The 144179-nt window shown below is 38.1% G+C and overlaps 2 protein-coding genes across 5 annotated transcripts; one reads left to right on the forward strand and one right to left on the reverse strand.

The window, feature by feature from the left end:
• Positions 1-24124: 24124 nt before the first annotated feature.
• Positions 24125-91049, reverse strand: CEP126 (centrosomal protein 126). 4 transcript variants are annotated; one of them, XM_059708053.1, is made up of 11 exons: positions 90784-91049; positions 84751-84870; positions 68360-68505; positions 63408-63498; positions 53731-53920; positions 49111-51232; positions 40723-40835; positions 37373-37448; positions 35364-35573; positions 29878-29942; positions 24125-24501 (listed from the first exon to the last, which is right to left on the reverse strand). In XM_059708053.1, the coding sequence occupies exons 1-11, from the start codon at positions 90822-90824 to the stop codon at positions 24439-24441; spliced, it is 3237 nt and encodes a 1078-aa protein (XP_059564036.1). In that variant the 5' UTR covers positions 90825-91049; the 3' UTR covers positions 24125-24438. The 4 variants fall into 4 exon arrangements, with proteins under 4 accessions (XP_059564036.1, XP_059564035.1, XP_059564037.1 ...); XM_059708052.1 differs by having other exon boundaries at positions 90649-91049; XM_059708054.1 differs by lacking the exon at positions 29878-29942 and having other exon boundaries at positions 24415-24501; positions 90649-91049.
• Positions 91050-96732: 5683 nt separating this feature from the next.
• ANGPTL5 (angiopoietin like 5) lies at positions 96733-119347 on the forward strand. The gene is made up of 8 exons (XM_059710967.1): positions 96733-96825; positions 98660-98804; positions 100907-101010; positions 101842-101935; positions 104097-104197; positions 106671-106791; positions 109734-109919; positions 119028-119347. Exons 1-8 carry the CDS (start codon positions 96733-96735, stop codon positions 119345-119347), a joined length of 1164 nt encoding a protein of 387 aa, XP_059566950.1.
• The last annotated feature ends 24832 nt before the right edge of the window (positions 119348-144179 follow it).

A 144179-nucleotide genomic window follows, 5' to 3' on the forward strand; every position in this document is an offset into this window, starting at 1 on the left:
CTAAGCTCTGAGGCCGCGCTGGCTGAAAGCAGGTTTCTGGGGTTTGTATAGGTTCTATAATTGCAACATTGTTTCATCCAGAGCTCAGAGCTGAGCTGCAGCAGGTGGGGAACGTTGACTTCTTCCATCACTGGAGTAAGCAAGCCTCATGTTCATGTTCGCTTCAGCTGCCTGGCTGCCGGCCGCCATCTTGGCTGGCAGTTAATTTGCATATCTTGCTGATTAGCCAATGGGAAGGGTAGCAAAGTTATGGTTAATTACCATGTTTCTCTATTATTAGATAGGATTTTCTCCCTCACCAGATTGAGATCTCTGTGAGACTGGGAACCTAATCTGTCATATCCTTAGGGCCTAAGACAACACTTGACACATAGTGTGTGCTCAGTCAATATTTGTTGAATGAATAAAACATTTGATAAAGCACTGTTTAATGATATAGAAAGAGCTTCTTGATATTGTTAGGTAAAAAAGAGCAGCTAAGTGAAAGATATGTGATGATGAACCCATTATTTGTAAAAACATATGATACAAAAGAAAAAAAGACTAGAATATACTGCGAATCCTGGTCCAGCTGCTCCTTAAACCCAATTTGGTCTGGGAGAGGTTGTCTTTGTTGGTGGACACTTTCTGCTAAAGGCCATGGGATTGAATTATGAGAACTGATTGGTTTCCTCATATGTTGCCCTCTAGCTCTTTAGTCTTTCCTGCCTGGAAACCCACACTGCGCTTCATTTACACGTGAATGCTGCCAGTATCTGTGACTCCTATAAACGCTTCTACAACCTCCCTCTCCATCAGCTTCCCAACCCACATGGGCCTTGAATCCTGAGCAATGGTCACCTACCAAAGGATATTTTCAGACTCTGGCTGGGAATGAAAGTGATCCCCTAAATTGGGGTCATTCAAAACAGAGCTGGTGGTCAGGGTGTGAGTTGTATAGTCCCTACTCAAGTTTAAAACGAAGTATATCCATACTTATCTAGTTGCAAACGTGGAAAGATTTCATCACTCTTCTCTCCTAGTGCTCTTTTTGTGCTACCATTACTTAGATACGAGTTTAATGAGCATCCTAGATCATCACTTGCTCTTACTCTGCTCTCCAATCTAGACAAACTCCCTAGAGCCTAGGCCTACAGGAAGCATCACCACTCATGTGGTCCAGACAGGGCAACTCATAGATGACACACCTTAGGCAGTTGAAATCAGTTTTTAAGTTGGCATTCGTACATGTCCTAGACCAGTGATGGCGAACCTATGACACGTGTGTCAGAGGTGACACGCGAACTCATTTTTTTGGTTGATTTTTCTTTGTTAAATGGCATTTAAATATATAAAATAAATATCAAAAATATAAGTCTTTGTTTTACGATGGTTGCAAATATCAAAAAATTTCTACATGTGACATGGCACCAGAGTTAAGTTAGGGTTTTTCAAAATGCTGACACACCGAGCTCAAAAGGTTCTCCATCACTGTCCTAGACCTAGCCTTGTCCTTATCCCAGACCTGGGCTGAAACACTCCCGCTTCATGGTGCATGATCTCTCTGAATCCCAGTAGCTGGCCAGTAACTGAAGAATTTAGAGGCTGTTGAAGAGGATAGATAGGTGCCAGGATGATAATCATAGTGATGATAAACTATATATATAAAAGGCTAAGTGACTGACTGTACATCTGTCTGATCGTCCTACTGACCGACCAGCCGGTACATATGACGCGCACTGGCAATTTAAAAATAAATGTTGACTTGCGCATGCCCATTACATATAAAGCTCTTGCTGGCGCCAATTGAATGCGTGTTTTAATTTTATAATATTATATTATATATACTATTTTGACTTGTACTTTTTTGCAGTAATGTAATTATCGCATGAATCTTTCTTCTAATTCATTTCCTTTCAATGTGCACGAATCCGTTCACCGGGCCATTAGTATAATAATAAAACAATAGCTAATATTTTTGAGCATGTACTGTGTTTGCTAGGCATTATTCTAAACATTTTCCATAGGTTATCACTTAGTTCTCTCAAAAAACACTGTTATGTGGGTATTACTCATAGTACAAAGCACAGACCTATTGTTACTGGGCAACAAGGGAGATACTATTTATCTCTCCTTCCAACATGTAGCATTGCTTTCCCATAAAAAACAACAGCCCTAACCAGTTCGGCTCAGTGGATAGAGCGTTAGCCTGCAGACTCAAGGGTCCCAGGTTTGATTCCGGTCAAGGACATGTGCTTTGGTTGCAGGCACATCCCCAGTAGGAGGTGTGCAGGAGGCAGCTGATCAATGTTTCTCTCCCATCGATGTTTCTAACTCTCTATCCCGCTCCCTTCCTCTCTGTAAAAAATCAATAAAATATATTAAAACAAACAAACAAAAACAGCAACAAAGACAGCAACAACCAGAGATTAGGTCTTTCATCTTTGAGGAATTTCACTAATGCTACGATATTCCCACTGTAATGCCTCTCTTCCATGGTTATTTGCCCCATCTTTCACCACCATCTTGGCTTCACCTAGCCAGCTGAAACCCTGCCCTGTCCCTGCACTCTGTTAATTTGAGATGGGAAACTAAATTGCAGAATGGAAAAGCACTGGATGGCTTTGGGTACTAACCCAGCTAAGTAGTTAGTACATTTACAATAGTGATTGGGGGGTTGAAAGAGATCATATAACTATGCATTCACTTCAAGAATAGCCTGGGACGTCTTACAACTCCCCATTGGGAAAACTAGGAAAATGCTGAGTCCACCCTACGTTGGAGAGAATGGTGTCTATTTTTAAAAATTGATTTTAGAGAGAGGAAGGGAGACAGAGAGATATGAGGGGGAAACATTGATCAGTTGCCTCCTGCTTGGGATGGAACCCACAACCTGGGTATGTGCCCTGACCCGGAATCGAACCCACCACCTTTAGGGGTACTGGAGGATGTGCCAACGAACTGAACCACACAGGCCAGGGCAGAATGGTGTCTATTTTCACTCTGGGCAGTTTATATAAGCAAAACAAAAGAACATTTGACCCAGAGATCTCTTTGTACCCATGGATCAGTTATGCCTATTTCCCTGGTTTTTGTACTCTTCTTGGCGCCTTACACTGGTTTTAGTATCTGCTTCTAAACCATTTAATTTGCAGTTCACTCTGGCTTTTTGAAGTTTAGCTTTCTGTTTTTATTTTATTTTATTTTTTTTACTTTGGCATCCCCTGTGGTCTTGTGAGCAATCCATTCCTGCAGCCTGGGAAGGAGGGCAGGGATTCACACAGCTGGGAAGTTAACTCCGTGTAAGAAGAAGGTGAGTGAGCTTTCCGGGTTATTAAAATGAAGGTGAAATCTTGAGGGTTTTGACCCCTTCAGGGGGCTACTGCTGCACACTAGATCTGACCAGAACAGATTTCTGTGGAAAATATTCAGCAAATTAAAATGTATATTCCCGAACTGTTTGCAGCTCACACTTTCTTTGATTATGTTTGGTGATAATTTACAAGTGTTTTTCATTTTGCTCCAAAGGCATACCTTTCATGATTTCATCCAAGTTATTGATGAAAAATGTAGATGGGACCAGATACAAAGTCGTCTGACACTACAGACCTTCCATTAGACAGGCAGGTTTACTGTTGCAAGTAACTGTACTGTCTTACAAGTCACATTTATCTGCCTTGTCTACTTGAACATCATGAGGTGCTTTAAGATCCACTGGGTCTCTGGCAATCTCTCTGGCTACTTCAATCTTTTTCAGTCTGTCTCCCTTGAAACCCTGAATTTTTGGTATCTTAGGCTCTGTTTTGGGGAATGGAGAAAGGAGAGTATGGTCTTTGCTTTCCAATTCAGTTAAAACAGCCCTGCTCTAATCTGTTTTAGAAATCGAAGTACTGGGTAACATTTTACTTGCAAAGGGGATTCTTTGGCTTTAAAATGTTTTAAATTTCTTTTTTTTTCAAGTAATGACCATTGCTAAATATAGAGATAAAATACTCTTTTTTGCTACCAATTTCTTCTGTGTCTGAATTGGCTCACTAGTCATTAAAGTTCAGTTAAGTGTGTATGGTCTGTTGTCTAGACATGTTTCTTGGCTTTTACAGACCAGCTTGTGAAACTAATTACAGTTACAATGTGGTTCCAAAGGAAAATTCATTCTGAATTTCAAGAGGTGGTATAATATACCAGTAGGTCCTGGGGTCAGATCGCCTGAATTAGAATTCTAGCTTGTCATACTTTCCATGTGGCTCTGGGCAAGTTTCTTAATTTCTCTCTGTTTCACAGTTTCCATCTGTTAAAAGAGGGAAGACTGTCCCACCTACATTGTAAGGTTCTGAGAGCATCAAATGAGATTATCATGTACTGCCCCTGTAAACACTTGGTAAGTGTTCAGTAAATTGTCATTAAAGTATCACTGTCAATATCAATTGGCATCAATTATAAATGTCAATAAATTATCATTACTGTAACTTGTTCAAATCTGCCCATGACTGCACACCACTGTTTACTTCTGAAAAATTATCTAGAGTGTTTTAATTTATGATGGCTTAACATAAAGTTGGTTTTCAATAAAAGCTGACTGAAATTTAGTTGGATCTTTCTTGCCTTTCTGTCTATGGTGTACTTGAATCTATTGTCAGGTTATATATGTTAAAGCAACTGTCTCGTAAGTTCTTTTTATTTGATTGCTTTCATCTTTAAAAAAAAAGGCATAGCAAAATATGCCATTAACAGGAAGTTTGAATTTTACCTTAAAATTAAATGTATACTGGAAGTTGTAGAATATAAAAAAGGTCATTCTTTTTTAAAAGTAGAAAATTCTTAAAATAGTAAACATGAATGGAAACATTAAAAATTATATTAACAAAAGTTTGGACATAATATACAAATTTTAATATTGCTATCACATTTCTGATTTATAACAATAAAAATAGTCTCAAGAGATAAATGTACTAGCATTAGCTAGGCTTAGAGGCTTACTAACAGTCCTGACTTCCAAACATCTGAAATGCAATGCTTCAGTACCCTGAGCTTTAAAAGAATTCCTTTTTAAAAATTTTCTTTTCTGAAATTTGTAAAAAAGTATTTGTGTTCATTTGATGTTTATTTAGGTGCCCAAGCTGAAAGATGAGGTTACGTGCACTATTTAAGAATTGATTTGACTGAGAAAATGTGTCAATGAAAGCTCCACGTAGGAGAAATACTCCAGCAGATGCTTCGAGGAGATTACCCTTTGTTTATATCTGACTAATAAAGATGACTTAAATTATTAAAAAACTAACCTTGCCAATTAAATTACAGATACTTTCTAGCTTGTCATGAAAGTAAACTGGAAATTGAGGAGATGGTTTTATGGAAGAGGCTGATTTCATTCTCTCCCATTTTAAAATGATGTTTTTGGCTCATGATTCATTTGGATTCAAGGTTCTCTTGGCTTCCTAGCCATGCACACCTTCCAAGTCTTTTCTTGTAATGCTCTGATAGCATCTCTGAGTCTTTGATGATATTTTTTGCCTTCCCAATCCATTTGGCAAAAAGCCACTTGAAAACCTTACTCTCTTCAGGTAATACACACATTTGGAAAGAAACCGAAATAAATACAATGGAATATTTTTCATTGAGGTAGATCAACTAGATTATCTTAGAAATGTGGTATCTGCTTGCTTAAGCCTGTGGCTTTAATAGTTCATTAAAAAAAAATCCCACTATTCTATGTTTTTTTCTCAAGCCAAGGAGAAAACAACCCTACTTTCTTTGTTGATGAAATAGATTCTGTGATATGTTTTTATTCTAATCTCTAGCCCTTAAAAAAAAAGCTATTGAGCTATTTGAACATTTTTTATGGTAATCGGTATGTAAATAAAATATTTTGTATACAGCAATGACACATTAAAAGGAATATGACCGCCGGTTTGACTCAGTGGATAGAGCGTCAGTCTGTGGACTGTAGGGTCCTGGGTTCGATTCTGATCATGGGCATATGCCTGGGTTTTGGGCTCGATCCCCAGTAGGGGGCGTACAGGAGGCAGCCAATCAATGATTTTCTCCCATCATTGATGTGTCTCTCTCTCTCCCTCTCCCTTCCACTCTGAAATCAATAAAAATATATTAAAAAAACACAAAAAACAAATCAACATCCAGAAATTGATAGCATTAAAAAAGAAAAAGGAATACGACCCTTATGCTTACTGTGTGCAAATCTAAGACATAAACTTCAATGTATGACCCCTTGAGTGAGGATCTATAATTTATTACTCATTTATTTAACCATGAAATACTTCTGCTTGAATTGTGTTTTTTGCCTTTCTTCTTTTTCTTCCTCTTTTAATCTTACTATTTTCTTCTATACTACATTTCTCATCGCTTTTAACATTTTTTTCTATCATTGCTTTTTTTTGGTATTTTTAACTTTCTTGTGGTTTTATTTTTTACCACATCTTTATTAAGCTATAATTCACACACCAAATTTATCCTTATAAAGTATACAATTCAGTGATTTTTAAAACATTAATAGAGTTGTGTAGTCATCACCCATTTTAGACTGTTTTTATAACCCCATTAAAAAAACGCCATACCCATAAGGAGTCACTCTGTGTTTCTCCTTTCACCAGCCTCGGGCAACCACTAAGCTATTTTCTGCTTCTGTGGATTTGCCTATTCTGGACATTTTATATTAATGGAATCATATGACATATGGCCTTTTGACTGGCTTATTTCATTTAGCATAATGTTTTCAAGAGTCACCTATTTTGTAGCATGTATCAGAACTTCATTCTTTTTTATTGCTGGATAATATTTCATTATGTGGTATACCATGTTTTATTTTCCATTCATTAGTTGACAAACATTTGAGTCCATAAATTCCTTTTAGCTATTATAAGTAATGCTGATATGAACATTGTGTACAAGTTTTTGCATGGACATATATGTTCAATTCTGTTGGCCATTTATCTAGTAGTCTCATCTTTTTTCTTTGAACTTTCACTTAATTCTGAAATGAAATGTTTTTATATTCTTATTTACATTTTTAGTTTTTTAAAATGAATTACCTACGTTTACAATATGGTGTTTGCCTTTTATTGGTTTCTAAGAACTCTCTTTATATATTTTCCATATGATTGTCAAATTGTTTCAACCTCATTGAATTTTAAATAATTATTTTAAATTTCAACTTTATCAAAGTTAGTCAGAATCTAAAAATCTGCATGTTATTATGAAACAGTTAGCAGGGTCCATCTTCATTTCTTCTCCCCAGATTAACAACTTTTAATTCTTTTAGTTTTTTCTTTTAGTCTTTGCCTTCATATTTCTAAACAACATGTTTACACTGTCATTCTTGATATTTCAGTTCAACATGTGATATATTAACCTCATACTATATGCTATTTCTTATACCATTCTCTACTCCCCACACTGCCCTTTCAGCCTACTAAAGTGCTTACCACTATATTGTTATATTTTTGTTGTGCTAATATTTAATAATGACATGATTATGACTATGTAAATATAATTTTTACTGTTGTCATCTAGTATTCTATGAATATATTTTCTTTGATCAACTTTTTGTTTTAATTATTATTAAAAATTATGATTTTTCAGTTTAGTTTTAATATGATTTATTGCTAATTCCTACTCTGCCAGGGTGCAGAGTAAGCAATGACATTCAAACATACTAGGTTTCCTATCATTTTTATCTTCTTGTAGCCATCCCTTCTGTATATGTCTTGGCTGGTTGCTTTCTGGACTTAGTGCTTAGAATGTTCCTTTACCATTATACTGGGAATTTTTTTTTTTAGCCTTTTCCTGTGTTGGTGCTGGGTCCTCTAAGAACCAGATACCAAGATGGGGTTAAATGAGGAAAGGTGTCATTCCTTAATCCATTCACATATTGCCTGTGAGCAAAAATGGAGAGGGAGCTAGGGGAGGCTGAGGGATCCATGACACCACAAGGCAAGTCTGACCCCGAGGAAAGGATGGTTGAATGGAAGTGTATTAGGCCACTGTGTAGTCTGATGAAAATGAATCAAGTCTTCAAGTGGCTCATCAAAGGAATTCTGTGTCTCCCAGGAATAAACCTGTCTTGGTAACAGTCATTCCCTGGGACCAATGCATGGGAAGTGGGGACTGGGCTGGATTTCCAAGCACAGCAGCTAGGGTCCTTGGTCAGTTCTACTCCTGTAATTGGAGGGCTGCAAGATACATTCTAATGGCCACCACAGGGACCTGGTTTCTTAGATTTTATATCGTTGTTGTCTCAGTTATTCCCTTGTTTTGGTAGATCACATCCTTTAGTACAGCGGTTCTCAACCTGTGGGTCGAGACCCCTTTGGGGGTCGAACGACCCTTTCACAGGGGTCGCCTAAGACCATCGGAAAACACATATATAATTATATGTTGTTTCGTGATTAATCACTATACTTTAATTATGTTCAATTTGTAACAATGAAAATACATCCTGCATATCAGATATTTACATTACGATTCATAACAGTAGCAAAATTACAGTTATGAAGTAGCAACGAAAGTAATTTTATGGTTGGGGGTCACCACAACATGAGGAACTGTATTAAAGGGTCGCGGCATTAGGAAGGTTGAGAACCACTGCTCTAGTAGCTTAAGATCACTGTGCATTAAGAGCATGTGTCCAATATTCCTTAAGTTTTTGGCTACTCCTGTTTCCTCAATGTAAATTCACTGAAATGGCCATAGTTTCCTTCAGGCAAGAAACGAAAAAATCTTTATAATACACATTTGTTGAAGGTATTGCAGGGTCCTTACTGGGACCTGGTCATCTCTTCATTCAATCGGTTCCAGATCTAAAAATTGGCTTGACTGAGCATAGCATTGTGACTTTTTATTGGGACCACAGTCATCGGCTTCCTGCTCCTCCTTTCTTACCTCTTCCGGGTTACAGATGTCACACAGTGCCCTTCAAGGGAGACTGGCTGTTTTGCCCTGAGGAACCCCCAATTCTATTAATCATCCCAATCAAGTTCTCTTGGCTGCCTCTTTAACCTTGCTGGTTGTTGTGGTAACTGTAGCTCCCTGGCTTCTGGCAGGTAAGTGCTGCTGCTACCAGGTCTCTCTTAATTTGGGGGCTCGTCATGTCCATCACTATTAATGAGACCTGCTCTGTGACCGTCTCATAGAGGAGAGCCAACAGAAGTTCTTAGTGATACCACCCCTCTCTTACCCCATATGAGGGGGCCCTACCGAGCTTCTCTACCACAAGATAGGTACCCCTCAGAGTTATTCCCACTTTCTCTCCTGGCTGGCAGGAAGATAACTATGGTTAAATCCAGCATAATACAACTAGGGAAGTGCTGGCCAGGAGAAGGATCTGTATGGTGGGAGAGGCAGGCACCAGCATCTCTGAGAACTTCAGTGGTTGTCCTCTGCAGGCTGGGCTGATGGTAGGCGAGTGGGCACAGAGCTTGGGATCTCCTGAACCCAAATTCTGTGTAGATGTCTCCATGCCATATTTCAGTGCTCTGACTTTAACAGGGCATTTAATTGCCTCTGCTGCTCCGCATTCAAACTCTCAAGTCCCAGGATTGCTCCTCAGCTGTGTTCTCTTCCAGTGCGGGGATATAAGGATCGCTTTGTAGGCTACACCGCCACAAGTATAGACTGGCTCTCACACTCAGCCTTTGTTTGTTAACGGCCCTCAGTTCGTCATTATCCCTCTGAAGGGCTTCAATTCACCTAGTAATAACCAGTCGCTATCCTTGCAGGCAATGTCACTCCTGTGTCTTTTAAAAGCCTGAATTATTGCATTGGTCAGCCTTCTCCACTGGAATGCGTCCCCAGGTCATTACCTGTGCAATATTCAGCAGTTGAGCCACCACCTTGTGCCAGAGACAATCTGTGGCCAACAATCCACTCAGTTGGGGTTCTCCGTGCCAGCTGGAGAGTGAGCCAATCTTTCCCCTCAGGCTGCTTTCTTGGGGCATTCCCAGCACCAATTACATCAGTTCAGTTTCTGAGAGCAGGTACCTCGATGGAATGAGAGGTGCACGAAATTTACTGGTGGGAAACACCTGTGAAGGGGCAGGGATTAGCTAGGAAAGCCTTGATATTATAATGTGGGTCTGACACCTGAGAAAGGAGAGCGTGAAGGAGGAAGCAGCTCGGAGAAAATGTCTTGCTTAGGCCAACGAGGCACCTGTGAGAAAAGACTGCTCACGAGGGGAGTTCCCATTGGGTGAGAATGGTCTGTTTCTAGCACAGCCGCTACAGTCATGCGTCACTTAATGACGGAGAGATGTTTCTGAGAAATCTGTCACTAGGTGACTTCAGTTTCATGATTGTGTGAACATCATAGAGTGTGCTCACACAAAACTAGATGGTGTAGCCCAGTGGTCGGCAAACCGCGGCTCGCGAGCCACATGCGGCTCTTTGGCCCCTTGAGTGTGGCTCTTCCACAAAATACCAGTGCGGGCACGCACATACAGTGCGAAGTTGACTTAAAACTTTAAGTAAAGTTTATTAAGTTAATTTTAGGGAACCTTGTGGAGTGAAAGAAGATGTAGTGTCAAGGATTGAGAAAGGTATGTTGAGATGGTTTGGACATAGAGAGAGGATGAACGAAAGGAGATGGACGAAACAAGTATACAAGACGAGTGTGGATGGGAGAGTTGGAAAGGGTCGACCTCAGTGAACGTACCTCAATCGGATTGAGGACGTTTTTAGCAAAGGCCAGATTAGGAGTTCCCTAATTAAGTTAATAACAATGTACCTACATATATAGTTTAAGTTTAAAAAATTTGGCTCTCAAAAGAAATTTCAGTCGTTGTACTGTTGATATTTGGCTCTGTGGACTAATGAGTTTGCCGACCACTGACATAGCCTACTACACACCTAGGCTAGACACAGGGTGTCTCCAAAAATGTATACATGCTTTGAATGATTATAAAGTCAGTGTTTATTAACATATCTTTTTAAATGTTTATCATTGATACTTAAAATTTCTGCCATTGATGTAAACGGTATCTTTTTTTTTTTTTTTTTAAGAGTTACATTTTCTTGCTGGTGTGCAGTCATGCTGAATTTTCAGAGTTGTCCTAGCTTGACGCAAATGGGCCTGACCTTTGTACCCCAGGCAAACCAGGCATTGGAGGACTAAGTGAAGAGATTTTGGCCTGAGGGCAATGCCTGGAGAGGGACTCAGTTGAGAGTGGTCAGCTGCTGTCCTTCCCTCCGCCTGCAGACTCCTCAGTCCTGAAGGGGGTGGCTTGGCAGAGAATCACAGCAACCACTCATTGCCCTTTAACGGGTTAAAGAAGTTCTCTTTTATTCTTGGTTTTGTTAAACGCTCCTGTTTTGGTAAAAGAAAGGGAGTTGCCCAGCTGTATTGTGTGGGAAATCTGATCTGGTGTCTAACTGCTTCTTAAACAGACGTTCAGCTAATCCTGTTTCAGTCTCACCTTTGCCCCAGTTTCCTTCAAACCTGGGCTTCTCGGTGGCTCCGCAGGACAGACCGGCTGGCTTTTAGGCTTCCCCCACTGCCAGCAAAGTTGTTAGCTTTCTTTGGTCATCTAAGTCACTTACCACTTGGCCGCCCGCTTTCTAAACTTCGAGGTTTGGTGCTGTCTTTGTTCCTGGTCTTTCCCCTTGTCTCTTTCCTTTTTATTGTTTAAGTGGGGTTCAAAAAGGAGCAGGGGTAAAAGTGTGTGTTCAGTTGCTCTCCTTGTCTGGAAGCTCTCTCAGTCTTCTGATTTGGCGATTTATGAAGCTAACATAAAGCAGGTGGAGTTTGACAAATGCTGTTTCTGATGCCTGAAATTACCCTTCCTTCCTTATCCATCTTTGCTTGTCTGACCCGCCTTTCAGGTCCCTGTTTAGTAGTACATTCTCCAGGAAGCGTGCCTTCACAGCCCAGATCTGGTTTAGATGTGTGATTGCATTATGATCTTTGTTACATTTATCTCTCTCTGCTGTAATTGCTTGTTTATCAGCTTTTAAGAACTCACAGGCTATACATTTATTGACAGGGGCCTGGATTTGTTTTCTATTGGAGATGATTAAGAGGCACTCAATAATAAACACATAAATAAATCACAGAACTTTGAATAGATTTTTACATATGCAGTAACTTATAAAGCTCTCATTTTTCTGTAGATATATTTTTTTTCTCTTTCCTTTCTTTGCTTGACTGTAGAAAGCAAAAAAAGCAAATTACTAGTTTTATTTCCATGGACATTAGAATTATAGATGTTAATGCTTTCACTAAATCCATTTAAAAAGTACTTAGATTTCATCACTAATATGAGTGTGGAGTAGATGATGTGTAAAGTTCTTACTTTAGAACTCTTTGAATGTTTACTACTTAAACTTCTAATATCTAAGCATTATAAAAGCTCTCTAGAAGAAAGGCATTGTGACAATTACTACACAAGAAATAAACTACAGAATAAAATATTAAAAATGGAGAGATTTAGCTCTAGCCAGTTTGGCTCAATAGATTGAGCATCAGCCCGGGTTCGATTCCAGTCAAGGGCACATGCCCAGGTTGTGGGCGCAATCCCCTGAGGGGGGTGTGCAGGAGGCAGCTGATCAATGATTCTGTCTCACTGATGATTCTATCTCTCTCTCCCTCTCCCGTCCTCTCTGAAATAAATAAAAATAAATTAAAAAAATGGAGAGATTTAAAAAAATTTTTGAAAAAATATTTAGGTGTCTCAAACATTTTTGGGTCATAATCCAAATTTTAGGAAATATAAGCAACCCTTTAATATTGTATTTTTGCTTATCTAGTTTACTTTTATCGTGCAATATTGTAATAGTGCTTTATTTTTTAATTTATTGATTAAAGAGGGGGGGGGGAGAGAGAGAGAAACAATGACTTATTGTTCCACCTACTTATGCATTCATTGGTTGCTTCTTGTATGTGCTCTGGACCAGAGATCAAACCCACAATCTTGGCATATCAGGACAATGCTCTAACCAACTTAGCCACCCGGCCAGGGCCTCTAATTGTGTTTTATTACACTTCGTTTTCGATAGCACCAATCCTCGGAACAAAAGTCGGGCTGATGTAACCATTCCAAAGGAAGTTCTTGGGGAGTTTTTCACTGATACTTGCATATAGGAGGAAGTAAAGCAAGTTTATGCTTAGTTGCTCATCTTTTAATTCTGAAGGCACAGAAGCCCCTTTTAGAAATAGTTTGTTTAAAAAATGTCCTGGAAAATGCTTTTGTGACAAGCAAACTCAAACCTCCATTAGGGAAACCTGTCACAGGAAATAGGAACTTCCGCCTGACTTTGAGGATCATTCTTTCTCCTTTCATGTGTATACTTTTATCAAATAGTGCTCTTAATTTTTTAAAAAAGACATTCTTTTTAAAAAATTATATATATATTTTAATATATATTTTATTGATTTTTTTACAGAGAGGAAGGGAGAGGGATAGTTAGAAACATCAATGAGAGAGAAACATCTATCAGTTATTTCCTGCACACTCCTTACTGGGTATGTGCCTGCAACCAAGGTACATGCCTTTGACTGGAATTGAACCTGGGACCCTTGAGTCCGCAGGCCAATGCTCTATCCACTGAGCCAAACCGGTTAGGGCAGTGCTCTTAATTTTTTGGACTTACCTGATTAAAAAAAAATAAATGCATGAAGTAGTGTGAACAATATAAAAACTTATTAAGAAATAAAATTCCTGCATTAATTTCCTGTTTTCTCTGTTTCCTCTCTGAGTTAAGATACTAAAAGTGCAGCCCCATAGCCCTCTTCTTCCACTTAGCAATGAATTATTGCTGTTTTTCTATCTCATTAAGTATTCTGTAAAAACATGATTTTAATGATCATCATATGAATGTACCTATTGTCATGTAGAGCGCTTTATTAAATGTTCCTATTATAAAAATAAGCTTTATTACATTTATTTACCTTGTTATCCTTGAAGACATCAGTCTTTAATGTTGAAGAATAAAAGCAGAGTTTTATAGTAGAGACTTGAGATGATACATGTGAAATGTATATAAGTAAGAAAAGGATATATTTACTCTTTTTAAAAAATATATATATTTTGATTTTTTTACAGAGAGGAAGGGAGAGGGATAGAGAGTTAGAAACATCAATGAGAGAGAAACATCGATCAGCTGCCTCTTTCACATCCCCTACTGGGGATGTGCCCGCAACCAAGGTACATGCCCTTGACCGGAATTGAACCTGGGACCCTTGAGTCTGCAGGCTGATGCTCTATCCACTGAGCCAAACTGGTTAGGGCTATATTTACTCATTTTAATTACTTGTATCAGTGTATGAGGACTTTTATTTACATCACTGTATTATTAAACTTAACCAACTTACTATTTGGGAATAAGTTAGATCATATCTATTTTCAGAATGAATTATATCATGAACCATAGTCTATGTATTATATACATAAACATGTACTCATATGTAAATACAAAAACAATATTTTAAAGTAAAACAAGTGTTGTCAGAGACCACTGATTTTCTTTTTTTAAAATATATTTTATTGATTTTTTTACAGAGAGGAAAGGAGAGGGATAGAGAGTTAGAAACATCGATGAGAGAGAAACATCAATTCGCTGCCTCTTGCACACCTCCTACTGGGGATGTGCCCGCAACCAAGGTACATGCCCTTGACCAGAATCGAACCTGGGACCTTTCAGTCTGCAGGCCGACGCTCTATCCACTGAGACAAACCGGTTAGGGCACCACTGATATTCAAGTAGGGTGGCAAGCTATTAGTGAGTAAAGCTATCTTAAGAATTATAACCAGCATTTAAAAAACATTGAGATAAATTGATATATATATTTACATATACAACATAATTATATATATATATATATATAGTGAAGTGATTACCATAAGAAGTTTAGTTAAAATCCAAGCAACTTTCAAATTCCTTAAAAATAGAACTATTAGTCCTGGCCAGTGTGGCTCAGTTGGTTGGAGCGTCGTCCTATACACTAAAAGGTGTGGATTCGATTCCTGGTCAGGGTACATACTCTGGCTTCAGTTTGATACCCAGTCAGGGCACATGTGGGAAGCAAATGATCCATGTTTCTCTCACATCAATGTTTCTCTCCCTTCTTCTCTCTCTCTCTCTAAAATAAAAAAATCCATTAAAAAATAGAACTATCATATGATCCAGCAATTCCAATTTTGCGTATTTATCAGAAGGAAACAAAATCAGTATCTCAAAAAGATGTTTGCATCCCCATGCTCATTGCAGCATTATTTACAATAGTCAAGATACAGAAACAACCAGTAAAGGGTGAAAGAGACTTGCATTGACTGTGATATAAAAGGCCACTAGAGGGCAGTATATTACATTCGATTTTTAAAAAAATAGACATTAGCTTAATACAATTTGACCTAGTTTTGCAACTGATTAGGTTAGACATAAAATTACACTTAGAAACATGTTGGACTATTAATTTAATGTTATTTGAGGACCTACTATGTGGCATACACTGAGTTAGCAATAATTTGATAAATTAAAACATTATACAATTTAGTAAGAAAAAAACCATGATAATAGAAGGCAGTTATCCATGCGTTTTTGCCTTCCGTCTGCCTTTCAGATTTCATATCTGGACACTACTCAACTTGCAACATGAGCTGAAGTCACGCTGAACTACTTGTAGTTGCCTTGCACATATTATCCCCTGTTCCTGGGATATTGTTCATGCTTCTTTCTGCCTGGTGAAACCTAACTTACACATCAAGCCCCAATGCCCTGACGTTGCCAGGCAAAGATAAATGCAGGCACTGCTTTCTCACTCTACTCCTTTGGGGCCAAGTGTAACCCTATTACAGTTGATTACTTATGTCTCTTTTCTCCAGAAAACTGAGCTACTGAAGGCAGAGGTTGTGTTACTTTTGTTCCTCTAGCTGTGGTAGTGCCTGTCACATAGTGCTTAAAATGCATATTTAATGCATGAGAAAATTAAAGTGCTATGAACAGATGATGTAATGAGATCATTTTCTGCCTAATCTCTTCATTGGTCCTTCCATCTTCTCCTTCCATACATACTGCTGTAAAGCAGCTAACAACCTTCAAAGCAAACCAAAGACACTCTGTTTTGATTTGCTGATGGTGAGAGACAGTTAGGCTTTGGCAAATGAGAACGAGAAAGGGAATTTTGGAAAATAGTTGAGGTTTCCACTGTCTCTCCCCCATGACAGTCTGGGGGATGACACACACTTTGGGAGTGTGTGACTGGGACTCAATAACCCGTGCTCTTCCGCCCCGCCCCCCGTGCACCGGTGTTCATTACTCGGCCCAAAGTGGTTTTGTTTGCCATCTGGCTAACGGGCTTGATTCTAGAATTTTCCTTTCTTAAAGAGGTAGTCACAAGAACAAAAAATGGGCCAGTAGTTGGTCAGGGCTATACAAGATAAATTTTGGCTCAATGGAGCCAGTCTTCATGGTACAGTGAGTGGTAAGGGATGCATAACTCTATGTGCAAATAAAAATAATCAGTCAAGCCCTAGCCGGTTTGGCTGAGTGAATAGAGCGTCAGCCTGCAGACTGAAGGGTCCCGGGTGCGATTCCGGTCAAGGGCATGTTCCCTGGTTGCGGGCACATCCCCAGTAGGAGGTGTGCAGGAGGCAGCTGATTGATGTTTCTCTCTCATCATGTTTCTAACTCTCTATCCCTCTCCCTTCCTCTGCAAAAAAATCAATAAAATATATTTTAAAAAAATCAGTCAAGATGTTGGACTCAACACGGAATGCAGATTATGAACGCTACATCTAACTGTATTAAAATTGAGGACATAACCACACTGAAGAGGTTGGGGAGGAAAGGAGCTGACCTAAGTAGCTTTGGAAGAGAGTCTGTTGAGTGAATCCATAAAGCTGAAGGCAAAATGGCATAAACATGTACTTTAGGTGATGAATTTGTTTGTCGTAGGTGTAGGAGTTAGTAATTCTGAAAGTACTTTTCATTGTGTACTAGGGTTAAGTTAGTGCATGCATTGTGAATAATGAGAGCCAGGTTTCTCAATGTCAAGAAAAAAGGGAAATAAACATTTTTGGAAAAATTTTTGGAATTTTTTATGTAAAAGAGTTATAGAGATATAAAAACTAAATTATAGTTATATATTTCAGGAATTATTTTTGAGGATCCCAACACGGTGGCTGGCAGGAAGGTAGTGAGGAAGAGAGTGTGAGTGAATAAAGGAGAGGTGTGTGGTGAGTGTGTGTGTGGGTGAGAAAGGGACAGTTAGATCTCATTGGTGTCTTGGGGACTGGCAGATCAGGATCGCCTGGTCGGGTAGTCCCTGCTACTGCCATAGGCACTCCCAGGCCGAGTGTGACTTTGATGTGGAGCCCACACCATCTTGAAGGGAGGCGGGCAGCAGAGGCCAGGAGCACAGCCACACCAACACCCAGATGGGCCTCAGACACCACACCGGACCCACACAGTGAGCTGCTTGCCAGCCATAACTTGCGAGGGACCATGCCGCGCCCTGCAGTGAGTGCACACTACCTCGCTGTGGGCTCCCAGATGTCTGCCTGCCAGAGAGACTTCCTGTGCCTGCCCACTGGGGCTCCTGGACCCCACACTCCAGGGATCCCGTGCTCAAGGACCCTGCACTCCAGGACCCCATGCTGTGAGTGCAAGCCAGGGAAACCCCACACCCTGCCTCACCCAGGTCCCAGGACTGTGTTGCAACTGCACTGCCAGAGGGACCTGGGGCACCACCCTGCTGCAGGTGCCAGGGCTGCACAGCAAATTGCATGCCAGAGGGCTCTGGGACCCGCCGTGCACAACAGAGGAACTGTGCATGTACCCCCACCAACCCTAAGCATCTGCAGCGGACAAGTGAGGGACCAGATTGTGGGGTAAGGGAATACAATTCAGAGCATAGACCAGGGGTCCTCAAACTTTTTAAACAGGGGGCCAGTTCACTGTCCCTCAGACCGTTGGAGGACCGGACTATAGTTTTTAAAAAAACTATGAACAAATTCCTATGCACACTGCACATATCTTATTTTGAAGTAAAAAAACAAAACGGGAACAAATACAATATTTGTATTTGCATGTGGCCTGAGGGCCGTAGTTTGAGGACCCCTGGCATAGACAATAAAGGCATGAGGCTCGAGGCAGACCCAGCCTCTGGGCTAAGGAATCCTGGACCATTGGACTGCTAGGGGTTTCAATTTCTCAGACCTCAAGCAGGTTTTCCAGGGCCAGAAAGAGACAGCAACTCTCATTACATAAATATAAATACAAAGGGACACCAAAAATGGGGAGACAAAGAAATAATCCCCAAAAGAAAGAAAAGGAGGAATCACCAGAAAAGGAACTAAGTGAAATGGAGGCAATTTGTCAGAGAAAGAATTCAGAGTAATGGTTATAAGAATGCTCAAACATCTGGATGAGAGATTCACTAACATGTGTAAGAATCAGGAGGAAATGAAAAATGGCATAGCTGCAATAAGGAACACAATGGAAGGTTTCAACAGACTAAAAGCAGCTGAGGACCGAATCAGCGAGTTAGAAGACAGGGTAGAAAAAACACCCAATCTGAACAGCAATTGGAAGAAAATTAAAAAGCAGGAGGAGACTTTAAGGGAGCTTTGGGACAACATGAAATGAAGCAACATCCACATCATAGGGTTGCCAGAAGGACAAGAAGAGGAGCAAGGAATAGAAAATCTATTTGAAGAAATAATGACAGAAAACTTCCCTGACTTGGGGAAGAAAAAAGTCACACAAGCACAGAGAGTCCCAAATAAGATGAACCTAAAAAGACCCACACCAAAACACATTGTAATTACAATGGCAAACGTTAATGATAAAGAAAGAATCTTAAGGGCTGGAAGAGAGAGACAGAAAGTTACCTACAAGGGATCTCCCATTAGACTATCAAATGCGTTCTGAACAGAAACACACCAGGCCAGAAGGTATTGGAATAAAGTATACAAAGCAATGAAAAGCAAGGGACTGAATCCAAGAATACTCTATCCAGCAAAGCAATCATTCAAAATTGAAGGTGAAATCAGGAGCTTTGTAGAATAAAACAGGCTAAGGGAGTTTATTATTACCAAACCAGCAATGCAAGAAATCCTAAAGGGAGTGGTATAATAAGAAGAATAGAAATAGAGGTATAAACACAGATATAAAGAATAAAAATACCAAAAACAAGTTCCTATCAATAATAATCTTACATGTAAATGGATTAAATGCTCCAATCAAAAGACATAGGGCAGCTGAATAGATAAGAAAACATATGCTGTCTACAAGAGACCTACCTCAGAACAAAGGACTCACACAGACTGATAGTGAAGGGATGGAAAAAATTTTCAGGCAAACAGAAATGAGAAAAAAAGCTGGGGTAGTAATACTTATATCTGACAAAACAGACTTCAAAAGTGAAGGCCATCACAAGAGATGTGGAAGGTCACTTCATAATACTAACGGGATGGGCACAACTAGAGGATATAACTGTGATAAAAATATATGCACTCAATACAGGAGCACCCAAATACATAAAAACACTTCTGGAAGATATCAAGAGAGAGATTGACAGCAATGCAATCATAGTAGGGGACTTTCATACCCCATTGAAATCACTGTATAAATCTTCTAGACAAAAAGTCAACAAAGAAACAGTAATCCTAAACAACTCACTAGATCAGGTGGAACTAATTAACATCCTCAGAACATTTCTCCGCAAGGCTACAGACTGTACATTCTTCTTAAGTGCACATGGGACATTTTCAAAGATAGACCACATTTTAGGACACAGGCAAAGTCTCTACAAATTCAAGACTGAAATCATATCAAGAATCTTCTCAGATCACAATGGCATAATATTAGAAATCAACTATAATAAAAACAATAAAAAACAAATACATGGAAGCTAAATAGCATGCTATTAAACAATGATCGGGTTACCAAAGAGATCAAAGAAGAAATAAAAAACATCCTGGAAATAAATGACAATGAAAATACAATAATCCAAAAATCTATGGGATGCAGTGAAAGCAATTCTGAGAGAGAAGTTCATAGGCTACCTCAAAAAATAAGAAAAACTGGTAATAAGTTAACTAACCCTACAATTTAAAGAATTAGAAAGAGAATGACAAGAAAGCCCAGAGTAAGGAAATAATAAAGATCAGAGCAGAAATAAATGACATAAGAGACCAAAAACAAACAAACAAACAAACAAACACAAAACCAACCCCACCCCCAAAACAAACAAACAAACAAAGAAAAAGTACAAAAAATCAATAGAACCACGAGCTGGTTCTTTGAAAGTATAAACAAGATTGATGAACCTTTAGCCAGGCTCACTAAGAAACAAAAAGCGAGGACCCAAAAAAACAAAATCAGAAATGAAAGAGGTGAAGTAACAACCAACCCTAGAAACATACAAAGGATTGTAAAAGAAAAAAAAAAATACTACAAACATCTCTATTTCAACAAACTGGACAACCTAGAAAAAATGGACACATTCCTAGAAAAACAAAGCCTTCCAAAACTCAATCAGGAAGAATCAGATAATCTGAATAGGCTGATAACTACTGAGGAAATTGAAGCAGTAATACAAAAACATCCAGCAAACAAAAGCCCTGGTCCTGGCTTCCCAGGGGAGTTTTACCAAACATTCAAAGAAGTACTAACACCTACCCTCCTCAGATTATTCTAAAAAATTCAAGAGGCAGGAACACTTCCAAGTTCTTTTTATGAAGCCAGCATTACCCTAATCCCCAAACCAGAGAAAGACATTACAAAGAAAAAGAATTACAGGCCAATATCCCTGATGAATATAGATGCTAAAATCCTCAACAAAATATTAGCAAATCACATCCAGCAACACATTGAAAAGATCATACACCATGACCAAGTAGGATTTATTCTGGTGATGCAAGGCTGGTACAGTATCTGCAAATCAATTAACATGATACATCACATAAACAAATTGAAAGACAAAAATCACATGATCAATCAATTGATGCAGAAAAAGCATTGGACAAAATCCAACATCCTTTTTTGATAAAAACTCTCAGCAAAGTGGGAATAGAGGGATATATCTCCACATAATAAAAGCCTTATATGACAAACCTCCAGCAAACATCATTAAAACCATTTCCCTTAAGAACAGGAACAAGACAGTGATGCCCACGTTCACCACTCCAGTTCAACATAGTACTGGAAATGCTAGCCATAGCAATCAGACAAGAGGAAGAAATAAAAGGCATCCAAATTGGAATGCTAGTCATAGCAATCAGACAAGAGGAAGAAATAAAAGGCATCCAAATTGGAAAAGAAGAAGTAAACCTGTCCTTATTCATAGGTGACATAATACTATATATAGATAACCCCAAAGACTCCACCAAAAAACCACCAGAGCTAATAAATGAATTCAGCAATGTAACAGGATACAAAATTAACACCCAGAAATCTATGGCCTTTTTATACACAAATAAGGAACTCACAGAAAGAGAAGTGGGAAAAAAAATCCCATTTACCATTGCACCAAAAAAAATTAAGATACCTAGGAATAAACTTAACTATGATGGTAAAAGATCTGTACTCGAAAAACTACAGGACATTGAAAAGAGATAGAGGAAGACATAAACAAATGGAAGAAGGTAACATGTTCATGGATTGGTAGAATCAACATCACTAAAATGTCCATACTACCCAAAGCAATCTATAGAGTCAATGCAATCCCCATTAAAATACCAACAGCATATTTCACAGATCTAGAACAAACTCTCCAAAAATTCATCTGGAATAAAAAAAGACCCCGCAATCCTGAGAAAGAAGAACAAGGTATATCTTTTTTTTAATGGTATATTTTTATGTTTTAAAATCTGAATACTCACTAAAATTTAAGCACCATGATGGCAAATACTTATTTTTATCTTTCATTGTATTCCTAGCACATAGAGCAGTATCTAGCACATAATAGGGACTAGGTAATTGAACAAATGAATTTTTTCCTTTATTTATTATTTTGATCTGCCACTATATACCCTATTTTAATTCCGAAGGGCACAGAAATGAATGACAATCTTTACCTTTCAGGAGCTCTTCATAGAAGAACAGACTTATACACTGAGTAGTCAGATTATTATGACCACCTGATGTTTGTAGGCAAATTAGCTATAATTTTGCGATGAAGTTGCTAGAGGGCCAGACCATTATAAATAGGGGAGCAGGTTGTTTATGACAGTAGAAGTTATTTTTTTCTGAAGATATGGGTAAACAACGCGATTTAACAGCCTTTGAACGTGGGATATCTATCTATCTATCTATCTATCTATCTATCTATCTATCTATCTATATCTCAGTATCATACACACACAGAGAATTATGATTCAGTGTACAAAGGATGTAATTATAGAGAGGAGGTAGTAGGGAGGATCATTAAAAAAAATGGAGAAAGTTCAACCCCAGCAGAATTTAAAGTAATAAATAAAAGTTTATCAGGCATTTATAGTTAGGATTAGAGGGAAGGCATTCCAAGCTAAGGGTATAGTTTATGACTAGGCAGAGGCATGAAATAGCAGGTGGTATTTGGGAATTGTAAAGAGTTTGGTAATTGGAGTAAGTCAAGCATGTCAAACTCAAAGGCTAAGTGGGCCAAATAAACAAGGTTTAAGTTTATGTGGGCCGCAAAAAAAGAAAAAGGTTCAATTTTCATAGAAATGTAGGTTTATTTCGATAGAGACATGCTGAATACAAAGGGCTGAAATGAATGAGTAATCGTTAACATAAAATAATAGAACATTTAAATAAAATTTAATATTTTTTCTTGAACATTAACTTACTAGACACTGAATAACTGTACAAATTAAGAGTAACACAAATAAACCTATTTTTCTTGTTTTCTGAAAGCAAAATATTTCCTGTTGCGCACTCCAAACAAGTCAGTCCAAGACTAATGACGAGGCAATCGGCTGCTAAAATATTCACTGCTAATATTAGTGGAGAGAAATGGTGCGCCTTTCCGTAAGGGAAGTGAATGCAACATGATTATAGTAATCAATCATTAGGGAAAGTTGTAGTTCGTTATTAATAATAATAACAGGATATTGTAAAAATTAAGTTATGTAATTTTTATTAAAACATTTCTTACATACCGTTATATTGGCTGGGCTGCAAAAATATTCGTTGTGGGCCACATGTGGCTCACAGGCTGCGAGTTTGACATGCTTGGAGTAAGTGATGTGGTGGGAAAGGTGGTGGTAGGTAAGCAATGCGGACTCAGAACATGAAGAGCCTTAGATATTGTGATAAGGAGTGCACATTTCCTCCAGTCGCTGAACGGGAAGCTCTGAAAACCTTTAAGATGAGATTGATAAGACAGATTTTCACTCGGGCCATTTTGCTCACATGTTAGAAATGCCAAACTTAAAAAATTCAGCTTGGAAAAGTCTAGATGAGAGGTGATGACAATCTGAAGTAGAGATAGGTTGAGGGGAAATAAAAGAATGTATAATTCTTTACATCTTTTTTAGTGATTATACAACTTTTGTCTTTGTTTCTATACTTAAAAAAAACAACCTTCTAGAATAGATCCAGAGACATAGAAGCATGGAACAGACTGTTGAATCTCAGAGGGAAGGCAGGGATGGGTGGGTGGGTGGAAAGAACTCGTATGCATATATGCATAACCCATGGACACTGACAATAGGGTGGCCTGGGGTGGAGGGCAGGGGCAGCTAGGAGAAGTCAATGGGAGGGGGGAAAGGGGATATATGTAATACTTTCAACAATAAAGATTAAAAAAAATTCTGTGGCAAAAAACCCCCACACAAAAACCAAAACCCAAAACCCAAAACCAACAAAAATTACAACCTTCTAATATAACTGGTTTTCCCAATAGACATTTCTCCTGGGAAAAGAACATACTGATCAGGCAATTCAAGTAATCTAGTGGGGACTGCAGTTTATCTTCTATATTTACCATTTACCTTGTGAGCTTTCTAGTGGAGTCAGTTCTTTAGACACCAATCAAAATTAAAGTGATAACTAATTTCTGTACATGCAGAATGAGAACAAGGCCCCTTGGTAACATCTCCAAAGCCCTAAACAGATAGTTTTACTACTGATGACAGATATTATTAATCATAAACTTCTTATACCACTGTACACAAATTTAATAGAAATTTCAGATAAACAAAGCTTCTCAACTGTAGCTAATAATTTGAATAACAAATTAGCCTTCATTTTCTTTTAAAATATAATGAGTTTATTTCCAGTAGCATGCTCATTAAAAACAATAAATATTTCCATTCATTAAAAATGAATTATCAAAAAAATACATAATAAAGTATAATTTGTAGCAAAAATGTAAACTAGTTAATTTATTTCTATTACCTATGTTATACTTTACCTTTATTTTATGGTTTAGTGTATTAATCATTAACAAAATACATAAATAAATAATATATTTACAGGAGATTGGAAAAAATAATGATTCCATTTAATAGTTACTGGTGTATTTCATCAGTATTTTCTGTGCAATCTGGATCCAGTGTCGGGGGACAGACTGGTCCTTGGCGGCATGTTCTGTAACATAATTTCAGAATATTCTTTTACTGTTGTATTATGGACTTTACAGTGGATCTCCTTATAGATTACAGATTTTAAAAAGGTTAAAGTCATAATTAAAACTCTCAAATGCTACATATGCATTAATCTCAACATAGACATCTGACTAATTACAATAATTCACCATCTTCACTCTTTGATATTGGTAAAAGTTGTTTAAGAGGTTTTTAAAATCATCATCTGATGTGTAAATGTTTAAAATTTAATCATTTTATTTTCTACAGGAAGCACTTGTAACTCATTTAGTACCTTAGGAGTAATTTAACAACATGCATTGGGCTAAAGAAGTTGCTTGAAAAGGTAATTGTTCAAAATTCATTAAATTTATTTTATTTAAAACAGTAAGTAAAATATTCCAAATGAAAATCCTGCTTATAAGATTCATAGTTTTTACATCGAAAAATCATGGCGGGTGTCCTGAGGATGCCCCGCAGTAACTCTATTATACTATATTGTTTGCATATCATCTCTACTAGAATATAAGCTCCTTGAGAATAGGAAACGTTTTCCTCTTCCTAGTCCCAGTCCTAGCAGAGTGCCCGGCACATGGCAAGACTTAGGCAATATCTGTTCAATGAAGAGACCAATATGATAGCTTAAAAAAAAAGTCATGCGGCTATGGTTGCCAAAAGGACAGGACAAAGTAATTTTGGACAAGACAAAGCTTGGGCTGAATAAGCTTTTCTAGCCGGGATGACACTAAAGTCAATTCTCAAAGAATAAGAGAAAGGGTTTTATGAGAGCAATCCCCGTGAGGCAGTGGGAGCAGCATGGGCCCTGGAAGCCTGCAGAGAGTTCTGGGATCAACCTGTGCTCAGCAGTGTGCAAGTTACGAGCTGAGAAGCAAATGGAGGCGAGAGTGGAAAGGTCTTGAATGCAGTTCTCCCGAGTTTGTCTTTTTGGTAATGGGTAACCACCGAGGTTAGGTTTTAAGCAGGAGAGTGATATGTTCACGTTTTAAAAAGAATTATTCTGGTAGTAATTGGGTGTAAGATATGCTGGAGAGAGCAAACCTGGAGGCTGTTGAAATGGTCCAGATGAGAAATGATGAATTCTTAAACTTAAGACACTATCACTAAGAGTGGAGAGGAGTGAATGGATTTGAGATGCACTTAGTAAGTATTATTAGAAGGATTTACTGTGTAGGGCAGTGATGGTGAACCTCTGACATGCGAACTCATTTTTTTGGTTGATTTTTTTTGTTAAATGGCATTTAAATATATAAAATAAATATCAAAAATATAAGTCTTTGTTTTACTATGGTTGCAAAGATCAAAAAATTTCTATATGTGACACGGCACCAGAGTTAAGTTAGGGTTTTTCAAAATGCTGACACGCCGAGCTCAAAAGGTTCGCCATCACTAGGCTAGGGTTATGAGAGAATGAGAAGCCTGGATGAGACTTCTAATTTTTATCTGGGAAATCTGGTGGATGATGGTGTCATTAATTGAAATAAGAAATAAACGGATGAACAAAATAGATTCAGAGACACAGAAGCATGGAACAGACTGATGAATTTCAGAGGGAAGCCAGGGGTTGGTGTGGAGAGGTTAACGGGGAGCTTACATGCATATATGCACACAGCCCGTGGACACAAACAATAGTGTGGTGAAGGCCTGGGAGGGACGGGTCAATGGGAAAAAAGGGGGGCATCTGTAATACTTTCAACTATAAAGATAAATAAATAAAGAATTACAAAAGGTAGAACATAGTTTGGGGGGCGGGGAGGCAGTGAAGGGAAAGTGCAAATCCTGGCTCTGCCACTGAACAGCTCTAAGATTTGAGGACATTATTTGATGTCCCTAGTTTAGAAGACTAAACAACAGAATATGTGTGAAACTACTTGGCAGAGTACTTTTCTTTTTTAAATATGTTTTTATTAATTTCAGAGAAAGGAAAGAAGAGGGGAGAGAGATAGAAATATCAATGATGAGAGAGGATCATTGATTGGCTGCCTCCTGCACACCCCCTATTGGGGATCGAGCCCGCAACCTGGGCATTTGCCCTGACCGGGAATTGAACCATTATCTCCTGGTTCATGGGTCGATGCTCAACCACTGAGCCACACCAATTGGGCAGCACAGTACTTTTCAGAGGTAGGAATCCAGTAGGTATAATGTTGCTTAGCTGAGAAATTCAGTTCCTGAATTAACCACACAGTATATTGTACATTATAAAGCCAGACATCCTATATAATAAAAGCCTAATGTGCTAAGTGTCTGACCATTTGACCAGTCGCTATGACACATACTGACCACCAGAGGGCAGATGTTCCAGCTGGTAGGTTAGCTTGCTGCTGGGGTCCAGCCAATCGGGACTGGGCAAGATGGGCCAGACCCTCCTTGGACCCTCCTGTGGTCCCTCCCCAGCCCTGATGGTGCACTGGTGGTGTCCCTTGGCCTGGTTGCACCCTCTTGCAATCCAGGACCCCTCAGGGGATGTTGGAGAGCTGGTTTTGGCCTGATCCCTGCAGGCCAGGCTGAGGGACCTCACCGGTGCATGAATCCATGCACTGGGCCTCTAGTATGTTATATGACACATGTTAAAATTTAAAAACAAAATATTTCTAAGCTCATATGAGTATGAAAACATTGGAGCTGAATGTAAAAGGAAATAAAAACATTAATAAAAAACTTACCTGCAATATCTCCAAAACAACAAATACTCCCAAATAGATATTTCTGCTATTGTATGGAGAGATGGAAATCTTTTTCTAAGACACATCCCTATTGAAAAACTAGGCTATACCACAATTGTCCTGGTAAATACAATGCAGTTTTGGTGATCATACATACAGAACGTTTAGAATTAAAGTTATATTTTGCATTTTGAGAACTTATATATTAAATAATTTTACTTATTGAAATGCAATGGGATCCAGGAACAAATTTTGAGAGCTTTTAAAAGACAAAAGTATATCTACAGCCCATTTACTTTACTTCCAGAGGGGGCAAGAAGTACCGATGTATCCTTGCCTTAAATATAACTCGAAAAGTTTGGACATATGTTTCCTGAACTTAAAATAAATTACAAGCAGCTAAACAGAAGACTTGAAGGCAAGACAGAGGTACAGGTAATCCCAGGTGATAAAAAGAAAACAAAAAAGCTATAAAAATATAAACTCTGAAGCTATATATTCACCATAAATGTTAACCTGAGTCTAATAATGAGAAAACAGACAAATCCAGATCATGGGGTATTCAACAAGACAACTGGTTTGGACGTTAGTCTACAAAAGTGTCACTGTGCATGAAAGATGAAAAGGACTTTTCTAGGTTAAGAGGCATGACAATCAAATGCAATGTATAATCCTGGTTATACATTGGATACTGAATCAGAGAAATAAAATAGCCACAAAGCCGTTACTTTTCAGACAACTAAGGAACTTTAAATACAGAGTGTGTATCAGATAATACTTTGTCAATATTAAATTTCTTGGGTATGATGATGGTATTGTGATTATGTATTTAGAGGGAAAGTATCATTAGGTCTGTAATTTACTTTCAAACAGTTCATTATGTTTGTGTGAGTGTTTATGTATCTCCTGTTCTATTTTATTCTATTCTTTTCTATTCTTCCACCCACCCATCATCCATCCATCTATCAGATAAAGCAAGTGTGGCAAAATGTCAATAGTAACCAAATAAAAATATCGCAGAAAAAGGGCAAACAAGAATAAAATGTTAAAATCCCCTCTACAGAATATGGTAAATGAATTTTGATGGCAGAGCCCTGGGGACAGGGTAATTCTAATGTTGGCTGTTTAAACAGGCACTTAATAATTCTGTGATTTTATACTGTTTTCCCTGAAAATAAATGGAAGGTTTCTGACTTATATTAGTGATGTCATAATAAGGAAGACTAACATGTTTGGAGATAAAGAGACTGAATAAAGCTAATGGTTACCACATGTCATAAAGAATGAAAAAAGATGTAAAATAAAAACTATTTCAAGTCTACTCCTGGTCCCTAATCCTCACCATAACTTTTCAGTTACTTGTCAGATACTTTAGCAATATAATAACACAGTACACCAATGTGTTCAGTAGAGTAATTTGATGATTAGGTAGCTTTCTCTTCCTATTGAGTATTTACAATTCATGATCAGTTAGTTGTCTGTGGTTAGTACACTGTTTTCAAGTTGAGGTGAGGTGTATAGAAGAGTGATCTCAGTCACTGTAGGTCTTATCTCACTAAAGTGAGGTAAGAACCATAAATGTGCTAAGTCACAGAAAATTGTCACAGTTAAAATTCAGACACAGAAAAACCGTCACTGCAAAAATTACTTAAATTGCTGAATTGATAGAAATGGAAAATTTGGTCAAAAAATCCAAATTAGCATGTAAAAAGTAACCATGAAAAAATAATATACCAGGAGTCAAAGTAGCCATTGCCAAATGAGTTGTGTCTAAAAATCACAGCATCATAAATGCCACACCAGAAAGACCATTTCCAAGAAACACGTGCCCAGTGGTTAAATGAGCTCCAGGAGGGCAGGGACAGTCTTTTTCTACTTCTGATTATTCACCACTGCACTCAGAGCATGCAGAAATCTGAAACGCAGGTAAGAAATGCATAACTTCATGTAAAAGTAAATAAGAAATGAAGTATACTGCATAATCTTATTTTTTCCTGTCAAGATTTCAGAATTGAGGGAACGTAACGGAAAAACAAAGGAACATGCAATTAATCCTCTAACAAAACATTTCTCTGTTGAAGACCTAAACGGAGGATGTGCCTTTCTATAAGCCTGAATGTCTCCTTTCACTTCTAGGCAGACATGACTTCTTCCTCCAGTGATTTCCTAAGTCCCTGCAGCACAGTCTTAGCTTGCCTTGTGTTATTTCCCTGGATATACTGTCCACGTGTGTCTTGCTCCTTTAGACTGAGAATTCCTGAATTGCTGTTTCTCATTTATATAAGTATCTTTACCAGGACCCAATGCCAAGGCAAAAACAAAATTCAAAGCAGGAGGGTCTAGTTTTGAACTCTGAAGACATGGAAAGGATATGGGCAATGATGGGATCATTGACAATGAAAATTTCTTAACAATTTTCCAATTAGGTTACATTATCTAAAATTATTTGAAAAGTAGTACACTGATACCTGTTTCTGTTCTCAGGACTGATGAAATACTCTGAATGTAAAAATATTTACAGTTTTTTTTGAAATGAGAGGATATTTGCTTGATTCTAACAGAACGTCTTATAATTGAAAGTTGAGGAGAAAAACTCCCTAAAAACTAATCTCAAAAATTAATATCAATACAGAATTCTTATACATACAATCATGAAGTTTCTTAAAAAGGAAAAAAAAACTTCTTAAAATACTTACCAGAAATGGCATTATTTGCAAGGTATTTTTAATGGATGGATTTTTGCAAATGGTTGCTTGCACATCTGAAATAATTATAATAATACAAATATAATTGCTTTGTTTATTGAAAGAGAAGAATGACTAAATCAAATACTAAATTTTGATGTATCAAAATAGTCAACATGGAGTAAGAGACTTTTTTCTATTGTTCCCAGAAATAGTCTTTAGACTTAATATTAGATTAGGAAATAGAATTTGATTAAAAACAATACATAAAACTTATGTTGATAAAAAGAAATTTCTAGTACTTTGACTAGTCTATAACAATCTTTATTCAAATGCTAGGTTTTCTTTCATTTTTTCCTTTTCTTCTTTAAAAGAATACACCAAAGAAATGAATTTCATTCTTAGAACATCTTAGGAAAGATGTTTATTTAGCTATAGAGGCACAAAAAAATTCAACTCTTGCCTTTTCAATATTTAGGCCTCTGTCTATATAATAGCAAGGGCCTGGGAAAAAGAAAGAAAATTTCAGGCAGAATCTTTTGCAGGAAGAATTTAAATATATGGAAGTATATAATAGGAAAAAAACCCCTACATAAAAACTGACTTGAGGGTTTTTTACCTTTTTCTGCCTAATTTTGCATTTTAAACTTACAGCTTTAGTTCTATATTGCTTTTGTGTTGTAGCACCCTTTTACTATATATTTTGAAGATTTAATTTTAGTATTAACAGAGCATATAGTACATGTACATTTTAATGAATACCATAGCTAATGTCTGTGTAACCACCTAGATTAATAAAATTGAACAATATTCCTTCTGTAGTGCCCTGTGGATTGCACTCCTTTCCCTTGCTCACACAGAGGTAACCTAGTACACTGACTGCCTTTATAGTTTTAACACATATGTATACATCCCCCCAAGAATATTGTTTAGTTTTGCCTGTTTCTGAACTTCATATAAATTAAATTGGACTGTCTTTATTCTCCTTTGATTTTCCTTATTTAGCTCAAAATTATATATTATTTAGATTCATCTATGATGATATTTGCAGATGTAGTTTGTTCATTTTCCTTGCTGACTGGTATTCCCAGAACAGCTAAAATTTTCAAAGTTTGGCTTTGATGGTCTCTATATACTTAACAATCTGCTGATGTACATGTGCAGGGTTTTATCTAGGATATGCATGTGGAAGTGAAATTGCTGGTTGTAGGGTATGTGAACGTTCAGTTTATTAAGTGGTGGCAAAACATTTCCCAAACAGGTTGCCCCAGTTTACACTTCAACCAGCATTATATGTGAGCTCCAATTGCTTGCATCTTTACTAACACGTAGCATTGCCAGGCTTTTAAATTTAGCTCTTTCTGATGAGGCTATAACTATATCTCATTGTTTTAATTTGCATTTCCCTATTTCTAATGAAGGTAAATATCTATCAATGTTTATTGTAATTTGCATTTCTTTTGTTGTGAAATTCCTCTTCAAGTTTTTTTCTTCCTATTTAAAAAATATTTTTATGGATTTCAGAGAGGAAGGGAGAGGGAGAGAGAGAGAGATAGAAACATTAATGATGAGAGAGACTCATTTTTTCAGCTGCCGCCTGTACACCCCCCACTGGGGCTTGAGCCCGCAACCCGGGCATGTGCTCTGACTGGGACTCGAACCGTGATCTCCTGGTTCAGAGGTTGATGCTCAACCACTGAGCCATGTTGGCCAGGCTCTCCTATTTTTTTGAGTTGTCTTTTTTTCTTATTGATTTATAGTTCTTTACATATTTTGAATGAGTCCTTCATTCCTATGTATTATAGTTTCTCTTATTTGTGATCTGTCTTTACGTTCTTTTAATGATGTTTGATATGAACAGAAGTTTGTGATTTTAATATAATCAAATTTATTTTCTCCTCTATGGATTATGTTCCTTTTGCTCTGCTTAAAAAATCCTTCCTTACCCCAAGGCTAGAAAATACTTACTCATATTATCCCCTAAAAGCTTTATATAGTTTCTTTTACATTTAATCTTGGAACTTTTTTTATGTATGGTATTTGGTATGGGTTCAATTTAATTTTTTATTTCATATCCAATTATTTCAATATGGAGAGACAAACAACTTGTCTCAAAATGACCCCCTAAGTTCTTCATAGCTAGGATCCAAAAACAGGATCCATGTGAGAGGGGCTGTGCCTAAATCCAACTTCCTATGAAATCAGTAGCTCCTTCTCCCAGAAAAAAAAAAAAAAGAAAAAAAAAAAGCAAAAGTCTTAAAAAGCTACAATTTCTCACATTGGGATTCCAATGACATGTTTGTTAGTCTAATTTCATTGTTCCACTGCTGTTAGATCATCTGCTCTTGTTCCCCCCCCTGTTTGTTTTCTTTCTGGGTGTTTCAGTTTGGAAAATTTCTATTGCTTTTCTTCAAATTCATTGATTTCCTCCTCAGCTGTCTTGAGTCTCTTGATTAGCCCATAGAAAACATTTTTCATTTCTGTTACAGTTTTCATTCATCACTTTTCTATTTAACTCTTTCTTCTAGTTTTCATCTCTCTGCTGAAATTCTCCATCTGTTCATGCATGTTGTCTATCTGTCCCATAACTGCTCACTTTTTCCACTATAACCTGTTATGAGTCATAGTTATTTAAAATTACCTGATAGTTTTAACTTCTGGGTCATCTCTGTATCATAATCTGTTGACTGCTCTGCCCCTTGACAGTGTGTGTGTGTGTGTGTGTGATTCCTCCTTGTTTTTTTTTTGCATGTCTCATAATTTTTGATTAAATGCTGGGCCTCATGTTTGGAATAGTGGATACTCAGGTAAATACTAGTAAATCTTACCAGAGTAAAAACTGGATATGGGCATGCATCTCCTGCTAGGCAATCGTGTATGTGTGTGTGTGTAGTTAATCACCTTAGGAATTGAGGTGTCTGCATAATATGAGGAGGTTTTCTCTGTGCTCTATGCTCTGTGCCTCTCTCAGAAGACTTGCTGCCTCTGTTCCAGTATCCTTGGCCTTTAGTCTGTAGGAGAGAAGGTTCTGCATGGGGTTTCATGCCTTTTCTACAGCAATGGCTGCTCCTCTCTTGCAGGCTGCACCACTGAGGAAGGATTTCTCTAACCTCCTGCTCTGTTCCCTCATTTTCTCATGAACACACCACATAGGTTCATGGAAAACAATCTGTAAATGAGTGTAAACTCTTGTGTCTGTTACTCCCAGGGGTTTTATATTCTCACAATAGTTCACACTTATCCTTTTGTAATTTGTTAAAAGTCTAAGCAGAATTCCTAATGTCTCCCACACTTTGCCACAGGTGAGCTAATAGTCGTGTACTGTCTCTCTTTGAAAGTTCCTGTTGCTACCTGTTTGTGCTGTGACTTCAACTAACTTTTTCTTTCTTTCTTTCTTTCTTTCTTTCTTTCTTTCTTTCTTTCTTTCTTTCTTTCTTTCTTTCTTTCTTTCTTTCTTTCTTTCTTTCTTTCTTTCTTTCTTTCTTTCTTTCTTTCTTCCTTCCTTCCTTCCTTCCTTCCTTCCTTCCTTCCTTCCTTCCTTCCTTCCTTCCTTCCTTCCTTCCTTCCTTCCTTCCTTCCTTCCTTCCAATTAAAAAATGTTTTTGTTATTTTTTTTCAGAGAAGGGAGACGGACAGAGAGGTATAAACATCAATGATGAGAGAGAATCATTGATTGGCTGCCTCCTGCACGCCCCAAACCTGGGATCAAGACCCTAACCTAGGCATCTGCCCTGATTGGATTGGAATTGAACCGTGACCTCCTGGTTCATAGGTCGACACTAAACCACTGAGCCACGCCAGCTGGGCTGTGACTTCAATTTTCTAATGCATTTAAAATAAGCTATACTTTTGTTGTTTATTTGCTTTTTCTTAGTCTTAGGGTGGGGCTGACACATTATAGCTACATTTTAAGCAGAAGTGGAATACACACATAATGCATACACATACATTTTTATATATGCCTTATATAGGAATGTATGTGTATATATTATGTTAGATATTTTTCCCAGTGGTTCTCAACCATAGGTGATTTTTGCTACCCAGGGAGCATTTGTCAGGAGACACTTTTCATGACTGGTGGTACTGTACAGCATTCAGTGCGTAGAGAGGTCAGCATGTGGCTAAACATCTGACAATGCACAGGACAGCTCCTACAACAAAAAATTATCTCGCCCAAAATGTCAGTAGTGCCAAGGCTGAGAGACCATGCTAAATACACTCACACATAAAATACTGTTATTATTGCTCATGTCTAAATATTTTGTAATTTCCACCCAGCCAGTGTGGTTTAGTGGTTGAGCATAGAACTATGAACCAGGAGGTCATGTTTGAATTCCCAGTCAGGGCACATGTCCGGGTTGAGGGCTCAATCCCCAATAGGGGCGTGCAGGAGGCAGCCAATCAATGATTCTCTCTCATCATTGATGTTTCTATCTCTCCCTTTCCCCTTCCTCTCTCTGAAATCAATAAAACTATATTTTAAAAAACAAATATTTTGTAATTTCCATTATGGTAGCTTTTTCAGAACCATGGTTTATTTACAAATGTGTTTCCTAATGCTTATCATTTTGTTATTCATGTTTAATTAAATTGGTGTCAGAGGATGTGCATAACTTTAATCCTTTGAAATGTGTGAAGGCCTATTTTATGGTATAATATATGGTCCATTATTATAAATATTCTATATGTATTTTGATCAAGTTTGTTAATCATGTTTGATTCTTATATATCTATTTGATTTTTTTGGTCTAGTCTATCAATTATTAACAATGTAAAAAAAACTCTCACCATGGCTAAAAAATATATATATTCTTTAAATTTTTTTAAAAATATATTTTATTGATTTTTTACAGAGAGGAAGGGAGAGAGATAGAGAGTCAGAAACATCGATGAGAGAGAAACATCGATCAGCTGCCTCCTGCACACCTCCTACTGGGGATGTGCCCGCAACCCAGGTACATGCCCTTGACCAGAATCGAACCTGGGACCCCTCAGTCCGCAGGCCGACGCCCTATCCACTGAGCCAAACCGGTCTCGGCCTAAAAAATATTTTATATATTTTGAGGCTATGTTCTGAAATGCATACAAAGTGAAAATATGTATATATTTCTCCAGAATTAAAACTTTTGACCATCACAAAGTTATTTTTTATCTGTACAGCAAAGCTTTCTGCTTTATAGTCAATTTTGTCTGATAACAATACATCTAAACCAGTTTCCTTTTGTTAGAATTTGCTTGTTAGAATTTGATTATTTTCCATCTTTTTTATTTTAAGCTTTTCTATATTCTTATGTTTTAAATATCTTATTTATAAACAGAACATGAGTATGGTGTAATATTATGGCATATTCAAATATATTGTTAATTGTTACTTGATTTAAGAGGTGATAATCTGAATACATTTTGTATTTTTAATTCTTAAGCTAAATTAAATTTTAAATTCAAATAGTAGGTAGAAAATATAACCCTTCTTACAAAAGGTGTTCTTCCACACTTACAGAATAACCTTTCATTGAGACGATGAAGGGACTGCAGGATCTGCTGTTCTTCAGCTGATAGCGCACAGATGTCCAATTGCTGGGTCTTATTGAAAGCCAGATTTGGTTTCTGTAGCTGCTTGTTAGTCATGACAGACAGGATTTCATCCTCAGCCACTGAAGATTTCACTAGGTTTTCAGCCATCAGAAACTCAGAAGTACTGTCGGAAACTAAAGAAACTTAACATTAACTATTCTTTGATCCCTATTTGTCTTCGGGATCAGCACTTATACACACTTAACTGACATGTCTATATGTATTCATTTCACTAACAGGAACCCAGTGAATCTTCTGTTCCTTCGCATTTTGTTTATCAGAATCCTCTATACCTAGCATTTCCCCATCCCTAATTTTAAAAAAAAGATATCCAAATGATGGCATTGAGGACATAACAATGCCTATAAAGCGTTACCTGAAGTAAAGAAAAAATACATTCTGTTAAAATTATTTTGTGTATTTTTGTCATTCATTGGTAGTACAAAGAAGAGATAAAGTAGACTGTCTTTGCAATAGCAATTAAGATGAGTTATAAATAAAAGAATAAGAGAAAATAAACTTAAAGAAAGATTAGAAAATTAGATAATCAGCTGAACAGGACAACCTAGAAACAGATCAAATTATTTATAAGAATTTAATACTTGATCAAAGATGAGATAAAAGAAAGATGACACAATAAGTTTGTTGTTTAAAAAGAATCAACTTGGAGTTTCATTTCACATCATCCATTTAAACAAATTCCAAAGAAATTAAAGAATTAAATTTAATCTAAAGGAAAAAGAAACATTTCTAAATTTCTATATGGAAAAGGTTTTTTTGAGCTTAAAAGTAATGGAGAAATCACTAAAAAAGACTGAAAACATGTTTATTTAAGGCCAGTCTTCCCTACCAGACTTTAAATTATTGAAGGGCAAGACTTTTGTATGTTTTATTCATTATTGTATACTCAATATTTAGCTGCAGCTAGGAATTGGCTTTCATAATCATTTATTGCATGAAGAAATAAAAATAAGACCTTTATATGTAATAATAAAACATAAGTGCAATAAAATACAAATAATAAAGTAGTAAAAATATTTGAAATTAATATAAGAATTAGAATCCTTGATATTTAAAGAATTTATAGAAGTTGGCAAGAAAATATAAAAACTCCAATATCGCCGAAACCGGTTTGGCTCAGTGGATAGAGCGTCGGCCTGCGGACTGAAGGGTCCCAGGTTCGATTCCGGTCAGGGGCATGTACCTGGGTTGCGGGCACATCCCCAGTAGGAGGTGTGCAGGAGGCAGCTGATCGATGTTTCTCTCTCATTGATGTTTCTAACTCTCTATCTCTCTCCCTTCTTCTCTGTAAAAAATCAATAAAATATATTTAAAAAAAATAAATAAAAATAAAAAAACTCCAATATCTACAGGGAAAAAGAATATAAAGAAACAATTCACCAAAAATAAATATACACACAAAAACAATTAAGTATATTAATAAACAATGTACAAATCAAAACTAACAAAACACCATATCTTTTCCTGTGATATAAACAAATAATATAAGTGATGTATCTCAAGTAAGTACATACCCCAGAATTGAATAATAGTACACTCAGGAAAATACTTTAGTAATATGTATGAAAGCCATAACAATACTTATATGCTTTGATCCAGAATTTATTTAATACAAACTTTTATTCAATAAATATTTATTAGGTGCCAATTACATGCCAATTACTATAATTTTAATTCTGAGAATCTAACTTAGGAAAGTAATTGAAAAGTCAGGAAAAGGCTTATGTAGAAAGATGTTTGGTACATTACAGCTTAGAATAAAGAAAAACTGGCAACAATCTGAATGAACAGGGGGAGGACAATTAAGTCCCAAGTGGTGCTTGAACGCTCATAGTATGTAAGTATTTGGATAAATACATATAAGAAAAAAAAAATACCCTGGTCAGGGGAAAATGTTTAAGTTAAAACATACCTTCTTCAATATTAGAAGTATCCCTTGTAGCGTGTTTTGGCTCACTTGAACTTAGCTGGACCCTTTGTCCAAAATTCTATAAAAATAGAATATTAAATCAACATAATTCTGTATTTAAATTTCATTATATATACACTGACTTTTAAAAAAGTGTTATTTGCTGTATATATTTTCAGCTATCACTGTTCATATAAATTGTATATTTTCTTTTTTAAAAGTATCAATCAAGAATTACTGAGATAAGGCCTTTCTACAGTACCTAAATATTTTTAAAAATGCTTAATTTCAATTTTGAAAACTTTTCAGGTTGCAGTGTTGTCTTGGATATTTGGAAGAAAGAAGTAATTTGGGTGGCAATCAAAAATGCTAATTAAAGAAAAGTTGAAAATCACCTTAATGTTTGTAATCTACTTGATTTATCATAGTGCAGGTGAATCACTACTACCAGCCTAAAGCCTTGGAGATGGCTAATGACAAGGATAGGTTAAATATCTTAGATGACAAAGCTTAAAGCAGAAAGAGCTGCATAGAACCGGGAAACGGGAAATCTCAGAGCACTGGCCGTCAGTACACCCACTCAACACTCTCAGGAATACCCACTCTCCGTCCCTGGATATGCTCTACTTTGCTTCTTTACTCCTATTCTGTTCCACTTTAAGAAATGACTTTTTCACTGGTAAAACTTTCCGGCTACAACCATACCTCACCTTTGATCATTCTGTTCTGAAGAGTAGCCCATGCAGGTTTCTGCAACAGCCCTCCTTCAGTAGCTCTCGTAGCCTAGCCTCACCTTCATTACAGACTTGAGACACCCTGGACGGAGGCCCTGGCACAAAGTGGTAATTGTGCTCTTCCTATCTCACGGATCCCTCAGATTCTCCACACAGAAGTGGCGGGCTGGGAAAAACCAGGGATGACAAAATACTTTTCCTAACACTAGGTGACAGGGGCCAGCGCTATAGTAACTGAACCCCACAGTTCGGGTAAAAACAAAAAACAACCCCCCACCCCCACAAAACCCCAAATCAAAGCAAAACAATAAAACTGAAAAAATTAAATTTCAAACTTGATTTTGACATTGGAATACGGACCTATATTCTAAAGCTAACTTCAGAACATGTGTAAAGTGGGTGTGTGAGTGAAAGTGGAAGTAAGGCTTCTGGAAAGAAGGACAAAAATAGAATTCTAAAGACTAATATAAAATGTAAAGGAGGAAGACAGAAGAACAGCATAAAACCAGAAAAATAAAGATGAATTTAGACAGGGCATTAATAACAGCCATTTAAAATTTAGTTTGTGCTTTTTTTTTTAATAACAAGTACATATTACTTTTAAATTTAAACTATATTAATAAAAATAAAGAAAAAATAAAGATAAAAAATTTTCTTTTATAGATTTTGAGGTGTTTGATGTGAATAGCATGGAAATTAAAAAAAGGATTTAATATTTATAATCAGGAAGTTAGGTTTATAATAAGTACTATGTTTATATTAAGCAGTAAGAATATATTGGTAATAGGACAACTTAATTTACTTAAATAAATGATTTTTTTTTTTGCTGATAAGATATATCATGGTTGATTGTTCTCCATATTAATAAATTTATTCACATAAAAATCAATAGTTTCTATAACATAAAATAATAGGATCTTCAACCTAAAACTTGAAATATAAATTCTTCATAAGGCACTATTCCAGTTTTATTAAAAAACATTTGAAGTGATATTTACAGTAGAAACTCCAAGTAAAATGCTATTCACTCACACATCTAGAATTTTTAATATTTTATATTCAATCCTTGGATCAAGTTAGACCCCTAAAAAATGTCATATCTAGGTCACATTTACTTAGCTCTCATAGAGTTATCTTCACTAACTAAAATTAATATTATTGTGCCTTTGAATTTTATTGAAGACTAGTGGCCCAGTGCAACTGCTCTCCCCTGAAGACTAGTTCCCCGCCAACTGCCCTCCCCTGCCGGCCCTGTCACCCCTAATTGCCCTCCCCCACCAGCCTGCTTGCCCCCAACTGCCCCCCCTTGCCAGCTTGCTTGCTCCCAACCGACCCCCGCCAACCTGCTGGCCCCCAACTGCCCACCCCCCCACCAGCCTGATCGCCCCTAACTGCCTCTGCCTTGGCCCCGCCACCATGGCTTTGTCCAGAAGAATGTCCGGAAGGTCTCCCGGTCTAATTAGCATATTACCCTTTTATTAGTATAGATGTCTATTTCAAACAGCCATATGAAACTTCCTATTCATTTGTTATTGATTGTTGATAGGGATATGCCCATTATGAACTTCAAGATCCACTATAGAAGATCCTCAATGGTAAATGTCTTTTAAATAGTATACCTCAAACAAATTCATTATCAATATCTGCTGAGACCTGTATAACATCCTATTTTTCTTTTTACCATGTCTTCCAGAAGCTCAGACCCAAATAGGATATTTAAACACAGGGAACTATATTAGTCTTTATGATTAGCATACTTGCTTCATCTACCCATGCATTTAATTAACTTTGCTGTGAATAACCTCAGTTTTCCCCCAGAGTTGACCATCCTATATAATAAAAGCCTAGGTGGGGTTGCACGACATCATCACAAGATGGCCAACACAAGATGGCTGGCAGAGGAAGGCAGTTGGGTGTGACAAGGCCTGCAGAGGAGGGCAGTTAGGGGTGACCAGGCCTGCAGGGGAGGGTAGTTAGGGGTGACCAGGCCTGCAGGGGAGGGTAGTTAGGGGTGACCAGGCCTGCAGGGGAGGGCAGTTGGGTGCAACCAGGCCTGCAGGGGAGGGCAGTTGGGTGCAACCAGGCCGGCAGGGGAGGGCAGTTGGGTGTGACCAGGCCGGCAGGGGAGGGCAGTTGGGTGTGACCAGGCCGGCAGGGGAGGGCAGTTGGGGGCGACCAGGCTGGCAGGGGGCAGTTAGGTGTCAATCAGGCCGGCAGGGGAGCGGTTAGGGGGCAATCAGGCTGGCAGGCAGAAGTGGTTAGGGGCAATCAGGCAGGCAGGCAGCGAGCGGTTAGGAGCCAGCAGTCCTGGATGGTGAGAGGGATGTCTGACTGCCGGTTTAGGCCTGATCCCAGATTGGAGAGGGTGCAGGCCGGGCTGAGGGACACCTGCCCCCTATCCGTGCACAAATTTCGTGCACCAGGCCTCTAGTATAGCAAATAATTATAGTATAGCAAGCTCCAAGCATAGAGATTCCAAGGCTGCTTGACAATGACTTTGGGTATACTTATATTTCTGTTGTGGGGCACAGTTTACAGCAAGAGCAGAGTCCTTGAACAGTTTTTTTTCCAAGCTATTTTCCACCATTCAATAGAAAGTTTTACTAATAATGTACTTACATTCATTTGCTCACTGCACTTCTGTCCTACAGATCCAGGGTTTTGTTTTCTCTGCTCTAAAAGATTTCTTTGTTTATTTTCAACAATTCGTTTTCTTCTCATAACAGTAGAATCTTAAATAAATGCCAGCACAATATCAAATTTATACTAGTAAGTAGTATATCCACCATAAACTTCCAAATTACCTTCAAACATCACAGAAAACTCTGTTTCATTCAGTCAGCAAACTATTATTGTTTTACCTACTATTCTCTAACGTGGCACAGTTACAATTATGAATTAAACAAAATTTCTTCTGGGTTCTGGCTGAGTAGATCAGTTGCTTAGAGCATTATCCCCATATGCCAAGGTTGTGGATTCATCCCAGTCAGGACACATACAGGATGCAACCAATGAATGCATCAACAAATCTCTCTCTCTCTCCATCTCCCTCCCTCTCCCTCTCCCTCTCCCCTTTGCTTTTTCCCTCTCCTTCCCCTCTCTCCCTCTTAACTCAAGAAATTAAAAAATTTATATAAAAAAGAATCAACCAGTGAATGCAAAGACAAGTGGAACAAGAAACTGATGTTCTTTCCTCTCTTTCCCTTCCTCTTTAAAAAATTAATTAAAAAATAATCTCAGCTTTTGAGGTGTTTACAGTTTAGAGCAGTGACTTCCAAAGTGTGGTGCATCACCAAAGTAAATCACTGTTGTGCATGAAGAACATATTAGAATTCTACTTTTTATTAATGACCTAAAACTAATAATTAAACTTTATATTATGGTAGTACAGTTGACCCTTGACACAGGGTGGGAGCTGTTAGTGGCACTGACCACCCATGCAGTGGAAAATCCTGTATAATTTAAGTTGGCCCTGGGCACACTTGGATTTCCAACTGTGGATGGGAAATTTGTATATGGTTAGCACTATCCCCCTTGACAGTTTGCAAGGTCAATGGTCATATATTGCACACAGAAACAAAGTGATCTTGGAGCAAGAGATTCTAAGTGTGTGAGTTGGCAGTGTTAGTTATATGTGCACTTTTGCTTTCTTCAATGTACTAAATTTTATATGTGCTTTAGTGGGTTATGGATATCTTGTAGTATCTTAAATGAGTCCTCACAAAATGAGAAAGAGGCTAACAAGACTTTTGTAGAGCTTCCATTACATGTGTAATATTTTATTATTTAAGGTGAGTGGTGGGCATATGCGTATATTATTTTTCTACGCTTTTTGTATAACATTAAAATATAAATTTGCCCTAGCTGGTTTGGCTCAGTGGATAGAGTGTTGGCTTATGGACCAAAGGGTCCTGGGTTCGATTCCATTCAAGAGCACATGCCTGGGTTGCGGGCTCAATCGCCAGTGGGGGGCGTGCAGGAGGCAGCCAATCGAAGATTTTCTCTCATCATTGATGTTTCCATCTCCCTCTCCCTCTCCCTGCCTCACTGAAATCAATAAAAATGAATTTAAAAAATATAAATTTGCAAAATCAGAGATCAAAAGTAATACAAGTAATGCAAGCACTGGCGAATAAGAAAGGCACAACTGACCCATCTCTTATTCTCAATGTAAACTTTTGCCACATAATTATGACAGTATAATTATGTTTATAACAAAGTTAGGATCACAAATAAAAATTTATAAAAAAATCATAATAAACTTCATCCTAAATGCATAGTGTACCTGGAGGTGTTAGCTAATGATGGCATATGAAGTGGAGTCATCTATTATTGATAAGGCATTTGATAAAGATTAAAAGGAAAAAAAGATATTTGAAAAAAGTATTTTATATATCAGAAATGAAAGAGGTGAAGTAACAACCCAACCCCACAGACGTACACAGGATTATAAAAAAACTAGAGACTGGTGCACGAAATTCATGCACTCAAGGTGGGGGCGTCCCTCAGCGTGGCCTGTGCCTTCTCGCAGTCTGGGAGCCCTCAGGGAATGTCCTTAGTGCTGCCATGGAGGCGGGAGAGGCTCCTGTCACTTCTGGCTGAGCGGTGTTCCCCCTATGGGAGCACACTGACCACCAGGGGGCAGCTCCTGTACTAAGCGTCTGCCCCCTGGTGGCCAGTGCACTTCAGAGCGACCGATTGTTCCACCATTTGGCAGATTTTCATATTAACCTTTTATTATATAGGATACTACAAATAACTCTACTCCAACAAACTGGACAACCTAGATGAAATGGACATATTCCTAGAAAAATACAATCTTTCAAAACTCAATCAGGAAGAATAAAAAACCTGGATAAACTGGTAACTACCAATGAAACTGAAGCAATAATCAAAAAACTTCCAGCAAACAAAAGCCCTAGTCCGGACAGCTTTACAGGGGAGTTTTACCAAACATTCAAAGAATAACTAAAACCTATCCTCTTCAGACTATTCCAAAAAATTCAAGAGGAAGGCACATTTCCAAGCTTTTCTACAAAGCCAGCATTACCCTAATCCCCAAACCAGATAAAGACACTACAAAGAAAGAGAATTACAGGCCAATATCCCTGATGAACATAGATGCTAAAATCCTCAACAAAGTTCTAGTGAATCAGATCCAGCATTACATTAGAAAGATCATACACCATGACCAAGTGGGACTTATTCTGGGGATGCAAGGCTGGTACAATATCCACAAATCAATAAATGTGATACATCATATAAAAAAATTGAGAGACAAAAATCACATAATCATGTCAATTGATGAAAAAAGCATTTGACAAAATGCAACACCCTTTTTTGATAAAAACTCCCAGCAAAGTGGTAATAGAGGGATCATACCTCAACATAATAAAAGCCATATATGACAAACCTATAGCCAACATCATACTCAATGGGCAAAAACTAAATCCATTTCCCCTAAGAACAGGAACAAGACAGGGATGCCCACTTTCACCACTCCTGTTGTACAAAGTACTGGAAGTGCTAGAATAGTGATCAGACAAGAAGAAGAAATAAATGGCATCCAAATTGGAAAAGAAGAAGTAAAACTGTCATTATTCGCAGATGACATGATATTGTACATAGAATACCCTAAAGACTCCATCAAAAAAACTACTAGACTTAATAAATGAATTTGGCAATGTAGCAGGATACAGAATTAACATCCAGAAATCTATGGCTTTTTTATACACCAACTAGAGGCCAGTGCATGAAATCTGTGTAGTTGAAGGAGGGTCCTTCAGTCTGGCCTGCACACTCTCCCAGTCTGGGAGCTCTTGGGGGAAGTCCAACTGCTGGCTTAGGCCCACTCCCCACGGCAGTCAGACATCCTTATCACTGCCACGGAGGCAGGAGAGGCTCCTGTCACTGCCACTGTGCTCACCAGACTTGAGCCCGGATTCTAGCTGAGTGGCGCCCCCCTGTGGGAGTGCACTGACCACCAGCGGGCAGCTCCTGTATTGAACGTCTGCCCCCTGGTGGTCAGTGCGTGTCATAGTGACCAGTCATTCTGCCGTTTGGTCAATTTGCATATTAACCTTTTAATATATAGTATGTTCATAGTCACTAATCATCCAAGAGATGCAAATCAAAACGACAATGAGGTACCATCTCACACCTGTCAGAATGGCTATCATCAACAAATCAACAAAAGACAAGCTGGCAAGGATGTGGAGAAAAAGGAACCCTTGTGCACTGCTGGTGGGAATGCAGACCGGTGCAGCCATTATTGAAAACAGTATGGCATTTCCTCAAAAAATTAAAAATGGAATTCCCATTTGACCCAGTAATCCCACTTCTAGGAATATATCCCAAGAAATCAGAAACTTCAATCAGAAAGGATTTAAGTACCCCTATGTTCTTAGCAGCACAACTTACAATAGCTAAGATTTAGAAACAACCTAAGTGCCCATCAGCAGATGAGTGGATTAAAAAACAGTGGTACATCTACACAATAGAATACTATGCTGCTGTAAAAAAGAAGGAACTCGTACTATTTACAACAGAATGGATGAACCTGGAGATCTTTATGCTAAGTGAAATTAGCCATAGAAAGACAAATATCACATAATCTCACTCATTTGTGGAATATAATGAACAACATAAACTGATGAACAAAAATAGATCCAGAAGCATTGAAGAAACCATTCGGTCCTAAATCTTTGAGGCAAGACCTACCAACACTTGTATACTTCCTTGATTTGTAACATAACTATTTATTTTTGTGCTTTACTGTTCTTTGTATAGATGTTCAGTATTATGGATTGTACATTACCTATCCCAGGAATAGATACAGTATGTGCTTAAAACTATGTACTGTTTCATTCACATACATGCACTTAAATACTATCTACCAATTATTATACTAGCTGGAAAACTTGGTATTTTTGTAAAAATAATACAGTTTGCACTGGCATATCTGGACAAATTTCTAGATATGATAGTTTTACTACCTGTATCTAATTGTTTTAATGCCAATTTTCCTGAGGACTGAGGCTGAGATCTTTTCATGTTTATTTACCATTTGGCTATCTGCTTTTATGAAAGGCTTATTCAAATATTTTTGTTTTAAAAATAAATTGGCATTAAAAATAAATAAAAATAAATTGGTGTGATAGTTTTTTTAAGTGTCACCTAATCCAGAGTCCCCAGTTATTTATTTATTATTTATTTATTTTTAAAATATATTTTATTGATTTTTTTACAGAGAGGAAGGGAGAGGGATAGAGAGTTAGAAACATCGATGAGAGAGAAACATCAATCAGCTGCCTCCTGCACACTCCCTACTGAGGATGTGCCCTCAACCAAGGTACATGCCCTTGACTGGAATCGAACCTGGGACTCTTGAGTTCGCAGGCTGACGCTCTAGCGACTGAGCCAAAACAGTTAGGGCAGAGTCCCCAGTTATTTAATCAAACACTAATATGGGTGTTGCTGTGAAGGTATTTTGTAGATGCTATTAAAACCCATAAACAGTTTGTTTCAAGTAAGGGAGATTACTGTAGATAATTTGTGTACCTACTTCAGTCAGGTCAAAGGTCTTAAAAGCTGGACTGAGGCTTCCTTGAGAGAATAAAAAATTCTGCCTGTGGGTAGCAATTTTAGTTCACCCCCGTGAGTTCTGGCCTGTCCCTTCCCACATGGCCTGCTCTAAAAATTTCAGATTTGCCTAGACAGCCCTCATTTTCACATAAACTAATCCCTTGCAATGAACCTTAATATATCTTATTGGTTCTGCTTCTCTAGTTAAGCCCCGACTGACATAACTGGGAAAGATAAATATCACATAATCTTTATATATTTGGGATATGAGCTCTTTGTTAGTATTATACATTATAAATATCTTCTGTCACTCTGTGGTTTGCCTTTTCAATACCTTAGGGGCATTTTTTTGGATGAAAAAGTTTCTAATTTTAATGTACAATTTATCAATCTTCTCCTTAATAGTTGTATGTCTAGGTAAGAAATCTCTGTACATTCTAAAGTCTACATTATCTTATAGAAACATTCTTTTTTCTTTTCTGTATTTATATCTACAGTTTACCTGGAATTGATTTTTACGTATGGTGTGAATTAAGGGTTATTTTACTAATGCCAGATGATCATTGAAATAATTCAGCACTATTTAATGAAAAGACAAGTCTTTTCTCCCTGCTATGCTGTACCACTTTTGCCAAAAATTAAACATGTGGATCTCAAATATGTGAGTCTGTTTCTAGACTGTATTCCATTCCATTGGTCTAACTATCCTTGTGCAAATACCATACTATCATCTGAGAGGAGGATGTAAATTGAATTACTGATTTAATTAATTAATTAAATATATATTTTTTATTGATTTCAGAGAGTAAGATAGAGGGAGAGAGAGATAGAAACATCAATGAAGAGAGAGAATCATTGATTGGCTGCCTTCTGCACACCCCACACTGGGGATTGAGCTTGAAACCCGGGAATATGCCCTGACTGGGAATTGAACCATGACCTTCTGGCTCATAGGTCATTGCTCAACCACTGAGTTGTGCCGGCTGGGCTGAACTACTGATTTTAGATGCAGAGGAGTTATGGGTATTGACAAGGTGCACGGTATGACAAAGGGAATGGGTAGTTGAAGCAGAATGGCACAGAAAATCATTAGAGATGAGAGATAATTGAGAGAGATTAGGGTGTTGGATTGTTCATCCATATGAATGCTGAATCAGAATGCATAGAAAGGAAGACTGTGAACCAGATGCCAAAGTCATCTTTGAGGGAAGAAATGACTTGAGAAGTCAGGAGGTGGGATACTTGAATGGCTCAGGCCTCAAGGGAATAGAGTTTTTATTGGAGAGTTTTGCTAGAGAGTCCTGGAAATGCAATGAAGAGGAAGATGCCGTCCATATTTTCAACCCTGGGTACATTTAGTCTGAGAATAAAAATGATCTGGTAAATAGCAAAGTAGGAAAACAATGAATAGATGCTCATTTAACTATAATTCACTATTAGCAAAGGGTTCATTTATAATGTTTAATATTTAAATAGTTTTGAAAATAAGTTTGAGTGACTAAGTATACAAAATATTTAGTATTGTTAGTATTAGATTTTCTAAGTATAATCACTGTATTAAGAAGTATAGACATATACAACAGTTTGAATACTTCCCTTTGAAAACATGGCTGAAAGTGTTAAAATTCATTACATTTTCTAGTGTCCTTATATAAATATCCATAATAAATACCCCATTTGATTAAATATTGGAATGAACACATATATTCTTTCACCAGAGAATGAGAACATAATTTTAATATGCTATCCTTTTATGCTTAAGCTACTGGGAAACTTTGTTTCTTAATATTTCTTCCTGATCAGCTTAGACTCTGATAAATGATATTTGTTTAATAGCTATATATATATATATATATATATATATATATATATATATATGTATATATATATATATATATATATATATATATATATATATATATATAATTTTAGTAGAAAAAGCATGGAACTTGGAGTCATAGATATTTAATTTAAAATACCAATTTTGCTATTTACTAGCTCTTGACCTTGGGAAATTCTATTTCTTTCTTTGCAAGTGGTGTTATAAAAAAATACTTATTTCTCAGGATTGTTGTGAGGTTTAAATGAGACAATAACTATAAAGCACCTGGCACTGTAAGTGGCACAGAGTAGGAACTCACAATTTATTTATCATTATTACTTTAGAGTGTCAATTCTGTATGATGCTTTCATCTTTTGGAAGCAGTGTGAAAACTAAAGTTACATTGTAAAATGGCTGAATAAAAAAAGATGGCATCACAGAGAGTAAGTCAGAACAAACATGTGAGAGTAGAGGACTATTTTTTTTTTATTCCACTCTAGTGAGAGATATAATTTTTTTAAAATCTAAATTTTGTAGATATGTACTGAAGATTTTTAGATTATAGTTTTTGCATTTAGCTTTCCATCTGTCAATATGGCTTGTGTCTGTTCAATTCAAGAAAGTCTGGGTGTCTAAATTAAGTACCAGGCACAGTTAGGACCTGGTAAATTACAAAAAAGTTCCTTGTTCTTAAAATCTCCTGGTCTAACTGAAGAAGACTTTAAATAGTCAATTTTAAAGTAACTCCCTTCTTTATATCTTCTTAATATTTATTTATACCTTTGGGGAAAAAAAGCATTGCTTTTCTGTCTCCCGCCCCCCCTCGCACCTCCCCTGCCGCCCCAGCTCCAAGTCCTAGCTATTTCTCAATAGGGAACTGATTCCCAGTGGTAGGAAAATTTATGGTCACCTAGTCCATTCTTCAGAGGAAAGCAGCTTCATGAAGCAGCAACCAGCTACAAAGGGCAATGACATTTTGTAGAGAAATACTTTTCAAAAATGTTTAAAGCAATGCTATTATTTTTTCTCTTCATATGAAAACCAACATATATAACAGATAACAGTAGAGCTTCCATTCTTTTGGAAAGGGGATGGAAGAGTTTGGCACATCTATCATTAGTTTATAATAATTCAATTTCACAAACATTTAAAACAAAAAAGGAAAGTAGTATAACACCATTTATTTACCTATCTGGAATAATCTAAACAATATTTTTACTGAGATTATTTTACAGACATTTTGACTATAATATTGGGGTAATGACAGAATGAAATGGTATAACAATTAGACCATATTCTCTGTCCTCCCTCTTTTAAATTAACAAAAGTAATGGAAAAAAATGGAGGCTAGCAAAAGTTTCTAATTTTAGTTGAGCAATGGTTGGGTAATTCTCTTAACTTCAGCTATTAGATAGCTAAGGGTGCAATATTAAAGAAAATAAGTTGCTTCTATAAGGTTATTATTTAACATTTATATATATATACATATATATGTATATATATATATATATGGTCTACATTACTGTACAATAAGAAAAATGTCACATGAATTTAAAGAAGTTATACATTTTATCTATAAAAATATATAAATTTATTCTTACCAGCAGCCTTTTCATTTTGACCCAGACTATTATGCCGTCTTTTCCACGAGGGAACAGATTCTTCTTTAGTAGGTCTAAAAGCCACCGAGTGATGACTTTCTTCATAAACAGGACATCTTTGTGCACAATATAATGTCTCATCCTGCTGGGCAATGATTTGCGTGCCATTTGAATGATTTGTTTTTGCTAAAGTTTGGCACTCAGAACAACAATATGGTAGAGATGGCATCACAGGGATCGAGTCGGAACAAACATGTGAGAGTGGAAGACTACATACTTTATTCCACTGATTCACCTTGTGTTCTGCTGGAAGCACATGTTTCGAATTAAAATAGTTATTTGTAATAATGTTATGAGAATTTTCGGGCATTTCTGATTGACACCGAAGCACTTGTATATTTTTATCACTCCTAATATTTGGTGGAGTTTTAGGAGGATGAGGTACAACTAATTTACCCTGAGCTTGTAAAAACGTGTTGGCTTTGCTTTCAGACTGTGCTCCAATAACAGTGCCTTTTCTGTTTGTATATAGAAATCCTGATTGGACGTTAGCAGATTTTGCTCTAATTACCTTTTCTCTACCTCTTTGTATATTAGCTTTCTGAGTTTCAGAAACACTATTATGTGTGGGAGATTTACTTCCCTCTTTTTCTGAGGCCGGCCAGGCTTGTTTAGCAATACTAAAAGCTGAAGGTATAAAGCAGTTCGAGGACACATGGTTTGTTCTAGCCTCTCCTGAAGCAGTAAGATTTTGAGAGACAGAATCATCCTTGGGCTTTTTTCTATTAGCAGAATTTACCGCACAAGCAGGAACACTAATTATGTTGCTGGAAACATCACTCCTAGTTTGAGTGTGGAATGATTGAGACCACTGTTGAGATGTTTCTATTCCATTCTTCAGTGAATGATTATATTCAGTTTCATCAACCCATCTCAGTTTTTTAATAGTCTTTGGAATTTCTGCCATTTCCCCCTTTTCTTTTGTTAATTCAATACTATCTCTGATAGCTTCTGCTTTTTTATTTCTTAACTTAAAGCCTTGATTTATAATTAGTGCCTTAAAAGAATCATGTTTGATGTTTGATTCTTTCTTTAAAATACTTTTAAGAAACCTCACACTGCTCCTTTCAGCAGTATTGTATTTCATTTTCTTTTCCTGACCAACTAAGTCATAATTAGAAATTACATTAGACAATAATGTTGATGTTTCAGTTATTTTCTGTTTTTTATCTTTTGAATCAGAGTTGTGAGGTATGTAGGCAGCTGGAAAATTGTCTGAAAATAAAGGCAACTCTTCCTTATTAGAATGAAAATATTTTATCTTTTTATCATCTTTCAATTCTCCTAACTTATCAGAACACTGCACTGGGTCAATTTCATTATTATGTATAATCTTCTTTGGTAAAGGTTCAGTTGATTGTGTATTAGATGGCAAAATTAAAGATGTTGCCACAGGTACAAATGAAGTAGGAATTGAAGTAGTTCTATTTTCTTGAGTTAATTCAGAATATTTCACTTGGTCTGAAATTGTAGCCATTTCTTGAGTTAGAGAATCTGGAGTGTCCCAGGCTTTGCTGCATTTAAATGTTGGGCTCTCAGTAACTGATGGTCTCTCTCTTTTGAATGCCCCAGAACAGGAGTCAGCTGTACTCACAGTGCTGGTTTCAGAGGTCTTTTTGTTTTTTTTATTGGGTATAAATATGGACGGACTACATACAAAATCTAAATTATTATTAGTATTTGTGGTTCCTTCCACAGTTCTACATAGATCAGATGGATTTTGTTCTTTACTATTAAAATATTCACCTGAAGGTAGAACATTAGGTTTACTTAAAATATCCGAGAAAGGTATGTCAGTTTGAGTATTTGGATCATCTAAGTTTTTTAGCCAATTATTTATATGTTGAGTTTTAGAGAATGTCAGTTTATCTTTATCAAAGCCGCCTAGATGAGCTGACTGTAGATTTGCTGATTTGAGGAAAACAGAATTCTGCTGAACTGACGTGGGAGGCTCCTTATTAACAAGTGATAAATAGATTTGTTCATGTTCTCCAGCCTCAAGACTATCTATACTTGAGAGGGTTTCAGAATTCGTTATCTGATTAACGTCATCACAAAATTTCTGAAAGAAAAAAGAACAAAGTTTTATAGCTTAGAAATTTTGTAAATGCCAACATTTATGATTCATCACATCATTATTACTGAGCCCAATTCTCCTTGGCATATAAAATACAGTAAAATAATCATAAACAGTGTAGGCATATCCATGATCTATATGTCTGGAGCAGTCCTCAGAATGAAAAAAGAGGGAGCGAAAAAAGACTTTGATAATAGAGTTGTAGCCTTAATTCTTCTGCCTAAAGTAACTACCCAATTATTCTAGGCACAGTTATAGCTTGGAAAATAATTTTGCTATTGCTATTCCATTTAGAATATGAAGTTTCTTGAAGGTTTCATAATAGCACGTGAAAAAGTTATTTACAAATGGCATTTTTTCCTAAAACATTTTCTAGACTTGAATGAAGCTCCTAAAAGCTCCATGACCCTAATCTGAATTTCCTGTTGGAAGGGCTATATCCTCCTATACAATAGAAGCCTAAAATGCAAATCGTCCCCTTGGGTGGTCGTTCGACTGGGAGTTTGACCACTCACTACAATGTGCGCTGACCACCTGCGGGCCAGGCCGAGAGACGCCACCGGTGGATGATCAGGGCCAGGGAGGTATGCAGGAGGTTAGCCAGCTGGGGAGGGGCTGCGGGAGGGCTCCAGGGCATGTCTGGTCCATCACACTCAGTCCTGATTGGCCAGACCCCAGCAGCAAACTAACCTACTGGTCGGAGTGTATGCCCCCTGGTGGTCAGTGCACGTCATAGCGACTGGTTGACTGGTCTACTGTCTGCCCCTGGTGGTCAGTGTATGTCATAGCAAGTGGTTGAGTAGCCTTAGCATATTATTAACATTTTACACTTTGATTGGTTGAATGGCCGACCGGACATATAACATATTAGGCTTTTTTTATCCTAACATATACAGGGTCTGTAACATCCAAAATGACCAAAGGCTCAACCAATCGGAAGTCAGTCCTGCAGTCAGTGCTGTGTTGCCATGGCAATCCAGCACTGACTGCTGAGGGGCTGCAACCTGGGCAAGTGCTCTGACTGGGAATTGAACCATGACCTCCTGGTTCATAGGTTGATGCTCAACCACTGAGCCACACTGGCTATCCTTCATGGAGTTTGTTGAGCTTTTTGCATCTGTGGACTTATAGTTTGATCAAATTTGAAACGTTTTAGTCATTGTGTCTTTAAATAGTCCCTCCCTTCATTTTGGGATTTTAATTAACTGTATGCTTGATATTGTCTCACAGGTCAGTAATGTTCTTTTTATTTATTTCTAGTCTTTTTCTCTCAGTGATTCAATTGAATACTTTTTATTGCCATGTCTTCAAGTCCATTAATCTTTTTGCCCACCCAGTAAAATTTTCATTTCAAATATGCTTTTCAGATCTAGGTTTATTTAGTTCCTTTAAAATATCCTTTTTTATTATGTTCATTTTTACTTTAATTCCTTGAAAATATTTATAAAAATGGTTTTAAATTCCTGCCTGTTGATTCCATCATTTCTGTCATTGTTGCATCTGATTATATTGACTAAGTTTTTCCTAGTTATCTGTTATATTTTCTTGCTTCTTCACATGTCTAGTAAGTTGTGATTAAATGTTGGACACTGTGAGCATTATGTTGTGTATCAAGATTTCAGTCTTCTTTAAGAGAGTGTTAAGGTTTTTTTGACAGGCAATTGAGTAACTTGTGGATTTTTTTGAGGCTTATCCAGAGTGTATGTCTAGGTAAAAAGTCTATGTAATCATAGGACTTATCCCATTTGTTTCTTTTTCCCAAAAGATTATATCCTATACTGCCTGATGTGTAATGTCTGAAAACATTTGTTTCATACATTTTATTCATAATTTTAGTAGTTTATAGCAGGAAGGTACTTCATCATAGTCAGAAGTCTCCTGCTTTGCTTTTTTAACCTTGCCACTATTGCTTAGTTATTGAATTAATCAGGCCAAGTTTATGAATTTAATCTTGGTATCAGCCTACTAAGGACTGAAAAATAAAGCACATGAATATTTCAGGAAAATCAGCTGAAATCCCACTCACTGGTGGGAAAATAACAAAGTAAGTGCCCTAAGAGATAGAATATAAGCACCATTTTTTGCTAATTGTACCCTATTTTCATTAAGAACCTACTGTCCACATGCAGTATAATTTTCAGGTTGCATTTTATAATCCAGTCTCTAATAGTGACACATAATACATTCTACTTTCAAATAGCTTTCTTGTTAGTCAGTAAATATCATTCATAAGCACATTTTTCTAAATATAAGATGGAAAAAGAAGAATAGAGGAAGCAGAGGGGGAAATGAGTAAAATGTAAGGACAAAACCAAGAAATTACTTTTCTAGTATCTGTGATGAATTTGTGTTAATTCATCCACATTCTTTTTCATGGCCTATCACTGGCAAATGGCATACATTTCTTTAATGGAGAAAACTGCAATGAACATAGAATTGTTACTAGAGCATAAAATATTAATACCATATCTACAGTTTCATACTTGCAAACTCCTTAGATGTTGATCTTCTAGGAGTTTCTGAGTTTCCATTAGTTTAAGCTGGAATCCATCTTTGTTAGTAGCCAAGTGTGTCCTGCTGTTTTCCTTCATTTCTTTATCACAATTGATTTTGGATAAGAGATATTTCTGGTCATTTTTTGATAGTGATGAAGGCAAGGCATTACCTATAGCTCTGTGAACCATACACAAAAATGCTTAGTACATTTAAATAAGTTAACTTCTTTTTACATACATATAAATGACACATTCATGTAATGTGTGTATGTGTATGTGTGTGTCCAGATAATTACATATAAGGATATTGGAGAAATATATATATTAGCATGGGAATTTAAGGCAGTCAACGATAGAATAAAAATGGCTTTAGCAATATAGTTCTAATAAAGCACTCCACCTTCATGTAGGAATGTCCAATTATTTATAGCTTTGATTATTAAATCCTATTCCTCTATTGTTTAGGACAGATACAGAAGGAATTCCTTTAGATGTGTAGAGTCAGTCCTCGGTTCTTTAAGAGCATTCCTATCTGGATAATAATTTGCATTACATTAGTTCTAAGTTGGTGTCATGGCTAGTAGATAGTCCTATAACTCTAGTAGAGTTGTTTGAAGATTCATGTAGGTAAAAAATTGCTTGTCAGGGCAGGCAGGAATTTCCATTCTAACTTACTAGGCTTGGGTGTTTGCATCTTATTCCATGGAGAAGTGTGAACACACTTGTTTCCAGTTGAATCACATATATAAGCATGGTTTTTATGTCACAGAAAGGTATCTTTAATGTAGACTCTACTTTTAGTGTGCCAAAATGCCACCCCAAATCATCAGGGGATGACATTATCTTCTACTAGAATTTTGCATCTTCTAGAAACTTACAGCATGCTACAGTTTAGCATAAGTACAAAGTGCAAAACAAAGAACAAAGGAAGATTTTGGGTGGAGGTGGGATCAGGATGAGGTATATAAAAAAAGCTGATTGCTGCTGCACTAGAGCCATTAGTGTGAATCCCAAGGGCATTTACTCCTAATTCATTTGAATTCAATTATTCAAGTCAATGAAGATAAAAATGTTTCAGAAGGTGAGGTATGTATATACCTATCTCCAATACCCATATACATTTAATTTCTGAACATTGAAAGTATGTTTCTCTCACCTCCTTTTAGGCCTTTCTCCTCTAACATATTCCTTCCCCTTCAATCACCCTTCCCAAACAAAATATTGCTAAATCTACAAAGTATCCAATAAACTCAATTTATTTACCTTTAAGTTGTCGTCTCTCAACTCTTTCTTCTCTATTTTCTTCTCTACTCCACTTGCTTTTCTTCTCTTCTCTACATTCTTCCCCCAGTGAGGAGGATTGAAGGGATGGATAGGAATAAAAGGAGATGGGGAAGCAGAAAGAGAGGGAGAGTGAAGCATGGGGGGAAAGGAAGAAGAAATCATAAAGGAAGAAGAAACAGGAGGAATTGGAGAGGGAAAATCTAAATAAGTTGGAAGCAAACATGGAGAGGGAGTTAAATGCAAAGATGAGGAAGAAAGAGGAATAGGTGAGGGAGGGGAGGATGGAGAGAGAGAAGAGGAATGTAAAGGAGAAGCAAGAAAGGATGAAGAGGAAGAAAACTGTACAGAGGGTGAAGAAGATGTGGAATTAAAAGGAGATGAAGACAAAGAAGAGGATGGAGAGTGATAGGGAGGGGGATGGGAGAGAAGAGAGGGAGGCGGATGGTCTGCAATGGCCTGGGGCAGATTTGACAATGTGGTTTGTGGAACAGATTGCTGGACTGACTGAAAAGAATCTAAGTTAGCAGGATGTTCTGGCAATGGAGCAACATAAGAAAGGGTGGGGACAAATTGATGAGGGGGACGACTGGATAAACCGGAAGGCTTCAAAGCTGGGAGAGCTTCCGAAGGGACTGGGGAAACAACCAGTTGAGCTGGAAGGGAACGGCGAACAAGGGCAGGCATTAGAGTGGCTGGGGTACAATGTTGTGCTGGAAGGAAATGTTTGTGCCTGAAAGTTTTGTAAAATAACTTGCTCTGTGAGTCAGAGTCAGGAATGGTTGGAGAACTTCGGGGTGGCTGTGGCAAATGGTCAGGTGGGCCACAAGGAATTGGGGCTGGTAGAAAAGGGAAACTGCTAGAAAAGCTGGGAGTTACTGGGGCTGGAGGGCGAGGAAGATATTTAGTTGGGTAGGACAATAATGGGCCTGGTAAAAAGGTCTTTGGAAGAGTAGAGCGAACAGATGGATGGATAGGCAGAGTATAGGGCTGGCGAGTGGGAGAGACAGTAGGATAGCTTGGAAGAATTTGGGCATGGTGGGATAGCAATGGGGCCCGTGAAGGAGACAGCTGACCAGGTAAGTAGGGATCAGATGTGGAGACAGCTGGACAAGCAGGAATGGATCTGCACAGGTGGGAAAGCATTTGGACAGGCAGGTAGAGAGACAGCCTTATTAAATGGTTTTTTAGTTTAGTTTTAGTTTATAGGTTGCCTACAGGCTTTTGATTAATAATATTTTTTTTGTCCTTAGGATCCATGTATAATCTTCTTTGTTCAATCATGTGCTCTCACATGGGCTGAGAAATGTACATAGCTTATTCATATTCCCTTTTTCCTCATTCCTCGCTCTTAGAATATTTTCACCTCTCAGAAGTCTGATAGTCATATGGATAATGAATATAGGCTAGATCAGTGATGGCGAACCTTTTGAGCTCGTGTGTTAGCATTTTGAAAAACCCTAACTTAACTCTGGTGCTGTGTCACATATAGAAATTTTTTGATATTTGCAACCATAGTAAAACAAAGACTTATATTTTTGATATTTATTTTATATATTTAAATGCCATTTAACAAAGAAAAATCAACCAAAAAAAATGAGTTCGCGTGTCACCTCTGACACGAGTGTCATAGGTTCGCCATCACTGGGCTAGAGGATCTGGTTTAAAGCATTAGAACAAAGGGCAAACAGAGGTCAAATAGGCCACTGCTCAGTTCTGGCCAGATTTCTCAGCATAGCATGTGGTTTAGAATTTATGGTCTAACCACAAATACATGGATATTGGAGATAGGTATCTAACAACATCTTTTAAAGTATAAAAATTCAATGTGAGAGTAAAATAGAGCTTCTTTTACCGCACTTCTACCAGAGAGTCAAGTATATTATCTTTGTGATAAGTATTTCGAATGTGCTGGAAGGTTGATTACTTATATGTTAAATGTTGGTCCCACATTAACGTTTTTGTTTCTCATTATTTCCTGAGGCAGCTTCAATTGTCATATGAACACATTCTCTTTTTCTTGAGGCTTAAGCTTTGAATACCTTTCATTTTTTCATATAAAATTTTTCTCCTTTAGAAGACCACATTACCAACATCTTAAAATTTTAAAAATCTATTAGTAATATTTTCCATATTAGAACAATTGTTTTTTTTTAAATATATTTTATTGATTTTTTACAGAGAGAGGAAGGGAGAGAGACAGAGTCAGAAACATCGATGAGAGAGAAACATCGATCAGCTGCCTCCTGCACATCTCCCACTGGGGATGTGCCCGCAACCCAGGTACATGCCCTTGACCGGAATCGAACCCGGGACCCCTCAGTCCGCAGGCCGACGCTCCATCCACTGAGCCAAACTGGTTTCGGCTAGAACAATTGTTTATGGGTACTGATATATCTCTCTTTCTTTGGAAACTCCCTATTTCTTGGCATTACAGTGATTTGCTGCATAATGACATTCTGGTCAATGACAGACAATATACATGACTCTAATCCTGTAAAATTATTAGGAAAATAAAAAATTTCTATTGTCTAGTGATGTTGTAGCCATCATATCATCTTAGCCCAACACATTCCTTACATGTTTCTGGTGATGCTAGTATAAACAAACCTACAGCACAAAAAAATTATGTATAGTGCATCATCCTTGATAATGATAATAAGCAACTATGTTACTTATGTATTTACTATACTGTACTTTCTATTGTTATTTTAGAGTGTACTCTATTTGTTTATAAAAACCGTTTGCTGTAAAACAGTGTGCTGTGTTACACTGGCAGCAGGCTCATACATCTCACATTCACTGTCTCTTGATTGCATAATTTTCTCTTGTGTTTGATTTAATCTGCTGTTGTTTTGTACAGTAACATGCTTCACAGCCTAGATGTGTAGTAGGCTATACCATCTAGGTTTGTGTATGGACACTCTATGACTTTGTACAATGACAAAATTGTTTAATTACACATTTCTCAGAATGTATCCCGGTCATTAACTGGTGCATGACTGTGCTTATTCATGAATGCATTTTAGATTTATATTCCACAAAAAAAGCCTTTTTAATGTAATAATAACTCTTCAATACTTGTAACTTACTTATATTTGTGATAAATAGTACATATAAATATTTCTATTAACCTTACATCTGGTCATTAATATTTCAATATCTTATATTTTATAGCATTTTATAGTTTACAAAGTATTTTCACGCACATTATTTAATATTGTTAGTTATCTGTGAAGAAAAGGTCAACTTTTTAATAAGTAAACCAGTATTCTCTCTACAAATTTTGCACATCTGTTGTTTTACAAAAACATAACATTTATATGTGTGTATGTGTATATATAGATATAGATATCATAAAGTCATAGTCATAACAGTATATTTCAATATAGTGAGCCTGGCTTCTGGCTGAGTGGTGCTCCCCCTGTGGGAGCACATTGACCACCAGGGGACAGCTCCTCATTGAGTGTCTGCCCCCTGGTGGTCAGTACACATCATAGTGACTGGTCATTCTGGTCATTCCATCATAAGGGTTGCTTAGGCTTTTATTATATAGACTAGAGGCCCGATGCACAAAATTCGTACACATTAAAAGGGAATTAATTGCCCTAACCAGTTTGGCCTAGTGGATAGAGCATTGGCCTGTGGACTCAAGGGTCCCAGGTTCAATTCCAGTCAAGGGCATGTACCTTGGTTGCGGGCACATCCCCAGAGGGGAGTGTATCGGAGGCAGCTGATCAATGTTTCTCTCTCATCGATGTTTCTAACTCTTTATCCCTCTCCCTTCCTCTCTGTAAAAAAATCAATAAAATATATATTTTTTTAAAAAAGGGATTTAGCAGAGATATTTTAATATTGCTATTTGCCCTTTCTCTATAATAGAAGTGTGAGAGATGAAAGGAAATTAGTAAAATGTATATTAAAATAATATATAAATTTATTAATAAATAAACAGTAACAAAAGGATATAACAACAGAGGCATGATATAAAAATGACAAAAACATGATATGAAAACAACAAAAACATGATATAAAAACAACAGTGATGCAAACAATGACTGATAAAGTGATTAAACTTATTCTAATATCTCCCTGTACACCACATTAAGAGTGAAAAACACTTTCAGAGTGCTTGACTAATTTCCCTTGTGATGAAGTACTTAGAACTTTAACTGTAACATCACATGCTCTTCAAACTCGAGAGAAAGCAACATATAACTGACCATGTGCAAAAACGGGTTCAGGTAGGAATACGCCTACTTTGTCTAGAGTTTGTCCTTGTGATTTATCAATAGTCATCACAAATGCTGGCATCACGGGAAACCATCGTCGAATCAATTTAAATGGGAGGCCAGTGTCAGATGGGGACAAATTAATTCTTGGAATCAGAATAGCCTCTCCCTCTGCAGATTCTGTAAATACTTCAGCTTCGATAATGTTAGGTCGTAATCTTTTGATAATAAATCTGGTACCATTACAAAGACCCCATTTACTATTGAGATTTCTCAATAGCATGATGATTGCACCCACTTTCTTTTTTTTCTTTTTTTTATTGCTTAAAGTATTACAAAGGGTATTACATATGTATCCATTTTATCCCCCCGCCCTAGACAGTCCCCTAGCCTCCCCTATCACCCAGTGTCTTATGTCCATTGGTTATGCTTATATGCATGCATACAAGTCCTTTAGTTGATCTCTTACCCCGCTACCTCCTGCCCCCCAACCCTCCCCGGCCTTCCCGCTGCAGTTTGACAATCTGTTTGAGGCAGCTCTGCCTCTGTATCTATTATTGTTCAAAAGTTTAGAATGCACCCACTTTCAATTTTAATTTATGACACGGCATTCCCGAAGGAGTAATACTATTAAGAAATTCGATGGGAAAATTTTCCTTTTTAGCATCATCTGTGGAATCAATGGAATCATCACTCAAATATATGTGAAAATCTCCATTGAGTATGTCCAAATTTTCTTCATTTAATTTTTGAACATGCTCATTTTTTGGACAAAGTATTGCACATTTAGATATATGTTTAATATTATCTATATCAGTGGTTCTCAACCTTGGCTGCACATTAGAATCACCTGGGAATTTTTTTAAAATCCTGATTCCTGGGCCTCATCCTCCTGTTTCTTTGTTATAGGTTGGGGCCACAACATTAGTAACAAAGAAACAGAATTAAAACTTTATTGTGGGAAGCCGCTACAGTGTTTTGGACAGGTTTAAGTCTTGGACTGATGAGAGGGCACAGTCCTCTCATTGCCACATGCAAGTCCCAGCTTGGAGGGCAGAGCCCTCCCAGCACAATTATAGCCAACAGCTGTAGTTGTAAGCTTGAACCTATGCTCCGAACATGTGGCCACACATGCCTGAGTGATGTAGGCTTGATAGAGTTCAGGTGCATGTAGTTCAGGATTGAAACCCAGGAGAATGTGGTAAACATCTTGGTCACGCCCTTACTTTGCCTTGTAGCATCTGCTATAAACTAAAGGCATGGCCATGGGCATGGTCACTGTCTCTCAGAGAAGCAGTGTCTCACCAACACCTGGCTTTCATTCTCTTGTTTGTTTTTTCTAAGCCTTTCAGTCGCCCCCACTCAGGTTCACCCTTGGCCATGCTGGCGCAGCACACTTTATAAAGATATGCCTCCACGCTCGCAGGGCAGGTTCCTGCCTCAAACCTCGCCCTTACAGGAAACAGCTCTGGGAATCAGCTCGAGGGAGGGTGCAGCCGTTGCCAAGACAACCCCTGCAGGACTGACTCCCTTCTGCTTGGTCGCGGTTCTGGTCGTGATGAACACCACCCAGGGTTTTTATATAAGTAGACTAGAGGCCCGATGCACAAAATTTATGCAAGGGGCTCGGCCCTCGCAGCTGCAGCTGCCTTGGGCCCTCGCAGCCCTGGCTTCGTCCATAAGGTCGTCTGGACGGTCATTTTGCTGTTCGGTCTAATTAGCATATTAGCTCTTTATTATATAGGATTACAAGAATAATATGAAAATTATGTATTCTAATTTAGAATGAAGACAACTTCTCATAAAACAATGATGTTATTTAATAGGCCTAGCAAAGATTCAGTGTAATGATAACTATGCTTGTTTATTTCAGGGAAATCAAAGTTATTCTGATATTTTACCTCTTCTAAGACTTTAAGAAACTATACACTGTTAAACAAAATATTCTATCCTTTCATTCATAGTACAAAGAGCTTTTTTATTAAAAATATCCGATACCACAAGGGATAACAATTGGATACATAGAAAAAGAAACCCGAGAGTAAAAAACTGTGTACAGAAATGCTCATTACTTCTACACTAAATAGTTTGGAAATATTTATCACTTTAAATTCCCTCTGGATCCTAAACCCCCCTCTAATTGTCTGTCATCTTCCTTTTTCACACAAGCTTTTCCATAGTATTCTACAAGCATTGTCTTCACTGCTTCAACTTTTATTTTTTCCGTAACATACTGCTTGCTATCTAGCTTCAACCTCCACCACTTCAACATATTGATTTTGCTAATAGTTAACTGATCTAATAATTGAGTTTGGCCAATGGAAGACACTAGCAAGAAATGGGAGGGTGACAGAAAATATAGGTTTTTGATAATTATTCTGGTGGCTTCCTCTCTGCTGAGCTTGGTTTAACAGTGGCAACGTTCCTCTACTAGGACTGCAGGTGCTGTCTGGCAGCCCTCTTCTATAGTTCAGGTCTGTGATGGTCATGCTGACTTTGTTGTCACTTCCACGGGTGTTTCACCATCCTTAGTTGGTTTCCCAGTCCCTTAATTAATCTCTTTTCAGTTATCCCTTTTAAATGTGCCACCTGTTTCCTGCCAGGATCTTGGAAGATGTAACTTTTTGTTATTGGTTCCCTAGAAACAATTTGATCTTCATAAACTGTTTCTTTAATTCCATGATACCACGCTCTCCTAGTCCTATCTTATCCATTCTATTCCTCTTTGCAGGCTTCTCTCTTTTTTTTTTCACTTCTTAAATGTTGCTGTTTTTTAGTGTTTTATCCTAGTCTTGTTATCACAGCACATAATTCTCCATGGTTGATCTCATTCATTGTGTTAGCTTCACATATCTTAAGCTTACTAGTAGGTCTTTCTCTTGAGCTTTAGATCCAATAGATACGATGAAATAGCCTTTTTTTTGGTCATCTTCAATCCATTATCTACACTTGTTCACAATAAATTGGAATATGTTAAAAAAGAAAAGTTGACCTTATCACCCATTGGTTTAAAATACTTCATTAGCATCTCTTAAACTTTCAGGATGAAGTTTATATTCCTAAGCATGCAGATGTATTTACCTCACCAATCTCATATCTAGCCAAGCTATTGTTATTTTGCATTTTATCATTCAGCCATGCTCTTACTCCCAGACCACATCTTTCCTTCTATTACTCTTGGCCTTTGCACATGCTCATCCCTCTGTCTGGAATGACATCCATCCTCTTGTTTAATGATTAACTCTTATTTTCTTCAGAGCTTTGCTGAAGAGTCTCCTCCTATTCCATGAGGTCTTGCCTGAACTACAATGAAGACTGAGAGGATAATTTAATTGTTCCTAGTTCTGATCAAGGAAACTATTGACCACAGGTATTCTAAAAATGGAAGTACTTTAGTAAATGACATCAGGTACAGGTAAAATATTAACATAATTTATGCCTGAAATGAAGCTGTCTCTAGTAAATAAATATTAAATATTATTATCATTACTTGCTTGGTACTATTCTATACTTTTGAAGCATTCACTTCTCTCCTAGTTTATATAATGGTTGCATTTTACATTGTTATACTTTTCCATATCCCCTTTACAATTCTTGACCTAGTATTATGCATGTAGTAGCTCCAACAAACATTTCTAATAAATAAATGGGAAATATAGGATGTCAGAGAGTACTGTGTTGGTTGGCCATCTTATTGCTTCTAGATGACACATTTAAGCTACCCTGGAGAGGAAGCAGGAGACACTGTAGCTTTTTCAAGACACCAAGGAAAGATTTTCTGTGCAGAGAAACCCATTTCTAACCACAGAGTTACTCCTTTTACTTAAAATTATATCACTATAATTCAACACAATTTTCTCATCTTGGCAAAGATGAATAACCAATATCAATATTTAAAAATGGTTTTGATGATAGTTTCCAAAGACAACTATTCAACCTAAGCAGCATTGTAATTCCAAAACAACAAACTAAAATTCTGCCTTGTTCTTGAAGCAAAATATTTATATTCCACTTAACCTTAATTTAATCTGTGAAAATAAAATAGTAATTAAGGAGTGAGGAGTAACTGATGAAAAGGCCTATAAACTCAGCAACTAGAGACTTATTTAATTATTATACATTAATAATTACACATGATAATAAATTACTTACCTCAAGTTTATTGTTGGTCTGTGGGAAGAGGGAAAGTTTACTTTTAAGTTGGAGTCTTGAATTTGTTTGAGGGCCTCTTCTAATGGAGGCACTGGTTTTTGAAAAAGTAAGGGGATAATAAAAATCAAATAGTTCAGAATCACTGCATCTTCAACAATCTCTTTATATAATTTAATTGGTCAATGATAAAATACTATTTCTAAAACTTTGGTAAGAAGAAAACATTTTTTAGAATAGTCTAAATAGTTTAAATTTAGACCTCTAATCCACAAGGAGAAATTGCTACTTCAAAATTCTCATAACCAATTTTAAGAATATTTATCTGGAAAAAAAGAAACTGTGAGAAATGTCCAGACTCTTTGTTCTTGCATACAAAACTCATTACATTTCATCTCAGAGTTCCATAAATTTCTGACAAAATTTATAAATATATATATACATATATACATGTACATATACATGTACACATATATAAAACCTCACCTGAGGATATTTTTTCCATTGATTTTAGAGTGGAAGGGAGAGAGGGGGGAGAGTGAGAGCGGGGGGGGGGGGAGAGAGAGAGAGAGAGAGAGAGAGAGAGAGAGAGAGAAACATCAATGGGAGACGCATTGATTGGTTGCCTCCCAGGTACATGCCCTTGACTGGGAATAGAATGCGCAACCCTTTGGTCAGTGGGCCGACACTCTAACCACTGAGCAAAAAAATATTCTTATGAAGAAAGGGGAAAGCTATGAAAACACCAACTAACATGTATTGAGTTAGGCATTATTTGTTGTAGGCATTATTTTTAAACATTTTGTAGTATTATTTAATTTAATACTCACTATGCCCTATGAGGTAGATGCTATTTAAGTCTCCATTTTGCAACTGAGGAAACTGAGGCATACAGAAGGTAACTGATTTATTCACAGTCATACATTATGTAAACATTCTTCTACATACTAGTTAGCACCTCTAATTTACCTTCTTGTTTGAATTGAAACACAGCTGTCTTTTTAAAAAATATATATTTTTATTTATTTCAGAGAGGAAGGGAGAGGGAGTCATAGAAACATCAATGATGAGAATCATTGATCAGCTGCCTTCTGCAAGTCCCCTATTGGGCTTTGAGCCCACAACCAGAGCCAGCAATCTGGGGATGAGCCCTGACTGGGAACTGAACCGTGACTTCCTGGTTCATAGGTTGATGCTGAGCCACACTGGCCTGGCGAAACACAGCTGTCTTTTAAGTATATTGTTTCTCCTGAAACCCTCTTAAGTGAAGACATGATTTTTCTCTGATTACATACTACCTATAATTCAAATCCTGGCACCTCCACACAGTCTTTCCTGCTTTCTCCTTTGAAAAACCCATGTCATCAAACTTCCCTTATTACAATGTTTGTTATTTACCCTAAAATGCTTAAGCAAAACCAGTATATTATTACGTATGAATTAGTTCAAACTTGAACTCCAGAAATAGTCCATTTCCCTAATCAAGGAGTAATAGCATAATATACTAGTGACCAAAACACAATTATGAAATGGTTTGCTGGATATTCTAATCATAAAGGACCAGTCCTCTTGAGGCAGATACTACCAAGCTGTAGCTTTTTCTAATTAGCATAATCAATGTCCCAAATGGGTTTTTATTAGTGAAAAATAATAGCCTTTTGAGGAGCCTGAGGAATATTTAATATGGGCTTTCTTTGTTGAAATTAAAGGCATTCAAAACAAGTTGACTTGCCTAAACATGTTAATCAGTCCCAACCCTTGCATGAGCAAAGACCAAGAATCTAGGGAGGTCTATACTCTTTACGTTACGAACGGCATTTCAGGTTTGATCTCTAACCAGTCCTGTGTCCAGCCGTTAATATAGGAGCATTTCTGATGTCCAATACCAGAAGGCATAGAATTCTGTCTCTGGAATGTGGCTGTGTAAGGACCTTTCATTTAAGATGCAGTCAGAAAACCTAAGAAAACAGAGAACTGGGACTTTCTTGAATTTACTGAAAAAGTTGTATAAATTGTTTTATATCTGCTTTGCTAATGACTAGTCATGCTCGATGATAGCCTGAGATTTGCTTTTATTAACTTTCACCACTTGTCTATCAAAGACAACTTAAAAACTAACTTAGGTCAATTTACAATCACCATTACTACTTTTGTTGTTATCTTATGACCTCCCAGTAACTACCTCTCATTTGCTGAGGATAATATAAGCCTATGTTTTTTGAGTGCTTACTGTGAATTAGGGTGTTATTATTTCATTTAACTCACTAGTGCCATTGTTTTACTCTCATATTCTCCCTCTAATAATTTTCTGACCTCACTGAAACCATCAATCCGTCGTTCTTCTTTTGTAGCATGGGAGTCAGCTCTCATGCATACATGATAAACTAAACTCATAGACCAATAGCTGTCTTACATAGTTTTGTTCTTCATTGATAGCACTGAATTTTCTTAAATTATTAATATTTTGTACAGGTATTATATTCATATTCAGAAATAAAGAATATATGATACACATTTGGCAGCTTACTCTCATTGCTCATTCATATATTCTTTCATTGTCTCTTTATGCAAATATAAGTAAATATGTTGGAATTTTCCCCTTTTCTCACATAGAAGGCAAAATATTATGTATACTGATCTGGGCCTTGATTTTACAATTAATATATCCTGGAAGTCAGGGATAAATACAGGTTTTATGAAAGCATATAATTTGTTTTTGCAAAAACTCTTTTGGCTCTTTGTACCTAGACGCTTTGATAGCACCCTTTTTGAAGCAAACAATATTCATGAGTGGTAACTACTTCTTTGAAGCATTTGACACAAATGATTATATCTTCTCTCTTAAAACTATCTCCTCTTTTGTCTTCATATACATTATTTTCTTTGTTTTCTTTTGATTTGCACCTGCTTTCTTGATAACTACTTCTCAAAATTCACTTTTAGTTTTTCTTGCTCTACCTATAGTAAATGTAATAGTGTGTATAAAGGCGTTATTTTAGGCCATATACTCAGTTTTTGGTTTATACTCTGTTATTTAGCTTATCTTTCCTATGGCTTCATTTATCAACTATATATACCTATCCATTAGTGACTCTTAAATATACATTTCAATTCCATATCTTTTTCTTATATTTGAGACCCATATTTCTAGTTGCTGATTTGATTTCCCCATTTGAATGAGTCATGCGAGGCTCAAATTCAATGCACTGATTATATATCCTGAATATATTACCTCTTATTACCATATCCAGTGAAGTGCTTTAATTTAGTAGCTTAGCATCTCTTGCCTCAAATATTAAAATAATCTCTACTCTACCTATTTTAGTGTCTCTACTTCAATCCATCTTCCATGTGGTAACTGTAATTATCTTTCTAACAAATAAATCTAATTGTAGCAGGGACCCCTAATTTCCTTCCTAATATCAGTTTTTCCTTTCTCCCTTGGCAATAGACTCTATATTGTTAGGGGTGGCAATATAAAAACATAAAATTTTTTTTCAGTCTTTCTTGCAGATGGAGATATAAAAAATTTAAAAATAGCTCAGAGGTATAGCCTTTTGGCCTTTACATTTCTTCCTTCTTCCTTGCCAATAGCATTGACATGATGGCTGGAGCTCCAGAAGCTACCATGTAACCATGAGAGTGAAGATACAAACCACATACTAAGGATGGTTGAGCTGAGGGACAGAAGGAGTCTGGGTTACTAGTGAAACTGCATAATCATCACAACAACCTCAGGTTTTCATAATATACAAGAGAAAAATAAATCCCTTTCACCTTTAAGCTATTATTATTTTTAGTAGTATTACTAGTTGTCCTTACTGACAGCAATATTTCTTACTGGCACAATAATGGTTTGCATTTCAGTTAAAATACATTAAGTTGATTGCATTTTGGAGAAAGATGAAATTCCTACCATGGCATACAGTGCTCTTTGAGAATTGGTTCCAACTAAAATTTTTCTAGCCTCAAAACCACTTCTCTTCCCTCCCCCCCCCCCGCCCCCCCGCCATACTATGCTTCAGATATACTGCAATACATAATTTATTTGTAAAAACTATTCCTTCTGTCTGGGAAGTTTTTTTTATTTTAATTTTTGGTTTGGTTTCTCTTGCCTGGCAAAATGCTTATTTTTTAAGGTTAAAATTAAGTTATTTTTCCAGGGATGATGCCCTTGATATTCCTGTATAGGTTTAGTGTTTGTTCTATGTTCTTATAATACATTCTGCTACCATAGCAATTATCACTATATTTATTTTCAATGTTTATATTATTCTCAGCTCCAAAATAAGCTGTGAGATCTTTAATGGTAGAGTACAATTAGATTTCCCTATAGTTGTGCTTAGCCTAGGTATAACATATGTTTAGTGAACACATAAAGATACTGCCTATCCCTTTTCTTTCTGAAGCTTTGACAGTTTGTTGTTAATTCCATGTTATTATTTAAGGTATAAAAAATGTAGATGGATACCAAAAGAATCAACCACAATCATATTTAAATTCTTAATTGATTCCAGGTCTTAGATTGTTAGATTATATTACTGTGTAGACTTTCCTTTTATTTTGCCAGTCTCTCAAATATGAATTTGAGTCACATGTGAATAAATGCCAGAATAAATGTGACACTAATTTACTGAACCTAAATGTTAAATTTTCCTTTTATAAAGCTATTTATTAGATCAAATTTAAAAATAACAAAACATTTAAGCCAGTATAAAGTAGAATCAAACTTGTGAAAATTCAAAATTTACTAATACAGCCAACAAAATATTCTCCAAATTAAACCAAATTAAATTGCAATTTTTCGTTTGGTTAAAGTCTTATTACTTAAAAAGGGATACTAGTATTTTAAATTTAAATTTCTACTTTATTTCTTTATTATTTTATCATCTACTCAAGTCAAATGTGATTATAGCTTCTATTTTGTTCTCATATTATTCTAGAAATTAAGATACCTGCTCTCCTCCGCTGTGAAAGAGGGATATGGGCCCGCTGGAAATTTTCAGTAACTTCTTCAAATTTCTCTTTTCTTTGTTGAAGTATTTGTTCTCTAATTTGGTGTTCTCTTTCTTCTCGTTCTTTTTGCTTCTCTTCAAAATATCTAAATTTAAACATAAAGAAGATAGCAGAATTAGGTAATAAGTTTTAAAAATATCAACACAGAAAATAGTTTCAAAACAATGCATTATATGCTAGTAATATAGGGTGTCTCAAAAATGTATATACACACTTTGAATAATTATAAAAGCAGTGCTTATTAAAATACATTTCATTATCAAAATTGAGCTACCAGCTGTTAAAGTATATATACATTTTTGGGGCACCCTACATATTTAAAAATTTTACTGACTTAGAAACAACACTTCTAGCATTTTAAAAAAGCCATTGGCAAAAAATTTAAATAGCTTTGAAAGTGGTAATTTCAGAACTTTATCCAGGTTAAAGAGAAGGCTTTATAATGAGGCTCTTTCTAATTTCCTACCTCCCAAGTTCTGCTGCAGAAAATTCTTTTCTAAAAAGCTACCTATTTTCTGTAACGTGAAGAACTAATTCATTGTGAAAGAAGCAGTCTTCCAAATTATAAGATAGTCAAGAAAATACTGTATATTTCTCTTTTTCTTTTAGACCAAAAACTTAAAATTGGCTGCCATGTTAAGTCTGAACTGTCCTAAAAATCCAGACAATTTACACAAAAATCTTGATTTCTAACCTCTCTTGAAAGTGTGGGAGACTTGGCATCCCTGGACTCTTATTCACTTATGGCTATAAACACCTCTCTGTAATCCTTACCATTCCCTATTTTTCTTAACATTCACATTTTATTTATTATTGATTGCCCCTGGGCACTTAAGTTTATGTTATCTAATTTAAACTGTATCAAAGAATTAAGTTTTGAAAAATATGTGTGTGTTTCAATTATTATTTGCTGGATAATGAGAAAAATAAAAAAAGCAAGCCTGCAACTCACTGGTAGAGAAGCATCTTGGAATGCATGGTGATAGGGGTGGTTGGTTAGAACTAATCTTTAAGATTTTTAGTGTCATAGGTTACTAGTAACTATCTTTCCAAAGCATCCACTGGTTGGGGCATTATTCCAGTCTAAATAACTCAGATTTGTGGAACTATATTTCTGGGAAGTAGGGCTATTGATCTTCGAGTGTTCTAACCCCTGTGGTAAGTAGGAGGTTGTCGTGTAGTGCCACAGGAGGGAGAGAAGATTTTTACCTCTCCAAACAAACTCCTTCAATAATCCCTCCATGTCAAGACAAAGAAGCCTACTTTTACCACTTGATTCAACACAGCACTGGAAGATTCTATGAAAACACTGTTAAAACTAATTAAACAAATACAGTAGGATTCAAAATCAACATACAAAAATCGGTTGTGTTTTTGTATACTAACAACAAACAACCTGGAAAGGAAATTTTAAAAATTCAACTTACAATAGCATCAGAAAGAATAAAATACTTAGAAAAAAACTTAACCAAGGTGGTGAAAGACTTGTATACTAAAACTACAAAACACTGCTGAAAGAAATTAACACACACACACACACACACACACACACACACACACACACACACACACAGTAAATGGAAAGACATCCCATGTTAATGGATTGGCAGACTTAATGTTGTTAACATGTCAATACCACCCAAAGTGACAATCCTTACCAAAATACCAATGATTTTTTTTCAGAAACCTAAAAAATACATCCTAAAATTCATATGTAATCACAAGGGACTCCAAATAATCAAAACTTTATTGAAAAAGAACAATGACAAAAGTCTTATACTTTCTGATTTAAAAACTTCCTAACATCTACGGGAATCAAAGCATTGTAGTACTGGCATAAAGACAGATGCATAGACCAATGGAGTATAGAGCCAAGAAATAAACCTTTGCAAGGTCAAATGATTTACAAGAAGGGTGCCAAAACCATTCAATGAAGAAAAGAGTTTTTTTTAGCTAATAATGTTAGAAACATTTGGTATCTATATGCGAAGATAGATGCTCCACTATGTTCATTGCAGCATTATTCATGGTGACTAAGACATGGGAACAACTGAAGTGTCCTTTGATAGATGATGTATATGTAGGATGTGGTACATATATACAATGGAATATTACTCAACCATAAAAATGATAAAATACTGCCATTTGCAGCAACAAGGATGGATCTTGAGAATATCATGCTAAGTGAAATAAATCAGATATAGAAGTCAAGAACCATATGACTTTCACTCATATGTGGAATACAAAACGGGAAGCAACAAATGAAAAAATTAAGACAAACAAGGAAAAACTTAAAAGAAGGGCAGACATAACCCACAAAAGGGACACTCCTGAAACACCTGGCTCAGGTGATCAGGGACATGTACCACTTGGCCCCATAGAACACCTACATCATAAGGCCATGATACCAAGAATGGGAGACATAAAAGACCCACAAAATATATAGAAATGAACACAGAGAGACAGCCCAAATGGGGAGAAAAGGAAACAGTGCAAATGAAAGAACAGGAGAAATCTCCAGAAAAAGAGTGGAATGAAATGGAGGCAAGTAATCTACCAGATATAGAGTTCAAAACAATGGTTAAAATAATGCTCAACAAACTTAGTGAGAACTTCAATAGTATAAAAAGGGCATAAAAACCATAAAAAAGAGAATCAGCCAGAAATGTAGAATACAATAACTGAAATGAACACTACACTAAAAGGAATCAATATCAAATTAGATAAAGCAAAGGACATAATTAGAAATTTGGAAGACAAGGTAGCAGAAAACACCCAATCAGAGCAGCCAAAAGAAAAAAGAATTAAAAAATGAGGATGTTTAAAGCAGCAGTCGCCAACCTTTCAGACCTCACGGACCACCACTTGGTGACCGCTGGTTTAAAAGACCTCTTGGAAAACACCAAGTGTAAGAACATCTTCATCATAGGGGTACCAGAAGGAAAAGAGAGAGAGCAAGGGATCGAGAACCTATTTGAAGAAGTACTGAAAAACGTCCTTAACCCAGTGAAGGAAGAAGACATATAAGTTCAGGAAGCAAAGAGTCCAAAACAAGATGAACCCAAAAAGACCAACACCAAGATACATCATAATTAAAATGGGAAAGGTTAAAGACAAAAAGAGAATATTAAAATCCCCAAGAGAAAGACAGTTAACTACAAGGGACCTCTAATATGACTATCAGCTGATTTCTTAACAGAACTTTTGCAGGCCAGAAGGGATTGGGATGAAATAGTCTAAGTGATGAAACCCAGAGACCTACAAAGACTACTCTACCCAGCAAGGCTATCATTTAAATTGAACTTCCCAGACAAAAAAAAGCTAAAGAAGTTTATCACCACCAAACTATTATTACAAAAACATTGAAGGGACTTTTTAAAGAAGAGGAAGATGAAAAAAAGGAACATAAATATGAATAATAAGCTGGTAATAACTGTGTATACATCAATAATTACTTTAAATATAAATAGATTTAAACGTCCAATCAAAAGACATAGGGTAGTAGCATGAATAAGAAAATAACATCCATATATATGCTGTCTACAATAGACCCAATTCAGATAAAAAGATACATATAGCCTAAAAATAAAGGGATAGAAAAAGATATTTTATGCAATTGGAAACAAAAAAGCTGGGTAGCACTATTTATATCACACAAAATAGACTTTAAAACAAAGGTTATAATAAAAGACAAAGATAATACCAAATGATAAAGAGATCATTGCAACAAAAGGATACAACTGCTGTAAACATTTATACACCCAACATAGGAGCATCTAAATATACAAAGCAAATATTGATAGACATAAAGAAAGAGATTGACAGTAATACAATTATATTATGGAACTTCAAAATACCATTGATATCATGGATAGATCTTTCAAACAGAAAATCAACAAAGGAATAGCAGCCTTAAATAACATATTCTACTAGATGAATTTAATTGACACTTTTGAGTATTTCACTCAAAGCCCCAGAATATACATTCTTTTCAAGTTCACATGGAAAATTTTCCAGGATAGACCACATGTTAGGACACAAAACAAGTCTCAAGAAATTTAAGAAGACTGTAATATCAAACATCTTTTTCGACTACAATGGTATGAAACTAGAAATCAATTATAAGAATAAAATGGAAAAGCACTCAAATGAAGGTTAAAAAACATACTACTAAGCAATAAATGGGTAAACAATGAGATTAAGGAAGAAATCAAAAGATACTTTGAGCCCCTTTAGACAGTTTAGCTCAGTGGATAGAGTGTCAGCCCACAGACTGAAGGGTCCTGGGTTTGATTCCAGTCAAGAGCACATACCTTGTTTGCAGGTTCGATCCTGGCCCTGGTTGGGGCACATGCGGGAGGCAACCAATCAATGTGTCTCTCTCACATCAATGATGTTTCTCTCTCTGTACCTCTCCCCCTTCCTTCTATTCTCTCTAAAAATCCATGGGAAAATATCCTTGGGATTAACAAAACAAAACAAAAAAGATACCTTAAGACAAATGAAAATGAAAATACAACAACCCCAAATCTATGGGACACAGTAAAAGCAGTCCTAGGAGGAAAATTCATAGCAATACAGGCCTACCTCAAGAAACAAGAAAAATCTCAAATAAACAATCTAATCTTACATGTAAAGAAACTAGAAAAAGATAAAAAAACAAAGCCCAAAGTGAATAAAAGAAAAGAAATATAAAGATCACAATGAAAATAAACACAATAGAGTCTAGAAGAATAATACAAAAGATCAATGAAATTAAGAGCTAGTTCTTTGAAAAGACAAACCAGATTGATAAACCTTTAACCAGACTCATGAAGAAAAAAAAGAGAAAGGACCCAAATAAATAAAATTAAAAATGAAAGAGGGGAAGTGACAACTGATACCACAGAAATAACCATCATGGCCACAACTTTCTTTAACAATAGAACTCAAGCAGTATTAAGAGTACTCAAGGTCACAGGAGACACAGGCAGGACTGGAGAGCTGGCCTTTTGTGATGCATTTCTTTCTTTGTGGATGAAGCCACATTTCAGATTTAGGTAGTTACAACTTTCTGGACATATGATCATATTTAAGTTTAAAATTCAATTATTTTTTGAGATAATTAGAAATTTAAAAAATTTAAAAATATGATAAACTATCACTCTTTCAAATTAAAGAATGCAATTGGAGAAAAAATGTTTTTAAGAATAAAATATGACATTTTAAATGAGGCTATTCCCACCAGGGTGTCAGTGGAGACCATGTGAAGAGCTAGAACTCCCACTACTGATCAGCAGTAATAAAGAGACCCTCCCCCAACCAACCTAGCAATGAGGTGATGTCTCCTCACCTCTCTCTATGTTGGCACAGTGCCAAAGACAGCCAGCTAAAACTGAAGGTTTAAATAAGCCCAAGAGTCTATAACACAATACAAAAGTGTCCAGATTTCAAAAGAAAATCACTTGTTATTCCAAGAACCAGGAAGATTTAAAACTGAATGAAAAAGATAATCCAAAGATGCCAAAATCAAGATGATAGAGATGTTAGAACTATCTGACAAAAATTTTAAATGCTTGATAAAATATTTGAAGCATGAGAAAAATGCTTCAATGAACAACTATGGACATGTTTGCAAGTGAAAAAAATAGGTCTCAAAAATAAATAGAATATATAAAGACTAACCAAATGGAAATTTTAAAACTTAAAAAATACAACTGAAATGAAAAACTCAGTAGATTTATTAGGAGAAAACATAGAAAAGATGTCAGTCCTCCCTACACCACATAGATATACAGGTAATAATGGAATTTCTAGAAATATCTAGGCAATATTTTTGCAAGTACTGACAAGATTATTCTAAATTTTATATGAAAGGCAAACAAATTAGAATACCTAAACCAATTTTGAAAAAGAGGTATAAAGTGGGAGGAATCAGTCTATTGTATTTGAAGATTTAATATATATGTATATGTGTGTATATATATATGTATGTATATGTATATATATGTGTGTGTGTGTATGTGTGTATATATATATATATATATATATATATATATATATATATATAGTAGTTTTGGTAGAGGGATAGACATAAAGATTAACAGAATGGAGAACCCAGAACTAAACCCACACAAATATGCTCAGCTGGTTTTTGAAAAGGTGTAAAAACAATTCATGGAAGAAAGATAGCTTTTCCAACAAATGATGCTAGACTAACTGGATATCCATAGACAAAACAAAGCAAAAAACCTTGACCTAAGTCTCATACCTTAAAAGTTAAATTAAAATATATCACTATGAAACTATAAACTTTATATAGTTTATAAACATACTAGAGGCTGGGTGCATGAAATTTGTGCATGGGGCAGGGGTCCCCTCAGCCCAGCCTGCACCCTCTCCAATCTGGGACCCCTTGGGGGATGTCCTAAACGGGCAGTCGGACATCCCTCTCACACTCCTGGACCACTGGCTCCTAATTGCTCACCTGCCTGCCTGCCTGGTCGCCCCTAACTGGCCCCCACCCTGCTGGCCTGATGGCCCTCACTGCCTCTGTGTGCCGGGTTGATCGCCCCTAACTGCCCCCCCCCGCCAGCCTGGTCGCCCCTCACTGCCCCTCCCCGACAGCCTAATCACCCACAACTGCCCCCTGCTGCCGGCCTGGTCGCCCCTAACTGCACCCCCCACTAGCCTGGTCTCCCCTAACTGCCCCCTCTGCTAGCCTGGTCACCCCAAATGCACCCCCTCCTGGCCTGGTTGCCCCAAGTGCCCCCCACCGCCAGCCCGGTTGCCCCTCATGGGTCCCCCCCCCCCCAGCCTGGTTGCCCCATGTAGCCTGCTGTTCAGTTGTTAGGTCGTCCCTCACTAACCACCCTGCCAGCCTGGTTGTAGGCCTCCATCTTGTGAGGGTGTGAGGGCCAATTTGCATATTACCTCTTTATTATATAGGATAAGCTATAAAAAGTTTATAAAATTATAAACTTTTAGGAAAAAACATATGAGAAAATCTTCAGGATCCAGGGCCAAACAAAGAGCTCAGACTTGAAATCAAAAGTATAATCTATAAAAATAAAAATTGATAAACTGGACTTCCTAAAATTAAAAACTTTTGCTTTGAGAAAGACCAAATTAAGAATATAAAAAGATAAGCTTTAGCACAGTAGAAAATATTTGAAAACCACTTATCTGACAAAGGACTAGTATCTAGATCAGGGGTGGGCAAACTTTTTCACTCGAGGGCCACAATGGGTTCTTAAACTGGACCAGAGGGCCAGAACAAAAGCATGGATGGAGTGTTTGTGTGAATTAATATAAATTCAAACTAAACATCATTACATAAAAGGGTACGGTCTTTTTTTTCAATAGTTTTATTCATTTCAAACGGGCCGGATCCAGCCCGGGGGCCGTAGTTTGCCCACAGCTGATCTAGATTATATAGAGCTATCAAAACTCAACTGTAAAAAAACAAATAATTTAACTAGAAAATGGATAAAAGATGTTAAGAGAAATTTTATTAAAAGAGAATAGGCAGATATTCTGTTTCACTAATCATTGGGGAAATGAACGTTAAAACCATAATGAGATATTACTGCACACTTATAAGAATGGTTAAAATAAAAAATAGACAACACTAATGCTAGTGAAGATTAGAAAACTGGATGACTCTTATACTGCTGGTGAGTTTAGTTACACTGAAAAAACAGTTTGGCATTTTCTTACAACACTAAACATACCACCATTGTATTCTTGGTGATCCAAGAGATATAAAACCTTGTGTTCACACAAAAACCTATCTATGAATCTTTACAGCAGCTTTATTCACAGTAACCCCAAACTGGAAATGACCCAGATGTCCTTCAATGGGCAAATGGTTAAATAAACTACGGTCCATCTATATCATGGATTAAAACGCAACAATAAAAAAGAATGAACTACTGCCTGGCCGGTGTAGCTCAGTGGTTGAGCATTGACCTATGAAACAGAAGGTCACGGTTCGATTCCCAGTCAGGGCACATGTCTGGGTTGTGGGCTCCATCCCCAGTAGGGGGCATGCAGGAGGCAGACGATAAATGATTGCCTTATCATTGATGTTTCTATCTCTCTCCCCGTCTCCCGTCATCTCTGAAATAAAATATATACTTAAGGAGAAAAAAAAAAAAAAAGGAATAACTACCTGGATGAATCCCAGGGAATTGTGTTGAGTGAGAAAAGCCAAATCTGAAAGGTTACACACAGTATAATCCCATTTATGTAACACTCTAGAAATGAGAACAGATTAGTGATTTCCAGGGGAGTGGTGTGGGAGGGAAGTAGGTTTGGCTATAAAAGGACAATGTGCAGAATCTTAGTGGTGATGGAAATGTACTGTATCTTGACTATGTATAAATGTCATCATCCTGGTTGTGAGACTGAGCTATAGGTTTTGCAAGAGTTTAGCATTCTGAAACATTGAATAAAGGGTATTATGGGATCTTACCATATTATTTTTAAAAACTGCATGTGAACCTACAATTACCTTAAAATAGTTTAATTTAAAAAAATTACAGCTAATGAAAAAAAATTTTAAATTATCTAAAATTGATATTAGAGACAGAAAGGGAAAGAGAGATGGAGAGAGAGAGAGAGGGAGAGGGAGAGAGGAAGGGACAGGGAGGGGGAGAGGGAGAGGGAGAGGGAGAGGGAGAGAGAGAGGGAGAGGGAGAGGGAGAGAGGAAGGGAGAGGGAGGGGGAGAGGGAGGGGGAGAGGGAGGGGGAGAGGGAGGGGGAGAGGGAGGGAGAGAGAGAGGATCTTGGACGTGAGAAACATCACTTGGTTGCCTCCTGCTGCACACGCCCTGACCGGGGATTGAACATGCAAGCTGGCTATGTGCCCTCACCAGAAATTAAACTGGCCACCTTTTTGGTGCACAGGATGCTGTTCCAATAAACTGGCCAGGACAGAGGGAGAAAATTTTTGATTAGAAGAATTCACCAAGCATACCTATCAGAGGCTGCTATTGTAAACTAAAAAAGCTTAACAACTCAAGGGCAAGACAATACTAGTAATACAACAGAGTAGAATATTTGATCCTCACAATGAATATCAGTGTATGAAGATCAAACTACATTTATCATAATCTGTATAAAAGATTATAGAAATATACATTGTAATTTAGATTTATATTAAAATGTTAAAATAAAGTTTGTATAATCTATAAGTATTCCATTTACGATAATGCTGTTCCTGCACCACCCATAATTGATCTTTGACTCCTTTTGACTCTACCTACTCAAACTCAACTCTACCTCAGATCACTATAACAACTTTTTGCCTCCTCTCTTTGCCTTTGGCCTGTGCTTCAAGTCATCCTCCACCTCATTGCTATAATGAGCTAAAATATTAATCTGATCATGACACTTCTATTTTACTATTTCAATAGCATCTCAGAGTTCTAATGATAGAGTTTAATTTCTTTAGATTGGGCAGAAAAGTTTTTTTTAAGTGAAATGTCTCTTACCAACTCTATAGCTTCATCTGCTGATGCACTTCTACATTTTTCTGTGCCTAGGTCACACAAAACTTTTATATTTCATAACATTAAGCTTTTACAATTATTGTTCTCTTTGCTTAAAACATATTTGCTCCTCATTTCCCCTGGTTACCTAATAACCTTTTTTATTCCTTGTCTTGTAGCGTATAAAATATGCTTCCATAGTACCTTGTAAGTGACTCTGTCAGAGTATTTATTGCATACCATTGCCATCTTTTATTACTTTACTTTTAGTAATTTGAAAGCAGGAACTATGCATTTTATTTTTATTCTCCAGTATTTTAAACCCAGTAAAAGTTGAGTAAATATTTCAAATGGTCAATGATAACTTCCAAATATACTAAGTTTCTTTATTATATTATCAATAATATACTCACTGATATTTAAACCTACTGATATCTAAATTTATTTGAATCTATTAATATTTTTTAGCTTATACCATATCTTCATTTATGGGGGTTTGACAAATATGACTTATTGTTTAAAGTATAATTCCTTCCTATCAACACTAATAAAAGAGAAAAATGGTAATTGGCGTACGACGATACCCTTTTCATTGGCTAATCAGGGCTATATGCAAATTAACTGCCAACTAAGATTGGCAGTTAACTGTCAACAAGATGGCAGTTAATTTGCATACGTAGGCACAATGCAGGGAGGCGAAAGGGAAAGCAGGAAGAAGCCCCCTGCCACTGACAGTGATCAGAAACCCAGGGGGGAGCTAAGACCTGGGGGGCAGGGCAAAGGCGGCCCTGGGGCCGCCTTTGCCCTGCCCCCCAGCCATGATCGGAGAATCAGGTGCCTTTTCCGCCCTGGCCAGTGATAGCAGGAAGTAGGGGTGGAGCCAGCGATGGGAGCTGGGCACGGTCGAAGCTGGCAGTCCCAGGAGCTAGGGGCCCCTTGCCTGGGCCTAAAGCGAAGCCCACGATCGCGGGGCCGCTGCAGCTGTGGGTCCCCGCTGCCCAGGCCAGACACCTCAGCCAGAGGCATCTTGCAGGGGCAGGGGCGGAGCTCGCGCAATAGCAGCGCCCCCCGCTGCCACTGCAGGTCCCCGCTGCCCGGGCCGGACACCTAGGCCAGAGGCGTCAGGCCTGGGCAAGGGGCCGATCCTGCGATTGGAGGGTGATGGGGGTCAACGCCTGAGGGCTCCCAGTATGTGAGAGGGGGCAGGCTGGGCTGAGGGACACTCCCCCCACACACACCCAGTGCACGAATTTCGTGCACCGGGCCCCTAGTTTATTATAAAGATACATTTTTTCCTGCTTTATGGGCAACTCCAAACTCTGTCATTCTCACTAATAGGTAATGCAGCTATCCCCTACTTCATATTCACAAAATAATTCATTTCATGATTCTCTAGGTAGTCTTTTATGCCTTTAGGATATTTAAAAGAATCTTTTTTATTATATAGTTTAGTGATTCTTCCCAAGTGCTTGTCCCTCATCTGTTATCTGGTAGTGTTTCCGCTTCTCTTTTTTTGGGCTATTTTGCCTATTCTAACCTTTTCTCTCTGATTCTGTCAGTTAGTTACACAGAAATTTTTCTGATCATCTGTATATGCTTATATCATATTGTTTAAAAAAATGTATGAAGGCTCCTTTTGGAATTTTTACTTCTTAAAATTTATTACAATATCTTTTCTTCATGAAGTCACATTTAATCTATTGCCATTTCTAAAGTTTAATGGTAAAATAAAATATTTTTCCCTGATATTATATCATTGGTATTCAACTATGTTTGTTGAATGAATAAATGCCTGTTCATTTATTTACCAAAAGATAGTTCTAAAATTGAAAATTAAAAACAATGTAGGAAATAAATTAGTTCTTTTATGTGTCTGTGTATCTTAAAATCACTTGGTCTACAAAACAGCATCTTAGAAAGTTGCTTGAGGATGTGCTCCAGCGAACTAATGATATAGGACAAAATGAAGAAAGGAATGCTATGGGAGGCAAGAAACAGTGGCTCCAACTCTTAAGAGCAATAAAGGGAAGTCCAGGTTGCCAGTGTGCATTAGCCTAAAAGGTAACCAGTACCTATTGATGAAGGAAAGAGGTCTTAAAGGAAAACAAAGGACTCCATTGTACAGACACTGAGTAAGAGACTAGAAAACATGAGAATATGGTAAAAACATACAAGAAAAAAAATGGCAAATAAAAAAGCAAAAAGGAGTAAAAAATATCAAATGAGTGAGATTTTTTTAGCAATTAATGGAAAGAAATAAAGCACTTGGTACTGTGAACATTTTCCTTTGAATACTACTAGGGATAGCACTGACAATGTCAAAGTATAACTGACAAATAATGAAAGTAGACTGTCTCTAGAAAAAAATACTTTAAACCCCCCCCCAACAAATTGGTGACCATAATGTGAGTGGAAGTATGAATTTAGATGATGTAAAGCATAAATGGATAGATAATAGGAAGGCCAAAAAGACCATAATGATACATATTTTAAAATTCATTAGTGTATACATAATTTGACCTCCTTTATAAAAGGTGAAATATAGAGACAAATGACTGTTTAAAAAAGAAAAATTAAAAAAATATATTTTTATTGATCTCAGAGATGAAAGGAGAATGAGAAACTGCCGGAAGCCGGTCCATCCTTGCTGCCTGACACAGTCGCTGCAGGAAAGAAACATCTGCACAGCATATGTTTCAAGGGACCTGGCGTATATAGCATACTGTTCTTAATATGTTTGCTCCCCTTAGCGCTGTGTGTTTTAACCAAGGTCACCTCTCCGAGAAAGGTTGTTTCCCCAGGTAGGAATTTTTCCCTGAAGTCAGGGAGGGGATGCCTCTCCTAGAAAGGTTGTTTCCCCAGGTAGGAATTTTTCCCTGAAGTCAGGGAGGGGATGAAACTCCTTAACTAAGTGCCAGGCGGGTAGTTAATCACTACAAACAATCATGCTTAAGCTACATAATCTTTACTCCCTGGAATGGAGATAAGAAACACCCTAACCTTTGTAATAGAAATTGACAGGATTAAAATCAACTGGTATAAATACGGATGTAACAAGACAATAAACAGCAGAACCTCTCTGGAGATCGAGACCAGAACATGGCTGGAGATCCTGGCTAGGCTGCTGATCAACTGAACGCTGCCTCCGTGTCATTCCCTCTTCGCCGACTCCGTCCACACCTTTGGGGATCCCTGGACCCGCTGGGGTTGGGCCCCAGCATATGGCGCCCGAACAGGGACCCCTAGGTAAGCGCCCTGCACTCGGGACGGATCGGACTCCACCGTAGGAAGAGGGTGGATAGTCTTCGCCGACTCCGTCCACACCTTTGGGAACCCCTGGAACAGGATTCCCTTAGGTAAGCCCCCCCCACTGAGAACCCCACACTCGGGACGGATAGGACTCCACCAGGGTGCTACAGACCCCCCTATAGAGGATAAGTAGGGTAAGAAGGTGGATAGTACAGAACTTAGATTGAGAAGATGTGCCATACTGAGTCCAAAGAAAGAAGACTCTGTATTGATTCTTAGATTGAGAAGATGTGCCATACTGAGTCCAAAGAAAGAAGACTCTGTATTGATCTTTAGATTAAGAAGATGTGCCATACTGAGTCTAAAGAAAAAAGACTCCGTATTGATCTTTTAACATATATGCTTGTTAGCAGAGGAATTAAGGTTACTCCCAGTCAGACAGAACATTTTATACAAGAAATACGTCCATGCTTTTCTGAGGAAGGAAAGGTGCCGGAAAGGTAAATGTAGAGGCATGGGAGAAGGTAGGCCCAAGGAGCCTTATCCTTAACCCCACTGCAGCCTTTCCACCCCGGGAAAGTGCAGGATTGGCAAGCTCTCCCTGGGGTGATAGATCAGGACTCAGGTAATAGCAGAAAGCGCCAATCCTACTCTTAAAATGGATACAAGAGAGCGTTTCAGGTTTTTCTTTTTAATGCTTGCTTTTAAAAAATAAAAAAGGGGGAATTTGCCGGGAGCCGGTCCATCCTTGCTGTTTCAAGGGACCTGGCATATATGGCATACGGTTCTTAATATGTTTGCTCACCTTCTTGGCGCTGTGTTTTAACCAAAGTCACCTCTCCGAGAAAGGTTGAATCCCCAGGTAGGGATTTTCCCCTGAAGTTAGGGAGGGAATAAAACCCCTCAACTAAGTGCCAGGCAGGTAATTAATCCCTTTAACTACGAACAATCATGCTTAAACTACATAATCTTTTCTCCCTGGAATGGAGATAAGAAACGCCCTAACCTTTGTAATAGAGATTGATAGGATTGAATCAACTGGTATAAATACAGTTGTAACAAGACAGAAACACGCAGAACTTAGAACAGAATCAAGAAGACAGAACCTACACGGAGCCTAGAGACAGAAGAACTTCGCTGGAGAGAGCATGCCGGAGGATCCTGGACAGGAACTGGCCTCGGAGCCTGGAGGCAAAGCCTGGCGAGAGAGCATGGCAGGGGATCCTGGACTGAACCTGACTGCGGAGATTGGCAGGAGAGCCTGACTAGAACCTGGTGACCGAACCTGGCTGGAGATCTCAGACAGAACCTCTCCGGAGATCCTAAGCAGAACCTCTCTGGAGATCGAGACCAGAACATGGCTGGAGATCCTGGCTAGGCTGCTGATCAACTGAACGCTGTCTCAATGTCCTTCCTTCATCGCCGACTCCGTCCACACCTTTGGGGATCCCTGGACCCGCTGGGGTTGGACCCGGGCAAGAAACATCAATAATGAGAGAGATTCATTATTTGGCTGCCTCCTGCATGTCCCCCTACTGGGGATAAAGCCCAAAACCCAAGCATGTGCCCTGACTGGGAATCACACCGTGACCTCCTGGTTCATAGGTCCACACTCAACCACTGCACCACACTGGCCGGGCTAAAAAATTAATTTTTATGTCTTTACATAGCATTGTAGTATAACTGAAAAATAGCAAATAATGAAATTGTACTGCAAAATGTTCTGCCTTTAGAATTTTAAATCAATTATTTCCCACATCAAAATTTATATAAATGTTTGATGAGAGAAGACAGGTAGGAAGTTTAAAGATCAAATCCTGCCTGGCTGGTGTTGCTCAATGGTTGAGTGTCAACCTATGGACCAGGGAGTCACAGTTCGATTGCTGGTCAGGGCATATGCCCGGGCTGGGGCCTCAATCCCCAGGAGGGGGTGTGCAGAAGCAGCCAATCGATGATCCTCTCCCCTCATTGATGTTTTTATCTCTTCCTCTCCCTCCCTTTCTCTGAAATCAATACAAACATATTTAAAAATGAAAAAATCAAATCCACACATAAAGCCTGCTATTTCACAGAGCAAGTCAACTATTAGAAAACACAATGGACAAATGTTAACTTATTAATCAACAAAATAAATAAGCTTAATAGGAAAGAAGCACTCTGTGGCAGACACCATGATAATTACTTTTACTAGTATATGTGTTCTCAACGATTCCTCTAAAATATTGCCTTTTTTGTTCTACATAACAATCCCTTGAAATAGATGGTATTAATTCAAATAATAAATGAGAAACTGAGACTTAAAGAGATTAAATAACTTCCTCTAACTCATGAAGCTGGGACTTTAGCCTAGATCTCTGACTCCAAAGCCCATGACCCTTTTATTCATCTTTATTGAACATTTATCATGCACCTTTTGTAAGTTTCAGCAGCTAAAAGATAGGAGAAAAACAGAAGCACACAAATACAAAACAAAAACAAGTTTTATTAAATAATTTTAAGTACACCAGGCAATGAAAGCGTTAATATACAAAGACACATATGCCAGAAAAACAAATTATAAGCAAACAATTTTGTATTTCTGAAATGGGACTTGAAACTATACTTAATGATGTAGTTAATAAACTCCAATGCTTTTCTGCCATTTGCGTATTGTAGGAATATAGAGAAGGTAGCAAAAACAATAATACAAAATGGCTTACTTACTGTATGTTAAGAAAATCCAATAATTCAAACAAATTTTGAAAAATGTTAAGCATTGATTGGATGGTTTTACTTTACTTTCTAGCTTATACTAGAAAACTCTTTTATGTCAGTCATTTATAAAATTCTTTTATCACATTTCCACCATTATCATATTCCTGAGAATAGCTCTTACAGAAAAAGTATATAGAAGCGAATAATAAATTAAAATAAAATTATATTCTATTAGAGACTAAATATTAATTGGTAATCTTTTAATTTATCATGAAATTATATAAAAATAAAGAATACATTTTATAGTCATTTTAAGAAGTGCATATGACACTGTAATCAGAAGTTTGATGACAAGAAAAGATGATTATGGTCAGAGTCAGTAATCTAGAAATTACATCACCATGTTTGTGCTTTAGGCAGAAAAACAATTATGAAATGTACAAGGCCACCTAAATCTTGATTAATGTTTTACAGCAGTGGTTCCCAAACTTATTTGGCCTACCGCCCCCTTTCCAGAAAAAATATTACTCAGCGCCCCCTGGAAATTAAATTTTTTTAAATTTTAATAGCAATTAAACAGAAAGATATATGTATTAATGTTTCTACCCTTTTCGTAAAATATAGTAAAGAAAGGTGTAAATTAGAAACATTGAAGTTTGAAATTATGAAACTATTTATTGAACTCAGAATAGAAAGGTAATACAAAAAAAGTTAAAACAAATGCACCTGTGGCCATCACCGCCCCCCTGGATCGCTGCAGCGCCCACCAGGGGGCAGTAGCGCCCACCTTGGGAATCACTGTTTTACAGATAAAGCATTGTCATGACTTAGGCTCATAAAATGCTACACAGTAGAAGAACTATTATTTTATAAAGACTGAATTTCTACACTCTGAATAAAATACAATTACTTACTTTTTTCTCCGGTTTGACTCCACGAAATATTTACGTGCTCGATTTCGAAATATTTTTTGTTGCTGCAGTAATATTTGACGCTCTTCTTCTAAATTTTTCTCTAGATGGGTTTTCATATCTCTAATGATAAATAAAGTTAAGGAGATCTGGTTTATGTTTTTAGTGGGTGAGCGTCAATGCTATATGATAAATACAATTACAGCCTCATACTAATGACATCATGATTTTTTTGTGGAACAATTAGTATGTGTACACATTAGTGTCAGTATATGGCCAGCAAATTTTTTATGTAAAAAAAATTCTGACTTGGTATTAGAATTGAAGCTAGACCTCACTTTCCCTGAGGGAGAGGGGTGGGGGATCACTTTTAGACATCATGAGCTCAGATAAGGAGCATATCATTTCATTTATCACACGGATGTTTGAGTGATGATGAACAAATTACTATCATAGGCATATATGTAGGAAAATGAAGGTTATATTTTACTAATAGATAGTATGTCAATTATACTTTTCAGTAGATTTCAGGATCCTTTCAGTATTAATATTATAAAAACTTTATTATATAATTCAAAACAATCATGTATTTGAATCTTTGGGTGTTTGAAACTTTGCTAATGGGAGCTTATTAATTTTCAATGATATTGCTATTTAACCATCTTTATACCATTGACAATAATTTATTTTTTCTTCATTATAAAATTTTGCACCACCTCAACACAAACATATACCTACCTACACACACACACACACACACACACACACACACACACACACTCACACACACTTTTACTTAAAGTTTCTCTTGAAGGATTTATAAAAATGAAACAAAGAGAAGGACATCTTGTTCTTTGCTAGCACAGAAACACCTAAAGACTTACCTTGTTCTTTTCTAATATAGTATTTTATTAGGAGTCGGACTACAACAAGACAGCTAGCTACTGAAAGTCACAACAAGATAGTGGAGGAAAGTGCTAGCTCCTTTCAGGGCACACAAGAGCAACAGTACGGGAGAAGTTGCTTTTGCTTGAGTGAAGCAAGCCAATTCTGTTCTCTGTTGAATAAGTTTGAGATCTCATCATAAGAACTTAAAGAAAATCACAAATGTAATGTTTCTAAGGTTCTGACAATTATATATATTCTTAAATTTAATCAAAGGACTCTCTCCTTAGATACATGTATAAATATTTTTTATATATTCACTAGAGCAGTGATGGTGAACCTTTTGAGCTCGGTGTGTCAGCATTTTGAAAAACCCTAACTTACCTCTGGTGCTGTGTCACATACAGAAATTTTTTGATATTTGCAACCATAGTAAAACAAAGATTTATATTTTTGACATTTATTTTATATATTTAAATGCCATTTAACAAAGAAAAATCAACCAAAAACATGAGTTTGCGTGTCACCTCTGACACGTGTGTCATAGATTCGCCATCACTGCACTAGAGGCCTGGTGCATGAAATTTGTGCTCTGGAGGAGGTGTCCCTCAGCCCAGCCTGCACCCTCTCCAATCTGGGACCCCTTGGGGGATGTCCGACTGCTGGTTTAGGCCCGATCCCTGTGGGCCTAAACCAGCAGTCGGATATCCCTCTCACAATCTGGGACTGCTTGCTCCTAACCACTCGCCTGCCTGATTGCCCCTAACCACTTCTGCCTGCCAGCCTGATCACCCCCTAACTTCTCCCCTGCTGGCCTGATTAACACCTAACTGCTTCCCTGCCAGTCTGATCTCACCCCCAACTGCTCTCCCCTGCTGGCCTGATTGCTCCTAACTGCCCTTCCTTGCTGGCCTGATTGCTCATAACTGCCCTCCCTGCAGGCCTCGTCCCCCCAAACTGCCCTCCCTTGCCAGCCTGGTCCCCCCAACTGCCCTCCTCTGCTGGCCTGATCTCGCTCCCAACTGCCCTTCCCTGCTGGCCTGATCACCCCTAACTGCCCTCCCCTGCAGGCCTGATATCACCCCCAATTGCCCTCCTCTGCCGGCCAATTTGGTTCTGATTAGTTGGTTTCTATGCCAGTCAGAGTCAAAAGCTCCGCCTCCTAGGTAGCCACTGGCTCCTCACAGTTGACCCAGATTTTGTTCTGATTGGCTTCTATGCCAGTCAGCGTCTCTGGGCCTATCAACAGGGCCTGATCAGCAGCCCCCTGGAAGCCTGGATAGAAATGGAGGCACAGGTGCTGACCAGGCCCAAAGATAAAGAGAGAGGCAAGTGCTGATCAACAGCTGCCACAGAGGCTGTGGATCAGACCCTGCTTCTCTCTTCAGGCCTCTCTCTGGCCCTAATTCGCAGCCTCCTCAGCAGTCAGTGCTGGGTCACCGTGCCTGCAGCCCTAGCAGTCAGCGCTGGATTGCCGTGGCAATCCAGCTCTGACTGTAGGACTGACTTCCAGTTGGTCGAGCCTCCTGATTATTGTGGATGTGACGGACCCAGGGTTTTTATATATTAGGATATAAAAAGTGTATTATGTACACAATTTTGCCTGCTAAATTATAAAGAATGCTGCTGCCTTTGCATTTTTTCAAAGTATGCTCTTCAAGTTGAGAAAATATTAGATGGTTAGTTAAACTTTTGTTTTTCTTATAAGCTGCAATATATAGGTAAAATATTTTCATAAGAATCACTGTTAAATACCTGTTCAAAGGAAAATAATTTTTATGTACTTATCATTTAAAAAAACCAACCAACCAAGAATAATAGAATTAAGTAACACATAAGAATTTAAAAACATAGTCTAATCTACTCCACCTCATCCTCATCTCTCCCAATTTAGTCTTTCTCCAGTTAGAGCTCATTTATAGTTATTTTAAATATGTTACCATAAAAACAACTATGTATCATACAAGCTATATTACTGCCAAATGTATTAGAGGTTTCCTGATTAAAACTTTTTCTCTGTAACCCCTTCCATAGCCTTGGCTCAGGCATTCTGAATCCCTTGCCTGGACTCACTCAGTAATCTTCTAACTCATCTCTTTACTTCTAAAGTTGTCATCCTGCCGGCCTGTGTGGTTCAGTGGTTGAGTGTTGACGTATGAACCAGGTGGTCATGGTGCGATTCCTGGTCAGGGCACATGCCTGGGTTTTGGGCTCAAACCCTAGTAGCAGGTGTGCAGGAGGCAGCCAATTGATGATTCTAATCACTGATGTTTCTATCCCTCTTTCCCTCCTGTTTCTCTCTGATATCAATACAAATATATTAAAAAATAAACTTGTTAACTTCCCTTTGAAACACTATAAAACTAGCTAGTTGCAAATCTGATTAGTTTTTTTCATTCTTTTTTTTTTTAAAATATATTTTATTGGTTTTTTACAGAGAGGAAGGGAGAGAGATAGACAGCCAGAAACATCAATGACAGAGAAACATCGATCAGCTGCCTCCTGCACATCCCCCACTGGGGACATGCCCGCAACCAAGGCACATGCCCTTGACCGGAATCGAACCTGGGACCCTTCAGTCCGCAGACCGACGCTCTATCCACTGACACAAACCGGTTTTGGCAAGTTTTTTTCATTCTTTGTTGCTCTCCAAAGTTTCTATCATCTTTATGACAAATTCCAAATTTCTTGGAATATAAAACTTTCTAACATTTCAACATTATTCCTCAATAGTTCCCTGCATAAATCCTATGTCCAGCCACACAAGGATACTTATGAAGAGAACATGCCATGATATATCATGCCATTATCTCTTAGCACATGCTTGACTAACTCATCCTTTCAGGGTGCAAAGAACCAAGGATGTTATTAAAAAAATTGTGCAGGTAATCAAGAATAGGGTATAAATTGGGTAGAGAAGAAAGAGAGACAAAGTGGGTCTAGGATAAAAATGGAAGGGAAAAAGAGTGGAGGTACTTATGAGAAAAGAAGAAGCTCAGTGTGAAGGGGATATGAGACAATTCACTTCAGCTAATTATAATTAGGAAAATGCATTTAAAGAAATTTTGACAAATAGAAAGCTGGATGTCGCTCAGTACTGACTTCATATTTGAAAATCACCTGTGGAAATTTTACCAAGTTAGTTAATTTTTTTAAGATGACAGGTCTTTCAGTTTTTTTTCTGTCATTCATTCAAATAAATGTGAGCATTACAGACACTAAGGAAATACAAATTAATATTTATAAAGGATGCTTAAGTGTTTCTTTAATTAGTAACATATTCTTGATTTAGTGTCAGTCTTTATGATATTAAGAAAGAATTCCTTTATTCCAATTTAAATATATGTACACACTATGTATTTTATATATACTAGCAAAATATATATGTAGGCACATGTTTATATATGTATGTGTGTATATATACATACTAGCAAACGTTACTGGGTTTTGTCAAAGCCCCCTGGGCATCTATTAAAATGATCATTTACAGCTTTAGAAATTTTAACCATATGTTATAAATACATTTAGTACTGAAGTATATTTTTAGTAATATATGTCTTTAAGAAAGCCATCATTACAATTCTGGAATTAGGTCTTTTTGGTTTTGTTCATTTGAGGTATTGCTGAATTTCTATGATATATGTATCAACATTCATGCTACATAAAATTAAAAGAATTCAGTCTACCACCATTTCATTAATGAAAATGATGGAAATCCACACTCTGTCAATGAGTCACTGACAATGCTTCCCTAGATTTAGAGATAAATCAGGGTCAGTGCAATAGGAGTTTAGTGTTCCAGAAAACACAATCAGAATCAAATCCCTGCTGAAAACAATACTGCTCATTCCAGAACACATCTTTGCGGGGACCGATTTGGGGGAGCAGCAAAGCCAAGGCCAAAGTGAGTAGGGTGAATAGTGAATAGGTAAGCGGAACCAGGAGGTGCTACGGCCGGCTACCATGGTCGGAACTTAGCCAAAGAAGGAAAAGACGGCAGGGCAGAAGCTGGAGGAAAGCACCATCCGAGGAGAGAGAGGTGTTTTCGCAAAGATCCCCAGGACCCAGAACAGGGGCTGCCAAGCGCAGGCCCTAAGGTTAAACGCGCCGACTTGCTGGCAAAGGTGCAGCATCCCAGAAGTTAGTGGCAGACAACGCGGGTAAACACGGGGTTCGCTAGAAAAGAGGGGGCACTCCGCTTTCCGACAAAAATGAAGATGCGGCTGCCTCAACACCATCCCTGCCGCCAAGTCCTTTGAGAGCACAGCGGTGAAATGCGAATTCTCACAATATCCTCCAAAAGGAAGAAACACGACGTACACACTCTGAAAAGAAAACTCGCACTCTTTCGATTTTCCTACAACGCCACCCACAGCCACCTCCCGGCGGGCGCGGCCCCCTCCCCGGGGAGGTCGGAGCGGAGCCGGCAGGCAGCACCCGGCCCTTGGCTGCGCCCGCTCGCTCCGCTGTCGCTCCGACAACGGCCGGGGCAGGGGACGGAAAACAAAACAAAACAAAACAAAACAAAACAAAACAAAACAAAACAACAAAACTCCCCCCTGCGCAGCTCCGGTAAATGACTTAGCGGCGCGTTAGGTCGACTGCTCAAACAGGCAACATAGCAAAGCGTTTTTACTTCTTTGCGGAAGTCTTCTCTCCGAGCAGCATGAGGGATCAGGAGGAGAACACCGCCAAGTAAAGGGACCTAATCCTAGAAGGCGAGAACACAATCCCCGCGGCACACGCCGAGCCGGCATTTTAAAACTCGCAACGATTTTACACCCAAGGTGAAGAATGGGGGCGGGAGCACAAGGCGGCGGCGGGGAGGCGGTCAAGGGTAAAACGGTGTCATCTCAGGTCTAAGGGGGAGCAGCGACGGAGCTAAAGCGAAGGTCCGCCCGGGATGACTGGGGGCTTCCGTCACCCAGCGCCCCCGGGAGAGGGAATCTAACGGGGAAAAGATGGACCCGCGGCCAACACGCCGCGCCGGCGGCCGCCGCTGGGAAGGAAGGATACAGGTGAGCGCCGGGTCCGCGCCGCCCGCCGCCCTCCCGAGGGTCGAGGGGGCCTCCGTCGCGGGCGTCCGAGGGTTCGGCGCCCGGTCTCGCGACCGCGCTCCGGGCTCCCGGCCTCCGGGTCAGCATCCTTCACCTCCGCGCCGCCTGCGGGCTCGCCCCTAGCGCCGCCCTCATGGCCGCTCGGGCCTCTGCTCCTCCTCCTCCTCGGCCCCTCCCTACACTCGGCCTCTCGGGTCCCGAGTCACGGGCGAGGAAGGGTGGCCCGTGGCGGCGCTGGTTCGCGCTCAGCGGCGCTGGTGGCTGTGGTGGCGACGGCAGCTTCGGTGGGCAACTTTTCTGGCAACTGGAGAGGTGGTGACGGCGACCCCACCGCCGCCGCCGCCATCTTGACAACCAACCGACGCGGCGTCCTTGGTGACAGAAACCAGGGCGGGGCTGGGCGGGGCGGGGCGGGGTGCGGATGGGCGGGGCCGACGCCCGAGGCAACCAATAGGAGGCTCTGGCGGCCCCGCCTGCTCCAATTGCCCGGCTAGCGACCGGTGGGAACCTTGGCGTCTCCTGGGACCCGCGTCTTTGCTGAAGTGAATTCAATTCCGCGTCAGAATCTGACTCGGTTCTATCATCTTTTTTTTTTTTTAATATTTTTATTGAGTTCAGAGAGGAAGGAAGAGGGAGAGAGAGATAGAAACATCCACGATGAGTGAGAATCATGGATCGGCTGCCTCCTGCAAGTCCCCCACTGGGGATGGAGCCCACAACCCGGGCATGTGTCCTTGACCGGAATTGAACCTGGGACCCTTCAGTTCGCAGGCCAACACTCTATCCACTGAGCAAAACCGGCCAGGGCTCTATCATCTTTTTTTTTATGAAGCTGTTTTCGTGGGGGGTATTGAGTCATCAGAGACAGGAGATGCAAAATCCCCAGCTACAGCTGCCGTGGGGATTCGGGAATGATTTCCTCCTCGGGGGTAATTGGTGTTGAACTACCTGAATCCTGTTGTGGGGTTTGAGTTGTTTTTCTGGGGCATTATTATCCCCCAAACCCTCTCTTTTAAAAAGCTTCTGAAATGGAAATTTCCTTTCTCGGCATTCTCTCACCCACTCCTGCCGGGATCTGCAGCCGTTTTCCAGGCCATTTCCCTACCTAAAAGGCTGACATTTCAAAGGCTCCTAATGGTGCGTGCCTTTCAGCCAGATTCTGGAAATAGACCATCAGAGCATCTGTAGCCTGGAAAGAAGTCCAAAGTTAGTCTCGTCATCTCCTGGGAAGATATGCCAAAAGAGATCGTATTGAAATTGTTCCAGGAGGTATGGAAAATTGAATGGGTTTTTGAGCCATCAGTGTAATGGCTCTACGAGTGAAAATTTGAAAAAAGGCTGAAATTTTCTGTTGGAGCCCATTATAAAAGTCCATATAAATTTGGACCGTATTTCAGCCAGGTTTTATTTTGTTGGAAAAATTCCCAGATTGGAAGCAGAATGTACAAACCAATAAAGATCACTCATCCATCATGCAAACATGTCTGCCTTTGTGAATCAATTTGTTCATGTTTAGAGTTCAAATAATAAACTTTTCCAGTTGAAACTATTTAAAAAGAAGTTTTTTGCAAAGTTGGGTGCATTGACTCGAAATGTGCTCTGGTAACAGATTTTAAAGTGCCACAACAAATCCAGTTTTTTTAAAAATATGTATTTTTATTGATTTTAGAGAGAGAGGAAAGAAGGAGAGAGAAGTCAATGTGAGAAACATCAATCTGTTGCCTGGGTGGGAGTAGAACTGGTGACCTTTTGGAGCATGGGACCACCCTCAACCAAAGGAGCCACACTGGCCAGGACCAAATCCAATTTTGACTTGGAACATGAAACACATAAGCCCCTGTAAGGACAATGCCAAGATGATATAATATATAATTCTGGCTGAGAAAGGCTATATGTGTACACTTGGACGATTAACTATCTTGGCACGTTTTTAACTGGACTAGCCATAGGCATTGACCTTGATTCTATTCCCATTGTTATTATCACAAGTATGTTTCTCTAGTGCCAATTAGAGCAATGAGAGAAGGAGAGAGGGGGAGAGAGAGAAAGAGAGAGAGAGAGAGAGAGAGAGAGAGAGGATAAGAGAGAGAGAGAGCGCCAAAGTAGGGCAGTGCACAGTGAAAATAAAAGGGAGAAGGTTGTGGTTGCTGTTTGGAGTATTTAGGCATGCATTTTTAGCCTTCTTGAAAAGCTAGCATTTGCTAATTATTAAGTTTAGTATCTCATAACTCCTAGACACCTTACTGCTTTGTTGTATGTAGTATTAGCATTAAGAAGCATGAATTGGTTGCCTACAAATATTTTGCTCATATAAAGGTTCTTCATGTATATGTTGTTTTACAATAGCCAAAAAAATAGGTAAATTGTGAACATAATATTGCCAGCTTTTTAAAAATAAATCACAGGAACTAATTTTTTGGCCCTAAGTTATTTCTTTCTTCAAAATATTAAGCAAGTTTTCCACATTTTATTTAGTTACTAGATGCCTGGTGCATGAAACTTGTGCACTGTTGGGGGTGGGGGGCAGTGTCCCTCAGCCCGGCCTACGCCCTCTCACAGTCCAGGACCCTTCGGGAGATGTCCGCCTGCTCGCTCCTTACTGCTCAGCTTGCTGTTCCTTAGTCTTGCTATGGAGGCGGGAGAGGCTCCTGCCACCGCTGTTGTGCTCCCCAGCCATGAGCCCAGCTTCTGTGGGAGCGCACTGACCACCAGGGGGCAGCTCCTGAATTGATTGCCTGCCCCCTGGTGGTCAGTGCACATCATAACGACCAGTCGTTCTGGTAGTTCCGCCATAATGGTTGCTTAGGCTATTATATATATAGATATAGTCATAAATTCTTTTAAAAGGGCTTTATTTGGGTAATAGAAAGATAATTTGAATTAGTTATAAACTTTATCTCTTGACAGGAAAGGCAAATATGATTGAAGCAAAAAAAGAATATATTAAAATCTTTATGTTTTGTCAGAAGAGATATCCATATTAAATATAATGCTTGATTCTTTCACACTCCAAAAGTGTGAAATAAAATATTTTTATTTAAATAAAAGTGTGAAATAAAATTTTTTGGTGTGTGTTAATCCTCACCCGAGTATATTTTTCCATTGATTTTTAGGGAGAGTGGAAGAGAGAGGGAAAGACAGAGAGAAGTATTCATGTGATTGCCTCCTGCATGTGCCCCAACCAGGGCCGGGCCTGGGGAGGAACCTGCAACCAAGGTACGTGCCCTTGACCAGAATCAAACCCAGGATCCTTTGGTCTGCAGGCCGTGCACTATCCACTGAACCAAACTGGCTAGGGCTAAAATTATTTTTTTTTAATTAAGGAAACATATATTGAGCATGTGCCAAGCCTTTTAGGTGCTGGGGATTCAGTGGGGAACAAAATTTCCAAGTCCCTATGCTCATGAAGCTTGCATTTTTATTTTCTCTCCCTCCAGAATAGATCATGTAGTGACAAGTGCTACAAGGAAAAATGGCATAGTGTGGGGGAATAAAGACTGATGTCAGTTCTATTTTAGGTAAAGTGCTCAGGGAAGTCCTCTGAGAAAGGGAAATTAGGGCAGAGGTCAGAATGAAGAAAAGAGTCTACGGCCATACCACCCTGAACGCGCCCGATCTCGTCAGAATGAAGAAAAGAAGTTGCCATTCAAATATTTGAATGAAGAATATTATAGGCAAAGGATGCTGTAAGGGAAAAAGGCTTTGAAGGACAGCGTTATTTGATGTGTTCAAAGAACAGCAACAAGACCACTGTGTTTAGAACAGAGTGAGGTAGGGGAAGTGTGTTAGTATATGAGATTGAAGAAGTGCATGGGGGATGTACTTCAGATTCATTATGCAGGAAATGAATATAAAATCCAACTTCCAATGGAAGGAATGCCATTGGAGAATTTTGAGTAGGGGGGTAATATGATAGGATTCAACCTTAAAAAATAATCATACTAGTGGGCTGTGGGGAAATTTAGACTATAATCGATAAAACTAGACACAATGAGGCTGGTTTGAATGTTACAGTTGGTAAGGTGAGAGATTATGGAGACTTGGACTACAATGGTAGTTATGGGAGTGGCAAGAAGTGTTCAAAATTTTAACCTTGAGCCAATAAGTGTTGATGAGTGGTTGTGGTGAGTAGGGGAAAAAAGAGTTAAATGTGACTCAGATTCGGAACTGGAGCACTGATTAAAGGGTATTGCCGAATACTAAGACAGAGAGGGATGGGCTGAGGATGGAAGAAGGAATAGGAGTTAGGTTTCAAACATGTAAAATGTGAGATGCCTATTAAACACCCAACTTTATTAACATGGTCTCATAAAAATACGTTGTATTTACAAAATAAATTAATAATCACTTTATGTCTACAAAGCATGTTCCATAACTTAATCTAGTTTGAATACTGCTATACCCTTGTGACTTATATGGTCAAAGAGCTTGTGATGAACAATTTTTGAGGTTTTACTTTCATCTTGGCTGAAGCTATTTTTTTTCCATCTTCTGCTGAAGTATTTTATTTTTTCTCAAGTAAGAATTTTCTGAATTTGTCTCTGGGCAAGCTGTGAAAGAACAAAGAATTTTAATGTCTACTGATTTAAAAAAACTGCTTAAGTTTTACCATCTTCATTTCAATTTCATAAGACTTCAACTAGAAATTGAAGGTTTAAGATATACACTCATCTACTCCTAATGCAGTTTTCAAAAGTCATCGATGTTGTCAGCAACATTGGAATTGTAGTATCGATCAAGTCCAATAATAATAATGACACCACCTAACATGTGAGTGCTTGTGTTTCCCATGTTCTGTGCTAAGTGCTCACATATATTAAATCATTGAATCCACACAACTGTCCCCGTTCTACAAAGGAAATAATTAAGCTACAATGACATTAAGTAATTTTGCCCAAGTTTCCAGAGCAAGGGAGTGGGGGAGTCAAGATTCAAACCCAGGCAGTCTGGTCCTAGAGCCAGCACTCCTCACCACCCCATACTGCCTCTCCGGAGAAACTCTGAGAAAGTTTCACTAGGTGAAGAGACAAGTTGTTTAAATAATAGGTGTTGAGGAAATAAAGCCAGAGAATAGAGAATTAATTTAGGATATTGCTTCATTAATTTATATTTGAGTGCCTATTATATACCAATCACTATGCTAGAACTATAAAAACGATGGTTTCTGCTCTGTGGTTCTCAGACTAGGAAAGGAAATGGAGAAAATAAAGCCTTGAATAGGAAGCAAGACTCAGGAAAGTTTTGCTTTGCCTCTTAATTTTAAGAGAGAGAAGACTTAGTTATATTTGCATAATGAAGAGAAGGAGGCATTGTATGGGAAAATGAAGACTTGTCACAGACATTGATCTATTAACTTTCAGAGAGTGGTAATTTTCAATAACAATAGTTCCCGTATGTTCAAAAACTTTTAAGTTTTAACAATCTAGATATAAAACGTACACATCAATTAGAGTCCTAGAAATTTGGCATTTATGAGGTTAATGCAACCATTATTGATAGCTAAATTCAGTTAGAAGCATATTTTAACTCTGAATTATCTACCTACTCTGAATGTCCTCATTGATTAAACTTCTACTTAGCACTTTGTAGAAATAGTTCCAATGTAAAACTATTTCCACACCATCACTTATTTCCACTTATCATTTTTATTCAAACTGGCTCATAATTATTGAGGTATATCTTATCAAAGGCATTTTTTTTCTAATGCAAAAAAAATCTGACTCATAAAAACTAGGTGACTTTATAAATTCATGATCTAGCTATTTATTGCTCATATTAAAAAGGCATGGATTTTAAAATGAATACCTGTAGTGAAAAAAAAGGGGGCGGGATTTAGAACTTCAAATGACAGCATCTCTAGAAGCTACTTTGTTTTTTATGTGAAGGGTGCTGTTTTGAATGAGGGCATGGAAACCAGTAAGTATTGGCTTCTGTTTTTGTTGTACACTTTCCAGAAATTTTTGACTGAAGACTCTATGCACTGTAGTTCTTTCCACAGAGAGCTGGCTGATATTTGAAGAAGTTTTTTATTTCTTCAAGAAAAATGTATCTTTCCCAAGTCTCACTCTTGCTCTTTAATATATGTATTTTTATTTGTGGAGAAACTATACAAGGTAACTGTGAACATCAATCTACGGTAAGAATTTCAGCAATATTACTTTAGCTAGGAAAGCATGATTATATGGTTTTAAATACTTATATTAGGTGTTTGAAAAGATTAATTATACCACCCAATATGATTTATGGAAAAATTAAAGTATTTATTTAGAAATGTTGAAACTTTGCTTAAATGATGTTATTTGTAAATGTAGGAAGCCATAAACGGAGGATTGACTCTTAACCTATTTCTTGTGAAAATATTTTATTCAAATTGCAGGCCTAGGTTAAAAATTAGCCATCAACTTTCTGATTAACTTTGATAATGAACTATCTGGTAAGTAAAAAAAAAGATTCACTTCACTTATAAAAACACTATTCTATAAACTTTGACATTTCCAATATAGTCTGTGAGTGGTTACCTAGGATGTTAGAAAATGTTATTTAAAATAATGTCAGAGTAATAACTCAGTATAGTGTAGACAATACTATGAAGAGATGGCGATTTGAATGTTACATATTTAAATATTGGTTTATATATTTTTAAACATTATGAAATGTATTTACCACTCTATATATACCAAATTCCAAAGTTCCAAGGTTAAGCTACAGAAATATTAATAATTTAATTCTCTAAAATACTATTTAAGAATCTCATTTAAATCTGAAAAAAATAACCTATAATGTAGGTTTTTGAAAACATCTGGTATGTCAGTTATTATAGGAGTAGAAGAGAAGTAGCAAGAAGTTAAAAATAAATCTATGTAACAAAATGTGTTTATCATTCTCTCAATATCCAGGTCTAAGGAGGACAAAGCTTGTTATTAAAGAAATATAACTTAGCGTTAAAATCGATATAACTTCTATCAAAGAGTATTTTAACATTGAAGAAACCAGAGTACTAACAGAGTAGATATTGCTGGAATGACAGCTGCAGTTTGCTTTTTAAAATGACATCTGTTGTTGATTTTGCAAAGCAAAATTCCATGCTTTTTTTCTGTTATTATTGCTACCCTTTCAAACCTGAGTATTTTACTTTTAAATCGTTAGCTTATACAAAGGTGACCATTCTCTTACACATTCCTCAACCTCTACCCCTCAGGATGAGTCCTAATAACTGGTGGCAGAAAATCCATTTGGCATAGAAATGTAGGGAACCCTCTTAGTCCATGTTCAAGGAACTTAAATTTGCAGATTCTTAAAAGGGGGATGGCTCAGCACGGAATCACACCCCCAAATGTGCAAACGTTAAAGCCACACGGCCATGGCTGTAGACCATAGACCCTAAGTGCTGTTGGCTTTCTGTACCCACGGCTTCTACACCCACAGATTCAACGAACTGTATGTAGAAAATAGGGCAAGAGTTACATTGTTGCTACGTTTATCATGTAGTTAGGCCTACGATGGTTTCATCTGTTATTATTCCCTAAATAATACAGCATTACTCTTTACACAACATTTACATGAATTAGGCATTATAAGTCATCTAGATATAATTTAAAGTATGCAGGAAGATATGCATAGTTTCTATGCAAATACTATGCCATTTTACATGGGGACTTGAGCAACTGTAGATTTGGATGTCAATCCCTGTGGATGCCAAGGGATGACTGTAAGTCCTTTTGAAATTTGAGAAGAAAAGAGAACAAAAGTACTGAATTAACATACACTTATTATTCATACTCCAAATCTACCCATAAGGTTTATTTATGGAAGTTTGAACTAACCAATTTATTAACATGTTTTTTTTCCTAATAATCATTTTTATGTCCTTACACCTCATCTTTTCCCTTTGGTCTTTTTATTTACTGTGCAATTAGATGATATAATATGCTTCATATATTTTTTCTTATTTCTGTTTTTTTATTATAAAGGATTCTCCAGTAGTTAACATTGTAGAAAATGTATCTCATAGAAAAGATGAAAGTAAAAGGAATGATACTGTTTATAAGGAAGAATGTGAGGAATCATGTGATATTAAAATTAAAATTACACGAGAAGAAAAACATTTCATGTGTAGTAAGTATTACTAATAACCATAATTATAAAGGTATATGATTTTATTATTTCTAGGGTGAACATGGGAAAAATATGCCTTAGCTTTTGTTTGGGCTATTTTATATATGTCCTGATTATCCTAGGCTGGTAATTGTATGTGTTTGACACATAGTGCTGCTTAGTAAATATTTGGTAAATGAACAAATCCTTCTTCTATATAGCCCCTTGGCATCAAGACACCACAGAAAGAAGGGGCAAGCCAGAGGGCACTGATAGCAGTATTATCTGGGTTGTTAATTCCATTTGCGATAGTAGGAAATTTCACCTTAGCTTTATGGGGGTGGGGTGGGGTGGGTCTGTGGGGGGGAGGAGGGAGAGGGAGATTCATTAATACTGAATAACTGTTACATAAGGTGTAATACAAATTTACAACAATTTATTTAACAAAGCATAACAAGTTTTAAAATCTCAATTTTTGTTTAGAACTTATTTAGTAACAATGCAGTAATTGTCATGGTCTATTATATGTACAGAGGGGTGGGGTGAAGAAGGGGAATCAGAAGTGGAAGAGGTGATGATTTGATCCAGCTCTTAAAGGGTCGTAATTCCTTGGTCAGAAAGTATGAAAAACTCACTTTAATGTGCTTAATTCAATGTGTAACACAGGTGTCTCAGGCTTCTCAAACCAGGGAGTGGAGCTTTCTGTCCATTAAGAGCAAAATAAACCAGCAGACAAAATAGAAGCAGACTCATAGATAAAGAACAAACTGACAGCTGTCAAAGGGAAGAGGGGTTGGGTGAAAAAGATGAAGGGATTAAGCAAAAAAACCAAAACACACACACACACACACACACACACACACACACACACACACACACAAAATAACCCCCCCCCCCCCAAAACGCCCCCAAAATTCACAGATACAGACAATAGTATGATGATTACCGGAGGGAAAGAGGGGTGGGAGGAGGTAGAAGAGGGTATGGGGGAGTGAGGTAATGGTGATGATGGAAGGAGACTTGACTGAACACACAATACAATATACAGATAACGTATTATAGAATTGTACACCTAAAATCTATATAATTTTAATCAATATCATCCCAATACATTCAACTTAAAAAGTTCTTTCTAAAAAAAAGGCAGATGTCTAAAATTAGGAAGACTCTAATAGAAAATAAGAGAATGAAAAAAAAAAGAGAGATGAAGGCTGGGTGAGATAGATTTCAAAATATCAAGAATTATTAATGTTACTCTACTGCTAGAGTGAAAGGAACATAGAAATAAAACAAATTTTTAAAGAATAATGTATGCAATAATGTGTGGTTCCTTTTGTTATAAAGGACATCTCCAGTATAATTGGAGAAAACTTGCATGAGGTCTGAGCTATACATGACAGTCAATGTTTATTTCCTGGTTTTGATGGTTGTGTTGTAGAGAATGCTTTTTTGTAAGAAATACACAGCAAAATATCCAGGGATATCATGGCGGGATGCTCTCAAATAATTTAGGAAAAAGTTCTTTGTACTCTTCTTGCAACTATTCTATCAGCAAGCTTATTTAAAAATGAAAACATTTTTAAAAGGAAAATACATAGTGAAAACTCAGTCAGAAACCAACCAACCAAAATTTGTGACCAAGAGTTATGATGTGTGTATATGTATGTGTGTTTGCAATTTGTTTATATAAAAATGTAGCATTATTATAAAAAATTAAAAGAAAGGTTTTAATATTAAATTTCATGATAGGGGATTATTGCCTTTTACTTTCTCATGTAGGAAGAATCAATGAGTCTTGGACCTCTTGCTTCTATACCTCTCATCTTCTAAAGTGAGAATTGATATTCAGAATGTTGTCTCTCAATTATATCAAATTAAATTATTTGTGGGGTAATCTAAATTATTAGGAAGCATAACTTCATTAAGAAGTGTTAAAACAGCTGCATTCTTGGTTCATCCTGAGTTATACAAAAAATACACTAACTAGAATATGCAATTCTGAGTATTTACAGATATTGTAGTTTACATATTTGTTCAAAATTATGTGAAATTTATTATTTTTTATTGTAATTAGTTTCTATAAGAGTCTAATATTTAGAAAACACTTTTTATTATGATTTAAGGAAATTTGCAAAGTTCTATTATTTCTTACACACGAAGTACCAAAAAACTACTAAGAAATATAATGGATGAGCAGCAAGCTTCCTTGGATTACTTATCTAATCAGGTATGAATTTTTGGTATCATGTTGTTATTGTATTTGCAGAATGACACAGTTATCTAGAAGTACAATCATTTACTTTTCTGAATGCATTCATGTCCAGACATCTATTTAGTGTCTCCTATATTGGCAGCACCATAGTAAGCCTCAGGCAAACAGAAAGTAACAACAACAACAACAAATGACCTTTACTTAAGGGTAACATAGTCCAGAAGAGCAGAATAATGTACTGAACATGTTTTGAATGCTGTCAGAATGACACAAAGGTATCCAAGATCCAAGATATGATAACCTTTCTAGATGAATAGATGCTTCAAAGGTCACAAAGGGTGGGTAAGAGGGTAGGACATGGTATTCTCAGAATACTTGGACGTTGATGCAGTGATGTAGTGGCTATTGAGTTAAGGATGTAGAAGAAACACTGACTAAAAGAAATAGGAATTAAATCATGCCACACCAACAAGTCACCCAAATGTCTGAGCAGTGAAATCAAATGGTTAGATTGGCAGCTGGTGTGAAGGATGACTTCAGAAGGAGTAGAGGAAGGGAACAGAGACTCCAGATAGGGAACTACAACAGTGGTTCAAGCAAGATATCAAGAACAGATTTGCAAGAGCAGCCAAGTGTAGAAATAGGCAGATAAAAGCAAGAGCAGTTGCTACTTAGCTATGCCTTTACTGCTTTTTTAATACAGTAAAGGATTCAATGTAGAAATATGGCCATTATATGTGTTTCAGAGCTGGATTTATAAGAAGCTTAGAGATATTAGTTATAGAGTTCAGCTAAAGGAAGTTTGTCCAAATATAAATTTGCTTCAATGTGTGCATGTGTGTTTAGGTTAATGAGCTCATGAATCGAGTTCTCCTTTTGACCTCTGAAGTGTTTAGAAAACAGCTGGATCCTTTTCCTCACAGACCAGTTCAGTCACATGGTGAGAACTTTGGTATTTCAACCTTTTCATATTTCTCTTTTATTGCTTAAAATTTTCCTGGACAGGTTGGGGCGCTTAGAAGTTTTGTTTCAACAATACAGCTCACTATTATCTAACAGACTGGAGGAGTAATATTTGCCATTAAACAAATTCCAACCCACACTATGTGTACTTTCCTAAATTGGGAAACTTTTCTGACATTTTGAAAGCCATGGCTGTATACAGATATTCTGAATCTGTTGAAAATAGTATAGTTTTATGTAATTGAATTCTGGGCTCTCCTTATATTTTATTATAATTAATCTTTAGCTAGAAGAAAAGAATTTTCAGAGTTCCCTCCACCTATAAAAGTATTTTTGACATTTTTGAAATTTTTCAAATTGGGACTTAAACTTTGAAAAGAAAAAGAAAAAAGACAGAAATAAACCAGGATTTAGCATTTTTTTTGTACTAAAAATATATAGTAATTCCTGGAAGCTTGGGTTTCTAAAAAAATGCCTATAAATCTTACATTTATAGATTAATATAAAAAAATTCCAAGTAGATGAATATTATTGAGGGCCTCGTAGTGTATGATCTTTCTTTTTTCCTTACAAAGGGAAGAGAATAAACAGCTACGTAGAATCTACTATGTGTCAGGGATTAACATATGTTAACAGGGATAACATTTTCTCATGTTATTTTGTTACTTTTTTCACTTTATTGCATCTCATTTATTTCCCATAACCATCCAAGAGGTAGATAGTGTTACATGGTGGTGAGGAGCATGGAGTGTAATGTCAGACTGCTTTCTTCAGATCTCACCCCCTGTTCCCTTAATATCAGTATCCTAGTCTGTAAACTGACAATACCTACCTCATGTGGTTGTTGTGAGGATTAAGTGAGTATATACATGCAGAGCTCTTAAAATATTGCCTGACGTGTAGTAAGACAATATAAGGGTTTGCTGTGATGGTGATAATCATCAGACGAGGAATATGCAGCCCGGAAAAATCTAAGTAAAATGTTCACACTTATATGGATGGTGATGTCAAAGAAGATATTCCAATCCAGACCAGTCTTTCCCCGGAAACTTCTATCAGATATTTGAGCATACATTTATTATAAGAATGACTCAGTAATTCAGAACAAAGGCAACAAATCAATATCTCCTGGAAATGAAGGGAAAAGCAAACAATTTTATGGCTAATTTTTTTGTAGATGACCTCTTTTGAGCATTTACTGTGTACTAGGCTCTGTGCTAAGTGCTTTACATAAAGCCTTAGGATGTAAATCATCAGGCTAACACTACAAGGTAGATATTATTATAATTATTATTATTATATTGCACATGGAGCAAAGAGGGTAAGTAACTTAGCGAATGTTCTCGATTAGTAAGGAGAGGGACTAGGACTCTAACCCAGGCTCTTGGCTCTGGAGTCCTAAGCTTTCATGTGTTTGTTTTTCTGGGTAATTGACGCTTGGGAGGGTTGAATTTATTTTATTAGATTTATAAAAGGTAATACAGAATAAAGTATCGCAGAGTAAAATGTAGTATCCATAGCCACATAAATACAGCATGTTTACAACTCCCTGGCAATTGTAGAATGCTTTGGGGAGGGTGGTTAGAGGGCGCTACAATTCTGTTGTCAACAGAGCAGGCTTCCAGCATAGCTTCTTGGTGAAGAAGTGATTTTCCCCTTCTCTCCCTTTGCTGCTTGTAATAATGGTCCTCAATACATCAAAGTTTCTGAAGTTTTGAATATAGTAGTCAAAGGTATGTTAATAGTAGTTAATCTACATAATTCCTTTGGGTTTTCTCCTCCCTGTAGATAAGCCTAGATTCCTAAAAAGGCATTATTTATTGGGCCAGAGAATGTATAATTATAAAATATATTAAATAAATGTTGATCTCAAATGAAACTTTTAAACAGTAGTGAATATTAATAACTAACAGTGATGTTATGTTTATTATAGCATATATTCTTTAATCCCAGTCTTTCCATGTATTTTCTCCTTATTTCTAAAATTGAGATCATTTTTTCATTTCCAAGAATTACAATCATCATATCATTAGTGGAATTTGTAATAATTTCAAAGAGGACTGTTAATTCTATACAGAAAGTTATTATCTTGAATGTACACTTGAAAATGTCTTAAATAACTAATTTTACTTTTCTAGGTTTAGATTGTACTGATATTAAAGATACTGTTGGTTCCGTCACCAAAACACCAAGTGGTTTATACATAATCTATCCAGAAGGATCTAGCTACCCATTTGAGGTAAAGTTTTCCCTTATTATATGAAATAGGATAAATATCCAACCAAATTAATTAATGTTAAAATTTAATTGTTTTAATACTTAACATATTTCTTGAAAAATTTTTAAATAAATTAGTATAAGCTCTAGTTTCAAATTTTGGATTTTTAAACTTTTTTTTTTAAACATATTTTATTGATTTTTTACAGAGAGGAAGGGAGAGAGATAGAGAGTTAGAAACATCGATCAGCTGCCTCCTGCACATCTCCTACTGGGGATGTGCCCGCAACCCAGGTACATGCCCTTGACCGGAATTGAACCTGGGACCTTTCAGTCCGCAAGCCGACGCTCTATCCACTGAGCCAAACCGGTTTCAGTGATTTTTAAAGTTCTTTGCCTAAACCACAGACGTGTAAAGGGACTACAGAGTCTTTCACTTTTCTATCTGAGTTTTCATGGTTATACTTTTCAAAGTAAATCCTTTTGATTCAGGATATTTTTTTTTTTTAAATTTTATTGCCCGTGGATAGAGCTTCAGCCTGTGGACTGAAGGGTTCCAGGTTCAATTCTGGTCAAGGGCATGTACCTTGGTTACAGGCACATCCCCAGTAGGGGATGTGCAGGAGGCAGCTGATCAATGTTTCTCTCTCATCCATGTTTCTAACTCTCTATCCCTCCCTTCCTCTCTGTAAAAAATCAATAAAATATATTAAAAATATATTTTTTTATTGATTTTAGAGAGGAAGGGAGAGAGAGAGAGGAAGATAGAAACATCAATGATGAGAGAGTATCATTGGTTGGCTGCCCCCTCCATACCCACACTGGGATTGAACCTGCAACCCAGGCATGTGCCCTAACCAGGAATTGAACTGTGATCACCTGATTTATAGGTTGACACTCAACCACTGAGCTATGCCGCCTGGGCTGGTGCAGGATCTTATATTATCCTTACAGTAGAGAGAATTGTGCAATATAAATACTTACTTGTTTTAATTAGCTTATAAATATTAGAAAATAATGGTGTGCTTTGCCATAGAGCTCACTAAAAATACTTTTGATTTTCCTTCCTATATATAGTTGTATTTTTTGTATGACAAGTAGTTTTATGTGATTGTATATGTTAATAATTAAAAAAACATTAAAGTGAGACATTGAAAAGCTGATCCATTCATAAATTGGAAAAATAAATCATTGATGTCTATTCTCAGTAGTTCTATACTGGGATTTCTAGAAGAAATTTCTACCAGAAATTCTGTATGTATATATATTATATATAATTTTTCTGATACTTCTTTATGCATAAGAAAGTTTATTACAGTGGTATCACACCTTATTGATAGTCTTTATTACACCAATAAAATAATATTTTTTCTAAGTAGATACTAACAATGTCTTTTCTTAGAATTGCTAACATTATTCTTTGACACCTATTCACAAGCTGTCAAAAGATTAGGAACTAGGCGGGAAATAATTTTTAAATTATTTAATTCAAAAATGGGCCAGAGCCAATGTGGAAAGGGAAGGCTTCTCATTTTTGAAGAGCGGGACGCACAGTTACCGCTTTTGTGGGAGAGCGTTTGTTCCCTGGCTTCCTCCCCGACGCCGCTCTCTACGCAGCAGGACGTTTCTAATGGGAAGGATTGCTCTGATCCCCCCATGTCACTGCTATGGGCTCCCTACCATTGTCCTCTTAGGGCAGTGGTTCTCAACCTTGGCTGCACATTAGAATCACCTGGGAATCTTTTTAAAATCCTGATTTCTGGGCCTCATCCTCTGGAAATTCTGTTTGTTACTAATGTTGTGGCCCCACCCCATAACAAAGAAACAGAATTTCCGGAGGAGGAGGCCCAGAAATCAGGATTTTAAAAAGATTCCCAGGTGATTCTAATGCGCAGCCAAGGTTGAGAACCGCTGTTTTAGGGGCATTTCACACAGTTGCCAAAAGATACACCTATGAGTGCCTGCTGAGATGGGACACAGATCACACCTCTGTGCCTGAAAACTGCAGCCTGCACACAGTCCTCCAGGCTTTTGGAGGAAAGAACAAAGACAGGTACAGGGAAATATTTAACACTGTATTTTAAAAAATCAGCACTTTCATTCAAAGGAAAAGTTAATTTGTCAAGAAATACATCACTCTACCACATCTTATTGGTACTCTTATTACTCAACTGAAAAATATTTAGAGTTAAGGGATAAGAGAATAACCTTAAAATGCTACAAACACCTATACGTTAAAAAAAATGATGGATACAGGAACCCATAGAAATGACATTTAAATTTCTACAAAGAATTCAGTTTATCATAAAACCAACTTATAGTTAACGGAAGTATAGTCTCTGCATCAGTAAATTGAATATATTAATATACTATTGCATTGAAACTTTCAGTGAAAGCATCTTTCCTTTCTCTAGGCTTAAGGGTGAAGTATGAGTTTTATATAAAAGGATAAAAGTCATAGTATGTTATTTTTGTCTTCTCTGGGTCTATTTTAGGTAATGTGTGACATGGATTACAGAGGAGGTGGATGGACTGTGATACAGAAAAGGATTGATGGGAGAATTGATTTCCAAAGGTTGTGGTGTGATTATCTGGATGGATTTGGTGACCTTTTAGGTCAAATTATATTTATTTTTCCTTTATCTCTTTTTCTTCGTTTTGGTATTACACCTATAGACTGTCTCTTGGTCAAATTGTTAGTAAGAAAATAGTAAATGCTTGTGAATATAAAAATATGACTAAATCATTCTCTCTTAATATGACAAATTATTTAAAACTAGAGGCCCAGTGCATGGATTCATGCATGGTGGGTGGGGGTGGGGGCTTTCTCAGCCTGGCCTGCAGGGAGTGGGCCAAAACTGGCTCTCTGACAACTCCCGAGGGGTCCCGGATTGTAAGAGCATGATTCTGGGGTGACACACCCAGGAATCGGGCTCCCTCCTCTGTTCTCCCAATATTATGTCTCACTTCTTTCATCTCACTTTACCCTAAGTTTGGTGGTAACTGACGACTTGTGGGCATTTAGCTGCAAAATGCAATTATTTAGCAAACAGGATTTACTTAGCCTGGAATCTAGTTGGCCTAGGGCAGGACTCTGCTCAATGTCAGGCTCCCGCCCAAGCCCTTCTGCCCAGGTGGCGTCCTGTGGCAGCAGGAACCTCCTTCTTCCCACCTGAGCTGCTCCTTCGCCTCCTTCCCTCCCTGGAGGTTGCCTGCTGGCGCTACTGTCTGCCCAGAAGGAGGGAAGCTGTGGCCAGTTTCCCAGATGAGAGTGGTAGTGGGAAAATTTGCTGCCTCCACTGGAAATCGATATTAAGCGGGTGGGCCGGCACAAGCGTTAGATGTCAGGGCCACAGCCAGTAGGTCCTGCACATCTCATCATTGAGCTAATTGAGTAAAAAAATTTCTGTAAGGGCCAGATCCACGACCTCTGCAATGGGCTAGAGGCCTGGTGGGGAGCCAGACCCAAAGTGGGGAGCCAATGGGCTAGAGGCATGGTGATGGATTCATGCACCAGTGGGGTCCCTTGGCCAGGCCTGCAGGGATCAGACCAATACTGGCTCTCTGACATCCCCCAAAGGGTCCTGGATTGCAAGAGGGCGATTCTCGGGTGCTGCACCCTGGAATCGGGCTCCCTCCTCTCTGATTCCAGGTGTGTCACCTGAGAACCACAGCTGCCAAGTCACCGCAGCTCAGCAGCTCCTGCATTGAGCGTCTGACCCCTGGTGGTCAGTGTGTGTCGTAGCTACCGGTTGGCCGGTCAGCTGGTTGGCCAGTCGCTTAGGCTTTTATATATATAGATAAGTAGGCCTTTAGTTGGAATTTGAAAATCTTTAATTTTAGATACCTGTTGAAATATGATTTGTGTGAAAATTCTAAATTGGGTATTTATTAAGTATCTGCTATGTAACCAGAAGAGTTCTGGCAGGTGCTCAACAACTTTTTGTAGAACTAAAAATGTATGGACATGGTTGCCATAAACTTTGACATTCTTCAGATGTGTGTTGTGTCTACACAAGTAAATTAAATGGAGAATTTAGGTATGTGGCTGTAAAAATTCGAGTAATGTGAACTGGGAGTAGTGTTTTATAAAAATATCAATTAAAATCACTATATTCAAAATCTGAAAAATGTCAACCTTAGGTTGATTGTAAAATCTGTTTACATTATTGCCACAAAACAGCATAACTTTTGCTGGTGAATAGAAATATCAGTATTTCTGAATACTGTAGATTTTACATTGGTTGGAATGTTTGCAGGTGATTTTGATCATTTTTATGTTAGTTTAAGTTACTGTTGTTATAATTTAAATCGTTAGCATCCCATAATAATGTCGTCCAAGGATTTAGCACTGAACTCCAGTGATTTTAGGAGGGACATGAAATGTAATAAAATGTTATGTATAAGGCCAAATATCTGCCATGCTATGGAGTGTAGTTAACGTACTGGTATTATCTCAGCATTAACTTTTACATTTCCAGTGAGTGTTTCTTCCTGAATTCAGCCTTTGAATGTTCATCTTCCTTACATTATGCTTGTTTTGTTGGGGATATTATATGAGTTTTGACAAAATGGCTGATTTTTTTCACACAAACAGACTGCTTTATACTTCATATATATTTTAAACAACTTGTGATTAAGTTAAATATATTCAGTCTTAAATTTGGGATGATGGTAGAGGGGAGAGATCGCAGGGGCATTTAAAACGGACAGTCCTTGATTTGAGACACTACACAGGCCCTTGAGGACCCATTTTACTTCCTGTATTTCTTTATTACTTCCTGTACACCCTTTCTTTCCTGACTTCTTCAGGATAATTTTAAATTCCAAGTGGGTATGTAGCTAAAATACCCCTGTTAGCCCTGGAGAGGGACTTAGAATCTTAGCTATAGTTTCAAGAGTTTGAATGCTGTCACACTGTCCCCCAACTCTCTGAAGTTTATTTTGACTAGACCCTTACTTCCTTCAGTAGATCTACAATTGTCTTGGAAATATTGACCCTAAATCTGGGGATACTCCAATGTTATTACATTGTGTTTCCATTTGTAGGTAATTCACAAGCTGCATTATAACAAAGAAATATTTGTTCACAAAGCATTATTCTCAAAGACCGAAAAAAAAAATTATTTCAACTGAGCATTATCAGGGAACGTCTCATTAAAAGGTGCTGATTTGGAGATTAGACCTCTTATATTTACCAGAACACATAATTTGTTATTTGCTATAACATTTCAACTGTCTTTTTATTGACATGTTTTAAGGTAAAACTTGATTTTTTACTTCATTAACCTTTAAATGAATTTTTGAATTTAATTTGGGAAAATAAAACAGAGTCTACTTATCCACAGTCTAGCGAAGTAGAAGTGGGAGTTTTGTTCCCTCTGAATTAGGCAATCAATCACTGATCATTTGCGCGAGATCCATCCAGTCCCTCCAATGATTTATGTGAGCCATTTCAGAGGTATTGAAATATTAAATAACACCAAACACTCAATGATAAAGGGTTACTCTAATTTGTATTAAAATATATTTTAAAAAGCTGTGTTTTTATTTTACAGGCGAATTTTGGCTAGGTCTAAAAAAGATTTTCTACATAGTAAATCAGAAAAATACCAGTTTTATGCTGCATGTGGCATTGGAATCTGAAGATGATACATTGGCTTATGCTTCGTATGATAATTTTTGGCTAGAGGATGAAACAAGATTTTTTAAAATGCACATAGGACAGTATTCAGGAAATGCTGGTAAGATTTTTATTCCTAAAATTATCCAGAGGATTTAAATATAACTGACTCAGAATTAGGTGAAGGTAAAAGGAATACATTTCTCTTGGTATATGACACATAACTGGTAAGAGGAAAAATTAGGAATGAGAAAAACTGGCCAGGTCTTGAGCTTTGAAACTGTTATGATGATTGCACCACATGTATTTTGCAGTGCTTTATACTCTTTGAAACAATTTGCTGCATGTAATCGCCGTTGATTTTTTAGATAGAGAGCCTGTGGGTTAGGCTTAGAAAATATTATTTACATTTTTGTGTCCAGAGAGGCTGGCATTTAGAAGTCATAAATGTTAGAGCTGATCTTCACTCTTCTCACTCTACAGGTGAAAAAGAAAAACAGAAAGATTAAGTGACTTGCCCAAGATTCCCAGCTCATCACATCTGAGCAAGGGCAAGAATTCAGGTTGATAGAATAATTACTTTAGTGTTTTTTCTTTTTCTTTTTTTTAAAAATATATTTTATTGATTTTTCACAGAGAGGAAGGGAGAGGGATAGAGAGTTAGAAACATTGATAAGAGAAACATCCATCAGCTGCCTACTGTGCACCCCCCACTGGGGATGTGCCCGCAACCAAGGCACATGCCCTTGACCGGAATCGAACCTGGGACCCTTCAGTCCACAGGCTGACACTCTATCCACTGAGCCAAACCGGTCAGGGCTGTTTTTTCATTATATGTTGGCACACTTACTCATTTACAAATAAACTTAATTTGTTAGAACTTCAAAGTACTTTCTGTGAAATTTATATTTTTTATAAATTTATGTTAAAATTTTAAATTTGAGTTAAGAAATATGAAATTCAGCTCTTTGTTGCTCATCGTGGTTCTCATTCATTATGTATTTTTAGTGTTAGAAATCCAAAAAGAAATGATATATATTCCCAAGTCTTTAAGTGATCATAATATAGAGGGGTAGATAAATAAAACTGAAAACAGAATACTGATAATGTTGTGGCAGAATGCACGGGAGACTGATCAGCCAGCACTCTGAGGGAGGAAAGTTTAACTTTTATTTCACAGATCTGCTGGTCCAGGGGAATTCCCGATCCAAAGCCAGAACTGAACTCGTGGGGAGTCACTGATCTCTATCTCTATCTCTATCTCTATCTCTATCTCTATCTCTATCTCTATCTCTATCTCTATCTCTATCTCTCTCTCCCTCTCTCTCTCCCTCTCTCTCTCTCTCTCTCTCTCTCTCTCTCTCTCTCTCTCTCTATCTCTATATCTATCTATCTATCTATCTATCTATCTATCTATCTATCTATCATCATCTATCTATTCCTGTGGCGGCCCCTGAGGGTCCCCGCAGCTCCGCCCAAGTCAGCTGTGGCAGGGCCCTGGGGTTAGGCTCTGCAGCTCTGCCCAAGTCAGTCAGAGTGGGGAAGTAAGACTACAGTTTTAACCAGATACTGAACTAGGTTTCAAGGCCCCCCCCCCACCCTGCCCCATTTTCCTTTTCAGTAAAGCTTTGGGGGTTAAAAGGAAGGAAAAATTTATTATTTTGTTTTACTACAACCCAATGAAAGAGAAAACAAGTCAAACAGACTATATTTAAAGCAACTCTCTGCTCTACTAAAATATTATATAAAATGTATTATTGAAAATTAATTTTGTTGGAATAAAGTAGAAATCAGCTGGAAGCATTAACCATCCTATATGCTGTGAATGGAAAGACTTTTTTGAAATAGTAATGTGTTTTTCACAATGCTGCCTGATTTTCAGGTTCATTATTCCTCTACTTGGTTATTTAAAGAAAACGTCAAGTTACATGTAATTAAAGAGTAAATGCTATTTATTTAGGTACAGTATACTAATCTCAAGATAGATATAAACCGAATTTAAAGATGGTTAGATTTTATAGACATTTAGGTGAGGAAAACAGATAAATCAACATGTATATCAATTCAGTTGTCATAGAGATCGGCAGATGAAAATAAACATGTTGCTCATGAAAAAATAAAGGAGGAAGAAAATGATTCCAATTGTTGAATACTGAAAATCACATGGAAAGGTAGTTTTCAGCAAGGGGTTAATATTAGATTCAACCTGGGAAGCTTTTGAAAGTCCTGCAGAATCTGAGTCAGTAAACTGGGTCCAGGTATTTGCATTCATAGATGGATATGTTGGCATCTTTATAGTTGAGAACCACTGATTTCTGCTTGGAGGAATGAGTAGGCTTCTGGCAAATGCCATGTTCTCTATTTACACTCTAACAGAAAACATGGTGTTGAGTTTTAATGGGCTCTTTCTTAACAAATAGACATGTGCGTGATATTTTTAAAATAACTTCTTAAATATAATCCAGAGAGAAGCTGATTTGGCATATGATTTTTCTGATGATTAGACTTTTTCCAGGGAGAGAATCTGTAGAGGATCCATAAGTACTGTCTCTCTCATCTGAACTTCTGAAAGGTATTGTACCATGTGGATGTTGAAAATATATTCTCTCTGCAAATACTTGCAGTGTGGGCATTTTGTTTCCCATGAAGAATAGAGTCCGAGACTCTGCGTATAGGTATAGGATAGGCCAGGGGTGGGCAACCTTTTTGTGAGTGCGTGCCAAAACCAGCGAAATCTGACTCAAAATTCTTCTGTGTGCCAACCCTAATTTTTTGAGAACATGTTACGCCTACTTGATATCTCTTAAGGTGTACGTATGTGAAGAACCTTGAAGAAATAATAAAAATTCATTCGAGTGACAAAAACACAGTATATGATGATGAAAAATACATTTATTTTTTTAAAATTATATTTTATTGATTTTTTACAGAGAGGAAGGGAGAGAGATAGAGAGTCAGAAACATCGATGGGAGAGAATCATCGATCAGCCGCCTCCTGCACATCTCCCACTGGGGATGTGCCCGCAACCCAGGTACATGCCCTCGACCGGAATCGAACCTGGGACCCCTCAGTCCGCAGGCCGACGCTCTATCCACTGAGCCAAACAGGTTTCGGCAATACATTTATTTTTTAACGTATACATGTACACTGATAGTCCGACAGAAGACTTTATGACTCCGTTTGATATTATCAGTGGGACTTTTTGCTGCTGCATCACTGATGACAAAGATTTTACAACAGGTTATATTTCGTGACCATCAGAGATATGCACGAGCTACTACTTTCATCGTCAGGCTACTCCTAATACGAGACTTAACAAAATTCATCACTGAGAACAAAGATTCACAAGCGTATGTGGATGAAACCAAAACACTGGTCAGATCTAGGAAGGCAGGGAGAGTTAAGGCAGAGGCATAGAAATTGCTCTTCCCCTCTCTCGTCAATCCATGTCTATGGTATTTAAGATAACTTGTTATGTAAAATTATTTATTTATCTAAGATGCACCTACACTGAATTTATCTGAAAAATAAAAAAGTCGATATTAAGAAAAAAATTGTAAATGGAAGATTATAAGAGAGGGTTTCGTGTGCCAGCAAAAGTTACTGGTGTGCCATGTTTGGCAGGCATGCCAGGGGTTGCCCACCCCTGGGATAGGCCATCACACTGCTAATCAAGTTCTCCGACTCCTCAAAGACATACTAGTATCTCAAGAGATGCCAAATGTTTGGGAGCATAATGAAACAAACATGGGCTTTGAATTCTTCAAAGATTTTGCATAGCTTCACTTTTAGTTCAAACTTATTAGCAAAGTTTACCTACAGGTGAAATCTAGGTACAATGGGACTAATTAGAATTGTTTTTTAATCTTTAATTTTTTTATTGATTAAGGTATTACATATGTGACCTCATTCCCCCCATAACCCCCCCCCCACTCATGCCCTCACCCCCCTGTTGTCCGTGTCCATTGATTAGGCCTATATGCATGCATACAAGTCCTTTGGTTGATCTCTCCCCCTTACTCCCACTGTCCCCTACCTTCCCTCTGAGGTTTGACAGTCTGATTGATGCTTCTCTGTCTCTGGATCTGTCCCTGTTCATCAGTCTATGTTGTTCACTATATTCCACAAATGAGTGAGATCATGTGACATTTATCTTTCTCTGACTGGCTTATTTCACTTAGCATAATGCTCTCCAGTTCCATCCATGCTGTTGCAAATGGCAAGAATTCCTTCTTTTTTACTGCAGCATAGTATTCCATTGTGTAGATGAACCACAGTTTTCTTTTTTTTTTTTTAATCTTTATTGTTCAGATTATTACATTTGTTCCTCTTTCCCCCCCCCCCATAACTCCCCTCCTCTCAGTTCCCGCCCCACCCTCCACCCTCACTCCCCACCCACTGTCCTCATCCATAGGTGCACGATTTTTGTCCAGTCTCTTCCCGAATCTACCACACCCCTTTCCCCCCCAAGAATAGTCAGTCCATTCCCTTTCTATGTTCCTGATTCTATTATAATCACCAGTTCATTCTGTTCATCAGATTATTTATTCACTTGATTCTTAGATTCACTTGTTGATAGATGCATATTTGTTGTTCATAATTTGTATCTTTACCTTTTTCTTCCTCTTCCTCTTCTTAAAGGATACCTTTCAGCATTTCATATAATCCTGGTTTGGTGGTGATGAACTCCTTTAGCTTTTCCTTATCTGTGAAGCTCTTTATCTGACCTTCAATTCTGAATGATAGCTTTGCTGGATAAAGTAATCGTGGTTGTAGGTTCTTGGTATTCATCACTTTGAATATTTCTTGCCATTCCCTTCTGGCCTGCAAAGTTTCTGTTGAGAAATCAGCTGACAGTCGTATGGGTATTCCCTTGTAGGTAACTGGGTTTCTTTCTCTTGCTGCTTTTAAGATTCTCTCTTTGTCTTTTGCTCTTGGCATTTTAATTATGATGTGTCTTGGTGTGGTCCTCTTTGGATTCCTTTTTGTTGGGGTTCTCCACGCTTCTTGGATCTGTAAGTCCATTTCTTTCACCAGGTGAGGGAAGTTTTCTGTCATTATTTCTTCAAATAGGTTTTCAATATCTTGGTCTCTCTCATCTTCTGGCACCCCTATAATTCGGATGTTGGTACGCTTGAAGCTGTCCCAGAGGCTCCTTACACTATTCTCGCATTTTTGGATTCTTTTTTCATTTTGCTTTTCCCATTGGGTGTTTTTTGCTTCCTCGCATTTCAAATCATTGACTTGATTCTTGCGCTCCTCTGGTCTGCTGTCGGGAGTCTGTATAATATTCGTTATTTCAGTCCGTGTATGCTTAATTTCTAGTTGGTTCCCCAATATAACATCGAGGGTCTCATTAGATTTCTTGAGGATCTCACAACATTTATCGGCGGTCTCACCAGTCTTTTCGAGGGCCTTACTAAGTTTATCGGCAGCTTCTAGACAGTTCTCAAGAGACCTTAAAAGTGTGGTTCTGAACTCAATATCCTCCATTGACAGTTTTGTCCTGTTTCTTTGTCTCCGCATTTTTTATGCTTTCTTGGTACACCCCCTAGTGGTCTTTGTGTGCAGTCTTGTTGCCTTTAAGCGTTGATTGATGTCGGCAGTACCGGGGGTGATTTGACCTCCAGGCTAACTGGCTATGAGAGTCCGCTGGGTCTGCAGTGGGAGGGCTTCTGTGCTGGATCTCTAAGGCGGTGCTAATCTAGCCTTTGCCTGAGGCTATCCGGCAAATGGTTCTGCGCAGGGCTTGGGCGGGGCGGGTCCCCAGGGATCTACAGGGAGGGCCGGAGCGAGCAGTTATGGCTGCTCTCAGTTCCTTCCCCAGGGACTCTGCCTCTCAGAGTCCCAGCAATGGCTGCAAACCTTGGAGAGAAAGCTGCCTTCGAGTTCCGACCGAAGCCAGACAGTCCCGCTTCTCCCGTTTGAGTCTTGCTCCCCAGAGACTCGCCCGGATCTGGAGCTCAGAGTCTGAAACTCCCTCCCGATTGAAAACAACAACCGCGCCCTCCGCCACCAGCCCGCTCCGCGCGCTCGCACTCCGCACCTGAGTATTTCACTTCAGCACTGCGCCTCCTCTGAGTCTGGGTATGATATTCTCTTTCCTCCTAGTTGTAGAATTTCCACTCAGCCAGCCTTCCTGTGGTTTTGGATGATGTCTGTTCTGTCCTTTAGTTATATCTCTGAAGTGGTTGTTCGAGGCAGCGATCTCCTGCGTTAACCTACGCCGCCATCTTGGTTTCTCCCGAACCACAGTTTTCTAATCCATTCATCTGCTATTGGGCCCTTAGGCTGTTTCCAAATCTTAGCTATTGTAAATTATGCTGCTATGAACACAGGGGTGCATTTATCCTTTCTGGTTGGTGTTTCTAGTTTCTTGGGATATATTCCTAGAAGTGGGATCACTGGGTCAAATGGGAGTTCCATTTTTAGTTTTTCGAGGAAACTCCATACTGTTCTCCACAGTGGCTGCACCAGTCTGCATTCTCACCAGCAGTGCACGAGGGTTCCTTTTTCTCCACATCATCTCCAACACTTGTCGTTTGTTGATTTGTTGACGATAGCCATTCTGACAGGCGTGAGATGATACGGCATTGTCGTTTTGATTTGCATCTCTCGTATAATTAGTGATTTTGAGCATGTTTTCATATGTCTTTCAGACTTCTGTATGTCCTCTTTTGAGAAGTGTCTATTTAGGTCCGTTGCCCATTTTTTGATTGGATTGTTTTATCTTCCTTTTGTTAAGTTGTATGGGTTCCCTGTAAATGTTGGAGATTAAACCCTTTTCGATGATAACATTAGCAAATATGTTCTCCCATGAAGTAGGCTTTCTTGTTGTTTTGTTGAGAATATTTTATTTATACAGATTTTATAAAACAAAACATGAATCCTATCCCAGCAACTTAGTTAGCTGCTTTGCCTTGGCCGAGATTCGTAATCTTTGAAGATCATTGGGACTATCAGGGATATGGTACATATAATGTCCAGTGTAAGCCCTTTAAAAATTGTATTCTTTTAACTATTGTCCAGTTAGTTCCAATATCATTTGGAGAGCTACGAAGAGAAGGCACATTTCACCAGTGTGCCTATTTTTTTCTTGAGGGCATTGGGCATCCTATATAATAAAAGGCTAATATGCAAATCGACCAAACTGCAGAATGACTGGTCGCTATGACACGCACTGACCACCAGGGGGCACATGCTCAACACAGGAGCTGCCCCCTGGTGGTCAGTGTGCTCCCACAGGGGAAGCACTGCTCAGCCAGAAGCTGGACTCACAGCTGGCGAGTGCAGTGGCGGTGGTGGGAGCCTCTCCCACCACTGTGGCAGTGCTAAGGATGTCTGACTGATGGCTGAGGTCTGCTCCCCCTGGAGAGCAGGCCTCAGCCATCAGTCGGACATCCCCTGAGGGCTCCCGGATTGTGAGAGGGCATAGGTTGGGGTGGGGGACCCTTGTGAGTGCAGAATTGCGTGCACCGGGCCTCTAGTCTACACTAATAAAAGAGAAACATGGTAATTGGCATACGACCGCTACCCTTTTCATTGGCTAATCAGCGAGATATGCAAATAAACTGTCAGCCAAGATGGCGGCAGGCAGCCGGGCAGCTTGAAACTAACATGAGGCTTGCTTGCCTCAGTGACAGAGGATCGTTGGAGGAAACCAACGTTCCCTGCCTGCGGCTGCAGGCCTCTGAGCGGGCAGTTTAAGAAACATTGTAACAAATACCGCCGGACTTCAGCCAGCAGATTCGCAACATTGTAAGCAAAGGCCAGAAACCTACTTTCAGCCGCGGAGGCCTAAGAGCTGGAGCCAAGCCCCAAGGTAAAGCTGGCCCAGAATAAAAAAAAAAGAAAAAGAAAAAAAGGAGCAGTTGGGAACTTCAGTCACTCCCAGCCTGAAAACAGCCCTCAGCCCCTCACCCAGACTGGCTAGGCACCCCAGTGGGGACCCCCACCCTGATCCAGGACACCCTTCAGGGCAAACCAGCCGGCCCCACCCATGCACCAGGCCTCTACCCTATATAGTAAAAGGGTAATATGCCTCCCGGCACTGGGATCAGCGTGACAGGGGGCAGCACCCAAACCCCCTGATCGCCCTGCGGCTCTGTGTGTGACAGGGGGCGAGGCCCCAACCCCCTGATCAGCCCTGTTCTGTGCCTGATAGGGGGGAGCTCCCTACCCCCCCCCCCCCCACGGGCCCTGCTCTGTGTGTGATGGGGTAGAGCCATAACCTCCCCATCGGCCCTGCCCTGAGTGTGAGAGTGGTGGCGCCCCAACCCCCTGATCGGCCCTGCTCTGTGGGTGATAGAGGGCGGTGCCCCAACCCCCTGATTGGCCCTGCTCTGTGCATGACAGGGGGTGGCGCCGCAACCTCCCCATCGACCCTGCCTTGAGTGTGACAGGGGACAGTGCCCCAACGCCCCAATTGGCCCTACCCTGAGCGTGACTGAAGGTGGCATCACAACCTCCCAATCTGCCCTGCTCTGTGCATGACGGGGCGGTGCCCCAACTCCCCAATCGGCCCTGCTCTGAGCCCGACCAGGGGCTGCACCTAGGGATTGGGCCTGCCCTCTGCCACCTGGGAGCAGGCCTAAGCCAGCAGGTCGTTATCTCCTGAGGGGTCCCAGACTGCGAGAGGGCACAGGCCGGGCTGAGGGACCCCCCCCTCCCCCCCGAGTGCACAAATTTTTGTGCACCGGGCCTCTAGTTTTATGTAAACTTGGCAGCTTATAAATAAAACCAAACCACTTTTGCAGTAACAAATCTAAGTTTTTTAAATGCAGAAGTTTCACATTCATTCTTACCTCTCTAAGATGTAAAATGGTAGTGTTATGAAAACCTCTTATATGTAAATTATTTTCTTTTTCTAAATTAACAATGATCACATTACTCTTCCCTGAAGAATGACAGGTCTATACACCATCATCTTTGGCCTAAATTAGCTGGATAAATCTACACAGCCAAACTTTCATTTTGGATTGTGATTTTTTAAGAATTATAATGTTATATCAAATGTCCACTTAAAGATCCCTATAACGCTAAGGAATTTATTATCAGGTTTTGTCATATTGCAATCTAGAGGAGAGTTTGTAATATGACATCTTGTAGAAAATAATTTAAATCTCATTTCTAGATGCAATGCTTTTGCATAATAGGCTGGTAAAGGTCAATTGAAAATTACAAAAAGTGCCTTTAAATTTAGTCATTTACAAAATCTATTTTACCCAGGTGATGCTTTCCGGGGCTTCAGGAAAGAAGATAATCAAAATGCAATGCCTTTCAGCACAGCAGATGTTGATAATGATGGATGTCGTCCCGCATGCCTGGTCGTTGGTCAGTCTGTGAAGAGCTGCAGTCACCTCAATAACAACACTGGCTGGTGGTTCAGCCAATGTGGACTAGCAAATCTGAATGGCATCCATCGCTTCCCTGGAAAATTGCTTGCGACTGGAATTCAATGGGGCACATGGACCAAAAACAACTCACCTGTCAAGATTAAATCTGTTTCAATGAAAATCAGAAGAACTTACAATCCATATTTTAAGTAATTTCATTTTAAATTGTAATTCTTGTTCCATAATTATATTTTTATAAAATATAAAAGATTTTACATAGTTTTTCTTTTTACTGAGTGTTTCAAACATTTTAGCCAACTTTTAACTATAGATGACATCTAGGGGTTGAGAGTGTTATTAGAAAATTTTAATTTTGTAGAGTTTTAATGAAAGCATGGCTCTATGTATACTTTTCAATACTAACTATATTAATAATAAATAATAAAATTTATTTTAAGTAAATTATGATGTCTTCTGGAATCTGTTGTCCTTTTAAAGGATCCCCTCCTCCCTTTTTTAAAATCTTTATTGTTGAAAGTTACATAGGTCCTCCTTGATCCCCCATTAATCTCTTCCAGCCGGCTCCCTCCCCTGCCCCCCCCCCCAGGGCCTCACCACCCCATTGTCTGTGTCCATGCATTGTGCATATATACATACTAGTTCATTGGTTGATCTCTTCCCACCCACCCTCCCCTGTCTTCCTTCTGAGGTTCAACAGTCTGTTCATGCTTCTATCTCTCTGGGTCTATTTTTGATCATTAGTTTATTTGGTTCATTAAATTCCATATATGAATGAGATCATGTGATATTTATCTTTCTCTGACTGGCTTATTTTGCTCAGCATAATATTCTCCAGGTCCACCCATGCTATTGCAAATGGTAAGAGTTCTTCCTTTTGTATTGCCATGTAGTATTCCATAGTGTAAATGTACCACAGTTTCTTTTATCCACCCATCTGCTGATGGGCACTTAGGCTGTTTCCAAGTCTTATCTATTGTAAATTGTGCTGTTATGACCATAGGGGTGCTCCCCCTTTTTAAAAAAGCATTAAACCATCATAGTTTGTTAGAAAATTGAAGAGCACATTAGACTTATTTCTATATTTATTTTAAATGGCACCTATGTAATCTACAGATAATTTCTATTGAAGACAATTCTAAGAAAAAGCTTTGTGCTGATTAATATATAAACTTCACATGGTTAAAAAACCTTACTGTATCCAGGTGATTCCACAACATTTTATAGCTAATAAAAATTTGCTGTAAAAATAAAGTCCTTCTTGTTTTCCCATTTTATTGTGATTAATAATTTTATTTTTATTTGTAATAAATTTATTATGTATATCCTGATCAGTTGCATTCTAAACACATTTACATCTTACTCTTTTTAAGCCAATAGAAATGGTATGAACTTTAAGTGAAGGACAATGGAAAAAAGTGATGAGTCAGTGGTCTCTACAGGGGGAAACATGCTGTGCCAAGTGACAGTTATTGATAAAAAAGTTGAGGGAAACAACAAGAATTAGTAAAGTACTTTGTCCAGAGTTAGGATTATACCATGTACAAAGGAGGGTAGAGGTGGCTTAAAAATGAGGTGGGAAGAAGACTGACTTAAAAATACATATGAGGATATAGATATCAGGGTGAGATCTGAGCCCAGAATAGAGCTGACCTAGCTCAGAACGTAGGATCTGATCTGAGTTTAGGGATGGGCAAAATGACGTGGTCGCCATTCAAAATTGCTTTCACTTCGATCTACTCTCCAAGCAGTGAATAAATCATGTAACAGCATTTACATGAGATAAGGTTGCAGGCGCATGAACGTGGCCTCCTGTGCCCTGGAGAAGTGTCGAACTGTGGGTGCACTGCCTTTTATACCTACAGTGATTTGAACACCAGGGAACTCTATCTACGAATTAAGGACGTCATGTTGCTACGTAGTAAGCCACATCTAATGTGTGGATCTGGACCTTGAAATTCTTGCTGAGCTTGCACAGGGGCAATCTCCTTTATTGCACTGCAAAGTACAGGGGCTTCATATTTTTAATCCCAGCATGAAGACTTTGGCGATCGTGAAAACGTTGAAGGTAAAAGCATGATGGGAATAAATGCTGGGGTAATAAGGAAAAGACAGATCCAGAGAGCAGCAAGAAATTTCACTTTCTTTAGGCTTGGGAGTGGGAAGATACATATGATTTTGAATGGCGAAGGGACGATAACCTCTAGGATGCTTGTGAGAAGCTGTAAAAGTATTAAGAGGCCCCCAGTTCCATTGCAAAGGAGAAGGTATACCTTGAGTAATAATCCTGAGCTTCACACTTCCCAAAATGAAGTGACCTGACCCTCAGAAGTTAAGAGATCAGGAGAACTGGTCCCTTTTTGCTATCCACTACTTCAACAGCATGCACGCACGTGTTAGAAGGAGGCATTAAAGGCCTCAGTCACATACCTGTGGTCTGAACGACATCATTACGGATCCATTCTTTCAGGATCTGAGGACTTTTCTGGGTAAATGGTCCCATTTAAGAACACAACTACTTTATTCTTTCATCAACTTAGTCACCAGTAAAGACTGAAACTGTGTCCAGTTAAAAATCAAAAGAAAGAGATATAGATCTGAAAGTTTCTCTCTAAACCATCATAGATTAGTTATAAATGGAAAAAAGTCATTATAAGAGCTTTGAGAGCTATAGTTCTTAGAAGTAGTCCAAAAGCAAGTAATAACCTATTTTAAAAAGAACTCTACAGCATTACTAAGAAACATAAATAACTTTAAATAGCAACACAAGCATGATCTTTGATTAGAAGACTTGTGTCAAGGGGCCCCAGATGTATGAAGGAGAGTGATGGGGTGTGAGAACCAGGAACAGTTTGGAGTTGCAGGAACAACATGCGAGGAGAATTTAGGTTGAATCAAGAGGTCACTGACACAAATTGCCTCACTCTCAGATATGACATAGGTTTTACTGAGAAATGCATAGGCTGGTAGGTAGGAGAGCCTGCTTATCTCAATGAGCAGTGTGCTCTGGGAGGCCACTTTTGTAACAGGATAAGTTTCAGGGTTGAGAAAGTGATCTTGTTTGAAAGGCAGGGTCCACTGAAGCTCAGTGTCTGGTACCTGCTCTTTCCATTGAGCCAGCACAGATCCACTGAGCCTGCTCTTTGATAAGCGACCAGAGAAGGGAGACAATGAGCCCATAGGCTATTCAGACCTGCCTCCAAAGTAGTCCATAAATTTAAAATAAGGGCACCATAAAAGGTCAAAAGGATTTTCTTTTTTTGAATTTTGCAGAAATCTGAAGTGCTTCCAGAAGTATGATGAGTTGATTATGAAAGTGTATTATAAATATATGAGTTTTTAAAATTACTGTGTGACAAATGACCACAAATTTAGTGGCTTTAAAAGACACTCATTTATTAGTTCACAGTTCTGTCAGATGTTTGACAGGTGTGGGTGGGCTTTCTGCTCAAGGTATCATGTGCTGAAATCAAGGTATAAAAATGTTGAATTGCTATTGTACACCTGAAGCTAATAAAACTGATACTAGAGACCTGGTGCATGAATACGTGCACCAGTGGGTCCCTCGGCCTGCGTGTGGGATAGGGCCGAAACTGGCTCTCTGACATCCCCCAAAGGGTCTCGGATTGCAAAAGGGTGCAGGGCAGTCTAAGGGACCCCATTGTTGCACCATTGGGGCCGGGGAAGGACACGGGAGGTTGGCAAGCTGGGGAGGGGCTGTGGAAGGGCTCCAGGGCGTGTCCAGCCCATCTTGCTCAGTCCTGATCGGCCAGACACCAGCAGCAAGCTAACCTACCAGTTGGAGCGTCTGCTCCCTGGTGATCAGTGCATGTCATAGCAGCGGTTGAGTGGCCTTAGCATATCATTAGCATATTATGCTTTGATTGGTTGAACGGCCAATGGGTCGACTGGACACTTAGCATATTAGGCTTTCATTATATAGGATAATATTGTATAACAACTATACTTACATAAATAATAATAAAAAAAAGATGTCATCCAGGCTGAGCTCTCATCTGGGTTCAGGGATCGCTTTCAAGCTCATTGGGTGCTGGCAGAATTCATTTCCTGTGTTGGCAGAATTCATTTCCTGTAGGATTGAGGTCCCTGTTGTTCCTCTAGCAGAGAGCTGGGACCACTCTCAGCTCCTAGGGGCCACCTGCTGTTCCTTGACATGTGGCTCCAAGGGGCAGTTTATAAGATGGACATTTGCTTTCTTCCACACTAACATTTCTCTAGCTTCCTCCTCTGTGGCCAGCCAGAAAAAAGCTTGCTGCCTTTAGAGCTCATGTGATTAAGTCAGGCCCAGCTGAATAATCTCCATAGCTTAAGTCTACCAGACCTGAGGCCCTGAACCTGACTGTCCCCTATACCTGGGCTCCTGAGCATTAAAGAGAAAAACCAACATGATATAGAAAAATGTTAGTTACATGCAAACAAGTGGTTAGAATAAGATGGAACTTGGAGACATTGTAGAAAATAGGTCTACCTTTCATCTAGTGCCAATATTCCACCTTTGTGTGGAAATTACCGAAAAATCGGTACAGCGGTCTGGTAGGGTTAAGGTTAACTGATTTGGAACTTTAATTGCGTCTGAAAATCTTTTCAAAGCAGTACCTAGAGTAGTGTTTAATTGAGTTACTGTGAGAAGATATGTGTATAAAAGGAATTGGGAATCTTGGGGGCAATCTTAGAATTCTGCCTACCACAATAAAGTGACAAAATTAAAACAGTTAAATTGAGAAAAACAGAAAAGCCAGTAGAATAGAAATTCTACAATGATAAAAATTATACAATGTAGTATATAAAAAAGAGTTTTATATTGGTGAGAGACAGATTGATAAATGGTAATGAAGAATAATGGCCAAAATTTGAAAATAAAAGGAACATCTTATTGTACAAAATTAATTTTAGATTGATTAAATATATTTTAAAAAGCCCAAGTCATTTAGCATTTGATGAACATACCAGCAAATCCTTTTATTTCAAAAGAAGAAGGATTTCATTTGATGACTTGAATATTTTAAGCTTCTGTATACCTGAAACACCATAAGCAAAGTTAGAGACAAGTAAAAAACTAGAAAAAGTATTTTAATGAATGACAAATTATATTTCTTATGTATAATGAATCTTAAAATGTAAGAAGAGAACAGCCTTATAGAATAGGCAAATGACATAGACAACATATACATAGTCAATAAACATGAAATAATGTCATGATTTATCATGAAAATTAAGACCTACTATTGGACCTGTCATGTCAGTGTCTGTGCAGAAGTTGGGAAATGGGCTTATCCATACTTGTGATGTAAATTTGTATAACTTTGTTGAAAGGCCCATTTGAAAATACTTGTCTACAGTTGAGGAGTAGTCTGAAGAAAACAGCTTATCCCAGTTTTACATAACATATCTACATACACATAATTATGAATATCCAATCATAGCTAATATTTAGTATTTACTCATGGATCTGATTAGTCCTTCAAAAAATCCTGTGAGTTAGGTATTCTTCTTACTATACTGTGAAGACACTTAAATATAGTATATATCTACCATTCTATCACTTATATGTAGGTGAACTGAGCTTGAACACAGATCTTTTGAACTCCTGCTGCCATGCTGAGACAGCTTGGTGTGGTGTATAACATAGAGGTGTTTGTATGTCTGGCTCTCCCCCCAATTTGCTTCTTATTTCCATTGCACTATTGTGCAGTGAATCTCTCTCTATATAAAAGGCTAATATGCAAAGTGTCCCCACGGGAGTTCAACTGGGAGACCAGGAGTTCTATCATGTGCTATGACATGTTCTGACCACCAGGAGGTGGTGTGGAATGAAGGGAGGCCCTGACTGGCAGCTGGCAGCCAAGGAAGGGAGGCCTCAATCGGCCCCTATCACCAGCCAGGCCTAGGGACCCTACCTGTGTATGGATTTCATGCACCAGGCCTCTAGTGTTCTTATAAAGACAATTCTTTTTTTTTTTTTTTTGGGGGGGGTGGTGGTGGTGGTGGTAAAGAATTATAAATTTATTATTATATCTGCTAGCAGAAGGGCTGAGACCAAAATGGCATCAGCCAAGACAAGTCAATTTTGCTAGTTTGAAGTAGGTTTTCAGTGATGTTATTAAGAAAGAGTTTGGAAAGCCTTCTGTTGATATAATAGGAGATAAAAAGGTAAGTAGGAGAAAACAAAAACAAAACTTTATTGTCTATGGAAATTGGCCCAAAGCAAGATTACCACGAGCCTCTTAGTGGCTGCTTACTACTATCCAAGGGATGATGTAAGTATCACAGGACCTGTGCTTTCGGTTCCAGTAAACAAGCATAACTAGAATAGCTTAGAGAACTAGAAATGAGAAAACTTGGTAATATGGAAGCATGCAAAAGACATTTTCATTTCATGGTCCCTAGTATTATACCTTTAATATATTCATGCTTTTTTTTTTTCTATAAAAGCAGACTTTAAGAAGTCAAATACTTGTTACATGGCACTTAGCAATTTAATGCATTAAACAGCTGGGAATAAGACTTGAGGTATTTCATTTTCCACTAATGCCTGGAGCATTTTATATTTTAGCAACACTAGTCTTCTGAAATTGAAACAAATGATATAATGAAAACTTTTATTTCCTGTAAGTTATACACATTTTTAAGAAATGCATTTGAAAATATTTAATTTACATCTTTAACAATACTGTAATTTCACACTTGGATGTAAGTTTTGGGTAAAACTTCATAAATATCTCAAAATAAGACTCTTAAAGCCTGCCAAATATATAGGAAGTGAACAGACTTAGTATTATATGTCAAAAATATCAAAGCAGCTGATAATCTGAAAATTAAGTGCTCTATTTAGTCTTTTACCAACTGAACAACAGTGCTTGAATTAAACTTTTAATTCTAAATGAAATATATATATATATATATATATATACATATATATATATATATATATATATATATATATATATGTATATATATAACTTTGTAATGCAATTGTTGTATATGCCAACCATTGTGTTGTCTTAGTTTAAATGGTTTCAATCCAGTCATTTAGGTATCTGTATCCCCTGGGTGTTGACAAGGACTTCTGGGCACGGGGGGCAGACATCTGCAAGAGTAGACAGATGACACCTCATGGTTTAGGTGACATTGCTCCTCTTAGGTGCTCAGGTGGAGATGCACTGGCCTGACAGAGCCAACACTGAGCTTAAAACAAAAGAGGTTTGAGAAGAAAAACGATTTATGTCTGCTCTAAACTAAGGTGTGAGGAGGAATAAAGTCACCTATATTTATTATGTGTGAGTATATGTCTGTGTGTGCTTAACTTTCATTTGCTGAGGTAGGTAGAGTCATCCTCCTGGGGATTGGGACTAAGACCAGAGCCTTTTCCTGGAAGAGAGAGTCTTTGGAGACTTGTTCTTCAGCTTTCACTCCCTCCCCTAGGAAATAGGTGGTCCTGAGGGAGAATCAACTACACCCCCTTCCACCCCAAAATTAACAAACAAAACCAAAAGTTTAGAGAATCTATTTCTTCCCTTGTGTTATCAGCTTTCAGAAAAACATCTAGAGGTATGTATATATGTATATATGTATGTATGTATGTATTTATTTTTTAATTTTTTAAAATTGATTTAAAAGCAGAAGGGAGAGGGAGAGAGAGAGAGAAATATCAATGATGACAGAGAATCATTGATCGGCTGCCTCCTGCACGCCCCCCACCGGGGATCGAGCTCGAAACCCAAACATGTGCCCTGACCGGAATACCCTGGTTCACAAGTTGACCCTCAACTACTGAGACATGCCAGCCAGGTCGTCCAGAGGTATTTTCCACAGGAAAAGCACATCCTTGGCTCAGATGGAGTATGCACTGGCTCTGAGCATTTTCTGGAGGGAATCCTTACACCAGGGCTTCAGCAGGTCATAGTACAGTGGGGCCTTGATTTACGAGTGTCCCGACTAATGAGTTTTTTGAGATACGAGCCGTCTCTTGGCCGATTTTTTGCTTTGAGTTGAGAGCTAAAATTCAGTTTACAAGCCAGCTTCAGATACCCCACCTCTAGTTGGCACAGCGAATGTCACAGTGAACGCCACAACATCAGCCCAGCATCACGTGTCTCACTCGTTCACTTTAATGATTTGACATACGGGTAATTTGAGTTACGAGCTCTGTCACGGAACGAATTAAACTCGTAAGTCAAGGCCCCACTGTAGTTCCCTCTATCACTCACACAAGTGGGAAGAATTGGCTGCTGGGACCAGGGTGCTGTATTAATGCATGGATTTTAGGATGTTAAAGCCATATGGTTCCAGGTGGTGAGGTCTAGGATATGGCCATAGAGTGAGTGACAAATACAAGCCAGTATACTGAGAACCAGGATATTGTTAAAATCTTCTAGGGTGGGGGCAAGCCAGGCTGCCTATTGGTTACATGTTGGGTGGAAAGGATGACATCCAGGTGATCATGATAGAGTGAATGACAGTGATTGAATAGCCATCAGAAGGGGTGGGTTTGGTAATTAGGTTCAGGGAGCTGTGCCTTCCTCTGGGTACCTCCTTGATAGTGTGAGCTCAGGAAAACAGACAAAAGCATTGAAGACCTACTCTAAAGCAGCGAGGCTATGGATCCATGTCCCCTGGTACTTATCAGAGGTGGAAGTGGGAGAAATTGGAATGCTTGTGCCAGAGAGCTAGGATTATATATGAGGAAGGCTCTGGCAGACCTGACTATGAGTTGTGGGAGTAGGGGATTTTATAGGATCTTGTCCTTCTGATATAGATGTTCAAGCCCCAGAATTTTTCTGATGAATTTCAAACCAACCAAAGCTGTTTTCTTCGCCAAAATGATCAGAGGATATTTATGGTAAATTTGCTGAAGTGCTATAGAAGGTTGTGCAAATCTCTGATTGAGACCCATGGTCTAGATCAGTGGTTCTCAACCTTCCTAATGCCACGACCCTTTAATACAGTTCCTCATGTTGTGGTGACCCCCAACCATAAAATTATTTTCGTTTCTACTTCATAACTGTAATTTTGCTACTGTTATGAATCGTAATGTAAATATCTGATATGCAGGATGTATTTTCATTGTTACAAATTGAACATAATTAAAGCATAGTGATTAATCACAAAAACAGTATGTAATTATATATGTGTTTTCCGATGGTCGTAGGCGACCCCTGTGAAAGGGTCGTTCGACCCCCAAAGGGGTCGCAACCCACAGGTTGAGAACCGCTGGTCTAGATGATAGATGATATGGGATGAGCTGGTACATAAGTGTCGATTCTTAGATTCAAGGTTTGGATGCCTGACCCTTACTTCTTGGACTCATGGAGAAAGTCCTTGGTCACTGTAAGTTTCTCTTCCTCAACTATAACTCTTACACCCTTGTCTTTGAAAAACCCAACTTTGGTGGTTTGATTTGGTCAACCAGCTTTGAGTTCTAGATTTGGAGTAGACAGCATTCTCTTTGGCATCCTTTTCATGAACAAATGGTGGGTATATCGGCACTGCCCCAGAGATAGGGCTACCCTTTGCTTATATTTGATCACAGGGTTTTGAGAGCTTCACTGGGATAGAATTCTGAGGCTGCACCTCCTTACTTTTTAGAAAAAAAATGGTTTTCAATATGGAAAGTATTACTAGGACAAACGGTGCATTAGGTTGGATAATTAAAAGACTTACGAGGCCTCACCGAGCCGAATCAATAAAGGAAAAGGACATAGCTCAGCAGGAGAAAGACAGTGCAAGCAAGCATCGGGAGCCTGAGAAACTGAAATGTAGTTTCCCAGTGTCTTTCTTATTTGTGTAAGTATGTACTTTGTATCCGGATTGAATTGCCAAGAACTGTGTGATGATAGATCTTTTTCTTGGAAGAGGTACTTAAAAGTTTCCATTGGGGTCTTTTACCGTACATCTCTCTTGGTCACATAGCCACGCCAGGCTGTCCAACTGGTTACACTAGGTGTAAGTCATCAATAAACAACCTGGTCCTGGCTGACACCAGGTGAGCTTAAACTTGAAACCATATATCGTAAATCATGAGCTCACTGCCCTTATCTTGGCTAAAAGCCAGTGCCCAAATCCCAGGCATTCTCAGAGATAAGCATAGAGTTGTCCTGGTCCAGCTGTAAGATAACTATCCTAGACCATCTCCCTCTGACAATTGGTCATATCTTTTAAATGATATATTGCATATTATTCTTTCCCTTGAAATTTTGGTAGTTATAAAACAGATAAAGAAAGAGAACATTTTTTAAAGTAATAACTACCTTTCAGTGAGTACTGTTTTAAATAGGCATTGTTTTAAACATTTTAATTTACTAAACTTCCAGCACAAGAATGCTCTTAATCATATACAAGCTTAACAATAGTTTTATCTCCTTCTACTACTAAAAATTTGGTGGTGGTGGTGTGTGTGTGTGTGTGTGTGGGGGGGGAGTTGCTTTTTAAAAATAATTGAGATATAAGTTATAAACCATGAAAGTCACCCTTTAAAAGTAATTTTTAGTATATTCACAAGATTGTATAATCATTATCACTACGTAATTGCAGGAAATTTTCATTATCACCAAAAGAAATCCCATACCCATTTGCAGCCTTTCCCTCTAGCTCCTGCAATCACTACTTTCTGTCTCTATAGAACTGCCTTTTATGAACAAACTCATACAATAATAGAGGCCTGGTGCATGGATTCGTGCACCGGTGGGGTCCCTCAGCCTGGCCTGCAGGGATTGGACCAAAATTGGCTCTCTGACATCCCCCAAGGTGTCCCGGATTGTGAGAGGGCAGTTCCAGGGGCCGTACCTCGGAATATGGCTTCCTCCTTTCTGGTTCCGGGTGCTTCACCAAGAACCACAGTTGCCACGTCACCGCAGCTTGGCAGCTCCTGCATTGAGCGTCTGCCCCCTGGTGGTTAGTTTGCATCATCATATCTACTGGCTGGCCAGTTGGTTGGCTGGTCACTTAGGCTTTTATATATATAGATGTTATTTTTTTGTGACTGGCTTCTTGCACTTAGCATAATGTCTTCAAGTTTCTTCCACGTTGTGGCATGTATCAGTATTTCTTTCCCTTATTTTTAAAAAACAGCTTTATAATTCACATACTTCACAATTCACACCTTTTTAAGAGTACAAGTCAATGGTACTTAGTATATTCAGAGTTCTGAAACCCTTACTACAATAAATTTTAGAATATTTTTATTCTGTCTTTGAGTACATCTTATTTAGTTTCTTGAGCTACTTAGATGTGTAGATTAATAATTTTCATCAAATTTGGGAAGTTTTTAGTCATTATTTCTTCAGATTTTTTAATGTTTCTGTCTTCCTCTCCTTTCCTTCTTGGACTCCCATTATACATATGCTGGTACAGTTGATAGTGCCCCTCAGGACTCTGAGACTCTATTCATTTTTCTTTATTTTTCTTTCTATTCACAGACTGGGTAATCTCAAATGTCCCATAATCAAGTTTTCTGATTTCTTTCTTCTGTTTCCTCAAATCTGCTATTGGGCTTCTTCTTCTTTTTTTAAAAAATATATTTTATTGATTTTTTACAGAGAGGAAGGGAGAGGGATAGAGAGTTAGAAACATCGATGAGAGAGAAACATCAATCAGCTGCCTCCTGCACACCCCCAACTGGGGATGTGCCCACAACCAAGGTACATGCCCTTGACCAGAATCGAACCTGGGACCTTTCAGTCCGCAGGCTGACGCTCTATCCACACTGAGCCAAACCAGTTAGGGCATGCTATTGGGCTTCTTAAATAAAAAATTTGGCCACTTGAAACTAAGGCTTGGCCTGTTGCATTTCTCCCTAAACAACATGAGCTTCAGCACCCGTTCTAGCTTCTCCATCAACCACTGTCCAGAGTCTATGCAGGAGCTGGAGGCTCGGGCTCTGGGATCTCTGTGTCCCACTCCACAGTGTGCAGGGTCGCTGAGGGTCTGGGGTCCTGGCTGGAGGGATGGCTGGGCGTCTGGAAGGCTTAGGGTGTATTCAGAGCAAGAAGGAGACTATGCAATGTCTAGATGACCACCTGGCTTCTAATCTGGAGGGGATGAGGAGCCTGAAGGCTGATAAATGAGGACTGGAGAGAAAAATCTGGAAACACCTGGAGAAGAAAGGACTCTGGGTGAGAGACTGGGGACATTACTTTAAGATCAACGAGGACCTGAGGGCTCAGATCTTTGTAAATTCTGTGGACAATGGCCACATTGTTCTGCAGATTGCTAATGCCTATTTTACTGCTGATGACTTCAGAGTCAAGTCTGAGATAGAGCTGGCCATGCCTTAGTGACTAAGGCTTAGTCTGTGGACAGTGACATCAGTGGGCTCTGAAAGGTAACTGATGACAACAATGTCACTCAGCTACAGCCAGAAACAAAGGTGGAAACTCTCAAGGAGGAGCTGCTCCTCATGAAGAACTATGAGGAGGAAGCAAATGGTCTATAAAACCAGATTGTAAACTCCAGGTTGAATGTAGAGTTGGATGCCCCCAAATCTCAGGATGTCAGCAAGATCATGGTGGATATCTGGGCTCATTCTACCCTGTCCTGAATGTTCCAGAATGTTGGGTTTTCACTGTGATTGAAGGTTATTGTTTTTCAAAGCTATTGCTGACCTGGGGGGGAAAGGCAGGAGTAAATGAAATTATGGAGCCACAGGCTCATTGTTTTTACAAAGATTCAACAGTTTTTCTTGAGTGAATTGTTCCAGATTATTGTAAATCTTTGATTAATTTCTAGAGTTCTGCAACAGTTAATTATGACAATTAAAAAAAAATAGTGTTCTCATGCATTTTTTGAGGATTACAGAAAGGAACCTGATTTGGAAAAATCAGGTTCAAATGGAAGAACCCATTGTAGTTGTCTTTAATTGAAACTCTCAGTACATTTTACTGTCGACAGTAGTACCATAGGCTTTATTAAAAATCATATTAATACTGCTAAGTACAATCAAATAGTGTTTAATTATGAGTTAGAAAAAAATCAGTACAGAATTAATTCATAATAATTATAATCATACTAGTATTTCCTTACTAAAAGTGGTCCTGGCCCTTATCTATCTATAATAATAAAAGCATAATATGCTAATTAGATCAGACATCCTTCCAGATGACCTTCTGGACAAAGCCAAGGCTGCGAGGGAAGCCTGGGTCCTGGGTGCCTGCCGGTGGCCAGAGGGAAGCCGGTGCTGGCAGCTGGGGGAAGGAAGGCCTACTCTTGCTCAAATTTTGTGCATTGGGCCTCCAGTATATATATATAAAAGCCTAATATGCAAATTGTCCCTGTGGGAGTTTGACCGGGAGACCAATTGCTTGCTATGACGTGTACTGACCACCAGAGGGCGGCACGAAACAAAGGAAGGCCCCAGCCGGCAGCCAGAAGGCCCCAATCAGCCCTGATTGCTGGCCAGGTCTAGGGACCTGACCCATGCATGAATTTTGTGCTCAGGCCTCTAGTACTGAATATTGCCTTGGATTGGGAAATAAATCAAGAGCCAAGTCTTATTATAATTCTGGATAATTAATCTTGTCAGCATAGACATATGCTATGCTTCATATTAAAGGTTATACTGGCATGAGATCTCAGTGGGCTTTATCTTTAAGTAATGGTCATCTTTTCCCGAATGTTAAAATCCTGCTCAAGTTTAAAAGGCTTCCTATTCTGACTAACTGCAAAATGGGGCATATCTAGTTTTTGTTTCTGCATGGTGTCTTTGCAATTAGAATCCTATTTCTCCCCAATGGTTGGCACATGTCTCATTTCCCCAATTCAATTTTTTAAGAGAACAAAGCACTAAACACTTGTGAGCTCCGAAGCCTGTACCTCACTGCATTGAAGCAATATGGGGGTGGGGAAAAGGGTTCTGACCCCCAGTTATTCTTGGGTCTCCTCAGGTTCCTCTGCCTTGTGGTCCTTCTTCATTCTTCTTCCTGGGTTTCCATTAAGTGGTTCTGTCCAAGCACTCTTCTCCTGGGTGTTCATTCCCCTTCAGGCTGGAGGAACAATTCCTTTATGACCCTGTGTCATATTTGCCCTTTTTTCTAAGGAAATGGTTTAAGCCGGGTGGGTGGATCAGCGGTCAATTATGGTTTTTGTGAGCTGCCAGATGCCCTGTTGCCCTGATTCTCCCCAGGCCAGAAGCTCTACAGAGAGGCAGTTTCTGAAGCAATGGGCAGGGAAAGAGGCCTGTGTAAGAGACTCCTATTCAACATGGTATTTAGAGGCCATTTAATTTTAAGCATCTTCCACCAGCATATCTGATCTACAGAGAATCATGGCTCTAGTGCTTTAAAAATGTTGGCACATTCCTCTCCTATGTTCTGATGGAGGGAGTGTGACTTCCGCATCCTTTAATAGAATATAATTGAGCACAGGTAGTAATCACCTAATTTCTATGTTATAGATCCACTCAGAATTTTTTCTTGTGAAGTCCTTAATTAAAAGAAATCCTTGTTTGCAATATATAAGCCAGAACGTAGAAGGGCCCAGGACTTGGAGTTCAAATTTCTATAATTAGCTTAGGAAAAAGAAAGCAATGCCTGGCTGCTTCAGCTTTTATAGTTGAATCCATAATCTAGTAATTATACCCATATCACTTCATAAAACCTGAGGTAAAAATTAGTGCGTGCTTGGTCTAGTAGCTTTACCTTTTTCAACCCTATCTCATTCAGATTTTCCATATTTTGCCAATTTCACGTAGAAATATCCTTTCATAATCTCAGTCCAGTTCTTCCTCTACTGCCACCATGTGGCAGACATAGAGATGTGCCTCCCCTCCCGCCCTCCCCTTCATGTAAGGATTTACAGGCGGGTTGTGCAGAGTGCTGCACACATAAAGCTTCACCAGCTCCTTCAGGGTCCCCCAGTCACTGCTTGGGTCATTCCTCACTCAAGGTCATTCCTTTGTTGGGGAAATTCACACCTATTCACTGAATAGGGCAGGATTTAAAGGCTTGGTCATTGCATTTGATCACACACATAGGTTCCCTCCTTGAGATAACAATGGTTAATCTGAACATAAAACTTAATTCATAATTTTTGAGATAGTATTCTAAGCTCAAAGTTTATTTAGGCTCTGTCTTTAACTTACATTAGTACTTATAAATATGAAGTATCCCTATTTGTATCAATATTTGTGAACTAGAGGCCAGGTGCATGAAATTCATGCGGGGGCGGGGGGGGGGTGGATGTCCCTCAGCCCAGCCTGCACCCTCTCCAATCTGGGACCCCTCGGACATCCCTCTCACAATCCGGGACTGCTGGTTCCTAACTGCTTGCCTGCCTGCCTGCCTGATTGCCCCTAACTGCTCCCCTGCTGGCCTGATCGCCTCCAACTGTCCTCCCTGCTGGCCTGATGGCCCCCAACTTCCCTTCCCTGCTGGCCTGATCACCCACAACTGCCCTCCCCTGCTGCGACCTGCCTCCTCTGCCAGGACCTGCCTCCTCTGCACTAGGCAGCGGAGACGCCGGGACCGGCTTCCTCCATGCCACACAGAGCTGTGGGACCCCCAGGCCTCACCATGTGGAGCAGCCACCAGGCCCATCTACACTGTGCGAGGGGCCATCTTGTGGCATGATGCCACCTAGGCTTTTATTATATAGTATTTTGTCATTGAACATACACCTAAAAACTGGGCATAAAGAATGGCAGCTGCCCATGCTTTATTTCTACGGATAATAAATGATTCATAAAGTTATACTTGTAGCATTCAATATGTGATATAGTCTGTGTAAGGGTCTCTGCATCAGTAGCAATGCTGTAGGTGCCTTGTCAGAATTCTAAGAGAGTAGTCCCACTTTGTGAAAGCTGGACACATGTCAGCCCCTTCTATGGGTTCCATCTAATTATTCCCCTAGGAACAGAAGTTGAACACATCCAGAGGGCTATGATGATCTACCTTTTTCTATGCAAGTCCACATATTTACATTTTTATATGAATAGGATGAAGAGAGAAACAGAAATCATATATATATGTATGTGTGTGTGTGTGTGTGTGTGTGTGTGTGTGTGTGTGTGTGTATACAGGAGGTCCTCGGGTTACATTGAAGATCTGTTCCTACAGCGCGATGTAACGCGATTTTCGCCGTAAGTCGGAATCCACCTACATAAGCACCTACGTCACTCACTTGGAGCACAGGCACAGCATAATGAAGTGAAACAGTAAAAAAAATTTAAAAGAAAGATAACAATTCCTGACCTTTACTTGTGGTAATTAAATAATAAAAAACATAAAGCACATATGTACATACGTTGAAATGATGGAACTTTTTTTATAAATAAATGGGAGATGGCAACGTAACCAAGAAATGACGTATGAGTCCGACATAACCTGAGGACTCTCTGTATATATACACACATATATAAAGTCATATAGGGAATATATGAATATATACACACATATATAGGGTATCCCCCAAAATGTATGCACACTTTAACAGCTGATAGCTCAATTTTGAAGATGAAATGTATTTTAATAAACACTGCCTTATAATTATTCAAAGTGTATGTATACATCTTTTGGGGACATCCTATATATATGTGTGCATGTGTGTATATATATAACTTTCTGTTTCTCTCTGCTTTTCTTTCTGTTTTGCCACTAGTTGTTGTTATTTTTTTAAAAATATATTTTATTAATTTTTTACAGAGAGGAAGGGAGGGGGACAGGGAGTTAGAAACATCGGTCAGCTGCCTCCTGCACACCTCCTATTGGGGATGTGCCTGCAACCAAGGTACATGCCCTTGACTGGAATTGAACCTGGGACCTTTCAGTCCGCAGGCCGCCGCTCTATCCACTGAGCCAAACCAGTTAGGGCTGCCACTAGTTGTTTTTATGCGAGCATTGCACTTTTATGATTCCCACAAATCCTGAGTTGTCTGCTTTCTCTGCTTCAATACCTTTGCCAAAGAATACATCCCTATCTGTGGTTCCTGACATACTTAACTTTAGTGACCTGGCTAAGTATCCTGTAGCCTTAGAACTGAGGATGACAATGGGCCAAACGCTGCATGTAAATAAATACTCCATACAAATCCTCAGTTTGTGTGTTTTCCCAAAGAATAGTTTGTAATATGCCTTAACTATGTTCCTGATTTATACTATGGTGCAATGTTTTTCTCTTATTAGTTTTTAAAATTTTAATATGAAACATATATTCATTGAAAACAATAACAAAAAGTAAAGTTTAATTTAAAACAAAGTACTGTAAGTACCACATCATTATATCATATCCACCAGCAGGTGGCAACATAATCTTAAATATTACTGGTAGTAGGAAATAAAATAATTTACAGAAGATGGAAATAGCATATTAAACTGATTGATTCAACTCAATTTCACCCATATAATTTTCCTGAACCAAGACTTTTTAATGTCTTTTCTTTTAATGCATATTTAAAAGCTATGAAAATAATTAATTTAAAGATTTAAAAAATATATAGTGTTATTAGAATACATCATTAGACTACAAAACCAAACTAAATTATACATGCTAGCTCTGAGTGGAAGACAATTCAGACATGGTCTGTATGCAGGCATTGATTTATAAGGTTCAAATACCATGTTTTAAATGTCAGGACCTTACTGGTTAGGGGAAATTCTTCTAAAATCAAGTGTGTTTCCCAACCAATTTAGCAACAGGAATTTTTGTAACCAGCTTCTAAATTGGGAATCTGGACACTTATATAAGCTTGCATATATGATGCATTGTTAAATTCTATTGCTTCCTTCTACAATATATATTATAATCTAAAATGTGCACATGTATGTAAAATGAGGTAAATTAGGGAAAATATTGCTTTATTGACATTTCTATAATTTAACTCAAATTTCTTCAGTTATATTTTAAAAATTTGAGTCTAGTTAAAAGTGATCAAGGAGTCCATATTATCTTGGTATATCAGGAACACCTGGAATTTGCTTAGCACAGTGATTTGAAAACTTTACTGTCTAGTATAATTACCTAGGACAGTGGACGGCAAACTCATTAGTCAACAGAGCCAAATATCAACAGCACAACGATTGAAATTTCTTTTGAGAGCCAAATTTTTTAAACTTAAACTATATCAGTAGGTACATTGTTATTAACTTAATTAGGGTACTCCTAAGGCTTAGGAAGAGCCACACTCAGGGGCCAAAGAGCCACATGTGGCTCGCGAGCTGCAGTTTGCCGACCACGGACCTAGGATGCTTTTCAAACTCCCACATTAAGGCCACACCATACAAATTAAATAAGAATCTGAGGTTGAGATCCAGATATCAGTGATATCCTAGTGTGATTCTATTGTGAAAGCAGGGTTAAGAGTCACTGGTTTAGATCAGTTTTTCTTAAAATTAAATGTGCATATAAATCACATGGGGATCTTATTAATACACAGATTTTCATTCAACAAATCTGGTGTGGGTTCTGATTTCCTACATTTATAACCAGTGACGATGCTAGTGGTTATGGACCCACACTTTGAAAATAATTGGCTTAGCTCTTTTAAGACAGTGGTTCTCAATATTTTGTGTGTATTAGAATTACCTGGGAAATTTGGTAAAAATAGTGCACTTTAATGTGCCTGGGACATAGTATACGTTATTAGTTCTCCAGGTAATACTGACTCACACCAATATTTGAGAATGATTGTTTTAAGACAACTAGAATTCCTATAGCTGAGTAATCCTAAAGATTACCATTTGAGTGAGTAATTTGTTTCTCTGATAGTAACTTTAAACTTGGCCAGGAGGGTGATTGTCCTGGTTTGATACTCTTCCCACCGGTTGGAGTGTCCTACTCTTCTAGTTGTAGAAATTCTAGCCACCTTTAAGGGCCCGCACAATACCAATTTGTCTTGGAAGTCTTGCTGATGGTCACCTCTAAAGAATTTGAGCTCTACTCTAGCTGTATATACTTCCAGTGGCTCCCGTAGCACGTTTCCTCCCTTGCTAGTGTTGAAACTAAAACTAGAGGTAGAATTCACCAATTTAACATTGTCTTCCTTCCCTAAATAATTTGACCCCTCTCTTCATTCTTGAAGGTATGAATATTTATGCTTCCATAATTAGGGTAAAGAAATGGGGTGAATAAACATTCTGTCCAGGAAGGAGTTAGTGCTTGATAGTGACTGCATCTTGTTACATATGACCCATGAATATGGGTGACGGGAGTCTTGCTTACCACCACATCTACTAAACCTGGCATGTGGTGGATATTCAAATGTTGCCTTTGGCTCAATGAATGAGAGGAGTGAAAAGAAATGAGTGTGGAGTCATACAGGCATTTTATAATGAGACGAGAGGCCCGGTGCATGACATTCATGCATGGGGGGAGAGGGTTCCCCTCAGCCCAGCCTGCACCCACACCAATCCGGGACCCCTTGATGGATGTCCAACTGCTGGCACTCGGACATCCCTCTCACAATTCAGGACCACTGCCTCCTAACTGCTCACCTGCCTGCCTGCCTGTTCACCACTGCCTGACCCCCCTGCTGGCCTGGTCACCCCCAACTGCCCCCACCTGCTGGCCTGGTTGCCCCACGCAGCCTGCTGCTCCATTGTTTGGTCACCCCTCACTAACCCCCCTGCCAGCCTGGTCGCATCACACAGCCTGCTGCTCTGTCATTTGGTCACCCCTCACTAACCCCCCTGCTGGCCTGGTCGCCCCACGCAGCCGGTTCGGTCATCCATTCGGTTGCAATGGTCTCTTAGGCTTTTATATATATATATATATATATATATATATATATATATATATATATATATATATAGATAAGGATTTGAGAGTTGATCTTGAAAGCATTGTGATTAAATGTTTCAACAGGGAAATAATGTGCTTAGTTTTTTTGTTAGTAGATATTGTCATTTTCTAGATGATGAAACCTAGGCTCAAAATGGTTAAGTAACTTGTCAAAAGTCACACATGAGAACTAGAACTCAAACCCAAGACTAACTCTAAAATCTTACACTGCAGTGACATTAATAATGGGAATGGAACCATGAAGGCAGGTATGGAGACACTTATTTTGGGGAGAATTGACTCACTGGGATTACCAATTTAAGCTTCTAAAAACCAGGATGAGACAGGAAGAAATAATATTGTGTAGCATCACATAATTACTTGCCCTTTGGTGTCAGCTGTGACAACAAATGCCATTTATGCAGTTTGGCTGCTTGAGAGCTTGGTTATAAACTGCCAGAGGAGAAACACGGAGAATTTAGTGATTTTCTATGATTCTTGCCCAGGTCCTTTTGTTCTTTTTCTAGTTTTCTTACTGCAATTTTCTGGTAGCTTGGACATATAAAATAAAGGCAAGTGGCTGGAAAAAAGGGTTTCTGCTGATACTTGCTGTAGAGGCAGGTGCAGAGGTCATCTCTCATGACACCGCCATTAAATGCAGTGTTTTAAAAAACCCCATGTAGTCAATACTTGTGCCTACCAGTACGTTTCAAATCATGACATTAGGGCTGCAGTCTGAAAGATCAATCAACAACAGGGCATTTGTTCATATTGCATAAAATTGCAAAAGCTCTACCTACTTTCTACTTCACAGTCCAAATCAATTTAGTCCTGTTAAAGTGGGAGAAGGCATTCTATAATTCCTGATAAGAATGAAAACAGTTGGAATTTTCTGAGAATTATAGTCTGGCTCTAATTTAAGAAATACTACTTTAATTTTGAGGGCTTTTATATTTTTAACTCCTATACAACAGGGCTTCAAATGGTCTTCTAGGGTTGGTTTTTTTTTTACATCTGTTGTACTATGGCCATCAAACAGTTCCAGCACAGCTGGTGGCCAATGTGGCGCTGGAAGGTGGGGGTGGGAGTGCTGGAACAGGTACTCAATCAAGTACTATTTGTCAGTATGGCCCAGGTCAGGCCAAATTGGGTGGGCCTTCACACTCCAGCCCGACTCAGGCAGGGGATGTGGGCTGCTCCAGGAAGGACATGACTTTGAAAGTCAGCTCCTTTAGGCTTTGCCTCCTCTGCAGAGAGCAGGGAGCCTGTCTGCAGACTGCACTCCACAGCTGGGTAGCAAATCCTTTCTCAAAGGGGTATCTGAGTGGCTTACCTCTCTACAATACATGCATATAAAATGATGGCAGTTCTAAAGCTGCCACATTTGTTGTTGTTTGTTCTGATTAAAATCTGTTCATTTTTTGTGTGTAAATTATAAATGTTCAGTTCAATCTGGTTTGATAAATGTAAGCATCCATGTAACAAGACCATCCCAATTAAGATAGAGGACACTTTCATCTCCCCTATAAAATTCTCACTTTCCACTTCCTCGTCAATCCTTTCTCTTTTGTAAGTTGTTTCTTTAGTCCAATATGGTGTTTTAGAGATTCATAAAATGTGTGTTTTAGTAGTTTGTTCATTTTTGTTACTGAGTTGTTTTTCATTGAATGAATCCACCAAAATCTCTCTGGTCTACACTTGGTAGAATATGTGGTTGTTTTCTGTTTTTGTTGTTGTTTTTTTTTTACTCTTATGAATAAAGTTGTTATGAACAGACTTGTGTGAAACATAGGTTTTCATTTCTTTTGGGTAACTATCTAGGAGTGGAATTGCTGTGTCATGTAGTAAATGTATATTTAGGCTTATAAAGAAGTTGCTACACTGTTTTCAAATGGTTGTATCAGTTGATATTCTCACCAGCAATGTAGGAGAATTCTAGATGCTAGTTGCTTTATATTCTTAACAACACTATTAGTCTTTTAACTTTACCCATGAGTTTGAAATTGTATTTCATGGTGGCTTTAAAGATGTATCTCCTGATGTTGGTTATCTTTTCATGAATTTATGGAATATTCACATATCTCCTTTTGCAAAATTTCTGTGTAAGTATGACAACCCATGCTTAAATATTAAAAAAATCTTGTAGGTAGGATGAAAGTAAATTCAAGTACTTTGCAATATATATATATATATATATATATATATATATATATATATATATATATAGAGAGAGAGAGAGAGAGAGAGAGAGAGAGAATGTAAATTTTGCTTTTATTTTCTTAACGATTTCTTGTAAAAGCAGAAGTATTTTTAAAATGTTCTTAGAGCTTAATTTATCAGTATTTTTGTTAATTCTTTTTGTGTCCTATAAAATATTTGCCTTTCTCAACATTGGAAATATATTTTCCTTTGTTTTCTTCTAGAAGGTTTATTGGTGGGTCTGTCTTTTAAATTTAGATTTTATGATTTATCTCAAATTAATTGTCTATGGTGTGAGATATGGATCGAGGTTCACTTTTTTTAATATAAATAATCAGTTGTTTAAGCACCATTTGTTAAAAAGACTTTCAAAAGCCAACTGATTGTATATGGATGATTCTACTTTTAGACTCTGTCGTGATTATTGTAGTTTTATAATCAGTCTTGAAATCAGGTAGTATCTTTCAGTTTTGTTCTTTTAAAAGATTATTTTGTCTCTTTTAGATTCTTTGCATTTCTTACATATTTTATAATCAATTTATCTATTTCTATGAAAAATACCTGTTGAAATTTTTATTTGGCTTGTGAATTTATAGATTGATATGGGATAATTAACATTTTAGTTTTATTGAGTTTTCAATTAATGAATATGGTGTATCTCTAATATCTAAAGGTTCTCTTTAATTTCTATCTGCAATAGTTTCTAGTTTTTAGAGTAGATATTTTGGACATTTTTGGGTTAAGTTTATTCCTATATATATAATGTTTTCAGATGTGTTGTAAATTGTGCTATTCAACATTTATTTTCCAGTGATTGTTTCCAGTACATATGTAGAAATGCAATTGATTCTTGCCTATTGATCTTACATCCTAAAATATTGCTTAATTCACCCATTAGTTCTAGCAGTTTTTTGTTGATGTTGATTCCGTAGGATTTTCTACATAAGCAATAACATCTTTTACAAATAATTAGAGTTTAACCCCCCTCCCAAAATCTGTACTCCCTTTGTTTCTTTTCTTGCCTTATTACATCAGGTAGGGACCTTCTACAATCTACACAGTATTGGATAGAAATGGTAACAGTAGACACCCTGGACTTGTTTCTGATTTTAGGGAGCTACATCCAATATTTTACCTTTAAGCATGATGTTAGTTAGAGGTTATTGTGGAAGCATTTAATTATGTTGAGCTGAGTTTTTATCATGAAGACTTTTTGTCTAAATCTATTGAAAGTATTTTATTTTTTCTCCTTTATTCTCTTAATTTGTTAAATTATGTTGACTAGTTTTTGAATGTTAAACTAGCCTTGCATTCCTAATATATATCCCATTTTATTTTGATAATTATAGTTTATATGTATTGCTGGAATTGATTTGGTAATATTTTGTTAAAGATTTTTGTTTATGTCTTAATGAGGGATATTATTCTGAAAATTCTTTCTAAATGTTCTTTTCAGGTTTTTGTACTGGAATTCTGCTGATCTTAGAAAATGAGTTGGAAAGTGTTCCTTCTTCAATTTTCATAAAGAGTTTATATAAAATTGATATATTTATTCTCTAAATATTAGATAGTTTATCAGTGAACTCATTCATAGCTGGTGTTTTCTTTGTGATAAAGTTTTATTTACAGATTATTTTAAAAATATTTTTATTGATTTCAGAGAGGAAGGGAGAGGAAGAGAGAGAGAGAACCATCAATGATGAAAGAGAATCACTGATTGGCTGCCTCTTGCACGGCCCCCATTGGTGATCAAGCCTGAAACCTGCACATGTGCCCTAACCAGGAATTGAACTGTGACCTCATGGTTCATAGATTGATGCTCAACCACTGAGTCATGCCCACCAGGCTACAAATTTATTTTTTATTGGTAGAATGTTCAGATAGCGTTAATAAGTATTTGTCTTCATATTTCTGCCTTTTCCCTTTAAGTTGTTGAATTACGACAAAAAGTGATTTTTAAAAATTTTTATTTTTTGTTAATCCTCACCTGAACATATTCTTTTCAATTGACTTTTAGAGAGAGTGGAAGAAAGGCAAGGGGAAAGAGAGAAATATCGATGTGAGAGAGACACATCAATTGGTTGCCTACCGCATATGCCCCTACTTGGGGTGGGGATAGAACCTGCAACCCAGGTACGTACCTTTGACTAGGAATCAAACCCATGACTCTTTGGTGCTTGGGATCGACACTCTAACCACTGAGCAACATATGCCAGGGCAGGAAAAACTTTTATCTTCATCGATTTTCTCTGTTGCTTCTTTGCTTTCCATTTTATTTACTCTCACTCTTTTTATTTCTTTGCTCCTGTTTTGAGTTTGATTGTTATGGCCTCAGGGTAGAAGCTTAGGTCATTGATATTGAATTTTCTTCTCTATAAACTAAGCATTTAAAGCTATAAGTTTCCCTCTCAGGATTATGGTGTAACTTGGTTTAATTTTCTTCATGTTTCTTTTCTTGAGATTTGTTAAACCTCTTATATTTATGGATTTATAGTTTTCATCAAATTTGGAAACTTTTGGTCATATTTCTTTTCTTCCTTTCTTTTTTTCTTTAATCCTCACCTGAGGATATTTTTCCATTGAGTTTCAGAGAGAGTGGAAGAGAGAGGGAAAAACAGAGAGAAAAACTGATGTGAGAGAAACACATCTATTGGTTGCCTCCTGCATGAGCCCTGACCAGGGCCTGGACTGGGGAGGAGCTTGCAACCGAGGTACCTGCCCTTGACCAGAATGGAACCCGGGATTCTTCAGTTCGCAAGCTGACACTCTATCCACTGAGCCAAACCAACTAGGGCTGGTCATATTTCTTCAACATTTTTTACCCATCTCCACTTTGGAAGTTCCAATTACAGTGGCATATGTGAGTCTACTCTATGTCTCCAGAACTCTGTGATGCTCTGTTCACTTTCTTTAGTTTTATTTTTTGTTGTTATTTTTTTTCTGTTTCATGTTAGTTGGCATCCAGGGCTATGTCACCAAACTCATTAATCTTTTTTCTTCAGTGTCTAATATAGCATTAATCCTATTCAGTGTGTTTTCCCTCACAGACATTAGAATTATCATCTTTAGAAATTCAAATTTGTTCCCATGTCTTTACTACTGT

The sequence above is a fragment of the Myotis daubentonii genome, chromosome 9 (genome assembly GCF_963259705.1).
Source record: "Myotis daubentonii chromosome 9, mMyoDau2.1, whole genome shotgun sequence".
Taxonomy (NCBI): Eukaryota; Metazoa; Chordata; class Mammalia; order Chiroptera; family Vespertilionidae; genus Myotis; species Myotis daubentonii.

What these genes read in the sequence shown, in the direction of transcription:
- CEP126 (XM_059708052.1), bottom strand. Translation starts at nt 90,776, where the DNA reads ATGCTGACCCGGAGGCCGGGAGCCCGGAGCGCGGTCGCGAGACCGGGC. An exon ending in TTCACAGCGGAGGAGAGCAG is followed by an intron (nt 63,499 to 68,359) that starts GTATCTTAATTT and finishes TTCAAAAACCAG; the next exon opens with TGCCTCCATTAGAAGAGGCC. An exon ending in AACATCTAAGGAGTTTGCAA is followed by an intron (nt 51,233 to 53,730) that starts GTATGAAACTGT and finishes TTTTTCTTTCAG; the next exon opens with AAATTTTGTGATGACGTTAA.
- ANGPTL5 (XM_059710967.1), top strand. Translation starts at nt 96,733, where the DNA reads ATGTATCTTTCCCAAGTCTCACTCTTGCTCTTTAATATATGTATTTTT. An exon ending in TGGATTACTTATCTAATCAG is followed by an intron (nt 101,011 to 101,841) that starts GTATGAATTTTT and finishes ATGTGTGTTTAG; the next exon opens with GTTAATGAGCTCATGAATCG. An exon ending in TGGATTTGGTGACCTTTTAG is followed by an intron (nt 106,792 to 109,733) that starts GTCAAATTATAT and finishes TTTATTTTACAG; the next exon opens with GCGAATTTTGGCTAGGTCTA.